This window comes from Buteo buteo, chromosome 4 (assembly GCF_964188355.1).
Source record: "Buteo buteo chromosome 4, bButBut1.hap1.1, whole genome shotgun sequence".
NCBI classification, from domain to species: Eukaryota; Metazoa; Chordata; class Aves; order Accipitriformes; family Accipitridae; genus Buteo; species Buteo buteo.
In genome coordinates, this window is record NC_134174.1 from 58,706,716 (window position 1) to 58,850,894 (window position 144,179).

General features: G+C 42.7%; 2 protein-coding genes and 1 long non-coding RNA gene across 6 annotated transcripts; all 3 read left to right on the forward strand.

The window, feature by feature from the left end:
* The first annotated feature begins 1,929 nt into the window (after window positions 1-1,929).
* SHOC2 (SHOC2 leucine rich repeat scaffold protein) lies at window positions 1,930-72,488 on the forward strand. Of its 4 annotated transcripts, none has more exons than XM_075026374.1 (9): window positions 1,930-2,016; window positions 29,522-30,460; window positions 44,723-44,860; window positions 57,685-57,815; window positions 61,423-61,611; window positions 62,958-63,080; window positions 65,195-65,332; window positions 65,808-65,925; window positions 67,857-72,488. In XM_075026374.1, the coding sequence occupies exons 2-9, from the start codon at window positions 29,758-29,760 to the stop codon at window positions 68,063-68,065; spliced, it is 1,749 nt and encodes a 582-aa protein (XP_074882475.1). In that variant the 5' UTR covers window positions 1,930-2,016; window positions 29,522-29,757; the 3' UTR covers window positions 68,066-72,488. The 4 variants fall into 4 exon arrangements, with proteins under 4 accessions (XP_074882475.1, XP_074882478.1, XP_074882474.1 ...); XM_075026377.1 differs by having other exon boundaries at window positions 1,968-1,985; XM_075026373.1 differs by lacking the exon at window positions 1,930-2,016 and adding an exon at window positions 2,033-2,101.
* Window positions 72,489-79,208: 6,720 nt separating this feature from the next.
* Window positions 79,209-81,629, forward strand: LOC142030688 (uncharacterized). Its single transcript, XR_012650238.1, has 3 exons — window positions 79,209-79,371; window positions 80,181-80,334; window positions 81,447-81,629. It is a non-coding gene; the product is annotated as an uncharacterized LOC142030688 (long non-coding RNA).
* A 5,363-nt stretch (window positions 81,630-86,992) lies between these two features.
* On the forward strand, window positions 86,993-90,524 carry ADRA2A (adrenoceptor alpha 2A). Its single transcript, XM_075026378.1, has one exon. It carries the CDS (start codon window positions 87,110-87,112, stop codon window positions 88,442-88,444), a length of 1,335 nt encoding a protein of 444 aa, XP_074882479.1. The 5' UTR covers window positions 86,993-87,109; the 3' UTR covers window positions 88,445-90,524.
* Window positions 90,525-144,179: the final 53,655 nt, after the last annotated feature.

Consider the following 144,179-nt stretch of genomic DNA (forward strand, 5'->3'; position numbering starts at 1 on the left):
TTGAGTATAAAGTAACATTTTCTTAGATTTCAAGTTATATTTTTGAAAGCGAAGTGAGTAGAAACAGAAGTAAAATCTCTAACAGAACCAGAGTACACGTAGCATGTATCCTTTGTACGTACTTCTTCAATGTTAAAGCAACTGGGCAGTGCGTGGCACTTTGCACACAAAGAGCCTGAGAGATGTAAAGGTACAGTACACGGTCAACAAAACATTCAGATCCTCCCTATGCGTGGTGAATTCACGCTGTGGTCTTTAATACAGAAGATGTCGTTGTATGTAGACATCCGTCTGTGTTCAAACAAGCTACAGAAGAAAGAATTCTTTCAGACTCCAAGCTTTTCAGGGCAAAGCATGTATTTCTATGTCTTGTAGGGGATCGGGGCACTGTCCGCACTGAATGTTTTACTGAGTAATAACAACAAATAAACATCCAGTCATTGTAAGAAATATTGTCACTAGGAAGTTACACCTGATTTCTGCCCTGTGACCCATTATGCCGAAAAGGCAATTCTGCTTTTAATGCTGTCCAGCATTTATTAGTAAAGCGTGTTACCACATTGAACTGTCTGGTCTGCCAAAGAATCACACAAAAGAAAGCGGCAGAACCCAGATAATCAAGTATGAATAGCCTTGTTTCACTGAAACTAGCCTCGATGGCTGCCAAAACTTGTAAAAAACTGATGGAAATAGCGCAGATACTTAGATCTGACTATCTGATGTAGGAAATGGCTCCCAGATTTACTCATGGTTTTGATTCTGCTGAGGTGGCTGACGTTCCTTTTGAACGTGAGCCAGCGGGACCAGTCCAGACCAGCAAGTACTGAGATCAATTATTAGACTCCCACTAGCTTTAATGTGTTTTAGAAATTAGAAAGTTGAGCTACTACTGCAGTGCAGAACCCCTCTAGGCTTGAGGGGCGCTGACTGCAACTGCCTGAGAATTTAGCATTAAAAAGCTAAACCTTTCTCAGCAAAATACGGAAAGGTTTGCTATGACGGGTCGTCAAAGAAGTTGCTTTTAAATGCCATCTGAAATCAAATGACGACTGATGGCAGATGCTCTGTCACACTTGAGCGTAATTTGTCTACGCAGAGGCATGGTTGCCACCTTCTGAATGGCTACCGCCATTTCTTGCAGCTTCCACATAATCCTTGCAAGGGCAGCTTACTCACACTTCGCTTGCGGTATCTCCTACAGAAAGAACAGTCGGCACATTGGTGCGAGGTTAGTAGGTGCCAACCGGGGACGGTCCCGATTTTGTAGAAAATAGAAACACGGGAATGTCGCAGCCGCCCGGTCCATCGCTTCCGTAATGTCTCAGTAGCTAAAGGTGACCTGCAGCAAGAGCTGTGCGACGCACGCACAGCACTGAGAGGAGCGACTTCGTACGGGCTCGTTACATGAGAGTTTCTGATCCTGTCTGTCCTGGGGGGCAAACTCCCCAGTTAAAGAGTTGGGCGGGCGGGAAGGTAGTTCCTGCTCTTGAGGTACTTCAATGAGCTGCAGCCAGCAACCGACGGAGCTATGGGCTGTCCTCCTCCCTCACGGACATCTCGACCCAAGTTTCTGCCCGGTGTGGCGGCGGTGACACGACGGAAGGTTGCACCGAGACGTGCGGCCACGGGGGCTGCGGTGTGAGGCGGCGGCGCCGGGCTGGTTACCTGCTCACGCTGCCCCGCCGCCGCAGCGGTGGGTGCTGAGGGGGGGCGGCCCGGGCCGCGGCCAGGCCCCGCGGGGCTCAGAGGGACCCCGAGGCAAGCGGCAGAGGCAGCGGGGAGCCCCGCCTGAGGACGCCTCGCTCCCTCGCCGGGAGGCCGGCGCGGAGCCCCTGGGCCCGGCCCCGCCCCGCCCCGCCGCCTGCGCCGTCGCCAGGGGCAACCGGGCCACTTCCGCCCGCCGCCAAGATGGCGGCGGCGCCGTAACCTGGAAGCGGTCGGCCGCCCCGCGCCTCGGCGGGCCCGCCCCCGTGGTGCCGCGGGAGGTCCGTGGGCGGGGAGTCCCGTGACGGCTCGGTGCGCAGAGACGGTGGCCGGCAGGGGCGGGCGGGGAGGGGGGGGGTTGCCGAGCGCGCCTTCGGGAGGATGGCGGAGCCGCACGGTACGGGGCGGCCGGGCCGGGGGGCCGCGGCGGGGCTGGCCGCCGCCGGGGGTGGCGGGGGCGCGCCGAGGCGGCGGCTGACAGCGGGCGGGGTGGGCCTGGCGGCGGCCGGGGGCGGCGGCGGGAGGCGGGAGGCCGCGGGCACAAAGGCGGGGAGGGCCCGGGCGGCAGGTAACCGCGCGGGGGGCGCGGCCGGGAGTGTGTGTGTGTGTGGGGCGGGGGGGGGGGGGTGGTGTCGGTCGGTCGGCGGCGGGGCAGCCCGCCCGGGCTCCGCGCACCGGCAGCCGGCGAGTGCGTGTGCCTGCCTGCCCCGGCGGGGTGCAGCCCCGCCCGGCAGCCGCGGGGCCCGGGGCAGGTGGGGCGGGCCGGGGGCCGGCCGCTGGCTGCGTGCGGCGGGGCGGGGGCGGCCCATCGCCCCGCCGGGGCTCGGCGGCGGGGGCTGCCCCGCTCCTCCGGGCTGCCGGGCGACGACAACGACGACAACAGCACCACCAAAAAAAGAAAGGAGGAAGCTCCGTTTCACGGCCTCGCCTCTCCTCCTCCCCTCCGGAGGGCTGCCGGTACCGGGGGCCGGCAGAGAGAGGTGTAAGAGGCTTCGCGTGTGTGTAGCGACACTGAGGCTCGGGGTAATGATTACCGGCGTTCCGGGTAATGATTGCCTCTGCCTCTGCGTGCGGGAGTGCTGTCCCCCACCCTCTCGTAGAGGCGTGAGGCTCTTTTCCTGTTTCACCCGATGCATTTATTGTGGCAGTTCTGATGCAGCCGGAGAGGCAGAATCTCCTTTCGAAAGTCGTCGCCTTCCTGCCCAGCCAGGTGATTTTCCCGGCGTTTAAAACGGGGAGGCGTCGCAGAGAAAGCGGTGTGACAGCTTCCCGCCTGTGTTTGTGCCTGTAGAAGGTGTTTGCGCCGAGTTGCACGGATCTTTCTCTAGGAAGCGCGTTAAAAAGCTGTAGTAACCTTAGGTAAGGTGAACGGCCATGTGTGTTGACTAAAATTGCGACTGGGCGTGAGCTATACAGAAATTCAGCACAAATGTAGTGAAACTGTGTTGCTGCTTGACTCTACCAGCTTATTCGGGAGCAAGTACGGAGATGGAATAAAAAGTCATAACGTGTGAGAAAACTATTACAAAGTGCTGAAATTAGTACTAGTAGTTTTTAACTCGTGTGTTTGAGATGGGACTATGGAAGCATACGGTTTATTCCGTTCTGCACATGTGCAGACACTTTCGAGGCAGAATATTCATGACCAGGGAGTTGTAATTGTGTGTGTTGTCATTGCTGCAGTACTTGGTCAGGATTTTTTGGGACTATCAAAATAGAAATCAGGATGGGTTCAGTAATTACTTTCAGGGTCTTAATTTGCTACTGTTTCTTGTTCGCATGTTTGGCTTTCTACTTACTGTTTCTTCTTTTTACCTTCTAAACTGTGGTTTTTTTAGTCACTAGTCATTATTGGATGCTTCTATTTATACAATCAAGGGCTTAAAGTAGGTGGTGGTCAAATTAAGTCACACTTATTTACAGCCATATTTCAGGCATATGTTGTATGGTGATCTTGATATAATCCTAGCCTAGTTTTGGGAAAGATTTACTGTATCCTAGGAATTTGTTATTACGCTGTTGTGCATACATTTTAATTTTAGTAACACCCTTATCCTCTTAATTCCCGTCGAATGATTTGGGTTTGACTGTTTTGGTTTTCTGTGTAATTATTCTTTGCTCTGGATCAGTAAAACGGGAGATTATTTTACTAATTTGAAGCTGGATTCCTTTTAATTTAGACTACTGTTTGTCAGCCATCAGGATTTCTGTACGTGTGGCAAGGCAAAACATGTACATCAGGCAAAACTAATTTTATATGTAATCTTGTAATACAGAAAGATGATGCCAGACAAAGCTCTCCTTGTGTCCACAGCCTTCCTTTGAGGAATACCGAGGAATCCTCAAAGAGGATGCTGTCTTCTGCCACGTCCCTCTATTCTGCTCTTTCTAGAAATGTTAAACAATCCCCAACATTTTTTCTTAGGGGTGATGGCAAGGGTAGGGTCGATAAACAGTGCTGATCGCAAATAGCTGCCGTTCCCCGGTCTAGTTTTTCCTTTCCAGCGTGACATATCTGTAAGGCAGGAGGTGCTGGGAGGGGCGTTCCTTTGTTATGTTGACACTTAAATCGCACTGACGGGTGTATTCTCCTCCAGGAATTTTGTGTGATTGAAGGGATTCCTTCAGACGACAAGTATTTTCTCCAGCTGTCTTTCTGCACTCTTAGCCTATGTACAGAAATTAATTGCTCGGAAGATCTCTGTGCGTGTGCCTTTTAGGAAACCCTTGGATTGATTGTTACTTGGCTGTGGCTTTCTAGAAAAGAATGTTTCTGCTGAAGCGGCGTGTGTGTGGCGGTCCTGGCTTGTCACCGTGTGAGCCAGCTGCTGCTGACCTGTATACGGCACCCATGAAATAGGTGGATGTATGTGCTTGCGTGTGTGCGTGGTGCTCATGCATGTTAATTGAATTAAGGCAGTAAAAGTATCTTCTGCTTGTGGTGAATGAGAGGGATCGCATTTTGTGATGCCTTCTTGGCAAGGCTGAGGAAGCCCTACGAATAACCCAGCTCTTTTTCGGGAAGGTTTAATATGATGATAAGGAAATAAAACTGCATTAAGAGATCTCAGATGTTCCAAAATACTGTCGTGGAGGATTTGGGTGGGCACTAAGAAGGAGCCGTTTCTCTCCAGCAGCAGGTTTTCCTTCGTGTCTGAAGAAAGACGAAAACTTGTGTGCGTAGAGGGAGGGGAAGGCAGCACTCGCCCCTTCCCCTTGCCCGCCGCAGCCCCCCGGTATGTCTCACCCCCGATGCCCACCTCGCCCCTGCCCTCCTCAGCGGGTGGGTTTCGGCTGGCTCTGTGCCTTGCCCGGCTGCAGGGTCGCTCCCGGCCCGCAGCCGGTAACGTGTGCCCGTGTCCAGCCTGCCGTGCCCTCTCGCACCGCTTGGCTAGTGGCATTTCCCACCCAAAATGCTTCGAGGCTTGTTGCTTTTAATTTTTTTTTTTTTTTTTTTTTGTGCGTGGCAGCTTTGTGGATGCTCTTTTAATTGAAGCGAGGCTTGCTTTCCTTTCTGTCCTTGTAATGCCTTGTATTTATTTTTACTGCATGCAACTGCATCTCAGAGGAGATATTTCTGTCTCTTTCTGGTGGGTTTGGGTGTGTGTGTGCGTGCGTGTGTGTGAGAGGGCTGGGGAGGACACAGTAGGGAAGATTAAACAGCCAGTTGTAACTAGATTGTACAGATAACCCCCCGCCTTGTTTACATTAAAATAGTACCGGCTGATATAGTCTAGTCTGTTTGATACAGTAGTCTCGCTATGTTACAAAATGTACCGGGATAAAATGTAACAGGTTGTATAATAAGCAGGTAATGTTTGCGGTACTAGCCATTGACCTTAATTTGCTTGGTTTTTGCTGCACTGCTTGAGCTTGAAACGTAGTATTAAATTTGGGCATTCTCCGACACCAAATTTGGTTCAATAAAGGCATTTTCAGTATAGCAAAACAATGGTCTCTGGATAAAAAGGGACTTCTAATAACTAAGGATTTTTCTGTCATTAACCTCTAGGTAATGGATACATTTTGTATGGAAATTATGCAGTGTTTATAATTTCTTTTAAAAAAGTAATTTTGTACCACATAGTTAATTTTAGACTGTTTTAAGATCGTTGCAGTTTAAGAAGTACTTTATCTGTATTGCTCTACAAGAGAAATACATGAGAGAACAGAGCCTATCATATAATTGTAGACATGCTGATTGGCCTGAGAATATGTTAAGAGGCTGTGAATTGGTGTAGATAAATACTAGGATGCATGGTCAAAGAACTTCTTGAAACAATCTGGCATGCCTATATACTTGGTTCTTTTCGTATTTTTTTACTGTTAAGGTGTACATGTAAAAAAAAAAAAAAAAAAGGAAAGACTTGAACGTATTTATTTGCTTTTTGATTTCTCAAAGGAAGCGTAGTAGATGTTCTCAGAATGGATGTACATTAGATCCTAATTTGCATGTCTGCCTCCCTTTTTGTTACAAAAAGTGCTGGAGAATATTTTTTGCCACAGGAAAGTGAGTAGATGTTTTTTAATTTATTATTTTTTAGCATAGTGGAAAGTTTGCTACTTGTCTGTTAGTGGTGGTGGGGTTTTGCAGAGAGGAGCAGCCCTGGGGAGGCGAGCTGTGCTCCAGCCCAGTTGTTCATCTTGAGAAACGTGCGACTGATGCTCGCAGTAAATTGGTTGTAGCTTGCTCTTACCTTTGCCATGCTAATCCTCTACGTGCTTTTGTGTCTTAAAATGCTTCATATTCTACATATGAGCAAGATGTATGGGGCAGACAGCATTTCCATGGAGCCCTGTTGATCCCATAGATATTGTATCCGGTTCAGTGGACCTGCCTACCCTGTGGTCGGAGGCTTTTTGTTATGCATGCATCCTAATTGTTCTTTCTGTTGGCATTGTACATAGACTGAAGGGGCTGTGCACCAATGCAAATAGCCTTTCTAATACCTTATGCATTTGCATTATAATGACTGCATAAATATTGCAGCACATCTCAGTTCACTCTCTCGCTGCTTTGACTGCTAGGATTTAAAATAGGTTCTTTCTGTAGCACAGATCTTGTTCATGGTTGGTATTGCTTTGGAGAGGGGTTCTGAAGCACATCTTTATTAAATAGTGAAGACTGTTTGCAATGAGGTGCAATTTTAACTCACCCATGTTCTAGTCTCCCACTCCTTTCAGCCCACAGGTTGATACAGGCGCTTGGAGGAAAAAAAATTAAAGCTTGAGCAGTTTTTCACCAACTATTTCTAAACTCACTATATCGAGTTGCAAAACGTGTTTGCTTGAGACTTGGTTTTGCATTTATTTCCAGAAATCCTATAGATGTCTGTGGGAATATTTTATGCATAAGGAATGCAAAGTACTGTGCCACCATTGTTTTGGTGCTGTAACATTCTGTGATTTATGACTAACTTTACCAGAAGCACCCCGAATTTCCTTTGAAAGTGTCGATACAGTGATGTGACTGAAAGCGGACGCTCTTTTTGGGAACTGGTGGCAGATTGCCATCACCTATCTGTCAAAAGTTTGCTTTACAAAGTTGTTAAACACAATGCCAATTAGTATCTTTTACTTGACTCTTAGTGATTAGTAGATGCATAGAGGCTTTTAAAATCATCACAGAATGCCATCTTTTAAAGGTTTGAATTAATTTCTTGTAGCTGCAGCCTTGTTATTAATGTATTGTGTCAAATTTTGGGAAGGGTAATTTATTAAAGTATTATTTATGTTTTTTGGCTAATCAGTTGTAATCCTAGGGTTTGCTCTGTTCTACGCTGTTTAGTTTGTGGAAACTGCAGCAAGAAAGGCATGTTTAAATCAAATTATTATTTTTTTTTTAAATATATCTGATGTTAGTAGCTTGTCATTCTTTCACTTGTTTGCACATATTAAAGCAGTAGTAGTTGTTCAGGTTAAGGATATGATGAATGACGCTGTTGTTGGAACTAAAGTTACGAAAACAGTTTTCTGAAACAGTAAGTGATAGTATTGCAAGAAACCATAAATTCACTTAGAACTTCTATATGATGATTGATGATTCACTTATATATGAAGCATTCTGCAACCAACATACATATTACTATAATACAGTATTCTTAACACTTATCCTGTCAAAAACTTGTGTCTGCTAGAAGTTTAGAATAAGTATTTATAGTGATAGCCATGAAAATGCAAGGTTAAATAACGTTAAGTGAAAGAATAAAAATAATCTTGAAACCCTGACACCTGAGAACCTGAAGCTGTAGTATATTTATACTTCATGTGTACTTGGATTTTAATTATCCGTTAGATATTACAGATAATGTTGGTTTAGTACCTCAAAGAATATGGCAAAACCACTTTAGGATTTGCTGTTGTATTTAGATCTATGTTTTCGGTGTTTCTATCCTAATAGGAATTAATATAAATCAAAAATTGCAGAGGTGTTTCATGACAGTTTGAATGGTCAGAACAATCCATTGGTCTGGCATGTTGTGTTGACTGGAAGAAAAATAAACATATTTATTACTTTTATGAAGAAATACCTGACTGGCAGCCAAAAAGACCAGGGCCTGATATTTATTTGCAGCCAAGGTACAGCAATGATCATGGGGAGTTGGACTTCTCTCTTTTCCTTTTCCTTTCTCTCTCCTGTGTCCCAGCCATCTAAATCTTGGCAAATAGGGGATTTTGCTCTCTCTTTGGTATAAGGCTTCTCTCCTGTGACTGGCAGTAATGGTAACCCGTGTAATTGTAGCACACGTGAACTGTCCAGTCTTCTGTATAATAAAGATTTCTCAATGTTGTATTTTTTTTTGAGGCTGAAAGTTAGGTTATAATCTGTTTTGTAATACACAGCATTGTGTTTATTGATAATTGTCCTGTGAGGAAATACTCATGTTGTGTCAAAAAAAGTAAAAAAAAATCTTTTTTTTTTACTGTTTTAACTGTTGCATAGATTTCTCTCTCTTTTTTTTTTTTTTTTTTAACAAAAGAAAGCAAATTCAGTATGTTACTAACTTAAAGCTTGTATAGCACGGCAGTGAAGGTCCTAGTAAATTTGTGGATAATTGGCTAAAGCTATACGTACAGTGCAACTGCAGGTGCTGAGTAAAGTGCTTTGTGCTGTGAAAGGGTTCAGGTTCTTAGCTTCAGTCTTATTTTTCCTTCATGTTATACCTAATCCAGCAAAATACTGGAGTTTATTCCATCCTCATTAAAAAAAAAAAAATAAAAAAAAATCCTATAATCTCTCTCAGTGCCTTCCCCCCCAACTTAACAAAAAAACCCCAACTCAACCCTCAGCTGTCCAAGGCAAGGAAATAATTGAGTAATCCTTATTCTCTTCATTAGATGAACTTCTGAAATTGTGATGGTAGAATTTTGTGCTCTTTTATATTCTCCTTCCCCCTCCTCCTTGAGTCAGCCACTGCAGAAAAGCAGAACTGTGCATTTCTTTTAATTCTAAGGGATAACCGTGCAAAGAGGAGTCTTCAGATTGCTGTAAATGCCAAGTCCTGTTTAGAAGCATTTTGTTACGTGGAGCTGCTATGTGTAGCAGAGAGAAAATGACTTCACTAGCAAACTATATGGCTCCTGGAGGCATCAGGTGGCTTAATGTGTAAACAAAAGTCCACAGCAGTCAAAAATAGATCTTTATAAAAAGAAATAGTGCAAAAAAGTGACCTCCTAAACAAGGAAGTAAAGGGCTACCAGAGAATCTATCTGTGTAGTCCTGCAAAATGCTGATCATAGCGGAATGTGAAGGACTTATCATGAAAACCCATTTTGCTGTTGCTTCTGACATAGAGTACATGACTTTTAAAAATGTTTCTTGTAGAGAAATGATTGTACAATCAAAGGGTTTAAAGCCAAGAAAAATCCTATAAAATATGCATAATTTGGAGTGGTTTGCACAATTTTCTTATTGAAGGGATGGGTGGGTTAAATGAAGCCTCAGTTCAAATGTTCTTGTTAGCATACTAAATCTGTGACAATTACTTTTCTAATAGATTTTAAAATCTAATGGCTATTGTACAGTACTTGCAAAACCTAAAATATTTCTTATTAAAGAGAATTTTATAATACTGGCAGTTACATGAGCTATATTGAATTTAAGATTCTAGATTATTTCTTTTCAGGAAAAGGGAAATTTATGTTAGTAAGTAAGATGAATTAAGATACCTGGGAACTTGTCTTTGTGCAGCAAATTTTGTTCTGGTAAGTCCCTCTAACTCTTCTGAACTCTTGGATACTGTGCAGATAATGGCAGGTTTCAGGTTATCATATTTGTTTTTCATGGTGGGCTACGTATTTGCTTTTTGGAATATTCAAACAATTGTTTGGCAGCTTTCTTGATAGCACATTGTGTGTGGCAGGCCTAGTTAGGAAGGAAACAAAAGTTTAAATATTGTAGCCATAAGTTGCAATTCACATAATAAATACAACAACCTGGATTTTTTTTTTTCCATGACTTCATCCATAAATTTATTTTTTTGTGTTTTAGGTTGTCATGAGGCATGTTTTTACAGTAGTAATTTCTCTTTTCTCTTCCCCATAAGAAGTCTTCAGATAAATGTTGGTAGTTATTTCTTGCATTTAAAGTGTATACTGTCTTGTCTTTTAAAACTGGTTCTTTGCAATCTAGCTCTTTTAAGAAGCCCTAAGTCATACCCAAACAGATATCCAGGTTTCAGTTACATGCTCTCACTGTAGTAACACGGTTTCGTCTTCTTCTAAACTGTGATGCTGTTTATTGAACCAATTAGCTGCTGGTTGCAAGCCAGAACTTTCTCCTGAAATCAGAATTAATGAATAAACAAATTGCACTGGAAGGATTTCTGTTCTCAATGTGTGACAAGGACGTGGTTCGTATCCTGCAACCTTGGTGTCTGTACTCAGTCCTGCCGAAATCAGTGGGGTAAGCTTTTGAGTATGGATCACACGTTCACATCATATATTTGATGGTATGTCTGTCTTGGAATGTTTTTGAAACCATTCCAGCTCTTCTGTAGCCAGCAGATGGGATGCATACGCCTTCATTAACAAGCAGTTAACTCTGCTGGTAGGACTGAATTTTCATCACGCTTGGGGTCTCTGACTTGGCTCTTTCTGTGTTCCAGCTCCCACTGTTTGTTCTGCTCTCTCTAAGAAGAAATCAGCACTAGCATTACATGCTCCTGCCCTCCTGTGGTAATGAAAACCTAAACGTTTTTCTCAAAATCAAGTTGTGTAAAAATAAAAGAGAAAGAGAGGAGAATAAGGAACTAGTTTTTCTCTTCTGGAGCAGCTGCTCACATCTCTCAAGATGTATGTTTGCTTTTGGTTCTGCTTCAAAAGCCCTGAGAAAATCATAGTTATTTCTAAATTTGCTGTTATAGTATCAAAAAGACCTTGTAGCCTTTTATAGCTTTGAATTAATCTTCTGACCTTTTTATGTGATATGCACTATCCCTTTTGCATTAGAGTAGAGAAACTAAGGCACAGAATTAAAGGGAAGATTTTTACAGCAGCAATGGGATTGCTCTGCCTTCCCTCCGGTGAGCTGGTGGGAGCTGAAACCCAGTTCCAGCACGTGCCTTGGAGAGCCCGCCTGGCCGTGTGACCCACACCAAGCTCACCATGAGTAAGGGGCATAGGTGGATCCCAACCCCAAACTCCTCACTCCTTCCAGACGAGCGAAAGGCGGAGCAAGGCAAAGGGGTGCGAAACCGTTAGGGCCGTGAAATTGTTGTCGGTAATGAAAGCCATTGAGAGTATCATGTTAGGTCTTTGAACATGCGGTGTGATAACAAGTAGTCATGTTGCCTGAAAGGATCCTGAAGTGGTTGTCGTCTGTATGTGACCTCTTGTTTCTTTAATGATCCTCTATTAATAATACTAAAAGAGAGCTGCTGTCATCTTAGTTTCAAAGCTAATGGTGTGTATAAACTATGGACATACAACTTCAGTCTCTTTAGGCAAATGTTTATGTTATGTTCAACAGGTAAAGTCTTGGAATGAGAAATCTGTGTTTGTCACAACTTTCACTTCTGTGACTTCCAGTCACAGAACTGTTTTTTTGTTAGCAGGGAGACTTTTCACAGTTTGTACACCGTTGGTTCTTTGGGCCAGCTTGTTGGCTGTCTTGCAAAAATATTTCATATGAACTGATCAATTGTATACCATGGTAATCTAAAAGCATGCTTTAGAGTTGCTTCTACTGATTTTTCCCATTGTTTTGTACTTTTACAATGTCCTTTTTTTGTCCCTCTTCATCTTTGAAGCCACTTAAATTAGCAGTGAAAATACATTACGCTCAGTTCCAACAAAATTAAATTTTCGAGAATAAGTTTCTGTAATCTTTGCTGTAAATTTCTCATTTTGTGACACAGAAACAAGTTAATGCAAGGCAAAAGGGTGTATAGTGCATGAAAGCTACCCACTGCTACTGCTTGTCTGTATTCCCTTATACCAGGGTAACGTGATGTATACTGCCTCCATTCATTTTAACCAAGAGTATGTGTGCATGCCTGGACTTTCTGCAAGTAACTGGTATGCTTTGACCATTGAGTTATTCTGTTTGCAAGTCTGTCTAGAGTTATAAAGTTTCAAAATAAAAGTAGGGGGAGAGAGCATGAAAGGTTTGCATGTGAGTGCTACTTCCAAAATGCTGCTGATTGTTATCTACTGCTTTTTCTAAATTGAAACCTAATAATGATTTGAACTTTTTGCGTGTACTTTTTCAATGATAAAGCAGTGACTTGTTTGTCATGTTTGGAGATGATCAGCAAAGGGTGATGAGCTACAGAGAGAGTTCTGCATGGGTTGTGTGTGGCTGTGAAAAAGCTCATGGACTGAATTTCAAGTCGTCTGTTTTAAGTGCAGAGTGTAAAATGACTGCTCAGACCCTTTTTTCCCCTATCAAGTGTAAGTTTTCTTTCCTCTCTAAGCAATTTTCTCAAGCAACAGAGGGTGAGATGGGCAACTGCCTTGGGTATCTAATTTAATTATGATTTTATATAAATTGAGTGTTGTATAACCTGGTTTATGAACTAAATGAGAGACTAAGGAACTAGTTAACAAGTTTACATTTGTGGGGTTGTACTTTGATGGCTCTTCCATATGTACTGCAGGTGTGTGTATATATTCATCCAGTAAAAACACATGCTGCTTTTCAGTGACCAAAAGTAAATGGGCAGAACTTGATTAACAGGATAGAATAGAATTAATGCTGGAAATGTTACTTTTCACCCAGTTTTTGACCACTTTTCAGGTGGCTGCTCTAATATGAGGTTTACATTGATCCACTATAGAGATGATAATTCCAGAACTCCAACACTTAGGATTCATTCGGATTCTGATTTTTCTTGCTGCTAGTGAGCACTGTAAGTCCTGTTATCAATCAGATGGGGGGGACTGCTTATATGGTCCTTTTTCTTCATCTAATGTGACCATGGGCACTTTACATCTGAGAGTACTGTTCGGTTTTGATTATTATTAATATGCAGCTTTTAGCACTGCCTAGTGCTTGTAGCCTAATGTGAATAAAATATCCCAGCTTGAAAAGCAGTGACAAAGTGAAATGAGCTTTTCTGATATGAAAGCTTAAACATGTGATCACAGAGCAGACTAATTAGCCAGTGCAAGGAATTTGGTTCTTTTATGTCAAGCTTTTCATTTGTCTGTAAGGTTCACTTTTCAGTATGAGATGTTCTGATATGCTGACACTGTTGTAACTGTACCATTATAAGTGAGATAGACACATATATCTATATATACGTAAAAAAAAAAAAAAAAAAAGAAGTGGGGATTACTTTGGACTGTTTGTGAAGTTCACCAAATTCACTTGTGGATCACTCCCAGCTTTAGTTTGGTACTTCTGATGGCATGTCGTGGTTCTTGGAGAAGTAATGTGGCTTTTATGCAAGTCTTTTAATATTTGAAACAATATCTAGAAATAATAAATAACAAATTGAGAGCTCCTGATGATAATATAGGTGAGGAAGAAATTTTAACTGAAACTGATGGTACTTTTTTCAGTTCAATTTAGATTTGCTGTTTTATCTCTTTTTTTTTTTTTTTTTTAAATTTTAAATAAGACTTCAAGACTTAAGCATGCTCATTGTAATGGTCTTGCTCTCTAGAAATATCTGATTATTCTTTCCCCCCCAACCCCACAGTGTTTAGGCAACTTACTTTCTTTGGGCTTGATGTATCCCTTAAGCTAAGCAGTATTCTGTTGATTCAGTGTTTGAAAAACTATTTAAAAGGAAAATCCAGGAGATGCTGGGTTGATGCTGGAGTATGGCTGTAGCTTCTACTTCTTGTTAAAGTGTTTGTGTCAATTCTCCTGAGAAGACATTTTAGTTGCTAGGATCTTAATAGTTAAATTTCAGTGAAAGCACAGTTTTTAATGGCTCAGAAACCCCCACTTAACCAACCATGATTGTATTTTCTTTCAGTAGTCTCAAACTTTAATGTTCTTCTTGAGATACCTACAGTGAACAGCTGGTCTTCCTACTGTTGTTTCTTTAGTGGAAAGATTCAGGTGTCCTCTGTTGGCTTCATGCTTGCTTTTTGAGTGTAAGGACATGTGCAACTTTTTGAATCTTCTCGTAAAAGATAAAAGAAAAGCACTGTGTCACTTAGCTGAAATAGTAAAATTTTACATTCTCATTTTACTTTAGCACTACACTAAGTAATGATTTTGTTGAAGAATAATTAATTTCACTGCTTGATTGAGTTGCTGGTTTTTTTTGTTTTGTTTGTTTCTTTGGTTTTATTTTTTTAGTTGCTCCCTAGTTCTGTGCCTGTCTTTGGGAACTGTTTATTGGTGTATGAACACAGATCCCAAAAATAGCTATCAAACGCAATTACTGTTTGCAATTATTTCTGATCCCAGAGGGGAAACCCAAATAGGTGCAGCCTGTAGGGACCTTCCTTTGCCCTAGGGGTCTGTAACAGTTCCAATTTTACAGTATACTGGATTTGTAGTGGTATTTAAATTGGTTGCTGATGGTTGATAACTGAATCCCAAATTCAGAGAAAAGTCAAACTCTGATTAACTGATGTTTTTCTTTTTCATAGATGCTATGTTTTCTTTTTGCTGTAGAGTGGAGAGTGAAATGGCCATTTCCTTCTTGCTTTTTCTGGTCTCTCCCAGACATTGAAAATACTGCATTTGTGGTGCCATGTGCAGATATCCAAAGTCTGATTTATGGTCACATGAACTCTGTAAGGCTTGTTTTTAAACAAACCCCAAGCCTTTTAAGTTTAGTTTTAAAACAGAGTTTTTTGGTTTCATTTCTGCTGAAGTTATTTTTATGGATATCTTGCATGTCTTTGTCTTGCTTTCCATGGAAAAATATCATCTACTAACTGGTGAATGTCAGTAAGTTCTGTTGTATTCTAGAGATTTTTGTTTCTATTTAACCTTCAAGCTTTTTGTATCTTTATTAGAAGCTTCATATATTGTATATGCAAGCATGAATGTTATGTTGGAGCATGCAGGGCAGCATAGCTTGGTAGCAGTCTGCAGGCTAGAAGTGCCTTACAGGGCAATGATTTGCTTCCTTTTTCAGAAGGAGGGGTGGAAGGGCTGTTTGGGCAACAAAGACTTCAAGCACTGAACTTTTTCTTAGATGACACTTTGTAGCCTCATCTAGACATACTAGTACCATGGCCAAAGGATGGAGGGGATAGGCAATTTTCTAGCAGATTATGGTGTGATTGTAAATATAAGCGAGGAAGTGGACCCGGAAAAGCATCCCTTGAAGCTATCACCTTTTTCTGGGGAGACATGAAGAGCTCTTGAATTAAAATGATAGTTTATTAATAAATGCTAGAAGTACGAAAGAGGTGGTACTGCATAAGATCAAGTATGCTGAATGTAGCCTGCAGTAATGAGCCTGACTATGCCAGGGTTCATCTGGCCTGGATTTAGTGGTAATGTTATTTGCTTTGTAACATAAGCTAGAGGTTGGTTGTGAGAGAAGTGAGCAGTGAAATAGTATCATCTGCACAGATCTGACATGAGGAATTTAGGAGTTCGAGGACCGCGCACAATGTGTCAAACAACAGAGGCTGTGATTAAAACCTCTTTCTCTCAGTCATGCTTCCAACTGGTAGTCCTCACAACCACAGATCAAATTTAGCCTTAGCAAGCAAGAATAATTTTAAATTAAAATTTCCTTGTTTGCATCATGTCTGAATTTGATCCCCATAGGATGCTGATTTAATATAAAGTTATTTTATGTCTATCTTCATTTTTTAAAAAAGAAATTTAAAACATATGTTTATAGCATTTAATTATACTTTAATACTAAGCCAACAGTGACAATTGTCAGACCAGTTATGTTACTGTCCATGGAAGAATTATGAAGCTTTTGCTTTGGTAGGAATTTGTGTGATACAGACAAGCGACATTCAGCTCTTCAGATTGCAACTTCTTTTCTACCTTCTGTTTGAAGAATTATTGTCGGAGAAGGGGAGGAAGGAGGAACTGGTGGGGGGAGAGAAGCTGCCCTTGTTTGTACAACCTTATGTCCAAGAACCACAGGAGCTGGAGGCTGGTAGGGAGGAGAAGGTTTCATCAGACACATGCTAAACCTTCAGCCCTGCATAGCAATAAAGGTGTAATTTGTCTGTTTCTTGCCTTGCAGCAAAGGGAGGGATGGAGAAAGGCTTGGGACAGGATGGAGGAATACAGCACTGGCATGTTGCGCCTTGCTGCAAAGGGAGCATATGCTGAGAAGGCAGCCTTGGCCATGCCCCGTTGCAGGGGACACACCAGTTCAGGTCCTACTCCCCAAGTCTTCTCTAGTTCTGCTGTCCTGCCTGTCTGTCTGCTACTGCTCTTTGGTCGTTATTCCTATATTTATAGTTCCTTGCAGTCTGTACCCAGTATTCCTGTCTCACTTCAGGTAAATGCTGGTGGTTGTCATCTCTTTTTTTACCTGTACCTGTTCTCTTTATGATCCTTTCTGTTTTCATTGGAAGTGTCACTCTGTGGTTTTTCTTCCCTTCCCACTATTTTGAGAATGTTTGAGTAAAAAAGGAACAAATAGGTAGCAAGTATTTGTTAAAATTAATTAACTAACTTCCTTGTTAACCTAATTTTTATTTATTTATTTTTAGAGGTCCAGGTACCTCTCCAGTGTTTCGGTTGCTTCTTTTTCCTTCTGTTCAGGAGCTCTTTTCTCACTTCCTCGGATATTCTCCTTGTATCCTCATGCTGTTTGTATATAAATATAGTACCCTGATTTTGAACATATTGTTCTGGAGCATGTTGTCATACTAAAATTTGTTCGGTCCTTCTAGTTGGTTCATGAGTCTGTATACCTTTTCTGAGTGCTTTCTGCATATGTCTAATACTTTTTGGATTACACTTGTTTTGAAAAGGGCTAATTCTCTTTTAATCTGGATTACTTCAACCTGTACTACTCATGTGAATGTCACCTAGGTGGTTGAAACACCCATCTCCTGCCTTGTGCATCAAAGCAAAAATCCAGACTCCATCACTTTGGTGAGCTGTGCAGCGGAGGTCGGGTATGGTACAGGGATGCTCTGCAGGGAGCTGAGAGCAGCCCTCGCGTCTGTGCAGCTCAGAGAGGAGCAGATGTGGGCAATCTGAATGCAGTGAATTACCTGTTCTCAGCTCACACCATCTAGTGCAATCTTCTGGTCCATTTATTTAATACATACGGATTTTCCAAGGTACAAGTAGCTGGAGACCAGCAGGTCTGCTGAGGCACTATGCTGTGCCTGAGCCAGTGTAAAGGTTTTATTTTTCTTAGTCATTTGTCTTATAACTATTAAATGTTCACAAACAGATCAGATGATTCCTTGCCGAGTTACTTAGACATTTAGAAATGACATCTGTTTTTTGTCTAAAAGAGGCAATAAGGTGCAAGAATGTCATTAATTAGAAATCGGCATACGCTACAATTTTTTTTTTTATTTTGCTAGGGTAGTGGTATGAACTTTCATGTAGCTCTAAGCTATCCTGCTTTTTCATTGTTTTTATCAGATTTTCATTATCTTATTTAATTTATTAGGAAGTGGTGAGGTAAAAGGCTTATTATTGCATCGTATTTGTACAGTGTTGTTTAATTCAGTTTGCGTGTCTAAATTTTTTCCATGACTTTCAGATTAACATTGCTGCTACTTTCTACTTTTACAATACACAAGCCTTTCAAGTGTGCTAAAGAGTATATCATCCAGTTGATTTTTGGCAAGCAAAAATCATGTTTTTCACTATTTCCAGTAAAAATGTCATTGAAGACCTTTTGATTTTTTAGGGGGGGGAAAAAAAGGATGCCTCATCTGAACAGATTTCGAAGAATCTGTTTGGAAGGGATCATAGTGGTTTTCTTTTTTCTTTTTTTTCTTTTGAAGGAAAACATCTTGTTCCTGTGAAGACACCCGATTTATCATGCATCTTCCAGAATTGTTAGTATATGTGAAATAATCTTTTAATCAGGCTCCTAGTTATGAGCAGAATAATATTCAGTGCCATTTGGAGTCTTTTGGGTGTCAGGCTGGGGCTTAAGGTGTTGTGTGGGTAAGGCTCCTTGACAGCAGGAGTGAGCATGAGGAGTGTTCATGGCAGATCTGGACTTTACATGGTTCTTCATAGAAAGGTGAACAGAGCTTGCTTTCTCTTCTGTGAATGTTTCAGTTTTCTATCCTGGGAAAGAAATCTGTGGGATCATCGCTGGAATCTTTAAGAATGTGGATGAACTTGCAAGAAATTAAAATGTTACCATTCTTGGGTTTTTTGTAATGCTAATGCATTAAATGTTGATTGGGGGGGTGGGAAAAACCCATGTAAAAACTAAATAAAAATACTCCAAGAAGTTATGAAAATTAAGTTTGCAATACAAAGCAGTCAAAATTAGACAGGTGTGAATGAGATGGCTTCTAGTGCTTTAGGTGACCAGAAGGTGTTTAATACATTTCCAATTGCTACATACTTTTGCCTTCCTTAAAACCCCTTCTCCATGCAGTGTGTAGGAGCAGGAGTGGTGTTTTGTTGACTGATTACTGTCTCAGTATTTTTATATCTGTGATATTTTCTTATGTGGAGTTTCTTACCAGCTGCTTCTTGCCCGCCACCCATGCCCACCGGCCTCCCGTCCCTGTTCTTGTTCCAGCTCCTGCCTGTTTCTCCCTTCCCCGTATTTCTGAGCTCGCCTGTGCTCCCGGCAGGAGCTTTTCTCCTCTGCATGGCCACTGTGACCCCACGGAAGGTGGGGAGGACTGTAGGAGGGTGTCTCAGCTGGATAGGAAAGGCCTGTTCAGCCACTGTGCATTTGACTTGCTCAGTGGGAATGCCTTATATCAAAAGAAGTTGGCGTGTAGGAGTCGAGGACGTGAAACAGGCACAGGGTTTATGAAATACTCAGCTCTTTGTTGCTGGAGGAATTCCTCGCAGTTTTCTTATTAGAGGTTTCAGAGTGGCCAGGAGTGAATATGTGGTGAAATTCACTGTGGCACCAGACATCTTAATAGATTTCCAAGTCCCTAATCTAAACCAAAAATGTCATAGTTGTTATGAAATCAGTGTTAAGATTACCTTCGACATGAACAGAGCAACGTGCTTTTTACCAGCTGTCAGTCTTATAAACAGCTGAACCAAATAAATTATTGTACCTTTTCCCTCGGTTCTCATGTCCCCTCAGGGCACCCTCCCCAACCCCAAAACAACCCAAAAAAGCCGAAAGACTGGCAGGCAGCTCCTGGTAAACATCAGCTTTGAGGGGTGAAGTCTAAAGAAATTCAATGTGATTGAAGAAGCCTTTGCCACAGAGCATTGGCTGTATATAGCTGTATACAGGGCTACCTGAATCACCTATAATATGCATCTATTTGCTTAAATAGTATTTCACTGCTTTCTGTCATTATGTTTAATTCTGTTTTGCTCATGGGGGAAAACAGTTGAAAGCTTTGAAAAAGGCTTGGGAGCAATTTTATTCTTCATCACCGTATCAGGGTGTATAATGAGCCTACATTTCTATGGTGCCATTAATTTACAAAGTTCCCCAAGGTATTTCTAAGTTGCTTTGGCTTCTCCAGCTATGGTTGAGCATTATTTCAAGCAGCAGTGCAGGACAGGGTCTGTCCATTGGAACATGGAAGCTATTTAACAATGTGCAGTAATGCAGCACAAGAGGGTAAGGACAGGGAGGGAATAATGCAAAATCCAGTTGCAACTGCAGGGAGAATCTGGGTAGGCAGAACGCAATTAACCTTAGAAATATAGCAGTAAATAATGAGAATCTAGCTGGAGTGGACACACCTAATACAGGAAAAATACCATTTCTCTTTGGCAGTTTGTAGTTCTTGCGTCTGAATAAGAATACTCGGAGGGCAGAAGTGGTCCATCACATCATGTTTAGGCAGATGTTTGCAGGGAAAAAAGAGATGAGAGTATTTTAACTTACATCCAGTCATTCGAAACGTAACAGTTTCTTTGTACTCTTGTTCTGTCTATATACTAACTTGGCCGGAATCAGTTTGCTTTCACCAGGTAAAATGCATTTATCTGAAAGGCTCAGATTACAAAACCAAACAAAAAAACTCACTGGAAAAACATTGGTTAAGCAGTAATGGGGGAAGATGTGTAGCTCTTTTTGATTTTTCATTCAGAATATTATAAATTTGATTTGGTTTCTTGTAATACTTAAAGATATGATGTAAACTTTTGGAAAAATATGCCATCCTGAAGAAAACAACTCTAGCTGATCATTGTGCGGTTTTCAAATAAATTTTCTTTTTATTTAATTTAGTTGTAATGAAGCGGAAATGTACACTTAAATTGGAGTAAATTTGATTCCGATTACGGTTGTTATCTTTTCTATGTGAAGAATGCTGTTCTGTTCAAGAAGATATTTTCTGAGAGCAGGTCAAATGCAAAATATGTTAACGATGTCTAAAAGTGAGGAGATTTATAATTGGAAACTTGTGGGTAAATATGTATTTTTTTGGACTTTACCAGACACTTGTACGTCTTCCAAGCTCATGTATGTTAGTTGGAAAGTAAATGTTATTACATATATCCTTTTCTATACATTAGTTACATTTAAACTAGGTGTTCAATAAAACAAATATATCCAAGCTTTTTTCGTCTTAGCTGAAGATCGAGAACTGCATATAATCTTAGATAGAAAAAAATTGAACAGGGGCCAGATATTGTGCAGTGCCGAGCTGCCATATGTAGTTATTGTGGCTTTGTCTGCTAGAACATAGAAGGTTAAGAGTCATCACTCCTCTTCATGTTCAGAATTGTGTTAAAAGCACATTTTAAGCTGATTTTTAGATAGGCTTTTTTCCTAGCATAGTAACCCTCTGCAAAGGGATCTTGTGACTTACACAGTCACTAATTATGGTCAGAAAATTCAAGGGACTGAGAGTCATCCAGCACTGAACTTCGTGAAACAGTCGTAATTATTATATAAAAGCATGTTGAAGAAGATGAGCAAACTTACTGCATCAAATTCAGAGGCAAAGAAACAAAGAAAAATGCTACAATAAACAATATTTTTGCTTTTTTGCTAGACAATTCTGTGTTGCTGATAGGAGCCAGGGTAGGATGCTACTCTAGACAGTAATAGAGCAATGTTTTATTTAGCTGAGATGGGATTTAGCATGTGGTTTGTCCCAATTTCTGTAGGATCAACATAAGTTGTTGAAAATATAGATAATTAATAGATAATATATTACTCGGTTGTTGCGTTGTGTGTTTACTTTCTCTCCTGCCCATCAGTCTTGTTTTGTCTCCTGTTCGGTTGGTTTTGTTTTGAAATGTTGTTTTTATTGCTCAGAGGAAATGATGAAAGAAAGAAAAATACTTGATGCTGGTATAAAGTTTGCATCATCACCTTTGGTGAGACCAATGCCATTTGCTATCAAATTTGTAACAAAGCTGTGTGTGGCAGGCTGCTTCCTTTGTTTATAGGAACTGTTGAGGGATCTGAATGGTAGCGCCTGGGTGCTGCATAGTGGTAATAGTGAAGTTTTTGCTACAGCAGGGTAATCTTTATTCAGAGGAGGGTACTGGGTAGATTGGGAGCACTTGCTTTTATGGAAGGTTGTATGCTACTATAGACGCAGAATTTGTATAGTCACAAAAATGAGATAACTGGATTTTCCTAGAGTAGTATGTCCATTTAGAATAACCTTTTTTTAGGCATATGTAGTTATTAGAACCTGTACTAAGACCGGGAAATTTGTTTCATCTAGCAAGTTACCATTTTCAAATTTCATGTATTATGCAGGATTATACAGCCTGCTGATACAAGTTACCGTGGAAACGGAGACATGCAGCCCAAAAGGTACATGCTGGGGGGCCACACATGCAGAAAGTATCTTTTTACATATTAAAATAAGCTGCCGCATGGAGTTAGCACAATTCTTTGTACTTGCTCTTAGGGTCTATTTCTACAAAAACATGAAAAGGTATTTTATAACTTGGCCAAAAACTAGTGGGTTTTTTTCCTGTAAAGGAGAAAAAGAGAAAATGCTTCAGAAAAATAATGTTGGAGTGCATAGAATGAATCACAGTATGTATATTTTTGTACTTGCTAGATGAGTTCAAAGGCAGGGCACAAAAGATTATTTCTACCCCCTAGGAACTTAAGGCGTAGGTGACTTTCTGTCTGCTAGTGTGGAGCCTTTTTGTCATGATAGATCTGGACTTTGGTATGTGACCTGGCATTTAGTGCAATGAAGTACTTCCAGAGAGCAGCAAATCTGGTGACCAGTGAATGAAGAGATGGATTTGAAAGCTTTGAAACTGGCAGTAACGTCCGTGTGCCCGTGCGTTTGCCATGGAAGGGCACGGTTGTGTCGGAAGCCGGGATGGGACGTCCAGGGAGATATGCCTGGTTCTGCAAGCACGAAGTGATGAACCTCCAAACGCCTCTTGAAACTGATTTGCTTGTTTATAGTAACTTCAGCTTTAATTGCACGTAGATTTGTAATTAGGTGCCTACAGTTACAGATGTGTCTGCAGATTTAAGAAACCACAAGTAAAGCGTAAGCAAGCCTTCAAAAACGGTCTAGTTGTTGCCCCCTTGGTCTGATGTTTGTTCAGTCGTTCCCTCGACCTCCAGGTTTTGCTCGGATGCGAGATTGGGTTATGCTCAGCTGTTCTGCAGCCGTGGAAGCAGCAAGCAGGCAGGGAACGGTCTTGGCTGCAGTCCTTTGGCAGATGAGGATATCCTTAAGGGCTTAGTGGGCTGTGAGGGTCCAGGCCTCCTCACTTACCCAGCTCCACAGGCTCAGGCTGTGGAGGCAGGGAGGCAAGAAGCTGTTCTCTCAGTGTGACAGGGGATTAGGGGGGAAAGTGGGGTCACATCCAGATATATTGAAATCAGGCTAGATGGGTAGTCTGTAAACTATGTACCATCTGCTGGCCGTTCATTTACAGGACTGAGATGAATTTAATGGCCAGCCTTCTCTGTTGAACAAGCCAGCCATCACAGCTGGCACTAAGAACCATTACAGTATTATGCTGCTGCCGTTGACCATCCTGTATGCTGAAATAAAGGAGTTTTCTTCCCAAAGAAGAGAAAGTGTCTAGCTGGCATATTTCAGGAGCACTACTTTTGTCCAAATAGATTAGGTGGCATTTTTGATCTATGGCGGTGCGATGGCTGGTTGTTCCCGTGCTGTTTCCATACCTCTGAATGAGGTTTTGTGTTTAGAGGAGCTGTGCAACCGCCTGGTGACTGATTCAGCAGTTTGCTCCCAGCTGGTCTGTGGTGGCTGCAGCGGCAGAAGCTCAAATGCACTTACGCAGATGAAAACTCTGTAGGTCAGATGTTTGAAGCTAGTAAATTGTAGGAGAGAATGTGCTTTGTTTGCAAGTGACTCGTTGGCTTAAGCTATTTGGGTTTTGAAATGAAAGTAGTAACCATCTTTTTTTGCATATGTGGTATTGAGAATGGAAAGTCATTGTAGCCGCTTGGGCTAAACTTTAAATTTCATCCATTGCTTATTGATGTGTTCATGTTTGTGGTGTACTGGAATAGGAAATGTTTTTGATATATCCCATGCTATTCTAAGCAAAAGGTAAATACTTCTAAGAAGGTAGATTTTTTTTTTCAGTTTGTTGTTTGTTTGTGAACAGGTGTTGCTGCAATTACTAGATAGCATTTGAACTCTGCCTTCTTGTTAAAAGCTACTTATGTCTGACTAATCAGAATTTCCTAGATCAGAATTGTGATCTCAAAACTTTTTTATTATGTAGTGGAATCATTGTCTTCTTACTCTGGAGCATCAAGTACGAGCTGATTCCTTTTTTTCTTCGACGTGTTTAATACTCAGAATGATCATATTCTGTTATTTGGGTTGAAAAGCCCTAGGCATGGTGTGTGCCCTTTGAGTTAAGTTTAGTACAAACACAGAATGAAGAGAAAAATCATTCCTATTCCATGATACAAAATTATACACAGTAAAGAATTTTCCTTTCAAATGCAGGCCTATAGGTTTCCTGCTACATTACGGAAGAATTAAAATTCTGTTTTATTTGAGTGTACTGTATTAGGCTTTAGTGAAAATGATGCCTTAGATACCACATGCTCAGAATATTAGAAATGTTTATGATTTGAAGTGCCTGTTTTGTCTACTGAAACACAGAACAGGAACCAGTAAGTATTTAACTGAAGTTGTAAAGTGACATTTTGTAAGATGATGTGCCATGATGATTTTCCTTTGGCAGAAAGGACTGCTCTTGGTTGGCCTCATCACTTGAGAGGGAAATATTTCAGCAGTGGAAGAACATTTTATTTTAAGTAATGATTTCTTCTTCAAAGCGGCTCTGTGAACGTACAGGAAACTTTCATATACTTGCAAGTCACAAGACATGTAACGCATCCTCTGAGAACTGAGGGATTGCTGAGAGTAACTCATGTGGGGATGGCCTCTTCTGGAAGGGTCCCACCGCTCTGGGGTGGGAGCAGCGATACTTGCAGTGGGAACTCGGTGCCGTCAGTGAGGTGAGCTTTGGCTATTTCTGCTGGCTGGCTTCCTCCTGCACCTGGGGTTTGGTCACCCCGCCATCCTGGCACCAGTTCAGCCCTGGTGCCAGTCGCCTGCTTGAGAGTTTATTAACGTAAAATCAAAATTAAAAGATGTAATTGGGGGGAAGTCTTTACTAAGCTGGCAAGTAATATTGGCAGTGGATTTTTTTTTTTTAGGTCGTAAAGTTGCTCTGCAGTAGTTGGTAGGAGAGAATGTACTTTACAAGTCTTTTACAGCCTTCTTTGAATAGCAGTGGGGTGAAATCCCTTATTTCAAGCCTCATATTTTATTAGAAAATGACCAGGAAGCATCAGTATTTATATTACCAAGTTGCAGATGTTTAGTTTAGTGTTATTCCTAGAATCGCGGACATGATTGTTCCTACGTTACCACATTTTTTATAAAACATTTATTGCATAAAAGTTTTGGGTTCTGTTGTTCAGGGTAACTGAAATATCTTTTCAATTACTTGTACATATTAAAAAAAATCAGTAAAATATACAAGGTTGGTGTGTTTTTCAGGCAGCTAAGGAAGGTGATACAGTTTAGGCTGAAGTTGTTTGTGTTTCTGAAGTTTTGTCAGTTACAGTTGACAGAAAAAAATAAGTACATCTGGATTATGTTCACCAGACATCAGGAGGAGTGAATCAAAACTCTGATGCTGGTTATTTATAGCTATTTACAAATATTTTACTTTTAAAAAAATAATATTCAGAACAGGGAACAGATTATTTTCCTTAACTTCTCTAGAAGTTTTACTTTCCTTCATATGCTGTGCCAAGCAAGAGTCTTACTCAGTTTTCCAAGTTCTCTAGCACATAATAGTTAAATGTTTTTATGTCAATTAATATTGACAGGAAGTCAGTTTGAACAGCATTGGAAAATGGAAGTAGTTGGCAGAACTGGCTAATTTCACTGAATTTCCTTTTGCTAAAAATATCTCTAAAAGAAGCTCTCCTTTTGAGATACAATGAATGCTTGTTTGACTGTAGTTCAGAATTGATGATGACTCTTGTCCTTTAACCAAAAGGGCTTGAAAAATATGAATAACCTTTTGAAACATATTTAGCTTCCTCTGTAGTATATGTAATTATGGCCATGTCCTCCAAAAGTTTACATACATGCTTAACTTGATGGGAGTAACCCCATCAGCTTGAATGATCTGCAGTAGAAACAAAAGTTCCGTGGAGCTGCTTATGTGAAGTTAAGCATTTCATTTGTGTATGTGTTGGTAGGATTAAGGAGTTCTGAGCGTAGTTGCCCTGTTGAGTTCTGTCTCAAAACTTGGTCATTAATGTATGAAATGGCAAGATTTTAGTCCTGCTAACTGAAAGCATACATCATCAAATATGTATTCTCATTTATATTGCATGCAAATATGTTAAAAATAATTTTAGATAGGTTGTAATGGCAAGCATTAAAAGTTATAAAATACTAGAAGGATGAGTTTCATATAGTTGTTTAGGTCCTGTGCTGCCTCTGCGTTATGATACAAGAACACTATACTGTACTTACAGGACAGCCTAGAAGAGTTTTTTCACAGATTTGGCCAATTCGGGGGATAAGTCAGCATTATTTAGCTAGGAAGACTTCTTGCTTGGACATCTTTCACTTGTGGAAGTTGATGTATGGTGACTGAGAGGATTTTAAGAAGAGAAGGGGTTGTCTCCTGAATTACAGTTTTGCCCTGGCTCTTGTACTTGCTGGGACTTTCTCTCCCTGAAATAAAGCAAAGTGGGGAAGACAGGTTGCAGGGATGTCAAGAGTAACGGGAAACACCAGGACACAAACATTGCCTTGTGGCAGAGGAGTTTACTGCTTCATGGAGTAACTGGGTGAAACCCGGCTGGTACCTGCTGTGCAGCACCACTCTGCAGGGTGGTGGGACCTTCTGCTCTTGGTGATCCCAGCCCTGGTGGGCGAGAAGGGGGAGATGCCGGTGTCTCAGGGGTGTCTCGGACTCTGGATGGGTGAGGCTGTTCCAGTCAAGGCATTTTCTTTGATGTGATTCCCCCCGCATTGGCTTTTGTTGTGTTTCATCTGGTAAGGGTTTCATCATAAGCTTTTTCTTCTTTTAAGTGCTAGTTAGTCATTCTAGGTATTAGAGAGTTACTTTATTTGGAAAGAAAGAGGCTAAACCTTCTCAAACTATTTTAAATACATTTTGCAGTCTCAGGCAAAAATCCTCAGTAAACAGATAAAAATGACATAGGTGCAGCACATTTAACTGTTAGCCTTTTGTCACTCTGAGCAGGGAGTATATTTTGAAGGCCTGCTGCGCTGTGAGCTTGGCTCCAGTTTCCGTGTGTTAGAAAACCACGGCTGCCTGTGGCTTGCCTGCAAGTTGACTGCCTCCTAACATCTTTAACTGTGAGGTGATGTTGAAGTCTCTGGTCACGACCCTTTGTATTGCTCTGAATTTTCTCTGTATGTTTCAGGTGATCTGAATGACTTGAAAATTATTTGAATTTTTTATCCTTTTGTATAGGCAAAAAAATTTTGTTCCTTACCAGAAAATAAAATGTTAAACTGGCATATTGAAACAGGGAACATTCCCCCCCCCCCCCTTTTTTTAGGTGCAATTAAAGTAATTGCTAACGAAGACAGTGAAATGCGTGCAGATTATTTGGAGTGTTCGCACTACCAAGCTGCTTTCAGCAGTACTAATCTCCAGCCGTCTTTCCTTTTTGAGGCTCTTTCAAAACCTCCTTCAGCTGCAGTGCACATAAGAAATGAAACAAATCTCTTGGCAGGTCCTAAATTTGATTAAACTGAAAGCTCATGAGAGCAGCAGCCCTTTGAGTATTTTGCACTTCAGGGGCTTGATGTGGAGCAGTAGCTGTCTGGCACTGCTGCATGGCTGAGTTTTCTGTGTATTATCAGAATTTAGAAACTGTGTTAGTTCTCAATTCTTTGTGTTACCTTTCATACTGAAAACAAGTTGTCAGGCATTTCAGGCTCCCACCCTTTAGTCAGCTGTGTTTTTGCATTTGGAGTCATTACATTTCCTATTGCTGGAGTTCTACAAGCACGCAGATTATACAGTGCTGAGAACAAGTTTTAAAATATAATGTAGTGAGGTTGGTAATCCTGGGTGGAAATCTTAAGGATGCAGTAAGGAACTGGCTCATGTTGCCTTAGAGAGCTCTGCATTGGAGACAATTTCCAATTTAAAAGCTGTTGTTGCTTGCTGCTGCTAGCAAATGGCCATGGTCCTTTACAACAGAGTTGTCCAGAGCACAGTAACTGGAGACAGTAGGTTTTTTTGATATTATGGGGTTTGTAGCACACACTTGGCGGTACTGCAGCAGTAATTAATCAGGGTGAAGGACTGGAAGCCATCTCCTGGGGGAGGTTCTCTTTTGAGCTTTGTTACTGAACAGCTTGATTTGCAGCTGAGGTAAAGTGGCTTGCCCTTCTTACTGTCCTTAAATAGAATTTCTTTACTTTTTTTTTTTTAATGAGAACGAATATATTGAGCAAAGCGTGCTCCTTTGTGTTCTCCAAGCACGTGTTTATACTTGAAAGCAAGCATACGTAGCATAACTGTGTAATTAAAAATAGTTACTTGAGCTTTGCTAAAAAATGTTTGTATTTCTAGTACTTTCTGATGGCTTAAGTATGCAAAATATTATTTAATTGGTTTTGATTATGAGCTTTATGAACTTGTGCAGAAGATGGAATGCCAGGACAGTGACACAGCTCTTGTGGAGGTTTTAAGGGTATTTTAATGTAACTCAGGTGGCTGGGGAAACAATTCTGAGATACAAACTTTCTTCATCAGTGACTGCTGCATAACAAAGGAAGGTTGATTCAAGGCTAAAAGGTGGACTAATATGGAGACGTGAAATTATTGTTGCCATTGATTGACCATTTTTTTTTTTCCGCAAAGATAACATTTAAAAACCTCTCCAGAGTATTCAGAATTGTGAAGTTCTAGAGCATGTCATGTGTTTTGAATTGAAACCTGAAGCAAAGCTACTTTCTGTAAGATGCATGATGATTTTGTAAAAATGTAAATGGGGCTCTATAGGTTTCAGATGTCTGTTCACTTACTAGGCTGCATTGTAGTCATTGAGGGGGAAAATTCAAGATACTGTCTAAAGATACGTTATATCCTACTCTCATGAGAAATTCCTTCATAATTTTGCTTGTCTTGAAGCATAATATATTATTTCTTCTGAGCTTTCAGTTAACTTTTTGATAGGTTTATTTTAAAAATCCTCGTGTTTGCATCTTCAAAGCATGTGAAGTTGGTGACAAGGTTCTGCTCCACGTTAAAAGCAGAAACCTGTGCTTCAGAGCTGGTCAGATGTGAGATCTCGAGGCGAAGTGTTTGTGTTACAGTAGCGTATTAGATTTCACTGTAGATCGAATTGAGACTCTTTTGTGCTGAAAGAATAAGCCTGTACAGGTTTGTTTGAAGAGGTAGGCACTTAAAATTATAGCAGATCTTTATTAACTGATTGGGCTTGGAGTGGAGAGAGAATATTCATGTTGATGACGTGTTATGCTAAGAACTAGCTAAAACGTAAGGTGGTGACTCAAACGTAGTACTGAAGGTAGTGTTATGTTTAAGAATTGTAATTTTTTTTTTCCTCATGTATACTAATTAGTATAGCTCTTCTACCACAGTGGGTCTTCTGAGCAATATGTGTAGTATTTTTGTTTTAGCACTGGGTTTTTCATTGACATTTGAAGAGAAGGACAAATCATTAACCTGAGTTAGTTGTGCATAGGCTTGTTGTAGAAACATTCAACATTTAACTGGAAGTTAAGTTTCATATTTACACTAACTTTGGCTTCTCTTCTCTCTATGTGACAGAAATACTAATACGGAGCATTTGACCTTCTAATCTCTACATCTGAATCTCCTGATACCAGGATTAGGAAAGAGTGCCTTCAGAACCAATATGTAGCAAATGGGTATCACACCTATTGAAGCTCCTCCCTTGGTTCAATGCTTGCATGTTTTAAGGATCCTTGTCGCCTCAGCAGTGAATTGTTCTCGTGAATTTCAGAAACAGATTTCATGTGGTGCTTGCTAAACGTTGAGTCACCATGAGTAGTAATCTAGGAAAAGAAAAGGACTGTAAAGAGAAGGATCCAAAAGTCCCATCGTCAAAAGAAAGGGAGAAGGAGGCCAAAGCCTCTGGAGGATTTGGGAAAGACAGCAAAGAAAAGGAGCCTAAGACCAAAGGGAAAGATGCCAAAGATGGAAAGAAGGACTCCAGTAGCACGCAGCCTGGGGTAGCTTTTTCAGTGGACAATACGATAAAAAGACCTAATCCAGCCACAGGTACCCGCAAAAAATCCAGCAATGCTGAAGTGATTAAAGAGCTAAATAAATGCCGGGAAGAGAATTCAATGCGCTTGGACTTGTCCAAGAGGTCTATACACATGCTTCCATCAGCTATCAAAGAGCTAACGCAGTTAACAGAACTTTATTTATACAGTAACAAACTGCAGTCCCTACCGGCAGAGGTGGGCTGTCTTGTGAACCTGATGACACTGGCCCTGAGTGAAAACTCACTTACCAGTTTGCCTGACTCTCTTGATAACTTGAAGAAACTGCGCATGCTTGACCTGCGGCATAACAAGCTTAGAGAAATCCCTTCGGTGGTGTATAGGCTAAGCTCTCTCGCCACTCTTTACCTACGCTTTAATCGTATAACTACTGTGGAAAAGGATATCAAAAACTTGTCAAAACTCACCATGCTTAGCATACGAGAGAACAAAATCAAGCAACTACCTGCTGAAATTGGTAAGCAATTACACTGATTGAAAGTTTAATTCTATGCTTATGTTCATTTTGCAATTCAGTTAAGTATATGTAAACTGCTACTTCTCCAGGTGCCCTTCTCCATTTAAAACTTCATAAAATTATGCTCATGATCATACTGTTGCAATGTTAGCTTATATTGAGAGTAATCAATACCTTGCATAGATATATATTTTTAAATAACAAAAGCCCTTTTTTTTCATCTGTCATCTTAAAATCAGATGTATCTTGTTTTCATCTTTGCCTTGTGCTTTCACATATTGTGTCTTCAGAGCCCAGATGGTTTAAAAAAAAAAAAAAAAGATACAGGGGCATATTTCATTTTAAGATTTCTTTATAAATCATTTATGAACTGTTGCAAGTTATAAACACATTATGGGCATGTTACAGAGGGGTGTGACCACAGTAATACAAGGTAGAATGGGTAGCTACATGCTATTACCATGAGCAAGCTGTTGGATGCTCTAACAGTTAATAATGCAGGTTAATGATTTGTGAAAGCCTCTACCTTTTATAAGTCACGAATGTATTAATACATGGATTCTTAATATAAAGTGACCAAAAGTTATATGCATGGCTGATGATTCTTATGACTTTTTAATGAGTAATATTTGTTTTTACAAACGCCGTTACAAAAGTTTGAAAGATGGTGAAATAGTATGGAAGTGGCTTATTAATTTAAATAGTTTATTACAAAAAATGTGCTGGAATAGCTGTGTATCAAGAACTCCTAAGTTGTTCCTAATAGGTTGTGATTCATGGAAAACATCTCTTTATCACACTGTTTTCAAGCAATATTTGCACAACGTATGTGCCTCATAAAAGGGAGATTCTGTCATCAGTGGTTTTTTTTCTGTGTATCACCAGTTTTTAAAATGCAAGCATAGCTTAGTCCCTTTAGGGGGTGGGGAAACATAAACTTCATGCAGTTAAGAAACTGCTTCGACTTTCTTCAAGTGTGGAAAAAAAACTTGTAAAAGCCCTTGTAATACTGTGAGTAATAATTCCTGTGCCCTGTTTTTAAAAGGTGATGTGGGACTTTTTCCTGTTAACCAAGCCAGTGCGTGAGTATGTTAAGTATTACTGAAGTTGGCCTCTATGCTCACTAATTTTGCAAAGCCTGGGAAATGCTCTTGTTTGGATCCCTAGTAGATGTTTTTCAAACCAGCAGTGTTTGCCTCTTTCTTCTGCACCTCGATAGGAAAGATACATAAGATAACATGTTCTTGATGACAGGAACTCCTGGGCACGTCTGAAACCTCTAATCACGTTACCCGCAATGTCTGGTACAGACAGCTTCTGTACATGATAACAGGAGTGAAGAAATGTAGTGAGGCTGTTGGCTGTTGGTCTGAGTCTTTGGCTCCCCGTAGCAGCTATTGGAATGGATTCTACTCTAGCCACAGAAACACTTTTTTGCTAGGCAAAAATTAAATGGTTAATGTAGTATGTTTTCTGATCAACATGATTTTTGAGTTGGCACGAACATCTCTGCAGTCCTGGGAATTTCTCCTGGGAGAACTAAGGAATTATAATTTTGACCTATTTTGACACTGCAGTTTAAGTCCAACAGCCTCTTTGAATCTTTTAGTAATCAAAGAATCATACTGAAAACCATGGGGCTGATGTTTGCCAAAAAATCCCCAAACCCAACATACTGCTTTTTTCCACATATGTTGAAGAAATTGTGGTTGATTTAGCTTGTTGAGCTGTATTACACAATTGTCAGTACTTCACCTGGGTCTGTTTGTGGCTCAGTTATTAAATGTAATCTAGCAAAGAGTCAGCTTCTGAGGTTCAACTGGGGCTAGTACTGCATAAATTTAAATTAATACTAGTGTGTGAAGAAGAAACTTTTGTGAGATGTTGCATTCCGGTGTTTGGTGTTGCCCTTTAGAAACTTGTTGTAGGTGTGTTTGATACTGCAGACATTGTTGCTGTTGGAACCTCTTCGTTTCTTAGCTATTTTGCTTGTTGAATTCTTACAGTTAAGTTTACATTAAAGCATGTAATTTCTGTATGTGTTTGTTCACAATAGTCTTGGAAGAGATCATGTGTAACAGTTTCATGGAGAAATTTAGTAGATATATGTATCATGAAGGAATATATGTGACTTGCTTCTTTCTTGTATTTTTTTTTTATTCATGTCTTGATATGCATACAGGCAGTGTTCTCGGTTCTTTATCAGACCCTAGCTTGAGAACATTAACTACTTTACTTCTGTCGTCGTATCCAGCAGTTAGTCATGCCTTTATTTGTATTGTGATAATGCCCATGTTCCTTGTTACGGGTCAGCACCTCATTGTGGGAGGCATTTTAGAAGCACAAATGCAAGACGACTGTCACCCTTATGAAGAATTTCAAAGCGAAATCGCTATGTTCAACAACATCCTTTTTTGATCGAAGTAAATTTCTTTGATTAGGTTGCCTGGAATTGAATTGGCTGAAAAATAAATTAATTAAAGGATTTCTAAGTTTAAGTAACACAAATAACTTTAACTGCCAAGACATACAGAACAGGCATTTGAAAACCTTATTCCTCAAATAGCAAAACCAGACAAGATAGTTTCACTTTTGTAATTGATTTCTACTCACTCACTTTCATGTATCTTTGTTCTAGCACAAAGATCAAATGTTTGAGTTGGAAACACAGCTGAAAAATGAAACTGCTGGGAAATGTACTTCTTACTTTCCAATGGAATTTCTCTGTTTCTTTAAACACTTGTTATTTCTCTGTATTTTACATGTGCACTTTAAAAAAACCTTGCCTTTTAAGTCTCAATGATTTTAATCCCTTGTACATTTATAATGCAGTTCCTAAATACTATATACAAGCAAACACTAAGTAACACAGAAATTTTTGTTGCTGCAAAGCGGGAAGTAAAATGAGGCCATTATCTTTTATAAAGCAATATCATGCAGAGCATTTCAAATTCTTTTTGAAAATACCCCATTGTTCTAAGGCCTAAGGCTCACATGTCTGGTGGTAAGCTAGTGTGCTTGTTCATATTTTTAAAAATTCAAAGCTTATGTAACCTGCTGACTTGTCCAGTAAGGAAGAGTCTTGCAGCAGTTAGCTTCTATGTGTTCATGTTGCTAATCTGGTGGGCAACTAAGTGAAGAATCCTGGGTTTTCTTTACTTTGTCTTTTTGCTACAAAAGGTTGCCCTGGACAGGAAAAAAAAAATAAAATTAAACACCCAAACTTCAGCTTGAAAGATCAGGTATTGCTACTGTTCCCTCAAAGAGCCAGCATTGAGTGTGATGGAATTAAAGTCTTACCCTGGTGCTAGAGACTTGTGATGGCTTTCACTACCACTGAACACAAAATACCAGTTCTGTATAGTTGTAAAAGGTTTTCCAACTTTAGGACCTTGCTGCTTTAAAATAAAGGGACACCTGATTTGTAAGCAATCATCCCATTTAATTACTTTTCTAGGAGTCTTTAGTCTCCAGCCTTATAAAATAAGTTTATTTTCCTTCTACTCTCATTGAAAGAAATTGAAAGTATGTCCTGGAGTCTTAAGTGCTTTGATACTTGAGACCTTTCTTCCAACACCCAATATGTCTATGACTAGTTGATTTTTGTGCCAGTAGTGTTTCACTGTTCTTAGATGCAGCAGTTTCCCTCTGTTGCTTACATTTGCTCTCCGACTGTATGTGCCAACAGCAGTCATATCTTCTCCCAGCCCTTACTCAGACCACAATGTTTAGTCTTGCATAAAATCTCCATTCCTTCTGTCACCCTGCTATCCATTTTCTGTGTTGTCTTATGTTTCGAATGATGAGCATGCTTGATTAGTTTTAATATACTGTTCCAGATTCCAGATAAGAGTTTCCCCCTTTGTGCTTGAGAAAACCCTGTCCATGCATCTGGATCATATTGCAACTGTGTTAGACTTACCATACAAATACTCTTGTGACCATGTAAGACATACACCCTTTGCCTTCTCTGCCAGAGGTCAACCCTGAGATCCTAGTAGAAACATACTCTTTTTTACACTACTAAATTTCATACAGTTTCCATTATTTTTAGTTGCCTGTTTCTTCCAGTGCCTCTAGCTTTCTAGAAAACCCTTGCTTTCTGACTGTGTCATTGCTGAAGACACAAGATTGGTCTTGAGGTGGTTTCTTAAGAGTCCTGGAGAGGTAACCTCCACTCAAGCTGATATTTTACTTTTAGTTCTGTTATGTCCATAGCAAGTTCTAGTCAATTCCTCAGGTATCTGGACATCTACTGGTCACCTGAGTCTCCTAGTTATTTTCTGCATGCTACTACATCAGACATCTTCATGGAGTCTAGGTTGACTAGACTGAATAAACTAGATTTTCCATATTTTTGTAGAAAACTGTTAACTCTTTATGCCAAACTAATTTAATCTTTTACTGATATTTTTTCAAATCACTTTTTATTTGTCTCTGGTTTTATGACTTTTACTTTCATGTCTTTTGTTAATGTTTCCTGCAAATTCTGTTGGTCTGCATAGTGTTTAGACGACTGTGAGGTCATCAGAATCTCCCCTTGTTATTTCTCCTATCTTAGATTTTTGAATTGGTAGTCTCTAATCCTATGGTAGTGTTCCTTGTTTGATAGATGACATGTAAAAACTATACTGCTGGTCATGTGATTTCAAAATAAGTTTCTAGAAATGCTTATCTAGAACATCTACTGCTTGCTGTGCAAGCATACAGTATTAATATTTGTTAGATTCCTTTTAGGGAACCTGAAACTAACTCTAAAATGTTTCTTAAAAGCCTGAGTGAAGGTAAAACATTTAACAAAATATTGTTTGCAAAACACATAATTGATCAGATTTTAAGTGGTCTTGAAAACTGCTTTAAAACAACTGACCTGTTATGGTGTGTATTGTCTTGAGGAAAACCTAGAAGAGGTGAAACCTCCCAGCACTGAGCTGCTGGGAAGTAATCTAAAGTTTGGTTCTATTTTGGGCTTTAAACTGCCTTTAGTAGTTAAACACCACAAACTTAAATGAGGCGACTACACTGGGGGAAAAGTTGCTCTGCATTTAAAACAAACATTTTAGTAAGAAAGAGGAAGTGTTATGATATGTGGTTAGTAAACAGATGTGTGTGTTTCTAGTCTTTTTTCCCACTAGAATGCAGTACCTCTCATTCCCTTGCATCCACTTGCTTTACTGTAGGTAGGATGATGACAATAAGGTTTCCTGTCTTTTCAGTATTCAGAAGGTTTTTTAATTTTAAATAGTGATTTACTCAACTGAACTCGCTCAGTAAACCAAAAAATGAAGAAAAAATTATCTGTACTTTGAAAGAAGACATTCTTTTAGTAACTTGGCAAATCCAGGCTCCAGGTACCTAGCAAATCATTGCTACTAGTCATTTATTGGACTTCTCTTAACGCTTTTGCAGCAACATATATATTGCTTCTACATTTTTAATGTGATCGGAATGATTTTAATAGACTGCATAGTAAGCTGAGGTCTTGATATGCATTGTTGTATTTTCAAAAATAAATAGATTTGTTTGAATAAGATCTAAAAATACTTAAAAATCCATTAAACTGAAAACATATTCTGAGGTTTGGGGTTTTTTTTTTAAAATCTTAGGGGGAGTTTTCTTGAAATTGCTGTGCTGATGTGTAACAGCTTCATGATGCTGAAAGGGGCAGTGTCCGCTCCCCTCCTCACAGCTTCCCAGCTGCTCCTTCTGCCTCCTTCATCTGAGCTGTTCCTTGGTGAGGTGATTTATCTCACTAAACTAACAGAAGAATATTAATGGTTTTGCTACTTTTTGTTGTCCGTTACTGTAGTTAGTTGAAAACAGTGACGTTTCAGATAAGACTGGAACTGGTGTAGGAGGAGGAGTGGGAAAGCATGAACTGGAACAGGGAGAGCAGGACCGCCACTTTTGCCTGCACTGACCTGTTAAATCAGCTTGGCTTGCTGCAGCTCACTTGTGAAACCTCGCAGGTAGGATTGCTCATGTTGTATAAAAGCATGTGAAGTGCACTGCAAGTGGTTTGAAGAAGGATGGGTTACTGTCTGCAGAGAGCCATTGAAAATGTGTCGGATTATATTTTCAGAATCTCTTTTTCTTCCTTTTCTGCCTGCTTTCCATGTCTTGTTCCACAAAACCCTGTGTAGCTTATTGGAGTCCTGGTAGCACCAGCTTAGCCCCACCTTCCTGAAGCAATTTTTTGTTACGTTCTTATGTATAGTGGTGAGAATTCATTGATGCAAGTTTCTTGATGGCAAAGTTATTCTATGTTGCTCTTTGTGAACCTAGTCTTCTTGCGCCCTACCCAACAGTGGTGATAAATTTTCAGAGTGAATCTTGCCCAGTATCCTGCTTCTGACTGTAGCCCTAAGCAAACTCTGCATCAAAACAGGGTAAGTGTATATACATGAGGCTTAACCTGACTTCTTTCCCAGATCCAGCTATTTTCATATCAGTGATTTCCTGAGTCTGGTGCAGCTTGTCTTTTTAGTAATTCTCAGTAGAGTCCTCTTCCAAGGGCTTGACCATTTTTTTTCCTTTAAACTCCTATAAACACTTTGCATCCTTAGCAAGGTCCACAAGTTTGCTTTGAACATTATTCTTGACTAAAAGTTCACTGTTATGCAGATGTTGAATATAGATACATACCGAGTGCAAAAGCAGAACTTACCTATTCACTTGGCTGTTGAATCTCCGGTGGCATCCGCGAAATAAAACCTTAATGGAAAGGTTTCCACGTGGAAGCTTTGCCAAAACACAGTCTGGAGGGATAATTGTGGAAATGAGTTCACAAGGTGGACTCCAGCTTAATCACCATATCTGGTAAATTGTCCATTCTACTGAGATCAAGAAGTTGAAGATAAGAATGGAAGAATGTGAACACTTTGGTGAGTCACAGTCAGTACGAGAAGGATGAAAACCAGATAAACTGTCTTGGGATGACTCCAAGCAAATGCTTCCATTTGCAGGCTGTTACTTAAGCCATTTGCCTTTCTTGTATCGAGAGTTTTATTGCATTCCTCCGTGTTGTGTTGAAGGAATTGTTATGCACAATCAAGTTGATAATATTTTCTTTGTAAAGACAAGATTGCATCTTATACCAGTTTTTGGGTATTTTTTCCTTCTTAGCATACACATCTTGAATAGAAGTATGTTGTCAACATGGCTGAAATTACTTTTGCGTAGTTTCGGCAAGTTTCTTAAGACTCCAAATATTGTGTTTTCTGTCTGTGAATGCAACTCTTATTCTATGGAGAATCTGGTCAGGGCTGTTCTGCAAGGGAATTATTTTTAGATTGTAATTCAGGGAATCTGCCTACACCAGACTTGGAATGTCTCTGAGACTCTCTTCTGCTCTTCCCTTCCCCCATCTACCCAAGATTTAGATCATTTGTGGTTTCTTCACTACTTTGAAACTCTTTTTCATAACACTTGCACCTGTTTGGTTTTCAGTAGCATAGACAGCAAACCAGATGTGTGCAGCTGCGTTAGTTCATGTCTGCTCACTCCATGCTGAATATAGTGCCTCCTTATTAAATGACTTGTTAGTTGCAAAGCTTTTCAGTGGTGCTTTGAATTTCATTTCCCCTTTTTCTAGCAGACCTGATAATATAAATATTTATTTACATTATTTGTATCTAAGAACCTCTTCTCTGTTTCAGCAGTTTGAAGGAAACCAAATTGTGCTCCTGGGCTTAGTTGGCATGCTAATGTCTACAAACACAGCGGTTGAGAATATTTTTCTATTTTTGTATTCTAATGTGATAAAAGCATGAAGTTGTGAACAGAAGTGGAATAAATATAGGCATTGATACATGTGTGCCGCTCCCTAGAAGTCGGAGAAAATGACTGCCTATTTGATCCAGTTCTGGTTGCTTTCTTGAGCTGCAGCAAGGGTGAAGAACTTGATTTTGGCCGGCTTCAGCTTTGGTGTCTGGGTACTGATTCCTGTGAAAGCTCTTGTGGGGACGCAGTTTCGTCTTGTCAGCTAGTCAAATTCCTCCTGATTACATTTCCTTCAGACTGGCTTTAGGATAATGATTAAGTAGTCCTGCCTTTTTGATCTACTTGCAGAGCTTATTGGGATGATGCCCCAAGTGTAATTCCAGTAAATACTGACAGCTTGTTAGCAGTCCAGTGTTAGGTTTCTTTTTGGTTTGTTTTTTGTTTTTTTAATATCAACATGGCAATTATTTTAACTGTTTGAATACTTTCACAAGTGCTGAACAGAGGGAAATAATCGCTTCCCTCGGGCTGTCCTTGCTAATGCAGCCGGGTAGGTGGTTAGCCTTTATTATTTGAGAGTGAGCACACTTGTTCCACGCTGAAAATGGGCAGGATCCAAGATGTGACCCCAGGTTCAGCTTCACCAGGACTGACCAGGGTCCTTCCCTGCAGAGCTGTTTCCTCACTGGCTGGTGTGAGGCTCTACTGCTTTACAGGGTTATTCTGTGCTAGGTGCAAGACTTCACCTTTGTCTTGGCACTTCATGATGTTCCTGTTGGTTTGTTCTACTGCTCAGCTCAAATCCTGCCTTGAGTCCTTGCTAAGACTGTTTCTTCTACATGTTTTACATGTTTAAAATGTTGTTTGAACATGTTTTTAATTTTATTTGTATTTGTTACTTTTAGTTATAAACAATAAATAAAAGGCGTTATGCTGTTCTGTCTTGTTGAAGCTTGTTTTAGACCGGGTTGAGTCTTTATTTTCAGTTGAGCATAGCTTCCGTGTTTTTCAGTGGTTCCCATAACTGGGTCCTGTTGCGCATTCTGCGAATTCTAGATATTTTACTGTGCTTATTTCTTACTTATATGAATATTTAAACTTTGGTACATAAGTCACTTGTGACCATATTAAAATTGCATTCTTTCTACTCAGTAACTCTTCTGTGTAAGTTATAGTTGTGCAGTAATAATTCAAAATAGCTCTGACTGCTTAACTGTTCTTTTGGGCAATTGGTAATGCACAGCAAAAAGTTCAGGCTGTCTGCTACAGCGATGTACTGAAATCTCGGAGAGAGGGAAAAGATTCTGAAACTGTAAAAGTGCTTTTAATTTTTTTGTAAAATCAGGACACTTACCCCAAAGAGTTTTAAAGACAGACTAAAAATTCTTTTGCCTCCCCCCTCCCAGCAGAGAACCTAGTGAGAGATGAATAACTACCAAAGTTATGGGAACTATCTGTGACTTGTTCCCAGCGTTGCTGATTTTGGATAATTATTCTTTACAAATTAGCTTACAACCAGTATTCTGACACACCAGCCTAAAGTCCCACTAATATTTGCATTCTGCCCTTCTTTGTGCTTTCCATAAGAGTCTTGATCCTCTTGCTGTCTCATCTGGCCCAGGATTTATCATGTCATGAAGGATTTCATAATTTTAAATCTGCTTAAGCATGGACAGGCATGGAGTTAATCCAGTGGAAAACAGGCTATATTACAAATTGTGCTTGCCATCCAAGAGTGTTGCCCACTGAGTGAATTAGTGGTAGGAGACACTGAAGCCTCTCTGCTCTTGACCTATACTCTCTGCCTATACAACTGTTAATTCGTGTGTACTTTTACATTTTATTTAATGAAGCTGTATTTTGTTTTTTAAATAGCCAAGAAGAATTTTCAGAGTTATGTAAGTCAGGGCATGTAACTTGGTCCTCTTGTCATAACAGGCTTTCAAGGTTAGCCATGTAATGGGACTGTAATTCTGTCTCATTATGCAGACAATATTAGTCATTTCGTAATGTTGGGGTTTTTCAGCAGGTATATTTAGCTTTGTCATACTATAACATTTAGTCTCGGTGCATATGAGAAGAACAGTAAGGTGATTGTTTACCCCACCTTTTTTAAGGATTGTCGAGATGTATTTTTAACAATGTTTTTAACTGGAAGGTGGTTGGGAGTCTTTACAAACTATTTTATTTGAAAAATGCATGTGAATCATCTAAAATTTTTATCTTGTAGAACCTTTTAAAATGTAAGTTTTTAAAACCTACATGATAGGGTGTAACTATTTTGTGAAGACATATTTATAGAGAAACTACTTTATGTATTTCATATAGGCATTACTTCTAATTCAAAATCTTTTATTGTCAAGCCAGCTAGTACATGCAATTTCTATCTGCTTTCTTGTCAGATTTTAAGCTTCAATTCCCTCCCCTCCCCGCCCCTGTGCAATATAGTATGTTAAAAAAAAAAGGGAGGGGGGGGGGAGGCAAAACCCAACCACAAATCCCAGCACCTTCCTAGTTTATGTTCTGATTGTCCTTAGGATGCTTGTCCCTTCAATGCAGTTGCAAGTAGTCCATAGAGAATCCTTTATTCACTTCTGTGAACTTAAGATTTGTCTATTTTGGCCATTACTTGTGGCGAAAAGAGTTAGTTCATTTTACCTGTGATTAGTATTTCCCTGAAGTAGTGCCTGCTTTACTCCAGTGATTTTGGGTGTTCAAACAGTCCTTTGGTGAAGTGATGCTGGAGTTGTCCACATGGTGAATGGGAATGGGTTTTTCTTTAGTAAACTGCTCTATGGGTAAGGCTGATTTTGAGCTGCAGCACATTTCTAGCTGGCGTATTTCTGTTCAATTAAAATACAAATGCGTTTCAGCAAAGGTTATATAGTACACCAGAAAAGAGCAACTGTTTATTCTTTTAATATGAATAAGATCCTCACTCATTAGCCAGTTTTCTTTTTGTATTTGAGCAAATCTTTCTTTTAGGAAAACTTTCTTCCTGATTTTGACATATGCTTCTTGCCCTGGCTGAGCAAAAATGCCAGATTTCAGTTGTATCTTGGTGAAACTTATTTTCATCTTTTTTTGCAAAGCATTTCCTTCAGTACAATTGCCGCTGTTCAGACAATAAGATGGACACTTTCAGTCACTGAAACAAGCTGGCTTTACATTGGCTCCTAGGAAAAGCATTGTGCTGATGGCCTTAAGTTTGGCCTCTTTGTTCTTGCAGATCATTATTCGTTATATCGATTGTTTATGCCATGTGTTTATACTGGCATAATTTTTGAAAGAGCTGCTGTTGTGCAGCAGTGCAGTGCACAGTGTGTCCATTCATGGGGTAAATCACTGCCGTCAGTCAGCCGGTGAAAGAGCTGCCCCTGTTCTTTAGCCTCTGGCCTAGTGGCAGTGCGCTCTCTGTGCCCAGAGTGGTTTTGGTCCCACGTACTGGGATGATTTCAGTAGCGTTGGTCACGTTAACTGCAGTGTTGCTGGTACTCAGATCTCCACGCACTCAGAACAGAGAGATCCTCTCCCAGGAAAGTAGTTAGAGTTTAAGGAGAAGACGGGGCAGGGGGTGCTGATTGGGCACAGGGCATGACCAGCATTGGTTTGTAAGGGACTGGACACTTATTTCCTTATTCCTCTATTTTCCCACTCTTGTCCTTCCTAAACCACATTGATTCTTCCCTTTGCCCTTCTCTAAAGATTCCATAGCAATTCTTACCATCCCAAGTTGCTCTTCCTTGCACCTCATAGTAGATGTTAAAGCCCCATATGCAGTTACAGCCCTCAGTCTGTGAGGTGCTCTGGAGAGCCTTTCCATTTACTCACTGTGATGGGTCTCACACTCACCATGGGGCTGATGGCTCTCCCGGGACAGCCCTGGGAGTATTTGGGTTCTCCCACCCACTGCTGATCCTCTGTGTGCCTTTGCATGTGAAGATGAGCCTCTACCACATCACCAAAACATTTTTCACCTTATTAGGCATATAGGATATGCTTTCCATGTGTCATGGAGAACAACAGGAGAAATGTGCCTTGAGTGCTTTTTGTTGACTTGCACACTCTGTGTTGTGTCTCAGCAATCCAAGTTAAATTATTGAAAGAATTTCAGAGCCAACAGTACTTTACCTCCCCTGTCCTTCTGCCCTTAGGGGGGAAAAAAGAACATTTTGGTGAGATGCTGTCAAACTTTAAGTATTATTATGCCCAAGACAAAGATTCCTTACTGAGCAATGCGAACTAAAAGCTAAATTTTGTAATATCTCTTGAAATTGCTCTCCTTAAGTCACTGTACTTGGTGATAAGGCTTTAACTTTCACTTGATTTCAGTTCTAAAGTCTAAAATGTATTGGGCAGTCCTCAATCTATTTTAACATTCAAAATTTTTATTAAATGTTTATCAGTGTTGCTTTTAAAAATCATGCCTGCATCTTTAATATAATGATATTAAGTATTGCTATCCAAAATAAACCAAAGCGTTAGCTGGCCCTTAATTGGCTAAACATGGGCATCTCTTCTTTTTTTCCCTCCCCAGAATTAGCTAGTGAGGTGTTTGTTTCAAACACATAGCTTGCTGTTGTCAAAGTTTTCAGCAGGTGCAAAAATGAAGTGCAGCAAATGTTGCTGTGAAAACCCAAGTCTTTCTTCGACTTCAGCAGATGTAGAGTGGGAAGAGTCAAGTAAATGAGAAATCAGTGTGATGAAATGAAATTTATGCCACATTTCAAATTTGACATCATTGGTTTCGGTCTAAGTGAAAACAAATGAAAACAGCAACCATGAAGTGAAAACTACTGCCCCAAAGTGTGCAAAAGTTTTTGAATTATCTTAGTAAAGATTTGTGGGGTTCTTTGTTTGTTTAAAGGGAGGGATTTTCAAGTCTTCCTCAGGCTTTTCTTCCTCCTTCTATTGCCTTCTACACTTTGCGCACTTGTTTTCATAACAGAAAGAGGCTCCTACCTCAGAACATTAACTCTTGCTCAATTTTTTCTTAAGTTTTCTTTGTTCTGCTTATTAGTGGCATTGAAATGTGTGGTGTATGCAGTGCTGGATACAGCACGTTTGACTATTGACCCTGGTTGCCTGGAATACACTTGAATGCTGACTTGAGAGGGGGGACACACACAGTGATGGAAGAGCTGCTTAAGCACCACCTTTACATTTCCATCTGGCTAGTTTCTAGAAAAAAATCCCAATTTGGGTTAATAAATGCAGGAAATAAGTTCAGTTATATATTAACGATCTAAGAAAAACAGGCTAATGAAGCTGTTGGGGTTGGCTTTTTTTTTTGGTGGCCTTTCACAACTCTTCCATGATAGGTAGTAAGTATTGTGGCTACATGATACCTGCAACTCAATACAGAGTCTGAATTCGGAAATATTGTATGATTTATTAAATCACCATTTGTGATTATCTGCTGATCTCATGGGTAGACAGTCTACAGGTCAGAACTTGCCCAAACTTGTCCTGCAGGCCTGTGGGAAAATCCTTAAAGGATTGTGTCAAAGATACAACACTGAAGCTTAAAAAATAGACATTTGTTCCTCAAAAGGAATTTGCTACTCCTCCAAATTTGTGATTCACTGAGTCATGCTCTTATACACAAATACAATGACCTAATCTTTACTGGATAGAGTTAAAGCTGTTCAAATAATTTGCATTAATTTCACCTCCATCAGATGCAAAAAATGTGAATGCATACACCTGTATTCATCCACACACTTTTTTTTTAAATCCAGCAAGCTATTGCTCAGAACACAGTATATTTGTCGTTAAAATAGGTGAAGCTGCTGTACATAGCAGCCTACCTGTGCCTACCTGTACTTTAATGTGAAACATTCAGAATGAAACAGTTCAGTGTAAAGTAGCTCTAAACTCTAAGCAAGTCCAATCTTTTTTAATGCTTAACAGATAAGCCTTTTATTTCAAACTTTTATTTGCTATAGCTCTGCTTGCATATATAAAATATAATAATCTGTGTAAATAGGTTTACAGTTTACTTGTCATAAGTTGCCTTTTTTTTTGTGATGACTAAAAATGATTAAAAATAGCACTCAGGACTTTGGGTGGATTATCTAGATTGTCAGCCAAATAATTTTGCTGTCTCTTAATTGTTGATTTTGTGCCTGAAAGTAATTCATGGTATAAAACCAGATCTCAAGTTCTCAAAATTCAATACAATTCACTTTGTGATGTTTTAAACTTCTGGTCAGCTTGAAACAAGTGTAAAGTATAGGTTTTGTACTCTTATTCAACAGCTTGAACTGTCAGAAGAAAATCAATAAATAAGTAAGATATCTTCAGAGAATATATAAAAGCTTTATCTGAGTTTTTAAAAATTGTTGATCAGGTTTTAGATCTGACCGATGAAATTATGATCCTGTAATGCCTTGTTTTATATGTATAACTTCATGGTAGCAATAGTTTTTTTCAGATTATCCCCAAGTCTGTCTGATTCTATTAATCTCTGTGTGGAAGTCATTGTCTAGAGCTGTACATTAAAGAACTTGATATTTTGGTTTTCTTGTATGCTTTTAGGTGAGTTGTGTAACCTCATAACGCTGGATGTAGCGCACAATCAGCTTGAACATCTTCCAGAAGAGATTGGAAGCTGCACGCAGATCACCAACCTTGACTTGCAGCACAATGAGCTCTTGGACCTGCCAGAAACCATAGGTATGTGAAGAGGCTGGAGAAGAGAAAATAAATCACTATTTCAAAATGTTCAGTAAGAGGAACAAATTTAAAAATGAGTATTTGGTTGGTGACTGTAGAATGACTGGTGTTCAGCTCAAGGCAGCTTCACATTTGAGATCAAAAGCAAGGTATGCATGTTACCTTAAATGTAGTTTCTAGCTTTCTGAATTACATCATGAAATCCAGCTGTGTTGCGAGTGCAGCAGCATCTAAGAATGAGAGTTATAAGGAAAAAAATCCATCATTTCTAACTCCGATTTAAGGTGTTCTATGGTTATGAATAAATATGTACAGCTTGTCTGTCCATTCTGTAGTGAAACTGAGCATATAAAGGAATAAAAGGCTAAAAGGCTCTTATTTGAAGGTAATACTTTGTCAGATAGTTTTAACTGATGCCTTTGGCTAAAGAAAAATAGAACTAAAACGAGAAATGTTTTAAATCAATTCTGTATATTTTATGCTTTTCCATAGAATGACTAAAAAAACCTTCCAAGTCCACAAAGTCCATGTTCTAATGCAATAAAATACAGAGGATTTGCAACTTAGATAGGGAATAAGACTGAAATAAGCACTGCCCTGGTTGGTTTCTGAATCTCATATAGCATGAAACAAGAAAATACGACTTTTCCTAGTTAATTAAATCCGTTTTAAACAGATGGCAGAGAAAGATGCATGATGTGATTTTAAAAAGACAAAAAAGGCGGCCATCATGATTTTAAGCTTTTATTTGTCACCAGAACATACTTGGAAGAATGAATGTTATCACCTAAACAGTATGTATGTTGAACATTTCGTTAATGTACTTTAACTCATAGTGAAGTGAATGAGCAGAAGAGTCAGGAACCATTTAACAACATGCCAGCTTTTCTTCTAGCAGTAAATTGTTGAGTGTGGAGTTACTGTAGCTTTTTGTTTAGAAAGTTTGACCTGAACAGAGTTTACATTGATGAAGTATCCACTGGAGCTAAACTTCCTTCCTGGATTGATGATATTTTTAAACTGTGGAGATCCCATTCCATCTGGAATTTGCATCTAACTTACACAATTCATAAGCACAGCTTTATTTTTGTAGCTATTTTGTAAATCTTATTGAAAGTTGTTTTAAATAAAATTTATGTGTAGTGTACATGTCATATTTAGGAAGTGAGTTCTCTGGATAAACTACTAATTATGGGTAAAATTCTCTAAGCAAGTGTGAGATTTCCATTGTCAGGGCTTATAGACGACTACTGTTGATTATTGTGCAGAATAGTAGTAGGATTTATTGAGTTGTTTAGTGACTGGCAGTCACTGAGCTTCTCAGAGGACCACAGAAATCTTACTTGTAATATGCTGCAAGACTGCTTACAGGGAAAGGTCTTTGGGTGGGAGAGGCACAAAGTTACTTAAGCAGTTAAGTCATTTCTGATAGACAGGAAATTGCTGACTATGCAATCAAGATAGTTTGGACTCATCTATTTCTTCAGAAAGTTACTGTAAGCTTAGGTGGTTTGTACTGAGTTGGGTTCATACCTGGTTGGACTGGATTTCTGCCTATTTTCTTAGTTTTGTTTTTCCATTGCATCATCTTCATAGTTTTTTGAAGTTACTTATTTTTAAATGTATATAGCTGTCTCTTTACATGCTTATCTGAGCTGAATATCAATCCTATATAGCTCAACAAACCACCAAAGAGAGATGAATAAGAGACAGCAGCGTGCCGTCGTGTCTTTAACCTTACACTGGTTCAGTTTTTGCTCTACTGGAAAATACATGTTGTTTGTATTGACCGATGTGTAGTAGCTGAGCATTTCTGTTTAGAGTAAAAACTTCAAATCAGAAATTGGCATTTGTGCCACATATAGTTGACAAACAACCAGAATTGAATACTGAAGGGAAAAAAATTTAAACTCCAGTTTAAATGATAGTGATCAACCTACATTTATGCATGTTACAGAAAAGGCAGCCATAGCCAGTTCAGCAACATTGGGTTTGTTTCTTAGTCATCGCAGTTTTGGTTCAACATTAAAGCAAGTTGCGGCTTGATTTTTAGATTACAGCTTGCTTTGTGGTTAGGATTGTTCAGCGAGAGACTTTGAGTACAGAGAAAAACCCAGCGAGTAAATGGCGCGTGGCCGCCTGGCGTGCGTCGCTCGGCGCGGCTGCGGGACAGCCTCTCCGGCCTCTCCATCTCTCGCTCCACTTTCTATCTCTTCCCTACTCACAGGTATCTACCTGGCGTTTGGCACAGCAGGCTTTTCTTGCAACATTTACACCCTGCCAGGTTTCAGTATGCTTAATATGTCAGTGCTGTTAATGTTTCCCCAGTTCAGTCAAGCTGGGGTGGGGGTCGCAGACCAGGTACACGTTTGCTTGTTACAAAAATTTAATGTGCTGTGAGCCTCCTGTTATGGAACAGCCTTCCATTACTGCCAGGTCCGTCCCCTCTTCCTCTGCAAACACCCTTTTGATGGAGGCTTGTTTCTTTCTTGAGAGGGATGTTTTTGTCAAGCTGCTTTGAAAAACGAACAGTCCCCTTCCTTTTCTATTCCCTCCTTCCCCCCCCCCCCCCCCCAACAAAACAACACCCCAAACCCAAACCTTTGCAAAATGCTTCTTAAATTCACTGCTGGACTATCTAACCAAGTTTTTGTTTTACCACAGAAAGATTTCTGAATCTGCCAATTAAAAAAAAGAAAAAAAAAGAAAAAAAAAGAAAAAAAAAAAGGAAAAAAAAAAAGAAAAAAAGGCTTGTTTTCTAACTAACAGTACTGTACTGAAATGTGCCGGAGCTGTGAGGAAGGGATGTTGGAGGGTGACATAGAGGGGAGTGGCAGGGAAGGGATTATGCATCAGCAACGATTACAGAGGTAGCATAGCCAATATACCCACTCTGTAAAAATACAAAGTTCTTGTTTCAACTAACGCTGCATAAGCACGCTTTCGTGCAGTAACAAATGTCGATTTTAGATATTAGTTGTCAGGAAGTGACCTAATGTCTTGCTTTATAGATATTGGCTTAATACATTCATATCTGTATTTCTGTTGATTGAAAATTGTAAAGTACTTTGTATATTAGATCACTTCCTGTAAGAAAAATGAGCTTTGTGGAACGGCTTAGCACATTCCAAGAGTCTCAAGTCTAGAATCAAAATCATAGTGGGATCTTAGCTGCTTAGTGTTTTAACTGCAGATCCTCCCCCCCTTTTTTGGGGGGTGGGGAGGATTATGATCTGCTTTTATTTTCACAGTGTCTTATCTCTGTATACTTAGTTGGCACACTAGTATATCCAAAAGATACATAAAAGAAAGTAAAGAACATACCATTTATATCAAAATTAATGATTGGACTTTTGAGACAGAGAGAAAGCAAATTTTGGGTGGAGTAAAGTATTTCTTTGGATTACAAGCTTGCTTAGAAAATTCTGTGCTGCAAATACCACATTGTGAGTGTTCCCTCTTTGAACTTTTAATTTTAGCATTCTGTACAAATGTGTTCACAATTTCGTATTTAAAAGCACAGAAACACTTATTTGAGAAAGAAATTCAACAGAAACAGAATTACAGCTTTTAAAAAAATCAGATTCTTCATCTGTTTTGTAATTTGCTAGTTTTGTGCGTTTATGTGTGCAGTTTGATTATGGTCAAATGTGCCATATTCATGGACATTTAAGGCAACAGACATTTTAATAAGAAAAAGAATAGTCAGTTGTAAATGTTCCAAAATGATGCTTTAAAAGCACAAAAAATTCCATCACTGGACACACTTTCCAGTGTCTGACATGGCACTGTTCCTAAGAGATGGTTAGGAAAATAAGGCATATTCAAAGCCCTGTGCTATACTCCGGCCCTTCGCTGTGACACACTAGCTCGAAAACTGAAATCACAACTTTCATAAAAGCAAATATTATGTGGAGCAGCTTTGCCATTTTTGCTGGTCGAAATTGTGCTACAAACTAGGCTTCTGATCTGTTTAGCCCCAGTGTACCTCTGAGAGCACTGTTGTGCTTTTAAAACATATAGTTGATAAAACATGAAGCATCATGGCCAGAACTGGGCATATGTAATTGGTACAGCTTAGGTTATACAAATTGTGGTTGAGAGCTTTAAGTCCCTAGAAGTCCTAGTAAAGATACTTCTGTAGAAAAGTGGAATTACTTTAAAATGGTACTTTAAGTTTCGCAGGCTTAGTAAAAACTGGAGCAGTCTTATTCTGAAACATCTGACAAATGCACTGGTCCTGATAAGACCCAGCAGAGCACCTGCAGCTCCACTCGCTGCTCAGGGGTGATGTTCATATGCGACTGATGGGTTTGATGTTACTAATTATTTGCCATTCTGATGGAGCAAAGTGGAGCATAGGCTCCTGCTCCAGCTTTGATGGCAATATTCATATTCTTAAAATTTAAGCACGTGACCTAGTGTTTTGGTCTGTGAGCTCTGATCAGTACTTTGCAGGATTGAGCCCATTTCCATAGGCTCACATTAGGAGATCTGATCAGTGTTCAGTGCTTTTGTCTAAAGTTTTGTTCTTGGATTATGCTGTTAATGAAACATTTTTAATTAGATTCTGCTAGTATTGGGCAATTGCTGTAAGCTTGGCCTTTTCTTTATCAGGTGGAAAGCAGTTGTTCCCATCCTTCATTCTTATTTTCAGGTTATTTACAAGCCTTTGCTAGTTCTCATGGCTGTCTCATAAAGGGAATGAAGCTTCTGGCTCTTGCTGGCTTCAGTTCTAGACTTAGTAAAGGTAAAGCAGTGAAATTGGCTAGAAAATAGTGAGTGGCAGGAGAGGGTAAGTGGGAAGTGACTGCTCGCTGTCTCCTCCAACGGCGGGAGGGGAGGGATGGAGCAATGCTGTGAGGTGTTGACCTCAAACCAGTAAAAAGCAGACTACTGCATGCGATGAGTGGGGAGCACTTGGGCCTCAGTGTTCACACAGGTTGCTGTAGATGCTAAAAGCTCACAGGGCAGCGTGACAATTGCGCAGAAGTAAAATGCATCAGTTGCTTCTAAATTTGGGAAGCCGCTGAGCCACACGCTGTTGAATCTTCCCCCAGCTCTTGGGGAGTTTCAGGGTGTGCTTTTCCCTTTTCTTAGGTTCTCCTCTTGGTATCTGCTGTTGGGCACTTTTTTCCTGGAGAGGAGATACTAGGTGGTTCTCTGGTCTGCATATAATAATTCTCACATTCCTTAATTAGCTAAAATTTTAAATATAAAATGTGTGACACATCAATATACATGTTTACTCTATAAGGTAGGGCGGACTTAGAAAATTAAACACATCTATCACTTAGGAAAGGTTAATGTTTTTTCTGCATTACCAGTTAAGTATAAACTGTTCTTACAATGTGATTTACATTTATATAGATCTTTAATTTCACAGAAAGGTTTTAAATAGTCAATTGAAAAGGCAAATAAGACTACCAATCAAAAATTAAGTGAAATAAATGTCAGTTGCTTTATTGTATGAAGTATGCATTGAGTAAAATGCAGCACTTTCATTGATAGCCCCAAATAAATCCGAACTGTTGCTTTTGACTCTGTTGCAATGTGAAGTGTGTTCGTATTTTTGTATCATTTTCAGCTAATTATAACTTCCCTTTTTTGTTTTAATAAATAAATCTCCAATGCAAGCCTGATATAGTTAAATACATATGCACTGTTTTTCTTTAAAAGTTAGGCTAGCTTCTATTGGCTTATTGGTTTATTGACTTAATGTGTATTTATGAAAATATTTTTTATTTTGTATTTTGGGTGGATATTCTTCCTGGTAAGACTAGGATGGGTACAGTTTATTTTAGTGAATGTACATACCATCACACAATAATTAGATACAGAGACCAATATGTACAGATATAACTGCAGCTCAGCATTTTCAGAATGATTTGTATACTGCAGAAAGAAAAAGCCCGTAGTCTTATTTTCTTTGTGTAAGCAGGAGACATGAGGGAAGAGTGATTCAAAGGAACACATCAGAATCAAAACAAGCAGGTCTATTAGTTACATGCATTTTGATGAACGCATGTTAAATGAAGTTGAATTTTCGTAGCTTAGACGGTTTCAGAAATATGTCACTAAGAGTTTGTGCTCTCTAGCCTTATGCAGGTGTTGTGTGTGGTGCATGGCAGATACTTGAGCTTCTGTCACTCAAGTTTTGCCAGCATCTTGTGTGCATCTTTCACACATGCAGTCGGCAATGATTATGGTCTTGAATTAGAGTTGAAAACTAAGTAACTGCTGACATGGTCACACTTCAGCCTTAATCTTGAAATAATGAGGGAAAACCTGTCTTTGGTTGATACTGCTAGACTGTAAATAGGAAACAATCTCTTTGCTGTCTTCAAATGGCATTTAAACCAGTAAGGGTGGTAAAGATTAATTTTAAATTCACATTAAATAGCTTTCTAATAGATAACATCTTTATGAGAATTCCTAGACTTTATGTAAGGAGGATAATGCACTTTGGTTTGAGCAGGAAAAAAAAAAAAAGATGGACCCTTCTGGCCCTTGTAATTTGAGAGTCTGAATCTGCCTCCTACACTGGCCTGGTATATCAGGGGGTATTGGTGGCTGAAAAGAAAAACTAAAATACACTAGAAATCACTTTACTGTTAAACCAGTAAAATCTGGAGTTCGTAAGTCAAGCTTTGTGTTGTGTTCAACTACACCTTGTTATTTGGAAGAGTATAGTTACATGCCATGCTTTGGCTTTGGTAGCTGGTAGCAATGATCAGAAGGGATTCTCTTCTCTTCTCTTCTCTTCTGCAGTTTTCCTGAGTGCTTGCCCTCCCACCCCCATCACCTTTCTGTCCCCATTCCCAATTTTCCTAAAACATCAGTCTTTAGCCAGGTGATATTAAACAATGGGGATGTTTCAGCCCTGCAGGTAGAAAGGATTTGACCTCTCTTGGGTGATTGATTGGTGACTTGAGTTTACATTCATACAAATCTATGCGCTTTGGTTTAGGAAGGATTTGCCCCTGATCAGATAAGTAATGACTATGGGATTTTGTTCTGCTTTCCACTGCAACATGGTCACTGAGATCACCTTCAGGATGTCTTGCCAGACCGGTCACTTCACACTGTTGCGGTGTTGGACATTGGAAGACATGGTCCTTGCTTGTGGAATGCAACTGAAGGTTGAAACGGTTTATCTGAAGCCTTTCGTTTTACTCTACAGCTATCAGGGGAAATGGTTTGCTTTCTGACAAGAGATTAGATTAAACACGTCAACAGCTCCTTTCACCTAAAATTCTGTGAAACTCTTCAACAGTTGTTATGGAGTACGGCTGACATCTGGAAAAAGTAATATATAGAAGTACAAGGTGTGATACAGGCATCTTCTGATTTAGGGCTATTTTAGACTAGGAACACTATTGAAATATTTGAACACAGTGTTTAATCGCCATCAATAGCTGGCAATCTCTAGCTTGTCTAGTCTCTCCTGTACAATTTTCAACTCTTTTAAGGCCCTTAGGTCCCACCTGCTTTGTAACATACTCGTTGAAGATCTTTTGTCTTTTTCTTCCATATTCTCATCTTTGTTATTCTCACTACAAGATTAATGTGATGTGGTGTATTAAGCTTACTTAATTTATCTTTTGTTTTTTAAAGTGACATCAAGTTGTTTTTTTTTTTTAAACTTTTAAAATTAGTTTTGGATGTACCTCTTGCTTTCTATTTGTTAAAAATGACATCTGGTACCTTTTGTATGCAAAACAGCAATTTATCTTTCTCAGAAGAAGATCCGTTAGCTCAGTTCACTTAATTCATTCTATGAAGTAATGTGTGGTCGTGTAAAACATGTTCTTTAATAGGTGGCTACTTGTTGTGTGCAGTTTAATTAAATCAAAATCTAAGGATATTTATGGGAGTTAGGCCACCAGAAATACTTCATAGTGCCATGTTGTTTGTAGCAAGTTCTTGCAATGATCTATTGCATACTGAGGTTCAGGTATACTTTTGATTACAATCTTACGGGGTTTTGATGTGCACAGCTCTTCTAAGTCCAATTTGTGTTTTTAACGTTATCTGCAGAAGAGTTTTCTCTAGTGAACAGATTTTAAATTGATCTGATGCTTCCGGTTTATTTAGGACAAAGCAACTGATCCTGATAGCAAACCAGTTTGATGAACTAAGTTATATAAAACAGGCTAATTTTTCCATCTTTTAGTAATGATGCAGTAACATTTTGCACTAAGTAATGACCCTTCATCTAAGGATAGGGAATTTGAAGGATTAGTTTAACTAAGGGAGGGAAAGGAAGAGGTGTGGTAAATCTCAAAAGAAGAGAGCATTTGTTACTCCCTTTAGAAAGCACTGGTAGGACTTTGAATTAGGAATTTGGATTCCTTTATATTATTCAACATACCAGTTCCTTTTTCTCTTGATTTTGAAATATTCAAGAAAGAGATGTATTGCTCCTACTTGGAGAACCACTTCAGGTGGTCTTTCTAAAAAGTGTGTTTTTGTAAGCGTGGTTTCCTGCTTTATTTCCAGTCTTCCCTTTGTTTTCGGATTGGCAAACACCTGTTTTTTCTTTGACTAATATTTTTGAGGTACCTTTAATAAAGGATTTAATTTAAACCATCTATTTAGGGTCCCTTTTATAGTAACAGAGTTTAATTTAATGTTTCTGCATTTGCATGCTTCCAAGTATTTTTAATTCATTGCTGTGTAAATTAAACAGCTAACCCTGAGAGAGACATGCAATCACTCCAGTGAAGTGATTATGAATTCTGCACTTAATGTTGCTTCAAACCTGAGAGCTGGGCAAAGTGGAGCCCACTGATAGGTGTTAGTACGCTTTTCTGGTGAGAAAATGGACCTGAAACAAGGTGGCTGTGTGAAACCTGATTCCCAAGAGTGACTGTCACGCCAAAAGTTGAACTAAAACAATTTTTCAGTGACTTTCTTAGGCCTGGCTTAAGTTTAGGGATTAGTCAGGCTTTAGTATTGTATTTTTAGAAGTACCAGTGGATGGGGCAGTTGAGTTTACAAGGTTTTTTGTAATGGGCTCCCGAAGAAAACAAGTTGGAAGGGGTTTTGCTTGTTGCTTTTCCTGCTAGTGGCTGCTTTTCAGTTGTGGTTATCAAACTGTCATGTTCATGAACATCTAGAGCTGCATTTTCTGAGTCACTCTACCTGCGAGGGGCTGTTTTAGAGTAACTGCTGAGGTACGGTTTCAGTGCCAAAAGTACAACCGCAAAATGATCCTGATGACTGTCTGACTGAGTTGATCGTGATCAGTTGTTACCTTCCTCACTTTATTTCTTAGACTTAACCTGACAGCACGTCGGCGGAGTACCTAATATGGTGCCACCTCAGAAACCAGTAGCTGAACTGGAGAAGATGGAGATGAGTGCAGGCACTGTAAAGGAGCTCCAAATACGAGTATCAGCTAGGTAATCCTGAGCTCAGGGAGCTGTGAATGGGATCACTTTTGATCATGTAATGCAAAAGGTGTTCTATTTAGCAACTTGCAACAGTTTCTGTTATAAACTGGAGTTTCTCACTTGGTGGTCAGAGAGCTGGCGAGGAGGCCTGAGTGTGTTAGCCAGCTGCCCAGCAGCTGGGCTTTGGACCATGGAGGCAAATATTAACGTCATTGTACTGAGCATTCCTTTAAAAGCAAACAAAAAAAGAAACAAAAAAAAGGTAAGTTTTAACACACTGAGCAGAGGGAAGAGCTCTAAGGATCATCCTTTTTTTGTGAAGAGGAGACTAAGGTCTAAGATCTGGCTTGTCCAGCATGTGAAGATAAAAGCTGATAAGCGTTTCTCACTGTGATGTGTTCACAGTGAGGTGTTAATATGAACTCTCATGAGGATGAAAAGATATCTGTGTCTTGTTGACAGAAGACTAAATGGCAGTAAATTGGCTATAAATAAATACTGGCTTGAAACGAGAAGGCGGCCCATACTGCCTGCATCAGCTGAGTGCAGGACAGCCCTTCCAGGTGCAGTGGGAGAGGTGCTACTGATGAAGCTCCAGCTGAAATCGTGCTGCTTTTGTTCTCAGGAATAACTGTATTTAGTGCTGCGGTGTGTAAAACAGTCACAGGGAATGTGGTACATGCAGGATGTGTCTTCTGTTATGCCTTTGCATGCCTTTCCCATGGAGGGGAAGGATAACTAGTAGAGAAACAGTGATAAAGTTATATTGAGAAATGCTACTTATGATAAGAAAAAATTACTGGGAACTGCTATTTATGCCTCCTTTCTGATAATGCCATGAGTATAGCCAATGTGTGTCATTGTCTCCTGGAAAATGACGGTACAGTTTGACTTTCTCTAATGGCTGCCTTGTTTCATTTTTCTGAAATGCCACGTTGCTGGTAGGAAGAGAGCCATATACATACAACCTGTGCTCGCAATCTGGGAATTGGCATAGCGACATTGTATTGCTAAGCAACAGTTGGCATCATGCTGTCTGTTAGAGCCATTCCCCGTTTGTTTTCTTTGCCTGAAGAATCCAGATCAGCATCTAGCTCAAGGTTTAAGTGGTGAAAAAGAATAGTAGATTGATATCATACTTTACACAAAGTTTGTAATTCTTTTTGTTAGTAAAGTATTAAATAACAATTCAGAGAAATGCAGTCAGGATGTGCTTTTTTCATCCCTAGAACAGCGAACCCTAGTGATCTTGGTGCCTTGCAATAGGATGTCTATCATGTGAAGTGAGACCAGTTTCCTATACAGCCAGCAATGCCAGATCTCACCAAATACAGCATGAAATAGCTACGTTACGTACAAATGTGCATCTTTATACTAGTGGATTGTAGGATCAAAATAGGTCTTAATTATTCTCTTTAGTGTGTATATGCACTGTAGGATTTAACCTCAAAAGATGAAGATTTGTGCACTGGAGAGCAATATTGATAGCCCTGGATTTTAAATGCCTTTTTTTGGTTAAGGGAAGACTTTCTTTGCTGCTTCTGCAAAACCTGATTGTATACTTGCTCAGAAGGAAAGCACTTAAAAAATATAAATAAAAATCCCAATGGGAGAAACTATGAGTTAAGCAGCTCTGGGTGGCTACCTGTTGTTTTAACTTTTGTTTAGTTATTGACAGTACTAAGTGGAATTTGTTGCTAAACTTGTTAGCTAAAGGTCACATATGCACTGAAAATTCATCCTCTTTTCTCTCTTGATTTGTAAGACCTGGATAATTTTTGTTCTATATAAATTTTGGGGGTTTTTGTTTTGTTTGGTTTGGGGTTTTTTTTTTGGGGGGGGTGTGTGTGTGTGTGTGTGTTTACTTTCACTGCTTTTGTGAATCTCCATTTTAGTAACTACAGTGAATCGTACAACAGTCCCAATTTCCAGTTTTTATTAGCTACTTTCCCAGCTACTCAGTGATGTGGGGTCATTCTTACAGTATATTTTGGCCAAGTTCAGGAAAGAGGTATTTTGCCACTTCCTCTGTTGAGACTTTTCCTCTGTCTAGCAGATCTTGTTGTAGCATTTGTATTAGTTTTCATTCTCCATTTCTTTTTATTTTTTTTCATCCTTAGCTTCCAAGCATACTTCACACACTACATTTGCGTCTTCCTTTGCTGTGCTCCAGTAACCTTTGTATAAGTACATATGCATAGACATTAATATAGCCTTCATTTAATGGGTAGTTAGACTGTAAGCTCCCTTCATCTTTTGAAATTATTTCTGGTTATTCTTGCTGCCATTTGTTAAATCTTATGTTTCTTTTCTAATGTGTCTTTCTGGTATTTCAATTTGCAGAACAAATGTGTTGTGCTATGAGTGGTTGTAAAAATGAGTGTAAAATAGTGAATGTTTTGCAAGGAACGGATTGATTGTGTGAATCTGTTCACAAGCTCCACTGGTGCGATGTAACCACATGCATAGATATGTTTTCCAATGATAAGGGTGAGCCAGAAGACTAAGCACTGTTCTTCGTACTATTTGCCAGTTGACTTTTCAGTGAAGTTCAAGGTCTTACTACCTGCAGAAGAGTCTAAATGCCCTAGCACTGTATAGTTCAAAGACATTCTTAAGCAGTTGCTTTTGGTCTTGAGTATTTGTTAGATGGTAAAGGTTGGAGCTAAAGGGAGCTTCAGAAGGGAAATTTTCAAGTGGCAAGTTTCTCAAGAATTTTTTTCCTGACAAAAATACATATCAACTGGGACTGTTGGCCTGGCAATATTCAGAAATATTTTTACATGCACTATTGTCCAGATTTTTGTGGGCTTCCTCCAGACTTTTTCTTCGGTATCATTCAGAAAACTTGGAAGTGGGTTTTTGCTTTGTGTTTCTTTTTTTTTTGTTGTTTTGTTTTGGTTTTTTCCCTATCAGTTTTTAAAGGCTGTTGCTTTTGGAGGATGGTAAAGTTTGTTGGTTTTTTTTTTTTTTTTTTTTTTTTTTTCTTCCCTGTAGGGGAAATTGTTTTGTCAGGACCTGAGCTGTGTGATGTATACCCAAGTTCTGGTAATATGAATCATGGCATTGAATGATACTATCTGTAATTTCAAAAAAGTAATTTTGGGGACATCTGGAAAATGATAGAGTTTTTTGTCAGTAGAAAGATCAGGATAGAAGGACTTCTACAATAGGACATAAGCATTGCTTGCTTACCATATTAGGCACAACTTAAAAAGAATATTTAATAGGCACAATCTACTTCCACACTGTTGACTTCAGTGTTGGAAAGCACTGTAATCTGTGTATCTCCTGTTTTGGGATGATAGCTCCGTTTTACCATATGAAAAGCTTGAAGTGTAGAGTGTGAGACAACAGAAGACTCAGAAGTAAAACCTTGTACTGTGTTAATCTAACGACATATTAATACCTGTTTCCTACCTGTAGGAAATCTGTCCAGTTTAAGTCGTCTTGGCCTGAGGTACAATAGGCTGTCAGCAATTCCGAAGTCTTTAGCAAAATGCAGTGAACTAGATGAACTGAACCTGGAGAACAACAACATTTCTACTTTACCAGAGGTGAGAATTAGAGGGAGTTGACTGGGGAGGGAATGTGTTGTAAGGCATCAGTGTTTTGTAGAGGGATTGGAATATGTGAAGTTACTTCATCTTGCATCATAACTCTGAGCCATACCCTTTGTTTTAATCTGCATGTGTGTAATGTGAAATATTGCAATTCTGTACATATTAGGTGTATCTAACTAGTATAGAACAATTAATGTCATACAACTTCAGTTAAAAGTGGGAGCAATTCATGTGATTGCATTTGCTGTCCTGTCTCTTTAGAAAACCTTAAATAAGGAGTCCAGGTTCCCACCATTCAAGCTAGATAAGTGTTTCTCAGTGTTTGTTTCATGGAGGTGGGGAAGAAGTAGAAAAATGAAAAATGGGATATCTCTTTCTCATCTTATTGAGGCAAGAATGACCTTTAAGAGAGTGAGTAAAGCTTGTCACAACTACTTGGCCTCAGCGTTCTCATTTTAATGTGGAAAAGTGTGCTGTTGACACCAATGTGATATCATCTGGCAACTCATTGACACACCTTCCATCAGTTATGAAAAATAAATATTTGCATCATTTTTCAGTTTCCAGTGACCCTGTGAGAAAGGAGAAATCTGTTTTCTTGCTTTTCTTTTCATAGCTGCTGCACTTGATTGTCTTACCTTGATCTTTCTTGCCTCAGGCTTAGTGTGGAACCATGGAAAATATTAATAGTTAGAAGTTCTGGAGTTACCTTGTCAGTCTCTTCAATTAACACGTTCCCTGAACAGAGTGCTTTACTAGCTCTGGGGTGAAGAGGCAGAAAGTCCTAGTCCCCAGTGCATCTGTATGTTTTTGTATACTCCTTCTCCAGAGTTGTCTGAAATGTGCCCCTGTGGACTCCAGTTTCACAGTCCTGGATAGCTGGTTGGTTACAGACCATTTTTTAAATACAGCTTTGATATCTGCAGACTTTGAAACTATTTAAACTGCTGGGTTATACCTTCAAACCTTTTTGTTTTCTTAATTTCTTGAGACTATTTATCAAGGCAGCAGAATGTGAGATGCTTGGCTGCATACTGTATACTTTAAGTGTTAGTAACCATTTAGAGAAAAAACTTTGACTTGAAGCATTAGTGCCTGGGAAGAATTGCTCTGATGACAGAAGAAAATCTGTGCTTGATTCTTATTTTGGATATTTCTTCTATTGGTTTAGAACTTCTCAAGATGAGGTCTTCAGGACGCAACATAGAGTTTATATTCTATTCTGTTTTAATGATGGTCCAAACTGCTTTCCTAAGCTGTCATCCCCACCCCACCCACTCAAGTTGTATAAATTACTAGTATAAAATGAGTTAAAATCTTATCTAAAGAGGTTTATAGGAAACTATACATAGAAGAAAAAAAACAAAATGCATTTGGAGTTAGGCAGAGTACTCAAAGTAACAAAGTGCAGTAAGTAACTACTTTCCTTCAGATAAATTTCTGAACTCGGCAGTGATAGACTGAAAACAGAGAATTTAATAAATGTTTGGGTAAAACTATCATTTAAGAAAATGCTACTGAGTGAAAGCCACCAGGCTGCTTTTAAGATGAGAGCTAAACTAGCCCACCCCACCCAGACAGATTATAAAAGTAACTACAGTATAATTACAAAAAGCTAATGTGAGGGATGATTACTTGCTTTAAAATATGTTCAATCATAATACAGAACTCTTTGCGACTGTGCTGCCGCCTTCACGTATATTTGCCAACAATATGTTAACACTTAAGCTGCTACCTTGCAGAAGTGTATAGTTCATACTGTAATCTGTTTAAAGTAAAACATTCTGTGCTATAATACAAAGAACTGTATTTGTAGAAGAAACTTCTAAATTTCAAAACATAGCTGAAGCTGCTGACACAATGCCTAATAAATATTTTATCTTAAAAGGATGGGCTGGGAGAAGGCAGCACTGCCACAGCTCTCAGATGTAAGAGCATTGTTCTCTTTGTACTGCCAAAGCTCTCTTGCTTCCCTTCAAATGTGTTTAATTACTCTAGGCTATTAGAGTGTATTAGCTAACATATTTTTAATATTTTTTGTATGGAAGCAGACTTTAAAAATGGCTTTTTGAAATGCCAAGATCCATTTGAAGCAATAAAGTGTGTTTGTAACAGAGCTCAGGGACTCCCTAACCCTAGGACAGATTATCTGTTAAAGTATAGCTAGAAGCAGTATTTCCTAATCAAAAACTATACTAGTTAATGATTAGGTTAGATTAATACTGATTTGAAGGTCCATTATTTTATCTTTAGGGGGAAAATTGCTTCACTGATATTTGCTGAGATGCCCCCAAAATTGTATTTCAGTGCTTAAAGTTTTAGCCATGACATGTAGACAAGTCCCTATTTACTCCTGTTTTATTTACAATAATGTTAATGAACTATTTAGAAAAGTAGCCAGAGTTTTCCTGGTGGAACAGCAAAGCCATGTTCTTAAACCTTTTACAGTGAATATAGCACTGCAATTGCAATCCAAAAATACTGACATTAGGAATATGGTTGGAATCATTATCTTGTTATCACTCATTCCTGATTGCAGATGTTGCATTATTTATGGTATGTAATGCTATGCATAAATCTCCAATTTCTGTAATACTTAAGCAAATAGGGCTGAATTCAAGTTGGCATAGTAATAAGCAAAGGTGACACTTCAGCAGTAATTTAAATCTCATTATTCATCCCCACAGTTCCAGCAACATGCTTGGCACGTAACTAACAGATAAACTCTGAGATCTGCGCTGCTGAGATTTTAGAAACTAATTAAATTGCAAAGTGAAATGAGACTCTGGATTCAACGGACAGCCATTGCTATCCAGTTTAACTCCAAGCTTCTTGCTTTTCAATTCTTAAGAGAAAAAGAAAGAAAAAAAAAAGTGGAGTAGTAACTGTTTAGGAATATTTTGAAAACAGGAAAAAACCCTGGGATTTCCAAACCCTTCCCTTCCCATTCTTTTTCTCTGTCCTGTCTGATTATCTGAAACTGTTACAGCCTAAGAGGAAACTTCTACCAGATGTGATCACAATATGGATTTTTGTTAAATTAACAAAGATTTGTACTGGAAGTATCAAATGCTTGTTTGAAAAATGGTGCATACAGTTGATACTTCTTTGGGCCCCACTCTCAACTGTGACCAGGCATCAAAATTGAGTGAGCAGTAGTTGGGTGGCATTGGCCGAAGCCAGGACCGCTGTTCAGGATGGACACGCTGCTGATTGCGCCTGCCAACCGCTGCCCCTGTGCTCTTCAGAGCTGCCCAAGATGTATTATTAATGCCCAATGTGTTATTAAAAAAATTCCTTTGAGAGGAGAAAAGAGTTACAAAACCTCCTAAACTTGTGCTTTTAAATGTGATATGTTTGCTTTTTTTGTATCTGTCAGTATGTAAGGAGAAAGGGGGAAATAAGGTAAAGGCTGAAGATGGTGAGCAGAGATTGTTGCTGATGGAAGTTTTATCAAATTTAACACTGGTTTGTGTGTTGCAACGCTTCTTTAGGGGATGGACTTGAGGGGGAAAAACATTTCTAATTAGACCCATGAGGAAAAGAGATGTATTCAAATAAATCTGTCCTAAGTTCCTGGGTGGTTTTCTTCTCTCTACAGGGTCTTTTATCCAGCCTTGTCAAACTGACTAGTTTAACACTGGCCAGGAACTGCTTCCAGTCCTATCCCGTGGGTGGCCCGTCCCAGTTCTCCACAATCTACTCTCTCAATATGGAACACAACCGCATCAATAAAATCCCCTTTGGAATTTTCTCCAGAGCTAAAGTATTAAGTAAGCTGAACATGAAGGTGAGGCACAGAAACATGCTACTGTGTATAAAATCAATGAGGAGCACTGTTTGCTGCTCTGTGAATTCTGGCAAACTTAATGATAGAGGGAGTGAATTTGTCATGCTGAAGTGGATACTGCTGCTCTAACATATAGAAACAATTCTGTATTAGTTTAAAAATGTACTATCAAGATGTTATTGATTTGTCTTTACTTTTGTTAGTTAAGCTTTTGTCACATTTTCTCGAGTTTGAACAATGAAAATAAGAAAGTTGGTTGCAAAGTTCTTGAATATTCACATGGGACACGAGCATGTGGAGTAGTTTATTTCCACCACCCCCCCCCCCCCCACCACTGTTACAGTTTAGATTATAAACAAAATTATGTAAAATATCTTTTTTAGAATATATTCTTTCAAAACCTAAGTTTGGAGCCTTTTGGCGGTAGTTGTAGAACACAGAAAGAGAACCTTTAAGTCTGGGTTGCATACACTTAGGGTGAAGAGAACTAGGGAAAAGAGGTGATGTTTTTCTTTGAATGGGTTGGTTTCAAGTTCTTAAATTATTTAAAAAAAAAAAAATGTTTGGGCAGTAGCTAAGCTTAGCTACTGTTTTAGAATATCTTTTGGCACAAATGGATTCTCAGTTTGCATTAAGACCATTTTTTATCATGTACCCATTTCTAACTTTGCATGTTTACCAGGACTTTGTATGACCTGTTTTTTTTAGATTTTGTGGTGTCTGTCTAGATCAAATTTTGTAGCAACATTTTGAGCAGTAAGATGTTCAGATTAATTTCAGATGCTTTTACTCTGAGCCATTAAGATGTATTTCCTTTGTGGTATGTTTGGTGGGGTTTTCCCCCCCCCCCCTTGTTTTTTTTTTGGGGGTGGTGGTGGGATTTTTTTGGGGGGGGAGGTGTTTGTAGTTTTTTTTTTTTGTTTTGTTTTGTTTTTTTCCCGAACTCCATATATTTTTAGGATTCCAGCATTGCTGATAGCAGCTTTGTAAGTTATGGTGAATTTTCTGTTCTTTTTTTTCCACCCTCCATTGTATTCAGCAAAGAAGGGACAAAAAAAAAGTTTTAACTACTGGGACACATGAAATCTTGAGAATTATGTACTTCTAATATTTCCACTTCAGTTCATATTAGTAACACAGAGTCAATTCTGTAACTCTGTTTGGGACTGCTTATTATTTGGAGGAATTTAGAAAATATTTGGCCAATTATCAACATTTTATTCTTCTGTTTTAATTATCGACTGTTTTGTTATGAAGTATTTTGTAAGCAGTTTGTTTAATCTCTCAGATGCCTTGCCAATTTCTTCCAAGTGCAGACTCTAAATGTTTGATATGTTAAATCACAGGACAATCAGCTGACCTCTCTCCCCTTGGACTTCGGGACTTGGACTAGTATGGTAGAACTGAACTTAGCGACTAATCAGCTCACAAAAATCCCTGAGGATGTATCTGGGCTTGTTTCTCTTGAGGTGAGAAGAGTATAAATGAACAGCTAAGTGAACCCCTGCAAACAGGCATTCTGTACTTCAGGTTTAAGTAATATTACTTTGGGGTCAAATAAAGCCAAATAAGTATGTGTATGTATGCTATTTAATTAGATGTGTTGCATCTGTTTATGGTTATTGTCAACAGCTTTTTGAATGTTGTTCTTCAGGGTCTAGATGAGCGTGCACAAAGGGCTAAGTACCTATATATTTTTAACTACATAGAAGGAAAACTTTTCTCAACAGAAAGTTAGTGTTGTAAATGCAATGGCACTGAACTCAGCTCGATTCCTGGAGAGACCAACATGGAAACGGCAGGGATCAGAAAAATGTAATGAAATGGTCTACAGCCAGAGGTGGCTTGAGTGTAGCTCTGTGAACCTTGTAGGCAGCTGGGTTGGAATTCTCAGCCTTTGGCGGGGGGAAGAACTCGTAGGTTGAAACTGTGAACTAAACCTGTTGTGTCCCCTAGTCCTGTTTCCCAAGGTACCATCAGCAGAGACAAACTTAATTGCTTTGGAGGGACATAAAGGTAGAGGGGCTTTTTTGGGCAGCTGAGGGGTCTTCGTAGCCTCTGTGAGCTGCTGGGAAAAATCTGTTCAAGTACGATAGCAAATAGTGTATTTGAAATTGCAAATTTCCACTGTGACTGCTGCTCTGAATAATTAATAACTCCTGTAGTTTGGAGCAAAAATTATATGGCAGAGTAATAGCTATTTAGTGGCCCAGTTCCCTTTAAGTTAAGGCTGTGATTGATGTGATTGGGAAGTTAGTAACCTCTAACAACTGGATTTGCCGGTGGTCTGCCGGCTGCTGAAGCTGGAGAGCTGCATGACCCGTTAGCAGTATTTTTCTCTGTAATTAAAGTATCAAATACAAAGAACTATTTGGGCAGTGTTTACACAAAAGTGAACGTTCCCACAGCAGTGCTAAGTCAGCTGTGTTGCAAGTAGGTAATATTTTCTGTTCCTGCCTTTGTTTCTTGATATGCGATTAAAACGTTACTATTCTTATCATTCTGTCTATATCGTAGTGCATAAAGGAAAGCCAGCGAAATACTGCTTGTGCTAATGCTAAGACTTTGGCTTTTATTCATTTTGATTTTCATTTTGATTTTGGCCTTGTTTTCTATTCTGTTCCTGCCTTTGGTGTTTCCACGTTACATGAAGCTAGTGAGTGTTGGGATTGGTAGAAGCCAGGTGTTTGCAACCTTGGCTGGCTTAGCAGGGAGTTGTGTGTGGCTAGGATGAGGGTCCACACTGGGTACTCTTTCACATCCTTGTGTTTCAGTGTGCCTTGTTAAATAACTAGATAATAGCATTGTTTAATCAGTAATTAATTACCTTACTACTCACTGTGTTGTTGTGAGCCTTGACTGCTACTAAGAACTGCAAGACTTCTCTGGAGGAAAAATAGTATACTAGTGTAACCCCTGTTAACTTGCTTGTGATATAATGAATAACTCTGTTAATTGACATTGCAAATAAGGATACATTTCTTGAACCTAGGGTATTTATAATTCAACTTAGAAAGGGGGAGAAAAACAAGAGGATAACACTGTAGTAGGGGTGGGTGTGTGATAGGAGACCACTTTGGTAAGCCAGTGGATACCTATGCAGTGTTCTGCTTGGGTGCTCTGATCTGTATGTTTACTTGCTGCTGCTCCTAAACAAAGGGACATAGGGAGAAGAGGAAGTATTAAGCTTTTTAAGGAGGACTTGGCAAGCACAGCAAATAATGTAAAACATGATTATGAGATAGCTATAAGGTAGCATAACGAAATGATAGGGAAGTACAGGAAGACAGTGTTTTTCTTTGGTCATTTGAAGAAATAAGGTGTTCTTCGTTTTTGCTCTGCATCTATTATTATGTAAAATAATATTTGAAAGAATTCTGTCAAATTTATGTATTTGTATCATTAAAGACTTAAAATGATTAATCACTGATTTGATTATTTTTTTCTTTTCAGTTTGCTTCTGTAATTTAAATATAGGCTAATCTTGGACTTCATTACTTGAAAATATAAAAGATCCTGTCTTTGTTATTTACTTACTGTGTTGCTGAAATTCTGTGTGTTTGGTTGTGGGGGTTTTTTTTAGGTTCTTATCTTGTCAAACAATCTACTAAAGAAACTTCCCCATGGAATTGGAAATCTACGGAAACTACGAGAGTTAGATCTAGAGGAAAACAAACTGGAATCCTTGCCAAATGAAATAGCTTACCTCAAGGATCTGCAGGTGAAACAATAATTGGCTAAGATAAACATCTTGCGTCCTTTATTTACACTGTGCTGATTTAATTACAGCTAGTTTGATGAGGGAAACTATTTGGGACTGGACATAGAACCAAACGTTAAGAATCTTGTGCATCTGTCCCCACTAATTCTTCCCCAGATTTATCAGTTAATATTGAACAAACAAATTTTGAAGAGTTTAACTGTTGTACCATAATACTGCCACAGGAATAGCCTCTGATTTCACTCATGTTCATGAAAGCTTTTATATTTAGGCACGTGTTTTACGATGCACTATTTTATTTTTATGTTTAGTGGTGCTTAATAGAGGTCTGAAATGTTGTTGAAGGGTACACGGTTTTTGTTCAAATGCTAGAGAGTAGAACCCATCAATTTATCAGCTATATATCTTGTTACTTGCTGTCATTCAAAGCAAAAGTCATCAAGTTAATTTTTTAAAAATGTGTTTTTTCCCTTAGAAATTGGTTCTGACTAATAATCAGTTGACCACCCTTCCCAGAGGTATCGGTCACCTTACCAATCTGACACACCTTGGACTTGGAGAGAATCTTCTCACACACCTTCCTGAGGAAATTGGTAAGATCCCTTTTTCTGGTTTTATGCAGTGTGTCTGAGCCAAAGCAGTTACTGACACATAAGATAGGCATCTACTGTGTTTGTGACTAGAGGCTACAAAACTCATTTGAAACTTCTAGATACATAGAACCTGATGTGAAGCATGTGCCACAGGAACAGCAGTATAGTGTATGATCATTATCTTGCCAAACTGTAGTGAAATGAATGGTCTAGCTTTTTCCAGTTCTTCTGCAGAAAGCTGCTGAACACACATTAACTTGGAATGTTGAGATTCCTTTTCCCTCCAGATTCTCCCACAATTTGCGTGTTATCAATCATTCAACTTCATAAACCTATTCTTGGAAAGAGAAAGGAAATGTACTGGTCCTACTCTAATTCCATGGTGTAGCCAAAAACCTTGTGTAAGGTGTAGACAGCTGAAGCAAATGTTTCTGCTGATAGTTCCTCTGCACACACTTCTCTTTATAGACCATCATATTGTTTTTCACCTTGATGAGATAAGCAAAGGAAGTGGAGAAAATCTACAGAAAGAAGGGAGAAATAGGATTCTTTTTGTCTACTTGAGACATTCAGAGTAAGTGGGATTCAGAGCATCTGAAAATGAAAGCCCATGTTTCTTTTATAGTTGGTCCAGAGCACAGAGTTGGTCCAGAGCATGATTCTGAGCACTTAAGTTAAAATCTTAAAGTTAGAGCTTATTATGGAGGAAAAAATGATGGGACAAGCTACAGAAAGTAAAACATGGTCAGAAACAGTGATGTGCAGATGGGGAAGGCATGGTCTGTCTCTCCCAGCTTCTTTAGTGATAAGCCATTACAGCTTCTGCTCATCTTGTATGTGCCTCAGTGTGAGAAGAGCCTAAAACAGTCTAAATCTGGAGCTTTGTAGTTGAGTTCATAAGTTAGTGGGGAGAGTTTGGATGCTGTGGAAATGAGCTGTGGAATTAAAATCAGTAAGCACACTGGAAATACTATTGTAGGAGTACAATTTGGTTATTAAAGCTGCTTGTCTTAACAGCTTAGAGAATAGTTAACTGTTTTTAGAGGTGACTGCTTCATCTGTCATGCTATGGGCTATTTCTCATTATTTCTTCTGTAGCCTTTCATTTTTGTTGGTTTTCCATGCCTTGAGCCCTGACTACTGCTTTCTTTTGTAAAAGATTAAATAGTCTTTTAGGTTAAAGGAGATGTTTATGGTATATAAGTTTGGAAAACGGGGAATGTTTTGAGGAGGAATTGTATGTTTGGAGTGTATTTCAAAGATACGGATTAATTTTGATATTTTATTGCTGTGGAGGAATGGAAGTCTTAAGAAAGAAGAAATTACTTTGTCTTCCAGCTTCTGGTTAATCTATTGCAGTATCTGTAGTAAAGGCAAGTTATAAAATTTGAATTCAGGAAAAAAATTTCACACAGGTTTGCTCCATTTAATAAATTCACTGCTGTGCAGAGATCTCTCCTGCTTTCTTCCTGTAGCACATTACAGTTACAGCTTCAGGTCTTTAATATATGGGTTCTAATTACATAAATGTATGGCATAGATATTTTTAAAGAAATAATAGAAACTGTATGCTATAAATATTTTCTAGGCCCTTCTAACTATATTCAATGTTGCCTGCAGTTGCAGAGCACTTGGCTAAACAGTTATGGTGAAGTCCCTCTCGGTTATCTGACTGTGTATTCTCAGTTCAGTTGTTATTTAAAGGAGATGTAGTAGTGGATATTTTTACGGGAAACTAAAGCAAATTGGTTCTTGCTTGGGTGCCAGTGAACAGAAAACTTGCTGTGCTTGAAAACAGCAGCTTGGATGAGTCACTGACTCGAAATTCTATATAGTAAAGAATCTTCAAGTGGACTTAGACTTTCTGTCTAGAAGTTATAAACTGCATGAATCAAAAAAAATACTACTTTGTATTATTTTATTTTAACCAGGTACACTGGAGAATCTGGAAGAACTGTATTTGAATGACAACCCCAATCTGCACAGCCTTCCCTTTGAGCTGGCTCTTTGCAGCAAACTGTCAATAATGAGTATTGAGAACTGCCCGCTCAGCCACCTTCCACCTCAGATTGTTGCAGGAGGACCCTCCTTCATCATTCAGTTCCTAAAAATGCAGGGACCATATCGTGCCATGGTCTGATGCTAATCGGATTGTCCAATACACTGTACAAAACACAAACTGCATTAATGTTGTAATTGTCTGTATATGTATATATAATATAATATATGTGGTTTATATTATATTATATATATATATAAATATATAAATAATATAAAAAGGCAAATTTAAGACTGCATTATGTGTTTCTGCTAATAGAGGAATCATAGCCATTTAGATTTTTTTTATTCTGTAAAAATGCTTGTCTAAGTTTTCTTTGCTGAATTTGATGGAATGTCTGAATAATCTGAAAATGCCAGTTCATTTAAAGCAATTGCCAATGAACTCCAAGTTTAAATTTAAGGGACAAAAATAGTTTTGCTTAGATTTACTTTCAGTTAAGAGAAATGTGTAACCTTTATATAATGAACTTTTCTGTTTTCCTCCCTCTTTTTTTTTTTTTTTTTTTTTTGTGTCAAAACCTGAAAGGGTCATGTGTCCTGAGGTTGGGATTTTCTTTTAACTTATTTTGAGATTTGAAGCAAATGGTGTTTTTATATTGTTTACAGTCAGAGTAAATCACTGGATTTTGTTTTATTCTGATTTGCTCTGTTTTAATCAATCATATCTAGAATTTATATGCCTCTGCTGATGAATTTTTATCAACTGGTTTGTATACTAAAAACATATACTCATCAGAACAACTGGCAGGTGAAAAGGATGCAGTCAAAACAAAAAGAAAAGAAAAAAAAGCTTGAATTCCTTTAAGTCTTGCTTCCCTGAGTTATCAGTTGCAGGCATAACATATCTGAACTGAGCCTTTTGCGGTTGGTCTTTTCTAGCACAAGTAAACCTTTTCAGATTGGTAAAAACATTGAGTAAACTCAGTGAAGAGCGGTTTTCATTTTGTGAAGTAACAAGTCCATGAGGTCTAACAGTACAGTTAAGTGGCAAGGAAATAATATATATGTACATTTTTATTACAATGTTGAGTCATAAACTACAACAGGCAATTTTAAGGATTCCTTATAGTCCTTGTACAATAAATGAATGTGTCTTACTTTTAAACACTGCAATATATGTAAGTTTTAAGATTGGTTAACAATGTACTATGGTTTTATATCTTGACTTGCCTTGTACCTCCTTCCATTATGGAACTTCTGTGTCCAAGCACAATATCTTCACACTGTGCTGTTTTGCTGCTGAACTAAATGCACTTTTCCCCACAGCTGGGGCACTTGCTTCAAAATATTCAGTTCAGTATCTTGATTATTCTTTTTTAACTTCATCCTATCTGTTTCAGTATTAAACCGATCTATTAAAAAAGAGGCACCTTTTTCATTTGTGCATAGATGTTGGTAGCTCCAGAGAAACACTGTAAGTAGTGGACATTCAGTTTTATCATGACTTTATTGGTTGTTTAAAAGGCAGAAGATGCTTCAGGGACACTTACACTATTGCTGCACTTGTAGGGCCAGTTGTCCTTTTTCAGGAGGGTAGGAACTCGAGGCGGTTACATTCCACAGTTACTCAAGAACTGTCCAGTTTGTAGTCATTGGAATTGCTGCTGGGGTAGTGTGACTTACAGGACTGTACCTTTTGAACAAAATCAAATCAATCAATGCCATGGGAAATCTATTTCACATGCAGAAGTTTGGGGAATATTATTTCTGGCTTCCAGGCATGCTTACTTAGACGTATTGCCTTGATCTATTTGCATTCTGTTTTGTCGTACGTCTTTTCATTAACAAGGAGTAAGTTTTAATGGAAGGCAGGTGGAGATATAAAACCTTAGAGGGCTTAAACATGCTGTAAAACTATTGTAGATGTCACTGGATTTTACTAAGTAATGTTCTGTTCTTTCTCACACGCTCTGTCTCTCTGTCCCCCCCCCCCCCTTTTTTTTTACATCTACTGTAGCTTTTCAGTTTAGACTTTCTTTAGTTTATAAAAGGCTAGTTCCTTACAGTTCTGCCTGAAGTTAATCTTTCTCAGCATTAAGGTGTTAAAATATGAAGATGCTGAAATGCTTAGTATCAAGACTGTAATCTAACTTCTGAATATACTGCTAAATCCGTATTTGTGCCCTCAGGTCACTAGAGGAAACTGGTTTGATTAATATGGTTCCTTAAAACAAAAGTGGCGACCCCTTGTGTTCTCAAGCATTGGTCTCATTCCCTGTCTGCTCCTCAATCCCATTTTTATAAGAGTTGACGGGATTGAATTTGTTTAGTTTGTAAATATGTTGATTATTCACCTTGTTAAGGTACATGGTTAATGACTGTATGATTGGAGCTGACCCTCTCTCACATAAGTTCTTGTGGAGAAGTTGGCTACCAAAATAGTGCTCGTTACACTCGCTTAAAAACAAACTATTCTTTTCATTACACTTATAGGAATAAATAAAGCTATGTTTTAATTCATTACTATATTAAAAACAGGATATTTTTTCAAACTATCTTTGTACTAGTATGGTTGTTGCAATGCCAGATAATCCTGAGCCCTGTTTTAGGAGTTTAATTTTATACATTCTGAGGTGAATGCTTATTTTTTCAGTGTTTACAGAGAGATTTGAATAAAAGCAGTGTGAGAGAAGTTCTGGTACAGGAGAAATCAAGTCAAAGAATTGAAAAGTTCTTTAAAATTATCCAAAAGTTTAAGTATTAAATGTGGGGCATGGATTGGGAATAGATGCATATAAATCCATATTTTACATACATGGATATATATCCAAATCTATACACAGATCCGTATAAATCCAGCTGTTTTGATCATTCAAAACAGTCTTACATCCTGACATAACAGACTTGCATTTCCCAGGATGCTGGATTGTTAACTAGTGCAGTTCCTAAATTGTATTTAATGCCTGATGACATTCGGTTGGACACACGTGCTGGCTTATACGTGTTTAAGAATTTTGTTTGGCCTAATCAAAGCATGAATGGAAAGAACTTCATCCGGACAAGTATGTATACATACATACGTATATGTATATGTGGATCTATATATGTATGAAAGCATAGACAAGGTGGAGAAATTAATTCTTTACGGCATCTTTGAAAACATGATGGAGAAACAAGTGATTCCCAGATAACTTGTATTAAATATTTATCCCCCTTGCCACACTGGGGGAGATAATTTAGAAGGCTTATTGAAAAGTGTGACAATCTTTACTTTGGGTGAAAATCATTACTTTAATTGCTTGCCCATAGACAAAATATCAATTTTGTATGTGTCTGTGCTTATGTACATAAGAATATGTACATATACACATGCCCCATAAAGACACTATCCTGAATCATGCCTTGATTTAACAAGCTAAATTACTGTACTATAGACTCTATAGTATTTTGGAAGTCTGTTAAGGTGTATAGCAGATTAGGGATTTGTTAAACAATGAAAAGAAGGAATAACTGCAGTTGTGACTTGTGTTGGTCACATACTGCATTTAAATTCACTAAATAGAAAGTTATTTGGTAATTCTTTGCAAAAATGTTTTCTTTTAGTATAAGGAGTTAGAGTTCTGTCTCTGGCTGTCCCATATTTAAGTTCGTCACCAAAGTTGTCTAGTATAAATGCAATGGAAATGCTGCTTGTAAAGTTGGGTCACACAGTTATGTAATTGGCACTTTTCCGTTTGCCAGATGCTATTGGGAACTTTGAAATTCATACACCCTTTTTAGGAAGAGATTTGGGTTGTAGAATATTTGCTTCAGTGCCTCTCTTGGATTTAGGTTTTCTCTGCAGTTTTGTCCATCTTTTGCTAATGTTGTGTGAGAAAGTGCATGTTCAGACTTCTTGAAGGTTGTGTTTGCTCATGTACATGATTTAGTAAATTAGTACTCAGACTGTCTAGCTGGTTAGCGCTGAAACCCATTGTGTCACCTGGAATTCAAGTATCATCTTTAATCCTGGGAGTTTGAAAAATAGCTTTTATTTAACAAGTAGAAAACTTTGAGAGGTTATTTCCCCCCCCCCCCTTTTTTTTAAAAAACCCCAAATAAATTAAATTTCTGTACCAATACAAACCCATCTGAGGGGAGTCTTCATATCTGGATGCAACGAAGAATTTTCATATAGTCAGTAGCACACCTCGGTTGTATCAAATTGGCATGCCGGAATAGCTTCTAATTAGACATTAGAAATGTGCAGTTGGCAGTAATTTGCACAACACAAACTTCAAGGCACAGTAAGGACAATTACAAACAAACAATAGTATCTACAAATGGGTTTTGGGTTTATGTTAGCAAAGATCAGAAAATTATGTTTATTCTTCTGATGTTTAGGTCTTATCCAGGACTGCACAGGACTTTTGCTGTGGAAAAATACCAGACCACGCTAATTTTGTGGTTAAAAGCTAAACAAGAGTGTAAACAGTCTACAAAAATGTACTTTTAATCTGAATTATTGTAATGTTGATTGTTATGTCTATATAAAAGATTGCCTTGCTTTTTTATAAGAGTCATTCTGTATCAATGCATTCATTATAAATAGTATATTTGTAAATAAGCTGCCACTGAGTCTTTTGAAAGTTTTCTAGTATTTCTAGTCTAAAATTAACTTGGATGTAACTTTTGCAGCACCCCAAATTATCAAGAACTGCTTTCTCATTATATACTCATCACTCTTCAAAAGAGCTCAAGTAAAATATAGATTTTCTTGTAGAGTAATTACAGGAAACTTCAAAAGTTGCATGATAGTAACTGCTTTACTCAGTCATGTAGATTGGACACCTTTTATAAAGCAAATGTTGGTAAAATCTTTTATTTTCATTTTGTTATTGTACAGTAGGGCATATAGTAAAAAAGAAAACAAAACCCTTTCTCTCTGAAAGGGAAAATAAATCTTGGATTTTAGTGCAAAAATGCATTTCAACAACAACAAAATTAAAGTAGGTGTAGAATTCTGGCACCTAAAAGACAGACAAGGGCATTTAAACTTCTGATTTAATAAAAGACAATATTGCCAAGCTGATGTGACACAGCTCTAAACCGATGTCTTTTAACTCTGTAAAGGTCATTATGATAGACAGTCTTTCAAGAAGGTCATGCTAACATCATGTCCTACAAACAAAAAAAATGCTAGTATCCTTTGAAGTTAGAATAGAAGGGCCTCACCAGTTTGGATACGATGATGACGAGGATGGCACTGATGTACTTGGTATAGCTGATAACTTAAAAAAACGGAACGGGTTCTTGTAGTGTGCAGCACTCACTCATGCAGTAATCTGAGAATCAGCAGAGATCTGATGTAAGGACAGAGATAAAAATCAGTAGAGGGTCTGATCAAACTGCCTAAAGGTCTGTCTGTGCGTTGAGTCAATCCCTGTTACTGTAAGTGATCCAGCAATCTGAAAACAAGCTAAGGAATCGGCCAGTCTCATCACACGAGTGGCTGTCCTGTGCCATGGTGTTGGACCACGCACCATCCCTCCCAGTCTGACAGGGCTGAGTGACAGATGTGTACGGAACTTAACAGGGACGTGCAGTTCCTCTGCCGTACTGCTTCACACCTCGCCACCCAGAGTTTGAAGGGCTTGTGACAAGGAAACACCATCTGCATCACTGTATTTAGTAGCCTTTGATAGATTAGGCAAATTCACAGAAGAAAGTGCTTGCTTTTTTTTTTTTTTTTTTTTTTTAATTCTAAATCTATTTGTATTTCTGGTCTCTGCAACATCCTGTATCTAATAATTCTACAATATAATTATGTGCTGGGTGAAGAAGTACTTCCTTTTGTTTGTTTCAGACCACACCACTTTATTTCATTTGGTGGCTCCTAGTTCTTATATTCTGAGAAATTTATGAACAAGCTTTTTCCTGTTCATTTGCTTTTTACTATTCTTGAGGGTTTTTTTCATAAATGGCAGTGTTTTTTCTTCAAGTCATAGAGTTCTAGTTTCTTAGCTTCTCTTCAAACAAAAACTCTTCCATTCTGTGATAATTCTTGCTGCCTTTCTTCATAGTTTTCTAGTCCCAGCTCTGATTCTTCTTCCTAATTCATGGCCTTTAGCAAGCTATTTTGTTCTTTGTGTACTTCTAGTTTGTGAAATAAAAGTACAGCGCTGTTATAAAAATTAAAGTTGAGTGGGTGATGAAGTTTAGCGCTAAACTCCAGTGGGGAATAATCCCACTAGGCAATGATCGGATTGGGGTTTAGACTTCAGATGCAAGCTACCCGCTGCAACAATGAATTGTTTCCTCTGATTAGCTATAACTGATTTTCATCATCTCTTGCGACTAGGTATGAGAAACAAAATTAATGTTAGATTTTACATAAGTATGCTGATTTAAATAATGCCAGCATTTAAAATGCTCTGCTCATGCTAGTAAGAATGCATAGTTTTGGAAGATGTGACTTTTGAATATTTCCACTGGTTGTCTTAAACTGTCCAAGCTCAACATTTTCTGAAAATAGTGGGAAATTTCTAGTGTTGTTTCTTTGGAAGAGAGGTTGAAGACCAACAGTGCAGTGGTTGAGTTTAATTTTCTTCCTTGAAGCCTTTGCAGAAAACCATGTAAGAAATTCCCATAGTTTAAAAGGAAAAGAAAAAGCAATTTCCCCCTGCCCCAGTACCATCCTGCCGATAATCGGTGTCAGCCAGACAGCGCTTGGCAGCCACCGGGACTGGGGGGAACTTGCTGGCCATGACCACTTTCTGTTCAAATGGTTGAAGTGAGCATCCACAGATGAGCCTGGCCTCAGAAGAACCATGCATGTTGGCTCTAATTGAGTGAAAAGAGAAGAAAATGTCTTGTTTCTGGCACCATATGTCCTAAAGGCTGTATTAAAGGTCTGAAAAATGTGCAGACGGTGTCTTGCGTGACTCTGGCAAGACAAGCAGATGACACATTTGTGTAATTAATCCAGCCTAAGTGCTTCAGGATACCGAGTCTCCCAATGCTGCGCTCCAGTGACGGGTCCTACTTTCCACTGGTGGGAAGTTGTGGATTTAGATACCTACTGTCTGTTGAAGTGTTTAGTGTGCAAATACTGTATACAATCTGGATGCCGGGCAGCTTTATAGGGTATAGCTGGTGCTTTGAACTCTCTGTGGTGGCAACAGTAGAAAAAAGGTGTTAAAGGGCTGGAGATGGTTAGCTTTGATACAGCTAGAAGAGGCTGACTGCCTTGAAAGCTAATTTGTTGTGTTTTCGCAATCCATCTCAGTCAAATAAAATACATCATCTCTTCGTACAAGCCTTGCCTCACTTAGGATTGTAAGAGTGGGAGAAAATTTGATTACCAAGATCAAATGATGATGTTTTAGAGGAGGAGCCATCTGGAGTATTTGAGTGAGCAGCTGGCAGCCTGGGCTGCAGTTAATGATCTGATTGTATGCCTTGCAACTATTTTTTTCCACTGCAAAACCTTTTAAGAGTCTTTAGAGATCAATCTACCCCACTGCCTCTGAGTAAGATGCTATCTGCAAAATTGCCCACAAGTGTTCCCTTTTAAAAGCTCTTTCCACAACACCCTCTTTTTCCTTTCTATTGGTAAAGTATTTCTTTGTCGAGACTCATAATGAATCCTTAATTTGCTGTAGTTTGGTAGTTGATTTGCTTGACCTAGTAGTAGCTGGTTTGCTTTTTGTCCTGCGTTATTACAGCTGTGCTGCCTGAAGCGATTTCCAAACTTCACGTGGACAGTTTTAACAAAAATACATTTTTCCGTGAAAATCTTAAAATGTTGTTTGAAAACAGCCACGGTGAGAGTAACACAGTAAAACTCTTCTCTCTCTATGACCCAAGTTTTTTGGATGCCCTTCAGCTTTTTTCGGTCCTTGCCAAGTATGTTAACTGAATGGGAAGTTGCAGCTGAGAAGTCTGAAATCATTTCTCTTTGCCAGCATAGCAGAGGGCAACAAATTCAGCTAGGTAAGGAGCTGCTGGTCAACAAGGCAGCTTGGATTTCAGGCTTTGTCATCTTCTCCAAGTAAGGTACTTCTTTTTAGGCATTTCCAGTCTCCCAAGAAGCCATGTCAGACAGCACCGTAGGGTTCTGGTGTGGGGGACCAGGAGAGATTCCCAGCGGCACCAGAGTCGGAGGTCTGCCTGGAAGCGGTGAAAGGCACTGGAGGAAATTCCCTAAAAGCAAGTTGAGCAAAGTGGTAAGCGGGTCCCCTGTGGCCAGCATCTCCTGGTTGGTGCTGTTGATAGCCCACGGCCAGCTGTAGCTCCAGGGACAGCCTGCCAGGCAGGAGAGAGCAGAGCCAAGATTCTTGGGTCTGTGGCTCCACCAGATGGATGGTGCTGGAGCCAGGCCACCGCTTCTCGAGAAGAAGCGTTTGAAATTTGGTGGTGGGGGGGTTGATGTCACATTAAAACAGAACCGTATTTGGAAGTAGCAGAATCCTCCATGAGAAGGAGGGGCTTTTCCAGCAGCGCCTGTTTTTTTCGCTGTAAGCTCTTGCAGTGTCACATCTGATCTGATCCTCTCCACTCGTGCTCTCGCCTCCCCTGTCTCTGACTTCAGATTTCCCTCTTTTTGCAAACAGCTTGTTACCTCATCCCGGTGCTTCTCACACTGTGCTGACCTGAAGTAAGTGGAGAAGGGCAGGGAGAGCAAAATGATGATGTGGGACCAGTGGCTTCTGATCCATATACCTGTTGGTGCATCCAGTTCTTCCGAACTTGCTTCGTATTGGGTACAAGCCCCTTTTCTCTAGTTCTGTTGCAGAATGGATACACCAGGAGAAAAACAGAATTTGGGAACAGATGGCTGGGAGAGGGAAATATAAAAGATGGATCTGCTGCACGTGGCACAGCTGTGTGTTGCTCTGCAGCTTCTCTGTTGGCTCCTGGGACACTCAGTTTATAGAGCCCAGCCAGGTTTTCACATGGTGTCTCAGAGTGCCTGTGAAGGGTTTTGATGTCTGAGTACTTACCAAAGAAATTATTTGGCTTGGGATATGTGTCAAGACTTGGATAGGAATGAACTTTGATTAAATGACACTTCTGTGGCCAATCTTTGCTCCAAACTGTTTAGGAATAAGGATGAGTGTCTTAGTTTTTGAAGTGACACGGAGCACTTAGCAGTCCATAGAGTTCTGAAATATGTGGAATGCTTAATAATACTCATCGCTTTTGCTTTAGGAAAACCCGCGTGCTCCCACAATTAAATTTTTAGTGAAATATTAATGAGAAAATGACATTCTCATTTCATACAGATACTTAATTCCCCAGAAACATTAAAACATTTAGATTTGCTTAAGATATTTGTTGAAGTTGCCATAACTGCTTTTTACCACTCTTGTCTCTAGCTCTGCTTAAGGAAAATTGAGATTGGATTGTAGTGAGGAATCAACGGTGATCTTCAGTGCCTTCAACTCCAGAGGATTTTGCTGGCCTGGCGAGGTGTTCCAGTGCTCGGAGACACGGGGAACCCTCCTCGGCAGCAGACCTGAGCCTGGTTCCTGGCTGGCTCGGTGGGGGGTTGTTCCCATATACCCTGTCTGCTGGGCAGGGCGAAAGGTATCCTCAACAAAACAGTTTTGAGGGGCTGTCAACTAAAGCCAGTTGAAATCTGCAATGAGCTGCCTTTCTGAGGATTTGGGGGATATTTTTAGCCTAGCTGAACTGAAAGGGTGCTGTTAAGCCTTGAGATTTTGGTTGCGCTGTTTTCCTCTTGATGTGTCTGATTGCACTGGGACTACGCCTCCGGTAATGCTTGGATGCTGTACAGCAATTTCCACTTCTTTGCGGTTATGACCCAGCAAATGGCTTGGCCTCAACAAGTGGAAAGAAGAGTTCAGGGCTGGTTCAGTGCTCCCCATCTGCAGGGGAGATCCAGTGTTTCTCACAAAGTTTGTTTTCCCTTTCAGTACTTCTGCCCTTGTGTTTAACTGGTGCTGACAGGCTGAATAGCAGAATTGTACATGAAGTAGTAGAGATTTCTCCTTTTCCTCCCCCTGGCCATAGCTCCCATCGGTTGCTCTCGGAGTGGCAGAGGGTGTTAAAGACATCAAGCCTTGTGAGGATGGGGACGGCATCCTGTGCTGATAAGAGCACTGCCCTGCAGCATCCTTCATCTGAGTGCAAAGACAAAACTGGCAGAAGAATTTGCCAGCATTGCTCTGTGCAGGGTTGAAAATGACTTCTCAGGGAAAAAAAAGGAGGAGGGTTTGTTTGTAGCACCAGAGATTAATGCTTGTTGGTATGTGTTTAGTTTTCTGTGACATTTCAGGGCAAGACTTGGATTAGTTTGCTCTTGAATTTTGTATGGCAGGAATTTCCCTTGCTACCTATGATGTTTCCAGGGAAAAGGAAAATCTGAGTTGAAAAAGCACAAGTGGAGATATATTATACCTCTTCTCTCAGCATCTAGTATATCAGCCTGCCTTCTCTAAGTGCTTTGTCCTGATTACGCATTACCACCCTCGGTATACTATTCCCAGATAGGATAAATGTTTCCTGGGGAGAGAGCTATTTTGTATTGCTGAAAAGCAACTGATGGTGCTGAAGAAGCAAATAAATCAAAAGCTGGTGTTTAAACTTAATTTGAGCCTCTCAGGAAAAAAAAAAACCTGCGTAGGGATAATTGTATTGTAGGCAACGAGGGAATGAGCGCAGTAACGATGATGGATTTCCCTCTGCGATACGTTGCATGCAGGATCTGCAAACCACCGTGAGGATGAAATCCCTGGCTCTGGAGAGAAGAGCCCTCCCTCCTGTGCCCACCAGATGATGAATGTTTCTGTCACCTTCCAGCTTACCTGGCTATCATCACGCAGGCCGGGAAGGTGTCGGACCATCCGCCAGCCGGAGTTCAAACGCGGGGCTGCACCCGCTCTGCGAGCTCTCCTCTTCGGGAAGTCCCCCCGCAGAGGAGGCAGGTCCCCGCGGAGCAGATCCACGTGCAAACATTTCTGCCGTGTCCAAGGGGGTGGATCGTGACCGGGCTGTGGGAAGGGGGGCCTGGCCTTGGGGGAAATCTCCCCTTCTGCACAGCCTGATGGCAAAGGCAGCACAGGGAGAAAGCCCCTCTAGAGAGTTGGTGAAGGCAAGCTCTCCCCAGCACCCCAGGTGCTCGTAACACCTGCCCGAGTCCACAGTAAAGGTTTTTCCTTGAAGGTATTTTTGTCCCTTCCCAATGCCCTTCCTCCTCCACCCACCGCAGCCCTGGCAGATGGTTCAGCTGAGGTGGGGAAGGAAAAGCCTCAGGTTAGAAGGACGCTGCTCACCCTGACGTTTTTTCCTGGGGGCTTAGCTCAGACCGTGCCTTTAGCTAAGCTGGGTTTGATCGCTGGGAGACCTGAGTTTGCCCTACCCTGTGCTGCTCTTCTGCAGCTCTCTTAGCTTACTTATCCCCCTGGGAGCTGGAGCTGGGACTTCCCCATGGTGAGCCAGGTGGGTTTTTTGGGCAGAGGCTGGAGGGCAGGAGGTGGTTACCAGCACCTGGAGGAGAAGCTACAGCAGCTGGTGGGTTACAGCGGGGGTGCGGGGACAGCAGGGACACAGCGGGGTGGGCAGAGGGTCCTGGGATGGGAGTCAGCCTGCACGGAGGAGTCTATATACAGGGCCATGATTTAGGACAGGGGGACTTCCAGGGTGCTGGGTGCTGCCCTGTGCCCTCCTGCGTGTGCCCAGCCCAGGCAGCTGTGGGGGCAACTTGGGAGAAGCTGGGGCACGGAGAGGTCTCCTGCCAGAGCCCGCTGCAGCTCCTGGATGGCTTCTCGGAGTTATTTGCTTTTGCCACTAGATGGTGAAATAAGTAATAAGGGAAAACATGGAAAAGTCTTGCTCCGTTCTCCAGTGGTCTCCCTCCCTGTGAAACCATGCTGATGTGCTCGGCTTTCTGGGAACCCAGCAATTTCAGGCAATTATCCCCTGGACCTTTTATATGGCTCAGCCTTCAAGAACTGCTGCTGCCACCCTGGCTCTTTGATCTTTTTAACTCTAGTGCTGCCACCCTGGATTCATGTAGACATGGCAAGCTGGGTTAAATGGAGACAGCAAACCTGCTTGATGTAAGGGTGCGTGGAAAGCTGTCTCGTGCTGTAGCAGCCTGCTGCGGTCTGTTTTCTGAAGGGGCTGTGTGATCTGCTCCCCTTTTCCCATGATGATCTGAACCCACTCTCAGACCCACACCTTGCCAGGTGGGAATTGCAGCCTTCAATCCCTGCTTGGCTGCTCTCTGTTGTACCCTCTCTTTTCAGAGCTGTTTGCTTTTCTGGAAGCTTTGCTCTGGCCGTGCCAAAGGAGCTTGCTGGGGATGTGCAACAAACCGGAGAGTTACAGCTCACCTGGGGCACTTCTGCCTTCCGAAGAGGGATTGAATGAATATTCCTGACTGCAGCCGCTGGCCCAGAGGTAGCGTCACTGTGTCAGTCTCCGATGGAGACGGTGAAGAACCGGGAGGGAAAGGGCAGAGATGTGCGCTTGGACCTTAGGGAGTGGAACTTGAATGAACGAGTTACTCCTCAGCTGAGTAATTGAATGTTAACCTCGCCCATTGGGAAATTAATTTAAAGTGAGGCAGCCTCAATTTTGCCTTAAACGTGGGCTGGGTCTGCTGATGAAAGGTAGCTCATTGAGCTGCAGAAACTTGATTGGTTTCATTTAGGGAAGGTTACAAGGAAAGTGAGCGGCGCCCAACCTTTGTCCTCTCTGAATGCTGGCCTGGGCGCCTCTCCACGCGCCCAGGACTACCCGCTCTTCCTCTGAAAACCTGGTTAGAAAACCCTTTCTGGCCATTTCTGTACCATTCCCTTTGTGGCTGGCTGGAGTGGCTGATGGCAGTGCCCTGCTGGCCCCGGCTCCGGGAGTATGGCAATGTTCCTGGCTCAGTTATGGCTCGCTGGCACATTGCTGGAGCAGATCAGGGAGCGCCCACAGGAGCAGGGCTGTGGGTGGGCGACCTCCGGGAGGGAGCAGTGCCAGAGGGTGGGGAGCGTCGCCTTCCCTTGTTCTGGCCAGGGCTGGAAGGACTTGGCTGTGGTTTTGCTGCGTTTTGGCTATATGGTCGCATATGTATGGAAATAGCCCGCTGTAGTCTGGTAAAGGGTTTTATGGGAGGCAGTGAGTTAGCCCCCTGAGCGAGGGACTGATGGTGAGCGGTATGGAAGGTCCCCGTAATATATTAGGAATGGACCGTAGACTGTTTGGTTTATTTTTCATTATGTTTCTGCTGTTATTGGCTAATTTCAGTGGTATCCATCTTGTGAGCTGGCAGGATGGGAAGCCTGGGGAAGGGGGATGGGGCTGCTCCCCAGCGCTGAGGGATGGCCCCACATGTGTTTCGTCCTGGCCCCGCTGCAGGATGCAGCGAGGGTGGAGGATTCGAGATAGGGAACAGGATAAAAAAATAGGACTGCATAAAAACACGCTTGCCTGTGCTCAACACAGAGGAACACATGCATGCGGTATGTACTTGTGGGTGCTACAGAGAGGAAATGCACATTTCTCTCTCCCCTTTTCCCTAGGCAAGAAGTGCCTGAAAGGCACGAGGCCAGTGACACGCAGACAGCCGGGGAGGTTTCTTGTTGTGCATCGCTCCTCCTGCAGAGCTGAAATGAGCCTTTAATGTTGCAGAGGCCACTGTGACACCAGGCGGAAGCAAAAGAGGGAAAACAATGAATAAATAAACCTGAGGCTTGTGTGAGTGCAGTCTCCGTATCTCAGTCTCACCCTCGACTGCCACGCTACAATCTGTAGCATGGAAATGTTTCTCTTGGCTGTTGGTTTAGGGCTGTGCAATCAAACCTGGTAGTTAAAATCCTGCCGAACAGGGCAGGCAACCCAAACAGCAGCTAATGAGGAAAGGCAAGCAGAGCTTTCAAGCTGTTTGCAAAAAAACCAAACCAACTAACACCGGAGGAGCAGGTGGTCACATAGGATCCATCTTGTGCTGGTTTGAGCCAGCGCTCTGCAGATGGGAGGTAGTGAAGAACTGCCGCCGTAAGTAATATTCAGTGTGTGCCTCCTTGCTTTCCCCTCTGAACATCTGATACCGCGACAGCATCCCTGCTCGCAAGGGGATTAGGTGCTAGCACAGACCGCTGTCGCAGCTATCCCTTTCCTACTGTTTTATTCAAATAACTCGGAAAAGTACATCCAGCAGCTGAGTCCGGACAAACTCTGTTGAAAAATATGGCTCTGCAGAAGCTGTTGCTGTGAGATCAATGAAAAGAGCAAATCCCAAACTCGCATGTGCAGCGGCAGGCAGGGAAAGGAAGGGCTGTGGGTTTGAGTGACTGTGCAGGAGGAAAAGTGCCTGAGGTCCCAAAGCAGCTGGAGGGGTGGCCAGACCAGTCACACTTCTGATGATTTTTTTTTTTTTAAAATAATTTTTAAAATAAAAGGAAAATATGAATCACAGCATTTGAAATACCTCCTTGGAAATGGATGGTGTGCTTGCTGTATTACTTTGCAGTGGCACCATCATAAACCCAGCAATGTCAGGTTTGCCTGCAGAAAGTCTGTGGCCCTTTCCCTGATAGCTCCATGGTGTTTTTTTTTTCCTGGGGTTAACACAGTAAAGGGAAAAAACATTTTTTTGTGTGACTTGAGTGCATCTCCGCCAGCTTGCCCAAGGCCTGGAGGAAAATTGGCCAACTCGAAGCTGCCATGAAGGGCTATTCGGTCATTAGTCCACAGGTTGTCACAAGCCCCGGGCTTTTGGTGCGTTACCCCCAAGGGAGCCCAGTTACTAAAGCAAATCTTCCTGAAAGACACCCTGCTTTGATTTATTCAAATATACCCAGTAGCAAGATCAAAATCTACAGCTACAACGAGGGCTTCCTGCCATGATTATGCAAATATTGACATCAGTGTAAACGAGCAAACCATGGATCTCCTAACACGAAGCAAACTGTGACTGGTGTTTACCTCCAGTTGCAGAGCCCCCACGGCTCCAAACCAAGGCTCCCCTCTTTGATGGCTTGTGTCAAGTTGGCACAGAGCTGCTCTTGAAAGCTTTGCTGAGAAATAATTTCTGCACTTTGTTCTAGCGGTTGCCCCTTTTGTGTGGTCCCCGCAGGAGTCTGTCCTGCCATGCCTTGAGCGAGCTTTAGGTTTGTCCAGCTTCTGTAACTCTGAACCGGACTGTCCAAAAAGCAAGTCTCGGTCCTTCAGCAGCTCTTGTTACTTTTTTCCCTGCCAGAATCTCACTGCTCTGCTGGAGATAAACGATTCCTGGGGTTGCTTGTTCAAAACATGCATTTTGCAGCCTTATTACCATAGCGATTCTTTCCCGAGATTATCTCCCCGTACGTGATTTGCTCTGTGCTGCGAGCAGCTCCGAGACCTCCTGAACGTTTCTCAGCTCCTTCTCCCCGAGAGGCAGCAGGGGAGGGTGGTCCCAGCTCCCCCCCCCCACCACTGGAAGCGATGCTGGAGCTGAAGAGATGTATAAACATGGAAGCAGCGTGCCTAATTAATGACCTGAAACCAGCCGTAAAGGTCAGCTTGTTTGCGAGCGACGCGCTCGAGGTACATGCGCTGAATGCGAACTTGGCCGCCGTGCCTCGGAAAGGGCATCGCCGCCCGGCCGGGATGGCGGCTGGCGGAGGGGGATCTGTCAGAGGAGGATCGATAGCCTTCAGCCTCGCTCATTAGTGTGCACGCAGGCTGTCCCCCCTCGCCTGGCCAGCCCGGCTCCTCGCGGGGCTCTGCTGAGAAACCAGGCTGCTTTCTGGGGAAAGGGCAGGCTCCTGCAGCTCTTCGGTGGGCGATGCCGCCAGAGAACAGGCTGTTTTCTGGGCTGTCTCGTCAGGCACTTGTTGACTGAGTTCGAACTGCAGAGTCCTTATAACTCATATCAATGCCGTCAGCAGCATGCATTCAAAAATTGAGCATCTGGATGCAAATGCTGGGGGATTGATATAAAAAATTTATTTACTAGCTGTTTTTTTCCCCCTGAAGCTTTTCTCTACAGTCTTCCAGGGGCTACAAATTCAAGTTTCTTGCCTAAGCCCAGGACTCTGGGAGTTGAGGCTTTATGAATATTCCCAATTATCATCAGGCATGGTATAGACTCATAAAGACGGCTGTCCTGTAGGACAGGGTGTGCCACGGGTTGTTGTGTGAGATTTTAAGGGTCCTTGCCAGCCCCGGCAGTTTCTGACTGCCTTTCATCTCAAGAATTGGGCAGAGCCATGAGATGACCTGCAGAGATAATAAACGGGAGACTTGGTGTTACCGAGCCACTTTGCAGACAGCGCTGAGCTCTTCTGGTGTCATTAAAATCACAGAGATGTCACACGCACCACGATGGTGACGGTGCGAGGCAAGTGCCTTTGATGAGGCAGGTTTTCTCCCTCTCCGAGATGAACGCAGTGCCATCCCAGCTGTCCCCCGCTTGCAGAGAGCTCTCTTTCCAGTGGCGTTTCTGGAACAAACCCTTTTCTTCAGGCTTTTGGCCTCGCGTGTTCCCCTCGCGCTCTTTGTCCCAGCGGAGAGCCCTGATCAAAGCTCCGCTTTTGCGACGCGGTGGCTCAGAAGCGATGGCTGGGTTTAGCTTCAGGCGGACTGAGGGTGTCCAGCCACAAAAGGAGACAGAAAATGAAGGCAGCTGGTCGCGTTTTGTTATTTAAATCTACTGTCTGCCTGTATCGGGGAACGCAGCTCAGCTTTGCGGAGAGCATGGGGGCACGCAGGGTGTTTCCAGAAAGGCACCAGCCCAGGTCTTGAGTAAAGCATCTCAGACAGTCCGTGGTGGCTTTAGCGCAGGTAGAGGTCAACCGGGTCAGAGAAGGGGTTATCCGCGTCAGGCTGGGCATGGCCTGCAGCCTCCCTCTCGCTGGGTCCTTCCATCCAAGCAGTGACCAAGGAGGCCTCTGCCAGGGTTGATCTCCAGCCCACGCGGGTACCGCACACGAGGGAGAGGAAGACCCGCCGCCGAGCAGAACTACGCGTCCTCCTGCAGAGCACGCGGGTCCCCTGCAACGAGCAGAAGGCAGGGGGGTGTTCACAAAGTCCAGCATCTCCTCAACCTCCTGCCTGGCCTCGCCATAGACTTAGGTGAGTCCCTTCATCCTCGTGTCTCCGCTTGCCCCTTGCAGTGAAGGCTGTGGTTATACATCGCATTTACTCTCAGATGGAGATCTTTTGTGCATGCACGTCAGTCATCTTAGGTTCGATTTACAGGTTTTAAGCCGCTCCCTGCAGATTGCTCTTTTCCCAGGCAAACCGGTGCAGTGGGTCCTGCGCTCCCTCGCTCCAGGAGCGGGATTCCCCCTCGTTTTCCCTCGCTCGGCCCCACGCCAGCCCCAGAGGCTGTGCTCTCCGGCTCCCAGACCCCGTCTCGCCCACTCCCGCTCCCTCTCTCACGGGCGTCATTGCTCCTGGGCCTGGCTTATAACACGGCGTGTGGCACAGGGACGAAGATGACAGGGCTTCCTCCATCTCGCCGAGGAAATACGTTCATTGGCCCGAGCGTGCGGCATGGCGATTAATTGAGAGCTGCCTGAATCCGGAGCACCAAGCGAGCATCTTTGGAGCCATCTGAAAATGAGGGAGAGGAGACCGTGAGCGAGAGGATCGGGGCTGGACCCCGCGTGCCGTACGGGTGAGTAATCTGTACGTGCTGAGGGCCGGCAGCTTTGGGGGCCGGGCGGGCTACCGGGAATGTCACTATTGCTCTTTTGCTGTTAAAAAGCAGGGCAGGATGTGGCCCTCCTCCCTTCCTCCCACCCGTGGGGCTGGGGGAGAACCAGCGGGGAGCACGGGGGGGAGGCAACCGGGGGGAGGGCCCAGGAGCAAACGCGCTGTGGGATGAGAACCCTCGTGGGTGCTGCGGGCCGGCACGGCCCGGCCAGCCGGGGCTGAGCCAGCCTGGGAGGGGGGGCTCCTCCTGCCCTCCCCCTCGGGGGGCTGCCCTGCCGTGGGTCGCGAAGGCTGGGGGCTCAGCCCCGGGCCGGCGGGTGCAGTGAGGCACCGCGGCCAGCAGGTGCCACTGCCCCCCCGCGCTGCCCGGGGCCGCCGCCGCCCGCCCGCCACGGCGGCAGAGCGGAGCGGGCAGCGCCCTTCCCCGGGGGGCTGCCCTGCCCCGGGTGGGGCTGCCCTGCCCCGGGTGGGCCCCCCCCCCCCCCGTCCTCGGGGGAGGGGGGGCAGCGGCGCGGCCGTGTCCTGCCCCGCGGGGTCGGGGAGCCCGGCCCCGACCAGCCCGCCCGCCCCGCGGGTGACACGCTGCCCTCGGGGCTCCCCACGGCCCGAGCACCCCGAGCGGAGCCCCACGCACACGCGGGGACGGGGCGGCAGCTTCCACCGCAGCGCGGTCCGGGCTTGGCGGCGGCAGGAGCAGCGCGGTGGGTGCCCGCAGCCCCCCGGCACGGCGGGGGGGGCACCCCTCCCTACGCCCACCCACCCCCACGAAGACGCAGCCTGGCTCCGCTGCCTCTGGCCCAGCTCCCCCCGTGCGCATCCCCCCCCCACGGGTGCGACCCGCCGGTCTCCGCTCCGCGGGGCCGCTCTTCTCTCCGGGCGGGATGAAGCCGCTCCCGCCGCGGACCGGGCGAGACCCCGGGGCTGGAGGGGGGGGCGGCAGCGGGAGAGGGGCTGGGGGGGGGTCGTGTGTAAGGGCTGAGGTGCCCGGGGGCGAGCGGGTGTGCAAGAACCAGAGAAGGGGCCGAGCAGAAAGCGTGAGCGCCGGGGGAGGGGGGGTGAGGGTGCGTGGGGTCGGGGTGGGCAGGAGCGAGCGGCGCGGGGGGGAGCGTGTGTGTCCGTGTCGGAGCGGGGGGGGGGGGCGTGCGGGGTGCGTGTGTCCGCGTGTGCGTGTCCGTGTGTGTGTGTATGTGTGTGCGCGCACCGGGGGCAGCTCCCCACGTGGGGCTGACGCGGCAGCCCCGGCCTGATCCGGGGCTATAAAGCGGCTCGGCGGCGAGCGAGGCAGAGCAGCCGCCGCCGGCTGCAGCCCCGGCCCCGCTCCGCGCTCCGCTCCGCTCCTCCCGCCGGGCAGCCCCCCCCCAGCATGAGCGGCGGGCGGCCGCAGCCCCCCCCCGGCGGCCGCCGCGAAGCCCCCCCGCCCCGGCCGGCGGCGCAGTAGGAGCGCGGAGCCCCCCGCGGAACCGGGCGCGGAACGGGACGCGGGTGGGGCAGGGGGCGAAGGGCGGGTGGGGGGGGGGACACGTTCGCGCAGCCGGGGTTGATGTTTAACCTGGAGCGCCCGTTCACGGAGAGGGGCCGGTTCTTCTCCTCCATGGAGTACCAGCGGCAGCTGGAGGAGGAGGAGGGCTACGCGCCCCCCGGCGCCAACGGGACCTTCAACGACAGCGGGGCCGGGCCGGGCTGGGGGGCGCCGTACCCCCTGCACACCACCGTCACCCTCGTCAGCCTGGTGGGCTTGCTCATGCTCTTCACCGTCTTCGGCAACGTCCTGGTCATCATCGCCGTCTTCACCAGCCGGGCGCTCAAGGCGCCCCAGAACCTCTTCCTGGTCTCCTTAGCCTCGGCCGACATCCTGGTGGCCACGCTGGTCATCCCCTTCTCCCTGGCGAACGAGGTGATGGGGTACTGGTACTTTGGCAAAGTCTGGTGCGAGATCTACCTGGCCTTGGACGTGCTGTTCTGCACCTCCTCCATCGTGCACTTGTGCGCCATCAGCCTGGACCGTTACTGGTCCATCACGCAAGCCATCGAGTACAACCTCAAGCGCACCCCGCGCCGCATCAAGTGCATCATCTTCATCGTCTGGGTCATCTCGGCCGTCATCTCCTTCCCGCCGCTCATCTCCATCGAGAAGAAGAGCGGGCAGCAGGCTGACCAGGGGGTGGCAGAGTGCAAGATCAACGATGAGAAGTGGTACATCATCTCTTCTAGCATCGGCTCCTTCTTCGCCCCCTGCCTCATCATGATCCTCGTCTACGTGCGCATCTACCAGATAGCCAAGAGGCGAACCAGGGTCCCGCCGAACAAGCGGGCAGAGCACCCCGAGAAGAGGCAGAACGGCTTGGCCGACAAGGAGGACCTGCCAGCCACAGCCCAGCTCAACGGGGAGAAGGCGGCAGGAGGCGGCGGCGGGCAGGAGGGAGAGGTCAACGGCATAGACATGGAGGAGACCTCTTCCTCCGAGCACCAGGAGAACAACCAGTGTAAGAAGTCAGAGAGACCGTCGAGGGGAAAGACCAAGACTAAGCTGAGCCAGATTAAACCTGGGGACAGTTTGCCCAGGAAGGCGGAGGAGGAGAGGAACACCAAAGGGTCCCGGTGGAGGGGCAGGCAGAACCGGGAGAAGCGCTTCACCTTTGTGCTGGCGGTGGTCATCGGGGTCTTTGTCATCTGCTGGTTCCCCTTCTTCTTTACCTACACGCTGACGGCCGTCTGCAAGAGCTGCTCCGTGCCCGACACCCTCTTCAAGTTCTTCTTCTGGTTCGGTTACTGCAATAGCTCCTTGAACCCTGTCATCTATACCATTTTCAACCACGACTTCAGACGGGCCTTCAAAAGGATCCTCTGCAGGATAGAGAGGAAAAGGATTGTTTGAAGGACCCTTTGCTATGGGCAGGACTAATTCAGGACTTTGTAGGAGAGTAAGGCATGGCTCTCTTGGGCTGTGCTCGCATGGGATGGTTTCCTTCAGCTCGTGAGCAGGAAGCCTTTAAAACCCGAGATGAGCCTACGGAAACGCCGGGCAGCAGCAGTGAGGAGCAGCAGGCAAGTGGATGTCCGAGCCGTGGCATTCGGCTTTCCAGGGGAGGATGGCCTTTGACTTGCTTGGTTTATTTTGTCAGGTTTTTTTTTTTCTTTTGCCGGAGCATCTCGGTGGATATTTTCATGACTGCTCAGTTTGACTGTGTGAAGACAAGCAACGTGCAGCTCCGTGAGATGAACAACAAAGAGGGAGTATACCACCCCAGAGGTGTTGGCTTTTTTATTTTATTGTATCTTTTTTTTTTTCCTGTTGTATATGTAATTAATTTTAATCCCCTTGTAAAATACAGTATTGTATCCCTGAATCTGAATGTCTTAATTTTTGTAAGGCGAGCAGCTTTGAAACTGTGAATGCTTTAATTGTCTTTGACACCTTAAAAGTCCCTCTCTTCCCACCCCCCCAAAAACCCCCTCACTCAAAACCACTGAATGACCAGAGCCATTCCCTCTACCTGACAGTTTGATAATATTACCAAAATTTCCAATGTCCTGTCATTTTTTTTTGGCTATAAAGCTTAGGATCACAGACCTCACCAGACTGGCTATTTTTGTTGGTATTTTTTTACATCGTACCTGCTTCTGTTTAATTTCTGTGTTGCCTGTGATATAATACAGCTGAGACGGTAACTGCCCTCTCGTTATTCATTAAAGCAGACCCTGGCGGAGCAGTGGCTTTGCTGTGCAGGCAGGGACGTCCCGGCTGATGAAGTGACGGGTTATTTCCCGTGCAATGTGAGGCTTGGGACCCAGCCAAGCTCCTCACGAGTTAATCTTGGTTGATATTATACCACGCTGCAGCACTGAAATGTGTTCGATGCTGACTTGCTTCCCCCGCCTCCAACTGTAAATAGGTAACATTTCAAAGCAAATAGCAGGGCTCCGTATATCATGTTATCTCATTTGTATTGATTTGTGATGGTTTAACTCCTGCGGGATTTCCTGCAGAAGAGGAGGGGGTTTGTGCATAGGGGCTGTTCCATCTTTCTGAATTAAGGGAGAAGAGTTCAGTTTTTAATCTGCCAGTCTCATCTTCCCTAGGAAATATGAAAGCATCCCTCTTTCAGTCTTATACAGGGCGAAACTCTGAAATGGGAAACTTAACTGACAGTTTCTCCAGTATTTTATAGTGTAATTAAGCTTTTTTTTTTAAAAAAAAAAGAAATGTGTAAATATTGTGAGATTGGAGCAGGAAAGAGAGTTAATACTGCTTTTACACTCCTTTCCTGAAATGTCTTTCAGCTCTTTCTGCTAAAAAAAAATAAAAAACAAAAATGGACAGAACAAATCTAATATCCTTGTGCCATGAAGAAATTTCTGTAGAACATTAAAAGGAAAAACTTTTGATTCATCACAATAAATGAGTCTGCAAGCCTTTTAATGTTATGAAAACAGCTTTATCAAATACTGACAAGTTATAGAAATTGTTTGGAGAAAGCAAAGTTTGTAGAAGTCTCATGTATAAGATGAATTTGCCTTCTCTGGAGTCATATGGTGCACAGGAAGAGACTCTAAAAACCCGTACCTTTTTACTTTTGGGAAGTGTTTTGTTGATTTTGCTCTCTCTTTTGACTTTGTAATTAACTCCAAGGGTCCCTGGATGCATCTGGGGACCTGGAGAGCAATGTTTACATTCACTTGCATTTTCAGAATTGAATCCTCAAAAGGTGAGGAAAGCAAATAAACTGTGCTTTAATGTAAAAAAACCAACCAAACAAAACCATGAGCAGAAGTTGCTATAATGGATGATTATTTTTATTAAATAAAAGAGCGTTTACAGATCAAGTGTGAAAACCCTCTGAATAATCTGTTAGCTGTTTTGTTTTATTTTTTTTGCAGCTGTTCACCAATCCTCTGGCAGCTTTGGTCTTGATATTTTTTAAAGAACGCAGTGGGAAAAGCACTCGTGTTTTCTGAAAGACTTTGTTACCCCAGGTAGGAAACAATGGCTTGGTTCATGGTGCAGTGGCATAATAACAGATGAGTCCTTGATATTTCTTGGGGTTTTATTTTAACCCCCTTTCATGCCACAGTAAGAGCATTCACGTGTTTCCTAAAGAAAAGAGCTTAGGGTTTCAGGGTGTGATTTGCTCCCTGGAAATGCAGCCTGGCACCACTCCTGGGGACGCCTGGCTGGTGCAGCATTTACAGCTCTTGAGTTGAGAAGGTTTTAAATAATTAGGTCGCAGATGGGTTTAGAAGTTATTAGGCTGGAAGGCGCTATTTCTTGATATATGCAGGAGTGTCCATATGAGTGGGGCTTTGTTTCCAGCCCCTGAGAGCCAGCCGGCTGGGCTCGCTTGCCCTTACACCAGTGCTGCCGAGAGCAGCACTGCGGGAGGATGATGGGGGATCGTTCTTCCACCGAGCAAAGTGCTGCTGCTGTGTGGCTGCCTGCCTCCCTGAAGATGCCGGGGTCCGCTCGCCATCGGCTTCAGCTGGGCTCGCTCTTTGCCATGAGTGCCAGGTAGTTCCAAAGGTGGGAGGACACGGGGCACTGATCCTGCAAGTGCTTTAGTGTGTGCTTTGTTTTGCCCAGGAGTACTTGTAACCATTTGGGAGCTCTGGTTCCTGGTCTTCCCACTGTTGGGGTACCTGGAGTCACCCTGCTTCCCTGCTCTCCTTCTTGTTTGGTGAGAAAAGAAGTGACCAGAGCCCAGTGCTGGAGCTGCTGGTCTCACAGCCCCCCTGCCAACGCCACTGAGGTCGCAGTTGGAGGTGCTCAGCAAGCTGGGAGGTGGACCAGGGCTGGCAAGCAGCATCGCTGCTGGGCGCAGGGTATCCGACGATGGCCCGGAGATGAACATCTTGGTCACCTCGTGGAGGCCTTTGCAGGCCAGGGGAGCTTGATCCGGGCAGAGTGTCCTGTTCTTTGTCCTCTGGTCTCAGCTGGCCCTGTTGGCTTTGGAGGGTTTTACAATGCAGACCCCGTGGGAGATGTAGGGGACGGTGCCTGGGACGGGAGGTAATCTGGCAGCCATCGGCTGCGCTTGCCCTATCCCTCTGGCTGTCTGATGTCCTTGTGGCCAAATCTCTGGTACAGACAGTAGAGTATTTTGGTTGGTTTGGGGCTGGGGGACCAGGGCTTTAGTGGGCTTTCAGTTGGTGAAATGTCTGATTGCTCCCATTTTCCATCAAAAGTAAAAGTAAGGTGCAAGAACCTGAAATTAAGCCTCCAGGGCTGTGTCCCTCCCAAAACTTCGTGCGCTCATGGTTCAGCCCAGTCAAATAAAATACTCAAGGGGCCGTTTTACGTGGGGGCAGTGACTCCCTGCATCTGACACGGCAGAGCTGCCTGCCCGTCCGTGGCCAGTGTCTGAACTTCCACCATCCCGATGCCTTTGCCACCTTCTGACTCAGGCTTTTATTTCCTTTGCCCTGAGCTGTTGGTCGTTTTGGTTTCAGCTCTGTCCTGGACCCTCCACACCTGCTGGGAACAGGCACGTCCAAGCCACAGCAGCCTCCAGGCACCGTGGGCTGTGTGGTGGAGGTGCTGGGCTAAAAACCACCGTCACTTTCCCTTTGGTAGGTGAGGACCGGACCAGTTGCCTCTGAGCCAGAGGTCATACTGCTGTGAGCTTCGCTGGGACGCTCCCTCCGGCTCTGCCATAACCACGTCCAGCTCTGCTCACCTCCGTGGCTGGCCCATCTCGCTGTAGGGCTGAGTCCCACCATCCTTGCCAGGTCCCGATGTCGGCTCTTCCCCTTCTCCCTCCCGAATCCCTCCCCGGCAGGAGAACGCTGCCTCATTGCTCCCAGCTCATTCCCATGCAAATGACGCATTAGGGGATGTAATGAACTTTGGCTGTTTTTTATAACCTTTTATTTCGGGGCTGAAAGGTTAATGGTGCGAGGGTGGGGAGGGAGACCTGCCTCCCTGGTGGGGTGGGAGCCATCCGGGCTGGCACAGCAAACAGCGGGCAGAGATGCCACTGCCAGCTCTGCCCCGGGAGGGGTTTCTCCACAGTTTTGCTGTGTGGGGTGACCCTGCACCCCACCCCTTGTGTGGGGACCCCTGAGGACAGCCCAAAGGTGCTGGCTCAGGGACATGCAGGAGGGGCCCAGGTAGGTGGTCTGGTGGGCCAACTGTCCTAAAATATCCCCAGGGGCGAGCTGCATGAGCAGCAGGGTTGCCCTTGCAGACACCGGTGACTGCCCGCCCAGGGCTTGACCCTGACCCCCTCAGCCTACTGACACGTGTGTTTATTTCTGCGCGGTTTTGGTCCCCATTCTCTGGGGGACGAGGAGCTGGTCACACAGAGGAGCCTTTCCAAGATGTTCCAGCGAGGGACAGACTTGGCCCGAATCATTCTGCTTACACAAAATGAGTTTCCCAGGCTTGGGGGAGCCTCTGTGGGTTTTGACCTGTGCCCATCAGCCATCCCACGCCGTAAGTACCCCCAGTCCCACCCAGCATCCCCTTGCCCAGGGGTTTCTGGACCTGGTGCCCTGGGATTTCCATCTGGGTTGGGTGGCTGGCCCTGCTGCCCGCTGAGCTCTCATCTGCTGAAGCTCTTTGTTTTATTCTATTTCTTAACATTCCCTGTTCTTTCACCACTGGAAAAGTTCAAAGTCTTCTGAGATTGCTCCTTTATTACAGCCAGTGCCCTGGCAGACAGCTACACTTGGAGCTGTCTCACCATTTCTGCTATGAACCGCTCTTTGCAGCTGGTTTATTGTAACATCTCTGATTTGTTAAATATTTGTAGCTGCGATTGCTGTGCCTTATCCCAAGCTGTAGAAATGGGGTGAAGAGAGAACAGGGTTAGTGGGGAGTCCACCTGCTGCATTAGCCACTAGTACTCAGTCAGCTCACAAATGCTCCGGGACTGGATCCTGACTCCTCTGTGAACAGAGAGGGTTGTAGTCTGAGCCCTGGGAAGTCCAGGTGAAATTCCACCTGGGCATCCCACTGCAGTGATGCTGCACGAGGCCACAGTGCACTCCCGAACGTCCCCAAGGGGGGACGAGCTGAGGGGGTGGTGAATAGGGCTGTGGGGGGCATCATAAAACATGCCTGCCTTGGGTCGGACCATGGCTGGTCCCAGGTAGGACCATGGCTGGTCCCAGAGGACATCTGCTGTTGTGGGGCAGGGGATGTTGGAAGGTGTTGAATGGAGATGCTGATGCTCGAGCAGGTCGTTCAACATCCCTTCCTTCTCCAGGGACCTTCTTGGCCATTTGAGTGGTCCCCTAGGAGGACTCATTTCCCAGAGAGGACCACCAGTGTGTGAGGACCTCTCACAGCCATGTCTACAGGGACATGAGATGGGTCCCAGCACCCAAATCCAACAGAGGCATGAGGACAAACTGTAAAAGGGAGCAGGAAGGCATCTCCCTGACTTGAGCATAGGTGTCTATCAGTAAAGGTGTAAACTTGCTGGATTAAATTGGCTTAAAACTGCTTGAACTGGCTCTGGTTTAGTGTGTTAGTGTGATGGTCAAGTCCATATTGGCCAAGTTATGAGAGACCATCCATGCTGGCTTGGATCTAAGGTCCTGCTCTCCCTCTGTGGCTCTGAGAGTGGCCTGTAGCAGATTTTAGGGAACAGGGAGGAGCAAGGACCCTTCCCAGGAGGCTTGGGGGGGTCACTAGGCACTCAGGGATTTCCTGGGGCCACTGGTGCCTTTTGTGCTAATGGAGAAATTCCACCGACATGTGTTTCCCTTCAGCGATGCTCTGCATTGGGAAGTCTGGATGGCTTTCAAAAATGTGTTTGAGTCAAAAGCCAGCAACTGAGCGGGGTTTGTCAGAAGGTGAGACAAGCTTATCTAAACATCGCTGCTTCCCTGTGTGCAACACTTACAACATTTGGCCCATATTGGTTTGGGCACAGCCTGGGGCATTGCATTTGGATGAGCATCCTTGTGGTCCTCCCAAGGTGTGTGACCTGCTGTAGGGTTTGCTCCCAGAGATGAGAAACATTAGTTTTAAATCAGCTGCTACATGAAAGAATTGATTGCTCCTTTGTGACTGAAACAGTTGTGTTTTGATGGACCATGACTTTATGGCCTTTTTCCTGTTTGTTTTTCAATTGCTCTCCACAGAAAAAAGGAAAAAGCTTCCCACCACTGGACCTCTCTGATAAAACAATTCCTGCTGAAGGCTCCTTTGCCTTCATCTGCATGCATGGAGTTGCTGCAAAGCATTCATCTGAAGATTGAAACCATAAGGTGTTATTGAAAACTTCCCCAAGTGAAAAAATTAAGTAAATTTATAGATAAATATTTAAGACACTGCATCCAACCTTCTGCTTTTCTGAATTGACTGAACTTTTTTTAAGAGTGGAATGATGAATTCTGGCCTTTTATTACCAGGATAACTTTTGCCACCAGGAAAATTTGGACAAACTATTCCTTCTGCAGACCAAACCCTGCAGGGTTAGACCCTGAGCACGGCAGACCTGCGCAGCTTGGCTGCTGTGATGCTGATTTACACCCTGGCGGAGCTTCCCCTCTCCTAGCAATTATCCCCGCAATCATGATCCCTGGGTAATCGAGTGATAAGGCATCTCTGTGTAAAGCTGAGTTGGTTCTTGGTTTCGTGATGCAGATATTTGACCTGAAATGGCTCCTTGAACAAGGTTTGCCAGAACGAGCTTCCTGTTAATTTAGGCATGGCTGTGCCTGGTGGTTTGCAGCCTTGCTGTGGCACAAACTGCGTTGTTTGTCAGCTCAGCTGTGCCGTCACCCAGACGGGGCACATTTCTACAGGGGATCCCAAAGGGGGTTCTCCAGGGGGGTACCCTAAATACAGAGCAGTGACATGACCCAAGTCAACCAAGTGGCCAATGTGAGAAGAGAGCAGAGTCCCCCTGTTTCTCTTGTTTACGGGTTTGACCTGTAACCTAAGCACGACCCAAAGATTTAAACTTCAGAGATGTTAGTTAAAAGTAATCTTACATTTATTATTTTCACAACATCTTGTAGCTTTTAAGGGAGCCTCAAAATTTTGTGGGGCCAGAAGAGTTCAAATGCCCAGTTTAAACTGAATAATCTGACTTGCTCACATTGAAAGATTTACCACCACAGGGCCTTTGGCGTTGCTGTCTCAGGATAATGAAGATGCATCCAGTACATTTTGAACCGCAGTGCAATTATTTTCATCAACACTGGTCAGCGTTTGGGTGAGACGGCTTTAAAACAGTGCAGCAGAGAGGAAAAGGAAAGCTAAATGCTGCTCTGCTGAATTGGGCATGCACTGAGGAAAGCAAGGTAAGTAGTGTTGCATGCAGGGCAATCTTTCATCACTGTTGGCTCTGCTGGGGCTAATTAGAAAATGTGTTCTGGCTGGTATGACTGGGATGAATATGGTTGGGCCCAAATAGGGTTTCCTGTAGTAAAATAAGACGGTTGTAGTGGCAGATGCAATGGTGGCAGCTGCCTTTATAGCCCAGTGTTAATTGGCTTAAATCCTTTGCAGTGGAAATGATCTGCTCCTATTGTAGCTGTTGCTCATCGTCCCCAGAAATGCCTTTTCCTGGCCATGCTGCTGGGTGATGGTCCGAGACGTGCAGCTGCATCAGGAGAGTGGGCCAGGCACCGGGAAATGGTTCACGCCAGCCACATCTACCTATGAGGGGCCTGGGTTTTACTTCCCCTTGGTGAAATAGCCTTTCCCAGCACCTTAGCTTCCCGGATTCCTACTGCTGAGGATGTAACAGTGTCTGGGAGTGGGATGAGGGCCCACACTTGTGGGAATAAAAATGAAGTCCATGGAAAATGAGAGACAGCGAAGCAGGGTGTGGAAATGGTTGGTGTAAACCAGATGATGCTACTGTACATCCAGCTGCAAAAAGATTCAGCCTAAAAGGCTAGAGGAGGCCAACAACCCACCACAGCAATTCCAGCAACTGGGAACATAAAGATAGGATCCCTCCCTTATTAATTACCATCTCAGTTGGGATGGCATGAGCTGGCATGTTCAAGTTGTCAGATGTTTGGAGGAAGAGGTGAATTTTTAGCTGTTGTTTATTCAGACCAAGATTTAATTAATATTAAATAGATTAAATATTTGATGAAATAGACTAAAATTAAATATTTAGCTCCCTCTTCTCCCCAGATAGCAGCCCCAGTGGATGTTTGTGTGGGCAGTAAAACTAGAACATTTTCTGAACACGAAAGAGTGTTCAAAGGCCAGAGCTACATGGGATCATCATCATCATCAGCGGATAGGAATTAAATTACTCTGGGCCCCTTGTATTTGTCAGCCTGCACAGGAACGTGGTTGTCCATCCTCTGGGCTTGTTCAGCCACAACCCTCTGGGACTTCAGGTACTGCTTCAGTATGGGTTGTCTCCCCTGCTCTCCTGCCATATTCATCTTCAACAGGGAAAGAGGCTTTATGGGGAAGGATTTTCTCCCAGGCTTCTCATTTCTCAGGGCAGTGGGCAGGCAAACACAAAATGGGAAGCAAACAGCGTTGCTCTGTACAAAGTAATTACATCCTGCCTCCTGAAGAGGAAGAAAACTTGTAGAAAAATGGCATTTTGCCTGAAGGAAGACAGCTAATTCCCCACCACTTGTGCAGACCAGTGCTCCTGTGCATCCCACATGAGAGCTGGCGTGGGACCGCTGTCCCCAAGCCCTGCTGGGAGATGAGTCTGGTTTGCTGAGCGTCCACTGGTGCTTCGGGCACCATAACTTTGTGTGAGCTGCATGCTGGAGAAAGGCACGAGACGAGCCCCATGCCTAGGAATTCCACGTTTGTCCTGCTCATTAAAACCAGGTGGTTTTGAGGATTTAGAACTTAAATCCTTTTATGCTAGTATCCGTGCCAGTGTCTTTCAACCTGTGCCTCTGTCATGAAGCGTTTGCCTTTGCAGTGAGGAGGGAAGGTCTGTGCCTGGCTCGGTGTGCCCCACGGCTGAAGCCCAGCTGCAGGGAAGCCTCCACGCGTGGAGCACCTTGTGCAGAAACACAAAGTGCTTTGTCAATCACAAGAGCAGCCATGAACTGGAGCCACTGGGAGGCAACCCCAGCTTTCCCAGGGGAAAGTGGACAGCGATCAGGAGGGGAAAGGCGATGCGATCAGTGGCAATGTGTGGGGCGTGGAAGTACAGTCACAGGTAGCAAAAGACACGAGAAAACGTGACCTCTGTGTGTAACAGGTGTACCCTACACACGTATTGAGTTGGATCCTTTCTGGCCTTAGCAATGCTGAGAGGCAATGGCTTCTCCCAGCTGTTAGGCGAGCAGGGCTGGGATGCTCGGCTGCTCCGGACAGCACCAGCAGTGCTGCTGGCTGGGACGGAGGCAGATACTGTTGCAATAAGCAGGTGAGATCCTGTCCTGGCTTTGGCAGGGAGGAAGCAACCTGCCTGTGGGAGCTGCAGGTACTCAGCCCGGTGCCTTTGCTGGGCTTGTGCCCTGCATGGGTGGTGGTGGTGGCTTAACTGGGGAAGAAAACAGATATTAAAACCTAATGAAGCTGGCATTCCCCTTTTTGTCAGACCTGAGCAAGAAAGCTACAGGAAAAACCAAGCTCTCAGCCCTCAGCTCTTTGCTTGCAGCACAATTTGAATAGGCCAGAGATAAACAGAATATCTGGGATTTTGTTATGAACTTCAAGTACAGTCTTGTAAATTAGACACGGGCCACTTGGAGCCCTGTCACTTGTCATGCTGGTCAGTTTGTGCTGGTCAGATTATTTATCATCTATTCTTTCTCTATAAAAATGAGCTTTGCTTCTCCCGCTGTGGTTCTCTACAACTCTCCTTTGGACAGAGCTTGGCTTGTTTTGTAGGCGGTTTACCACCTTTGGAAGTACGAAGACCTTGCTCTCTGCCTTTGTCATCCCTTCCCCCTGCCCAGGCCTCTGTATGTAGCTGTCAGAAATCAGCTGCTTGGCCTTGGAGGTAAATACTTAAGAAGTAGTCTTATTGCCAAAATCCACCTGCCAGTAAGTGGAGACTGAAAAAATGACCCTTGGTTTAGTCAAACCAAAGATCTGCTTGGATCTGTAGGCCCTGCCCACGTGCGTGCTGGCAGGGTTTGATCCATTTCCTTATAGAAGAGAGAGGATTTCATGTTGCATTTATAAACCAAATTCAGATATCTTATCAATATTACAGTGTCTTGCTTTATCTATAAGAGCCTGACATTGCTTTATAACCCAGAATGACAAATAAATCCACTCTGTTCCTGCTGGAGCAGATGCGGTTTCATTTGTTAGCACAAGGTTACTTAGTTAAATTATTCAGAATTTTTCATGCAAGTTAAAGCATGTTAGGTTTGCAGGCATGGCTTGTCATGGGCTCTCCCCAGCCACTTAAAGCGTGAGGAAGATATATAGGTTTATTGTCCCAAGAGCACCTTTACCAGGTCTGCTCCTTCTTTTGCTAGTTGGTGTGTCTGACCATGCTTGGCACCACGCTCAGGTTCATGCCACCTCCACATGACTGACACTCGGTGGTACCAGATCTGTGAGGTCTCACGCATCATCACACATCAGAGAGAAATGTCCCTGCTCTGAAGATCTCGTGCATACCTTATGAAAGTTGCGTGAGCTCTTAAGAGGACTTTGACTGGCTGGGGCCAGTTCCCCAGTAGCAGTAAATTGATGAAGAGCTGTTGAAGTCTCTGATCCTTAAGCCCAGTACCCATGTTGGACCACACTTTGCAGAAGGTGGGATAGCAAAGATTTAGGGCTGGTCCATTGGGGCAAGAAGCTGCATTAGATTATTTCTAAAACTCCTCAGCCTGAGTGTTTTAATCCTGTATGTGTGTGGAAGGAATTTTGGTGGCATAAACCTCATTTAGGTGCTCATGTCTCAAATGTAGATCCTCAAAACTCAGTCCTGGAGCTGCCTGAGCCCCAAGGCCATAATCTCTCCTCTCCTGGCACCTCTGCTTCTGCCTGGGCACAGATCACTGTCCTGGCACTCACGCAGGAACTTTCTGCCACCTCCCTTGTCAGTCTGAGAGGACTTCAGAGCAGCTTGCACTGCGCCTGGGGCACCTGGGGTCTCCTGAGCGGCCGTCTCATCTCCTGGCACTGCGGTACCCAAAGGGCTCGTGGTGGGTGATGATGGACACGGGAAGGGGCTGGGCTGGGGACATTCCCTTCAGTGCCCAATATTTCGTGCTGGTGTTTGGCCCCTGCGCTGGCACTGGCAGTATTTTAGCCAGTGTTTTCTTGTTTTTGGGGTACACTAAGCTTGTTTTAAAAGTATGTACAATATCCCAGCAGGAGTTTTCTAGGTAAAAGTCCCAGCGATATAGTCTGTATGTTTAGACAAGACCTCCCATCAAGCATAAGGGTAAATCCAGTGCTCTAGTTATCCAGCAGACCACTTTGGTCTACTGGCATCTGAAACATTTCAGAAGCAGTAGTGGAGTAGTGGTTTGTCCCTCTCATCACCTCCGGCATTATCGCGTGGGGATGAAGCTAGTCCAATCCATTCAGGGTGGTTAAGTGACTTGCTAGAGGTCGAGTGAAAAACAGCCGTGGTAGATTAATAAAAGACGGCTTTAAATAATTGAGCATGGGCCAGTTGATGAAGCTTAACAGGACCAGAAAGCTGATCTTATTCAGCTTGGTATAAAGCAGTGCCTGGCCAGGCTTTTGGCAGAGGGTAAGCTAGACCTGTGGTGAGGACCTCCTGGGGGGTCTCGTGCTGCGTGGGCATGTTTGCCCACCCCCTTACTAATCCGGCTGTGGTTCTCAGGGGCTGGTTGGGGGTTTGCTGCCTGCCTGTGGGTTTGGTGTGGTGACAGTTGAGCTCTGTGTCCTCTGGTGTCTTTAGGGTCAGGAATGGTTTCCCTTTTGGTTTCCTGCCCTTCCCTTTGGTTCCTGCCAGCAGGAACACAGCCCCGGTGCTGGGGAAGGGCATCCTTGGTCTGGGTGGGCTGGTGGGACGTGCTGTTCGTGACTGACCAGGAAAGGCAGGTCTGCTCCCTGCCAGTGGCGGGGAAGGGAGGTGGCGATGGTACTCGCTCGGGCTAAGTGCATCCCCCATGGTTGCAGCATCACCAGAGGGAAACCTGCAGACACCCGGGGAAGGAGCCAGACCCCGGGGCTCCCTGCCTTGCTCTGCTCTCCTGGTCCCCATGGCTGGGGGTTGCCCGCAGCTCAGCGCCAGCCCATCTGCTGACACCAGCATCTCATGCCTCTGCAACACCTCATTAAACCCAGGTCCGTTTTCCAGGAACCTGCTACAAAATCCCAAACAAACCTGTCTCTGTTTCTATGGTTCACCTCTGTGCTGCTGAATTGCTTTATTACCAGCAGGCAGCAGAGCCCCCACAGCTGTCAGGGATGTATTTTCCCTCGCCTTGCTAGGCTTTCAGCAGAGCTGAAAACATAGCCAAACAGAGAAAACCGTTCCCAAAGCAGATTTCCGAGGGCCTCCCACAGTAAAGCAGCCAGGCAGGCAGGTCAGCACCTGGCAAAGCCAGCCCATGCTGGCGGCTCTCCTTTCTGTTTGATGGATTGCACCAGGCTGTTGACCCACATTTTTTAAACGTGAAAGACCAGTAAGGGCAGGCTCCCCATGGTGGTGGGCAGGTCTTGGGAAGCTCCTCTTGATGCATGGACATCAGTGGCACCATGCAAATGCTGAATGAACCTGCTGTCACCCGTATATGGCCCTTAGATTGGGGCTTCCTCTACTGGGGAAGTGAATTAGGTTATGGCTGACCTGAATGTATTTTTGCCTTGTGACGAAGAGAAAGGCATATGCAGTAGGAGCGCAAAGAGTCTGATTAATGCACTTCTAGAATCGGATTGTTTAATGCAAACAGCTTTAGAGATATGACTAAAATAGGAAAAGAAACTTGGAAAAGACCCCATTTGGGATAAAAGCGAAGAGGCTATTTTTTGCAAATACCAGTATAGCTTCTTCTAAAAATATTAGCTTGGGTGTCTGTTAGAAAATGAGAACCAAATGTGATTCTGAACGGTCTAATGCAGCCTGTCATTTCAGAGGAGGAGGGATGGGGACCTCTCACTGGAGGCAGGAGATGTGCTTGCAGGCTCTAAGAGACACGGCAGAAAACAGGCTGTGCAGAATCCAAAGCTGCCAGCTTTGGAGGGAAACATGGGTGCAAGTGAACAGCATTTGCCCACAGGCTGCTGAATTGCAGGTTCACACTTTGCCGTGTTGGCAACATCTTCAGTCGAGGTTCTGGGAAGATTTTTGAAAGTATGCAAGAGTTTCTAAGAATCAGGAGAATGGCATGTTGATAGCCGTGTTTTCCCATAAGCAAGCAATGGTATTTACATACCCAAGAAAAGGAGTCACACACTGTTAACTTCTGATTTTTTAAAAATTTGTTTTATTTTTTAAGTGGAAGCAGGAACAATATCAAGAGATAGGGAGAAGAAGGAATGGTCCTTGCAAGAGAGGCCATATCAGAGCTGTCTTTCTGTTCAACTATTTAAGGCCCTTTTTTGCCATCCTTGCCCCTCTGGTGTGCAGTTCTTGAGAATCTCACAGAAGCAACAAGGTAGTTTTCTCTCCTTTTCACGTGTGTCTTTGCCTCAGCCTCTCAAGCAGTTTCTTTCTTAAGCCAATAGCTGCAACAGCTGCTGGGAACACTGTGTTCAAAGTGAGTTCAGGTTGCAAATATCGATGCTGGTGCCAAAGCCCTGCAAATGATTGAAAACCTTCAGGGTATCCTTCGGTACGAACTCAGACAGCATACAAGTGGTTTTGGAATGTTTTCCATCCAAACTTCTCACTAATCTAATATTAAGCTCTGCTCCAACTTTGCCCTTTCCAAGCAGTGATCCAGCAGTCCTCTGGCCCTCCTTCTAAAAGCTTACAGGAGGATTTTTTCCTTTGGAGCTGACGAACGAGCACTTGTTTTATTTGAAATGTACTGATCAGAGCACGCCACCTCGGGCAGCGGGACAGGAACATGCACCCTACAGAGTGTCCACTTCTCCAGCCCTGCCTGATGGTTTCACCTCATCTTTCCAATGGATGTCAGGGAAAGGCCTGCCCGTTGCCTTTATGACTAGAGTCTGTGAATAACACAGTGACGAGAAGGCACTGAGGCCACCAGCCTGCAGAATGTTTACATCAGGTAGCACTGGAGGCTTTCCTAAGCATGAAACAGAGTATGTCTCTGCAGGGAAAATTTTCTCTTGGATCTGCTTGATGGGATTCAGTTCATTTGCCTCTGCTTGTGCGGAAACGTAGATGATGTCATGATGGGACCGAGAGGTCAAGATCACATCAGGAGTCAGCAATGCATGATCTAATGGAGAAGGTCAGGAGGCGTCAGCTGCATTTCCCTAGGGGGTTTCTAGGGGCCTCAACTGTTATCACCTTTGTTAGTCCATTACACAAATCCTTAGGTATGATGCCTGAGACCAAGAGAGCTGTAAGGTGGCATAGCAAGGGCCAGGCAGCCAAGTCTACCAAATCCCTTGGGCTGAGGGTAGAGAGCAAGCTCTTCACCTTGCAAGCTCAGAGCATCCTTTTTACTGTTGCCTGGTAGGCTTGTCTCCAAGATGACTTGTCCAGGAACACATTAACATTCATGGGGCTTAAATAGACCTGCTAAGCTGGAATATCACATGTCCTGCAAGCTAGATGGCTTCAAGAGAAGTCCTCATTACTGAAGAGAAGAGCTCTTCCAGCCAAAACCATGCCTGATCACTATCATAGGGAGAAAGCTGCAATATCTCTTTGAGCTGTTTTAAACTGATCAAATAACTGATGGGAGTGCTGGGAGCTTTTCAGAACCCAACTGGGTTGCCCCCCAAAAAAAACAACAAAACAACACCAAAAGGCATTTTTCTCATGACATGTTTTAGTTCTGTCACTGTGTGTAATTTTTGTGATCACTTTGTTTTGTCCGACTGCATTGCTCTGGGCATGATGGGGAGGAAAATCCATCTTTCAGTAAATACTCCTCAAGCCACCTGCTGTCACAGCAGATTGCTGCGCATCTCTATTCCCAGAGAACAAAACCGTTGCAAGTCTAAGATTTCAGGCCATGTTGCATACCTGCTGCTGGCCTGATCTACCTCACAGTGCAAAATTTTCAGCAGGTTTTGGATGCAGCCCTTATAGCGTTAAACAGCTATAATACAGAATGTGAACCTCCCATGCAAAGACTTGTGAGGATCTGGATTTCCAGGCTGGAGGAAGAGGAACATCCTTCAGCAAAAACACTTCTGCAAGGCCTTGCTTTTGTCTCTCTCAGACACGGCCAGCAGGAGGAGAGACTTTTGCATTTGCCTGGGAAGAACTCAGGCATTGTGTACTATGTGTACTAAGTACTTCAACAGGCACTGACATCTAAACCCTTTTACCATGGTACATGAAATGTGTTTGTGTTTCTGCATGCTCAGCTGCATTAAGAACCTTTGAAGGTTTTTAAATTTGAACTCTGGGTTTCCCCTCTTCTGGGTCCCTACTGTGTAGCCTTGATCTGCAAAGACAAGGACTAGGAACGTGCTCCTGAGCTTCTCAGTGACTGGATCTATGTATGAAGCAGCTGGCTTTGTAGGCAGACGTTTGTCCATCTTTATGCCTGTCGCAGCTTATAATGTGTGGCACGACCGCAATGCATCTGGAACTAGCCCAGCACTAACTGCTTGCTTCTTGGCCTTATCCCCCAATCCTTCTGCCAGGTCATCTCCACTTCGTATCTACTTTCTTTTGGATGAATTTTTTTCTTAAAGTGACAGTGCCCTCAAGGATTTTGGCAAAAGAAAAGGAAAATGGAAAAATCTTCCTGGCAGAACCTATTCTTCTGACGCAGCAGCAGCTGCTGTGGAGGAGAGCCAACAGCAGGGATTCTCTTTGGAGGAGTTTAGGATCAGAGCTTGTGCTTCTCTCCTTGCTTGGTAGCAGAAGCTGCCTTCCTGCAGAGAGTGGTGATGGCCAAATCAAGCCTGAAATGTGACATTCACAGCTCTAAATTAGACATATGCAGTCTCACTTTGTCTCCAGAATCCAGGCCAAGCAGGTGACAGTCTTCCAAGGCTTCCCAAAACGTAGTCTAGGAACCTCCTCGGTGCTGTGACCAGCCGATCCGGGACTCAGTGGATTCAGCCTGTTTTAGACACCCTCATTAAGGCAAGTTGAATCACCCTGAGCACTCACTTTCTCTTGGTTGATGGTGAAGGGAACCTCCTGGCCAGCTCTAAGGGAATGCTTGCTCTGTAAAGCTGCAAATCTGGGAGAGAGAAATCTGGTCAAGGAGGGAATAACATGCTTTCCTCCTACCTTTTGTCCTGGTGGGCTCCATCCAAATCTACTGCAATAGGCTGACCGTTTGCAGCTCTTTATAATTTATTAAGCCTTTACTGAATATTTTAATAAGCACATCCACAACGGAAAAAGAGAAAAGCCTGGCAGGCATTTCTCATGCGCCTAATGTTTGGATGTGTAAGTTTGGAGTGGAGCTCTGGACAGGGACTGGAATAAGACCACAGAAGATGACAGCAGTTAATCATGCACTTGTCTGGATTTCATGAGCTGAAGCTCATGGCTGCAAGTGCAGGATACTCTCAAGGTTTTGCTGACTTGCTCTGATAAACCAAAAGCCATGCCTAAGTTTTAAGGAAAGATCTTTTTCCTTCATCTTCCCATCTCCTTCCTTTCCCCATTTCACACTGTTAATCACACTGGCAGGATGCCCTCCAGGCTGAGACTATTCTGAGAGCAGGGTGAGAGGAGGGTGCTGAGAGGGAACAGCAGGCTGTACATTTTCCTTCTCTAGCACAATTTGGCCATGATTAATGCACACAGAAAATACTCAGCATATTCAGCCTAATTCTGCAGAATTATTAAAGGGATGATAGCAAGGGCAGAGGAGATATTTTATTCCATTTTTAAGAAGGAGGTCAGGTGTGAACATGGTCAGGTGACATCAGGCATCTCATATTTAAGGCAGGGAGCAAAATTTGTCCTTTTTTTTTTTTTTCCCTCCTCTGGAAAAGGCAGTGTTAGTCTGAGCTTTGAAGATGTCCTCTTACTTCCCTAAACAGGATCAAAAGAAGCTCATTCACCATTAAACCAACACAGTCTGTATTAAAGGGAAAAGGGATTGTAAATGGGGAATCTTTGGAAAATGGGATTACTATGCCTTGCTCTGAGCTGATGATCACCTCTCAGCCCTCCACCCCTCCTTTCCATGTGCTGTTCAGCCACTAATGCCGGTGGGGACGGGCACAGCAAATTGCTGCTGGTTCCTGGGGAAAACACTCCGTGCAGGATCTGGGTCAGGCAGACAGTCGGGAGCTGAGTGCATTGCACCAACGTGGTGCCTCTCTTCCTTACGCACATCACCAAAGCTACTTTGTTTAACCTTAGGTCAGATGTAGCTACTTATAGTGTGTCCACGTGTTCAGCAAGAGCACCTTGCTGACCATTCCTGATGCTGGCAAGTTCACCACTTATTGGCATCATCTTTCTTTATCCTGTTAGAAAGGAAAACATTATCTTGTTTTGTAAGTAAGTTGGAGGTTTTGTAAATCTTTCTTCCCCTCATGTCTTTAAAACTAAATAATGGGACATTGGTTTACTGGAGGGATTGTAATATTTCTCCAGATTTTATAATGCACTAAATAAAACACCAAAATAACTGATATGAAAAATATTAGAAAAGCCTATTTTGTGATTATAATTGCATTCCTTTCTGACACAGGAAAGTGTGTCAGCTACTTCTTTTAATTGTGCTTTTTTATGACTTTGAATTTGCATTTTTATTTATTTTCCATTTTCTTGTAATTCCCATTTACCAACACAAAATTAACACTTCTCATCCCTGCTGAGCTTACTGCTGTTGATTTTTCTTTTAGCTTTCTAATTTTGCAAACATTGACTAGGGTTTTTTTTGCCCAGTAGGTTTCTACAGGTGTCCATGCCTGATCAGAGAGATTATTGCCCGTAAGTGCTTAATTCCAGAGTCCACAGCGATCATTTAAGACAGAGACAGGAATCTTTTGATCTCTGAATCAAACCGTAAAGAGTAATTGGATGCCATTTAACAGTCAGGCTCTTGGATATTGCCTTATCACAGCTAAGTGCAAGGTTGAAGATGCCTCCTGCTTTGCTGGAGAGCTGGTGGTTGCGTGGGTGTCCTGCTGCCTTTTGGGGCCGTCGGAAGCAGCGGGTGCAGGAGACTGCAGTGCACGACAAAGCCTTGGGAGTGGGACGTCGAGGGAATACCCCCCACTACCTTCCTGCCTGCTGCGGCACTACCAGTGCTCCCTGGGGGACTTGAGCACGTAGCTGGGAATTGGAGGTGGCTCTGGTGTTGCTGCCTGAGGATGGGGCAGTCCCGGGGGGGCTGGGGCACAGTGCAAACCCTGCTGGGGTTGGGTTTCTGGGGGCAGCCTGACCGCGTGAGACTACCTGTCACATCGTGGTTGGGTTTCTTCTTTCAGATGCTCTGCAGTGTTCCCTTTTGACCTAGAGAAAACTCCCTTTGCTATGGACCCATCCTTGCCAACCAGGGTGCCCAGACCTCCCTGAGCTGCTGTCCCTCGGCTTGTTCCCTCGCTGCAGGAAGCTGAGGAGAAGGCGGTAGCTGTGTTATCTCCCTGCTTAGCCGTAGGAACTGGCCTGGGGCTCTCCTATTTCATTTCTACAGGCCTGTTCCCATTTCAGGGGGGAATTTCAGGGCTCAGCTCTATAAAGGCAATGCCCTGCAGCTCAAGCATGCTGCACTGGGGAGCCCCTGCCCCTTGGTGAGGGTGACTACACAAAGACGGGCTGAAAGTACTCACGGTGGATGGATGGAGGAGAGTGGGGAGAAGGAAGGATTGAGAAAAAGAGAGTGAGGAGGGACATACACACAGCCCCGTGCCCCGTGGGATGACGCTATCTTCACTTGTAGTCGCGCAGCTCAAATGAGAGACCCCGTGAGCTGCAGCAGCAGGGGGCTCAGCGCTGGATGAAGGTTCACTCAGCACCTTGTGTGGGCATCATGATCTCCATGCTGGATGGAGAGCGCCTTCATTTCTCCCTCAGCGACTGCAATGACGGAGGCAGGATTTCCTTGTGTGCTGAAGGAAATGGGGGAAGTTCCCAGTCACCCTAAAACCTTGGTGCTGGTGGCCCGTGTCCTGCAGAAAGGTCAAAAAAGCTGCAAGGCCATCGGGACCTTTGGAGAGGTACTAGGGCAGGAGTCATTTTCCACTGGCAACTTAGAAATTGGCTGAGTATTCTTGTCCTGTCAGGTCAGCTTTAAGAATGTACTGTAGGTATGGGAACTGAAATGGAGATTATGGCTAATCATTTTAAGTTTTAGGATGTAAGACCTAAACCTGTGCTGGCCAGACCTGGAGAGTCTGGTCTAAGTGAACAGGACAAGCCCATGGGCTTTGCCATGTGATGAGACTTTCTTGGGAAGTCAACGGTGCTCAATAGCTCAGGACTGAGGAGAGAGGTGTTTTCAGGGGCTCTGCCCTTGGAGTTATTTTGCCCAGACTGACAGAAATGAGCTACTGGGTTGTCCAAATGAAGTAGCTCAATGTTCCTTGCTGGAGAGGTGTCCGGCCAGCAGCAAGAGCATTCAGGTGATTCCTGCAAAGAGACTCCATGGAGAGAGACATGGACTCCTGCTGCAGACTTAGGGCCTCGACAGATGAGAACAAGCACAGGGGTTGTTTGTGTAGATGTCTTCCAAATGAGTGAATGTCAACTGTCCCTGCAGGGCATGTTAGTCTGGTATTTGCCCAATCTATTTGAAGGGAGATTTGTTTTTTTTATTGGTGTAACCTGCCCTTGCAGAATAAACCCACTGACTTCTTTTTTTCTCTTTTATGATAAGCACAGGAGCCTGAGGTGGTCACTAGATCACTTCAGCAACATCCTGACTCAAGCAGCTTGTTGCGTTGTTTGTAAAAGTCCAATTTTCTTTTTGAGGAAAATCAATACAGCTCATTACTTAGCTGAGAAAAGATCCTTGTGTCAAGCAGCTACTCATTCCACTGGAAGGCAGCCCCCGAGCAGGCTCAGCCACTTTTCCTAAGCCGGACAACAGGCTGATAGCCTTTGTCTTAAATTATCCCTTCTGAACTAAAACTGCCCCACTGAGAAGACCAATCAGCTTCCCGCAGACCACCAAAGAGCTGCTCAACAAGTGAACGCCACCAGCAAAATACGCACTGGGAAAAAACAACACCACAAAAGACACTTTTTTTACAGCTGGTGTAATGACTGTAAGTTCTCATGCTGCTTCTACGTTATATCTTTTCTTCTGGGCTCTGGCTACATCGTTAAGCTTTTTGGTTTCAGTGCTGGGATGTGGGACTTAGTATTAGATGATGCTGATTGATAGCCAAATATTCTTTGTCTAGCCTGTCTGGGGTGGTGAGATGGAGCTCAGGTGCTTAGTGCAAACTTATGATGAATTTAAGACCTTTCTGCAAGTGCAGAAGATGTTTTAAAACAGCTTTGGAGTCTGAGAGGGGTTGAGGCTGTTGGGTTGGGTGGACAGTACCTTTGCCTACCATGTGTGTGTATGGCCTTGGGGACAGCACTATCAGTCACTGTGCAGGACCGGCCTGGGGGCATTCTCACCTGTCTTCCCCAGTAAATATATACTTTGATTACTCATATGTATATATAGGTAGTGAAAATTGCTCCTTGCTGCAGCCCAGCTTCAGGATCCAGTATTCCAATCCCTTGTCAGAAGTTGCTAGTTTAGAAAGTTGGGGGAGAAATTGCTCCTGTATGAAATGGAGAATGGGGGAAAAAAAAAAAGCACATTGTGGCTGCTGGGGAGTAGGATCAGGGAGTAAATAGTAATCTTTTTCATTTTTTGCTTTGAGATCTGAATAAGGCTAACGGAAAATTTAGCAGAGACATTTCAGTGCAGTAAAGTCAACTGACAAGGTCAGTGAGATAAGAGGGCCAGTGCATGGAGAATTATTGAGAAGATTATCTGAGGTTTAGGGTACACGCTCAGCTACCCAGGAAGAGGTATAAAAAAGGATGCAAAGCTGGTAAATTCTGTTAAACAAATTCTCTGTCTTGACTGTTCACAGGCTGCTCCGAAACCAGGGCAGATAACAAAAGGAATATTGAGGTGTATTTTAAGAGAGCCATCAGCCAAGAAATCTGTCTTCTCTCTCCACATCACTGCTCCAGCCCTTTGCGGTCATGACTCTCAAGAGCGGGTTTTGGATGCACGGAGTGCTGACGAGCTTGGCCCTCCTCTCCGTCTCCTCTCCGTAAGGCGGTAAGGGGCTGCTCCCCCCTCACACCCCGGGGTGAGCAGGGTGCTCAGGGCCGGGGGGATGTGTTGCGGCAGCAGGGAGGGGGGCAATGCTTATAACAGCGTTTTGCAGTGCGTCGGCCTCGAGACCAGCTCCTGTCTACACACATGCAGCACCAGCTCAGGAAAACCACAGATGAAAGCGATTTACATCCTTGTCACTACACGTTGTCTGTAAAACCTCTTCTGTTTTGAAATCCATCGCTGGTCTGTTTCCAGTTTTTCTCTGTACTGAGACCTTGATCTCATGAGCTGTCTTTTAAGAACTTTTTCCAGATCGTAGATAATTTCAGGTTGTAGAGACCGAGGAGCCAGCATTGCTTGTATTACCAGACTCCTCTGGTGTTTGATGACAACTATGATCGCGGTGCATGTAACATCATTATTTGACTGCAATTACAATAGCATGGGTGGTGTTATGCCTGACTAGCTGATTAATCATCTGGAGCAATGAGTAAATCTCCCCCACTGTTATGAAAATTAATATGTAGAGCTGGATTGCAGTTTGCTGAGTGAGTGTGGAAGTGATCAAGGCAAATGGAGAGGTACTTGGCAGCTTTAGGCTGCAGAAAGGATAAACATGTGGAGCTCTTGGGGCAGTTATTCCCTCCCTGATACAAGGTCTGGCTCAAGCCAGCTCTGATCCACCTTAGGGAGCTGCATTTCAGTGGTAGGTGGCCAAAACGCTAAAGACAAGTTGGTCCAGTCAGAGTTATAAGGAGATATTTTGGTGTGTAGGGATGCTCAGTGATGCCTTGTCCTCCCTTTCCTTCTTCAGTTCCTGCGAGGCACTGCCTTTGGCTTTCTCCCATCACAACAAATGTATGACCCATTTTTGGGAGCCCAGACACCAGAAGTAGGAGGCAGTGGAGGCTGGGTAGGTTTATGGGGATTTGTTGTGCTTTCTTGGAGGATTTGCATGGGATGGACTGTCTTGTGTATGTATATGCCCTTAGTATAGTGGACATCCTTGTTTCTAGTCTACCTCTTGTTTTTCTGTTTGACCTTGGTCCAGAGTCTCTGTTTACCTTCCCGTCTTTTTCTTTCAACACTAAACTTTCTTGAGTAGTAACTGTCTCTTCCCATGTGCGCGCATATTACTTACACCAGTCATAACTGAAACCCGTGTGGTGCTGTTTAAAAGGTCTGGCTTTGAGGATGGAGCCATTTAAGATTGTGGGATGTAAAGCTCTTTCCTCCTTGCAGTGGTTAACCAGAGAACCCTGTGCCAGTATGTCTCTAGCTACCCAGGAGTGAAGGGAGGAGAGAAATTCATTAGTACGATTGGATTAAATACCTGCTGTGCTTGGGACCTGCCATGATGGCTTAGTGCCACTGTTGTCTCCAAGCAGGTGGAGTGGCTTTCTGGTTCTCCCTGCAATCTGGGTCACATACATTCAGGCAACAGCAGTACAGATTGCCTGAAAGTAACTCATGGTTTTGCTTGTGGGAATTTACAATTCAAATCAAGGGAAGTTGCAGCCTCTCTCTCCCTCAGATGGTGATTTTCTTTACTATCCTGGTACAACAAAGATCAGGATGAAATATTAAATGCCTTCTGCAATGTAATTGTATCTGCTGGTTGCAATCAATTCCCTCTGCCTCATGTAGCTTGCTATTGCTTCTCCCTTTCCTTCCCTTCCTGTAAAAGACATGGGGCTGGTTCTCATCTCTCCTGAGGACTGGAAAGGAGACACTGCCAGCTCCCACGTAGACCCACCAGCTTAACAGGAACAACTTAGGGAAATGAATTCTTATCAAAAGCCCCAGGCAGTGCAAAGTTCACTGCAAAGAGACTGGACTCTAGTTTTCATAAGGCCCAAAGCAATGCTTTCTGTATTAGGTTGCAATTAAACAATGGTTTCCAAAGCTCAGTCTATTCCAGGCAAGTACCTCTTTAAGAATATGATGTATTTAAAAATAACCTTGTCTTTTTTCCTGAGCATAAGTTTGGAAAGACTTTATGAGGCAGAAAGTTTCATATGAACTTCTCCCTCCCCTGGTGAAGAGATCAAGTTTATTAGTACACTCATCAGCTTTTTCATTCTCTGCCTCTAAACATGTTGAGCAATATCCAAGACAAATCCCTATTATCAGGTGCATGGGCTGGTATTATCACTAGCAGGTCTCTTTGGGAAACCAAGGCCATTATTCAAGACACCAGTAAGCCAGCGTTAGAGTCTGCCACTCTTGTTCAAGGGAGCAGAGAGGGCCAGAGAACTGGCCCTGGTCTCACTGGCGTGGCTGGGGACAAGCGCGCAGTCCCAGGAGCTGCCCTGCACCTCTGTAGCTGTCAGTGGGGACGGAAAATTTTGAGCATAGGCAGGACTGATCAACAGCTTATGGCCAGACACAGACTTCTGTGTTTTGCTGCATCAAGTCCTCATTGCTGGTGAGCAGTGGATTCACAGAAAAATACAGAGGCTGTTTTTAGAAAGACTTCTTGGTTCTTCTTGAGTGACAGTGTGCTCTGGGGGTTAATCCTAAGAAGAGACCTGTTTTTTGCCTTCGCCACCAACTCACAATATTTAAGCTTCATTTTGCAGCACTTTATTTATAAACACCTCATTGCCTAAGTGCTACTTAGAGTTCATTTAATACATATGGAGAGCCAGGTACCCAGTCTTGGGCAAAATCCCCAGGAAATTGCCCAGGCTATTGTAAACATTACAGAGGGTGAAGTATAGAACCCATCTGCCCTCTCCAGTTTGGAAGCTCTTCTTCATTGGGTTTCAGAGCTTTGAACCTTCTTCTGGTGTAGGATACTGGACTTTTCTTCCCATGCAACAATATAATCAGTGCCTTCTTTTGCACCTCATCAAGTGAGAGACTAGACTTTGATTTCCACCTCTGCCCAAGGAGGGCTAAACTCCCAAATCTCAGTTTGCACAGAATAATTGAAGGTGATGGAGGCAAGAAGACTGAATGGAAACACAAGCCTGCAGCTTAGTGGACACTACAGGACAAGGAAGAGAGGACAGATGCTGATGCCTGCTACAATCGGTGTTAAACCACTTGACAAATGCAGTGTATGAGCAGCTCTGGACCTTTTCTGCCAGAGATATGGCTTAACCCTGCAGGATACAGCTGTGTTCCCATCTGTGTCAATGTAACTCTAGTTACATTAAGCTTAGCGTTTCATCACCATGGGCTGAACCCAAGATCATTCCTCTGCGAGCGTACAGTGTTCTCATCCCATCAGGCAGGAGTGGGAGAAAACCCAGAGCACAGCAGGAGTGAGGCACCAAACAGCCCCCCCAGCCCCTGGCTCTCTCCTTCAGTGCCTCTGTCCCAGAGACCTTCCACCACTCCTGTGATATAGGTGTATTAAGACCACAATACATTTCTTCAAAAATTGGTCTGACCTTTCACTACACTTTAGTCTTTGCCTTATCTATTGGAGCCTTACAGGTTGCTATGTTTACAGCTGCTCCCGCTGCTAATATGGCTTTGTTTATGATACCGAAGAAAACATGTCATTTTTTATTTTCTGATTGCTAGTATTGCTTCTCCTGTTTTACATTTTTTCCCATCAATCTAGAAGACCAGAGATAACTCAGATGAAAAGGAGTCAATTATGTGGTGCCTGGGATACTAGAAGTCTGGACTTTATGACCCAGGAAGTTTCTCTCTGCTCCGTGTTCCCAATTTGTTGGATTTTTTTTTCTTCTTTAATATCAACAAATAAAATAACACATCCTGGATACTCTGCAGTCAACAGCACTCACTTTATTGGCAGTAACTGACTTGGAAGCTACTATAACTCTGTGACTTTTCAGGGTTTTTTTTTTATATATATATATGTATATATATTCTTTTTCCATCAGCTAGGAGTATTTTTTTTTGCTTTTCATCAGAAATTGAAAGCTTGCTGACACTAGATTTTTGGATGGCTTCTGAAATGTACCCAAGCTAGGCATTTTCCATTGTCTTCCATTTGCATGATGGTATTTTCCAAAGCTTTCCTTCCCACTTCATCCTTGATTGGCATGCTACCACTGACATGGACAGGAGAAGAATTGGGTCAGCTTTGAGTCCTTGGGAACTCTTTGCCAGTGGCTGCTAGGAATGTCAAACTAGTGGTGCAATAGATTAAATTTATCAATGATGTATTGCTCTTGTCTTCAGGGAGGTCTACACCTTGGACAAATATCTCCTATTAGTGTGACTGCAATGCTCGAGTCTTCCCTTCTGAACAGCTTTCTGCCTAAAATGGCAAGCAGCCAAGAAATAATGGCTGTTCTTAGGTGACTTTCACATTTTTATTAGTTTGTTTAAAAAGATGAACAGAAGCTTATAAATTTTGATTTTAGAATGTATTGAGAAGCAGAAGGTTTGAAGTACTGGAAAACTGTTCTCCTGCTGTTGAAGTTTTGTTTCCAGACACTGAAACCCCATTGAAATATCCTATATACCATGCAGCGTAAGGCTATATATTGTATCATTTCCATACCAGACAAGATTATACACGAGTATTCTTCAATCTCTTATATTTGAGAGAGGATTGTTTATTCCTTGTTCTTTGTAATTTTTTACCTGGCCAAGGGCTCATTTTGAATTTCCCTACCTGCATTGAATTGCCCGTGTACCTCTGCCCAAACCTGGTACTACTGGCAGGGTTGGGACCCAGTCCTGGACCTGGAGGAAGTTCCTCGCCTTCTTTCTAGGGGCTGCACCCTTTGGCAGTCACCCTTCCTAGGGGACATTTTCGGAGTACTAGTTGAGGGAGAGCTGGTCTGCAGATGTGAGCCAGCAGGCTCCAGGCCTGTTACCCAGCAGTCTTCACCAGCAGGAAAAATTAATTAAGAAAAAAAATATAAATAATGCAAACACAAGACACAACAGGAGAAGTAACCTTAAGTGCCTTAAATTAAGGGAACTGAAAGTCCTCTTGCTGCACCATGACATTGTAAGCAGAGTCATTATAATTAATCTTCTTTTAATAAATAACAATAGTCAAAGAAAACACAACACAACCCATACTTCTCTTGCTGACATGTCTCCAGGGGACAGAGTGGATTTAAAGTAAGGTGATCTTTGTAATCTGGTAGAAATAAAATCCTGAAAGCAGGAATTGATCAATATGAAGAGTGGCAGGTAAAGGTAGTACAATTACCTGCTCTAAACCCACTGGATACAGTAATTCCCACAGGTACCAGGAAGCTGTTAGCTAATCAGACAGCGATCTACCATACGCTTCACTGTCTACTGAAAAAAGAAAAAAAAAAAAGAAGCAAGAAAGAGAGAAAATCTCTAAGCATACAGTCAGCAAGTGACAAATGTGCATGCTGGGGCTCTCTGGAAGAGGGGAAAGCCACGGCCAAGGCTGTGACTCATTCCCGAATGACCAGGGCTAAGCGGCACCGAGGATGCTGCTGGCTGGGTTTCACGGTGCGAGTGGCCACGTGGCTGTGACACCCACCCCACGCCAGCCTGAGAGCCTGCTCAGCGGTGCCAGCGTCTCGAGCAGGTTTGGGAGAGCCAGCCTGTTCTCCTGTGCGCATCTTCGAGGCAGCTCTCTCCCCCTGTCCGTAAGTACAAGTAAGGACGGGAGGGTGTTTGCAGAGGACTCTGCCAGCCAGTCTCCTCGGCGGGCAGGAGACCAGGCTTAGCGTGGTCCTGCCAGGTGCTAAGCGGGTCGCAGAGAGGCCAGGCGTCCTCTGCGAAGGCTGGAGGAGCTCCGCATTCAGCAGACTTGGCTGTAACCAAAGGAGCAGAAAATGGCCATAGCTTGTCAGCTAGAGACAACCCATCAGGTGTTAAACGGACTTCTGGGAGAAGCCATGTGCCATCCACAGCAAGGGTGACTGGTCCTGCAGGAACCAGGAACTCCTGTACCTACCTTTGATCACCACTTCTTACCCAGTCCCCCATCCCCCCAATATATTATAGAGATTATATTATACTCCTGTGTAGAGCCTGTATTCTATAGATCATAGATTATACTTTATTCCAGCTCTATTATAAAGTCTGTTTTCTGCAGATGTAGGTACAGATCAAGAAGTGAATGGAAATTCTGAAGTACAATCCCTGTCTCACCAGTTTTATGGGCTAAGAGTACCATAAGATGAGGTAAGATCATCTCCTTGCTGTCTATTGCTCACTAAGCCTCTTTCCTCTTCAGTCCAACCTTTAAGATTCTGCCATTTATCTGTGCAAGCACTGGCACCTGTAGGACCCTCTCTATGCTCATTCAACTCACTAATCTGGCAGAAAAACTAGTACAGCAGAAAAAAACGTGGTTTGTTTTACACTGAGTTAATGAGTTGAACTCACCCCTGGCTTTGTTTGCATAGGCAAGCTGGAAATTGCCTTCCACAATGGGGTGGGGCTACTTTTCATCTCCAATTTTAGCTCATCTTCTGCATGATTCTCTTTTAGATTTCTTTCCGACGCTGGTGGGTAACCTGTAAAATGGACCTCATGCCTTTTGCCTCCTCTGCCCGGAAACATTTTTTTGTCTCTGCAGGTGGAGCCAGGACTGAATATTTGCTCCCCAGCACCATGTGGAGCTGGGCTTCAGGGATGCAAGCTGCTTGGAAAGTGGAAGAAATGCACAGCATAGTAAGTGCTGGGAAGGGCAAAACAGTGGCTAAATAAAGAAATCATTATTTTGTGCATCTGATAGCAAGGACTGACTGTCTGTCAGGCTGAGCACCAGTGGGTTATTTGTTTTTCCTTAGATTTGTATCTCCCAGACCTGGTTTGTTAATTTTTTTTTCTTTAAGCAATGCTTTGTCAATGCACAGTGTTTTAAATACGCCTCCTGCATGAGTGCTGATCTGGTCTAGTGGTGCAGGGAAAAGCCTTCCCTGTAGGGCAGATCCTCTGCTCCATCCTCCAGGCTGCCCCAGCCTTGTTGCAGGGCTTAGCCCCTGCCGAGGGGTCAGAGCTTGGCGTGCTCGAGCAGGACCCAAGCAGGGCAGCAGCTCTGTCGGTGCACGGCTGCAGCTGCTTCTCTCAGGAGTGTCTTGAGAGCGTGGCAAAAGGGACTGGAGCTTGATGCTGGAAGGACACCTGACTTCTGGGCTGTGGAAATGTTTCTGACAGTGGTTGCGTTCTCTTTGTTCAGCCCTCAGCTGTTCCTCTTCTCTGTTATGAAACCTTTTTCTTCCTTCTGCCTGAAGCCCCTCTGAAAACCCTCCCAGAATTACATGCCCCTTTTCCCATATTCAGCCTCCATCTCTCTGCAGAGATGCCTGGAGCAAACTGCTTCTCTTGGACTGCAGCCCATGAACCCACCTCTGATCTGATTCAAGCGCAATCATTAAAGGCTAATGACGCTCCATTGTCTTGAATTATATCTATACTGCACAAAGTAGTGGAGAGCTATCAAACTAACCGTAAATGAATTTAGTCAGCACAGTAAGCAGTTTAGCCAAGTTACCATGGGGCTACTAAAGGGCTAATTTACCCCCTCTAGAAGAAGATCAGCAGAGACAAATTTTAATCTAGTGGGTGCAATTAAGATGTTCATCCGAAACTCAAGCTGAGCTACACTTTCCGGAAGAAACCAAAAAACCGTCCTGAATAAACCCACAGGGTAGGGAAAAAAAACAAGAGGGTGAAGTGAAGGCTCTTGTTTTATAATTTTGATTTTATTAATCCCAGTGCTGAAAGGATACTTTGCATCTGTGTTTAATCAGCAGGTGCTATTCACTGTGGGCACACAGATGTAATAGAGCCGTTGGCAGTGAATGTGTCCGGTCTGGTATTGGAAATAGGAATCTTGCTTTCAGGGGAGGGGACACCTGGGGCAGCTTTACCAAAGGAAAGGCGTATGTGTGTGAGAAGCACTGAGCTGGATAGGAGTCCATGCACGACCAGATTGTGGGAGGAGCTGTATGTGATCATGACTGCAAAAGCAAGCAACTCCTGTTCAACAGCCCAAGAGGTACCTGGGGTGAAGGATAACTGAGCGGTCAGGTGTTCCCTGCAGTGAAGGCTCTGATCTCTTCCTATCCTATTTTATTAGTATTCCCCACAGTTCCTCCATCTGTCATAGTCTCCATTAGACAGGGAGGGATGAAATCACCCTCATCATTTCCCCTCCCAGTCTAAGTGAGAACTGTTTGTACTTTGTTTGATTAAAACATGCTGTGGTTGTTTTCAGGACTCACTAATACCAGGATTAATCTGAAGCTACTGTACAAAGCGTGCATTCTGGCACCTCTGACAATAGGTTTACTGTGACACTGGTTTCAGTTAGGTGTGACATCTGGTCTGGAGGACAACATGGTAGAACTGCACCCCCACGCATTATCATCTCATCAGATAAAACAGTGCCTTGTCCTCATTTAAATGGTCCCTGGAAGAAAGCAAAGCTGAAGCATTGTGCATCTTATGGATCAGCTTGCAATGAGCATTGACAGATTTTAGGAGAGGCTCGTACAAGACCAAGAAGGGTAGGGAAGGAGAGAACAACAAAGCAAAAGACTTGACTCGCTGCTGCTGAAGGAGAAGAACAGAAATACCACAAATACAACAAATGTCTCTTGCCAGGTAGCTTGGCACCACGAGCAGCAGAAAACACAACTTTTCTCCAAATAAATACAAATGGACTGTGATGAAAGCAGTAGATAAGGGACCATAGGTTAATACTTTTAGAACCTGTTCTACCCTTGAGCAATGGCGAAGACTATGTCATGAAACGTGGAGACGTCACCACGTTCTAAGTACTGAGTGCAATTATGGATGCAGTAGATCTCTTGCTAGGACGTGTGCATGGGGCAAGGTTTCCCATAGCTGGAGAGACTTACATGTAAAAATTCCTTCTTGTCTTATGCACTGTGCCAAGGAAAACACAGCACTGACACAAGGGCCTCTCACAGCAGAAAGAAGCAAGTCCATGAATGAGTCCATTGTAGCATCCATAATGGGCATGAATGCATGCTAGCCCTTTGCATGGGGGGGGGAACTGGAAATGGCTTTGGACATAGCGCTGCCCTGCAGCTGGCTGGTGTTGATCCTATCTCAAAATAGAAGATGCAGAAAGCTGTAACAACCTGCCAGGCTTGGTAGTACTGGAAGAAAGAAGGGAAAGGAAGGGAGGGTAGGAGGGATGAAAGGAGGCAAGGAAGGATGTAAGGAGAACACCCTTTAAAGATAGGCTTACATCAATCCCTGTGTTACTGAACCAAGACAGCCAAATGAGAAAGTCATGATGAGAGTTCATTACCCCTAGCAACCTATGGCTTTTAATTGTCTCTGGCAGCAATACCTAAGGTTGCAGCAATGTCCGGCCGGCGGCTGGGGCTCTGTGTGCTGGAATGTAGAGACACAATAGGGTACAAATACTTGCCTCATAGATGTTAAGGAAGTTGAAGAAGATAAAAACAGTGCCATGGGAAAAAGAGCAGTTAAGTGAGCAAGGTGAGCAATAAATCATTGACAGATACTGCTTCTCCTGGCACCAAAGTTTGGTGGTGCCTCTACAGGAGAAAACACCTCTTGCAAGGATGACAGATACTCTCCATCTATTGTTTCATAGCGCTTCATCTTCCCTATGTTGTCACAAAAATTCTCAGTCATAAAGCACTTCATTAGCTTAGTCCTTAAATGCTCCAGGAAGGAAATCAACCTAGATGAACAATCCTTCCTGTACTGAAATGGCCCAAGAACTGCTGAGCCTGGTTTACACCAACTACTCTCTAAGCTTTTCCTCACTACTGCAAAGTGGGTTGGTGGTACTTAACAGCCTGTTAAGGGGATTTTCTCACCTAGTTTTCTCTCCCTTTGCTTTCAGGGCCATTCTGGCTGTCTTCCTGGGAAAAGAAAAGAAAATATCCTGCCACCCACAGATAGCAACCCCTGTCTTTGAGATCCCTTTACCTGGTAGAAGACCCTACTGTGTGCCTTGTGGTTCAGGGTTTTCAGACCAAATCAGGGATCAGAATCTAGATTTTAATTACAAAGGATCTTCAAAGGGAATGCCTGATCTTTCCCTCTGATACTCATGGAAGTATGCTTAAAGCCCCTGCTACTCTCAGCTCTGGCTGTGGAGGCTGAGAGAGAGGAATGCTCTCTCACAGAATGCACCCTTTAGCCACTCCTGATCAAAGTCTGGATCAAAGCCTGGCAGCTGGTATCCATCCAGAAGCAAACAAATAAATGCATAGGTGAAGAAACGAGGATCTGAAATTTGCCCTTGGGTAGCCAACCTTCTATAGCAATGCTGTGAGTATTCTCGGTTGTTAAGTTAAAACTGAGAAGATAAATCCCAAATATAAGAAATTAAAATCAATAAACTCACTGAGTCCTCCATGTCACAGTTCAGACTCATAAAGAGATACAACCACTAAATCCCTACAGTGCTGCTCTTTCACAATTGCACACATTAAGAAAAGGGAGGAAAGAGTTATATGAAACATTTGGCTGGGTATAGGAATCCGTTATCTTAATGATGCAATATCAAAAGGAAATATTGTCTCATTTAGAGATCTACCAGCTACAGTCACTACAATACTCCCAAAAGGATGATAATTATTCTCACAGATGCCTAGAAATTAAGAATTATACTTTCACTATGTTTAATATCCTAGCTGTACTTTCAAGGATCATCTATCGTGGTAAAGCTTTGGGGATCTAATCCAATTGCTTTTTGTCTGCCATTGCTTATCGATAAAACACATGTCCTTCTGGTGATACTGTGTTCCAGTGGATCTCCCAGAAGCTGGAAAAAGAACTGATGAACAAGAAAGATCTGATCTGCTCAGCATGCCTCTAGGACTGCATCTTGTTCTGAACTGTCTTGTTCTGCAAAGCAAAGGACACACCTAAAAAAATGCATCTGCCTCATGCGGACCAAGCCACATGGTAGGACAGAGACATATCTGCCTTTTGATACTTTGTGCTGATTGTTCTGCTAAAATCAACAGCTAGCTGTTGAGTTTTCAGCGCAGCTAGCAACACCTGCAATGTGTGAGACGTTAGTTTACCTGTATGCAGACAAAGAGTAATTTATAATGGATTATTTACTAGATCACACTAATATGGAACACCTTTACGTGGAACCCCGGACTAACACCAGAATTGATAAGCTGTGCAAAGACAGCTGAAATGCAGCCATTCCTCAAGCGAGACGTTGTAGCGCTTGGGGATGTCCCGTGCGTGTGTTTATGATAAAGACAAAATATCAGTGTAATGTTTGAGGGTGAGAAAAAAAGGACTCGGTATAAAACTTCCCAGCCCAATTTCTGAGGTGTGGTGACCACCATGCTTTTTTGAGGGTTATCAACAGCTCATCCAATTTGGGTTCCAGTTGTTTCTAGGCAACCTTCACCAGCTTTGTGGTCAGTAAGCCTGTGGTTCACTATGACTCTGAGTGGAAATCAACTGAATCCTCTGGCATTTTACTCGCTCCTTCATGTCACCCAGGTTTGTCCTCTGTAAGTTTGCTGTTGGGTGAGGTGTGTGTGCAGTGTTGATGTGGAGGTGCGAGTAAAGCATAAAAAGCTAATGTGGACACTTTCACTTGGGCTTTACACATCTCCAGTGTCTAGCAGTACGCAGGCAGTGCTGGGAGCAAGCCCAAGGACACAGTGCTATGAGGAGACTGCAACGTGGAAAGGTAGGATCTTGGAAAGTACTGCAAAGTCCAAGGGAGGAGGGAATGTTGGTGGTCCCAGCGGTGGACTGAGTGGGATGCAGAGCAAGCAGGTGGTGGGGAGAGGAGAGGCACTGAACCCATTTCTGCTGTTGAGCTTGTAAGCACATTGTTACTTCTCTGACCTGTGTTCCAACACAGCAATTAAAATATTAAAAGTATTCAAAATGGACTCAACTTGAAGGTCCCAAGTAGTCATCTTGAATTTTATGCCGCTCCTCATATGCTTAAAATTAAGTGTATGCTTAAGTGCTTTCTGGATGGGAATGTTAACTGATAGGCAACATCAAATATCAGGCTAACAAATGTGTATAGGGTCCTACCAGCTTCCTATAGAAAATAACTGGCAGTGCCTTTCAGACTTGAGAGCTACCTCTCAATAGTCTAGTGTATATTGTTCTTCTGATTGACAAACCACAAGATGGATTTCTTTCCAAACATCTGATGCCTTGCGAATAATTTTCTTAATCAAAATGAATAAGCAGGAAGTACATATTTTACCATTGTTGCTATGATACTGTGAATTATTGAATCTTTTTACTCAACTGCTCTTATGGTTTTGTACAGTTCTAGGAAATACATGAAGAAATCATTCCGGAGAAGGGTTTAATGTGATGCTATAGAAGTTTGGATTCAGCTGTCTACCAGATGCTGAGTCATAAAGAGAGAGAGAGGGATGTTTCAGGGGTAATGGATTATGGATAGAGTTTTTAGGATTCAGTACTCATTCTTCTTAAAAATCAGTGATTTAAATCAACAGTGATGCTTGCTTGTCTAAGATCACTGTCAGTTACAATTTCTGGCCAATGTGGGAGAACATCTGACCCTGGCACAGCACCAGTACCAGCTGTACAGCTGCTGGTGCAGGTCTTAGGGCAAGAGAGAGAGACTGAAAAACCAGCCAGCGCATGTAGGGGAAAAAGATGTGCTGTGAGTCTGGAGAGTGAATAAGGGAAAAAAATGGAAAATTTTGTAACATTTATTGATAAATCCTGCCCAGTCTCTTCACGGAGCACAGCTGTCTGCTATAAAAGTTAAAAGCCAGCACAGATCAACGGCAGAACCATGCAGGGAGAAGTGCGGCTGTACGGCTTCAACAAATCCAGTGGTAAATGTGCATGTCAAAGCACAGAGCTCTGGGCTCTCCCAGGTGCTCCGGGGGCTGTGAGCTTGGTCTTTGCCACCGCGCTATGGCCACCGGTCCTCAGGGGAGCAGCTGCTGCAAGGAGAGATGGAGTGTTTCACTCTGCCTCCAATTAGTGTAGAATTCAAGCCATGTCACTAGGCTGGCTGGATTTCTCTCTCACACACACGCGTGCATGCACAGAAACAAGATGACGATGACAGCAAAACACAAGATGGGAAGCGCCGCTGTCAGAAGTTTCTTGGCCACACCGGGAAGATGGGGAGCGGCCAAGAGAACTGAAAGTAGGAGGGCAAATCCCTTGTAAAGAAAAACAAAGTCAGCAGAAATACAAAAAACAAGAGTGAGTTTTTAAGGCTTGAGAAAGTGGAAGGAAAAGAAAATGATGTGCAGGGGCAGGAGGAGAAAAAAGAGAGAAAAGCCACAGAAAAGCTGGGGAGTTACTGATGCTGCAGGATCACAGACCTGATGGCTGTGTGCTAATTGTGCTTGGTTTATAATAAGCATCAAACTTCAGCCCCAGCTGCATTCAGATGAGCTGAGAACACCTAACAGAGACAGCCTCACAGGCTAAAGCAGATGGCACCATTATTAGGAAAAAAACCAGGGAGATTTTGAAATGGGACCTGACTCCAGCCTGGTACTTCAAGATCAATTTTGAAGAGTAAAACATGTGCAAATATGTCCTCTACAAGGTGAGCCTCTTCTGTCCCTGCTTTTTGCATGAGTATGATAATTGGAGCTCCTTATCTGTACTGAAATGCACCAGTCTCCCTCCTGTCCTCCCTCCCTCCCTCCCTCTCCTGAGTTCTCAGTCCCAGATGCCAAGTTCTTTCAGTCGCTTATCTAGCAGGTACGCATGAAACGCAGTGTTAGTTCAAGGACATGTACTAATAAAATAAACATATCGCAAAAGGCACCACCTGGTCAATATGCTTAACATTTTGTGTGACAGATAAACCCAGAAGGAACTGATGAAGCAACAGCAATTGTTACATTTACGGAATAGTGACACATTACTGAGCAACTCAGATGAACACGATTCATCCCTGGTCAGCCCTACCTTGCTGTTATATCACTCCAGGGAAGTGTGTTTTATCCAAAGGCCTGTGGAGCCTGGCTATTAATAGGGGTCTAAAGTGCACTAAATTGGCCATTGGCAGTCCCATTAAGATGCGTAAGTGCGTATTACTCATTTTATAGTTGGTGCTTAATTCGAGCCTTTCAAATTTCCCTTGAAAGTCTTAGCTTAGTTACGTATCATCATCTTAAGCAAAGGTGATGAAGTTCAGGGGAGTTTTGCAGTTGGACTCGCTGCTGTAAGTTGTTGTTGGGGCTGAAAGTCTACGTGCATTCAGGGCACAAACTACTAGAGGCTGTAAAAGTGTGCTGGGGAAATATCATGGCTGTCGTTTGTGACAGCCTACTGCGTTAGAGGGACTATTTGTCCAGCCCCATTTGACTGTGCTGCTATTCTGTGCCGTATCATGGCTGTCAGCCCACATGAGAGCATATGGCAGCTTTGATTTGTACTTTTAACAGGGTAGTTGGAGAGGACTCCAGGCTAACCTAGGCTATTTTGAGGGCTTGCTGACAAGCCTCCACCCCGAGCTAAAAAATATAGTCCTGTCAGCCATGGCTCCATCTCATTAAATACTGCTGGTTTAAGAAGGCACTGTCAGAAGACAACCTGCCTTGGCTGTCTTCTGTTTCACCTGAGCACACCAGGATTGTCCAGACCACTGGGTGGTTGGTCCTAGTCTGGCTGAGCACTTTCTCAAGCAGACAATCTGGGTAGGCCCATGCTGGCAATATGAAAATCACTCTTCAGATGAAGACTATGCCTTCAGGAAGGGAAAAACATGGTCTTTTATGGGGACATAAGTACTTATATGTACTTGGATCATGGTGTTCAGATTGTACGTGCTACAGCTCTCCTCCCCTCTGGCTGTGCAAATTCTGAGGACCCTGATCACCTTGGCATGAATTATTGAAAGGAACAGAAAGAATGCTTAAAAACAAGAAAAAAATGTCTGTGGTCCAAGATGCTTTTTAAGCATCTCATTAATTCCTTCTTCACTGTGTTGCCTGCTGTCTCCTAAACACTGTGGATAGTCCTTAATTCCATTAGCTCTGTATGTAAATGCTTAAGCTGACTACTAGCATCCTGTCACTAGGAACAAACTTCCTTAAGGGGAATTATTACACATTTATGGAAGTTTTGTAGCCTTTTCTGATGCATCCAGTGCTGGCCACTCGGTGCAGACAGGACTTTGGTTGATAGGAACTATTGGTATGGCAATGTGAAGAAGGATCTTTTTTTGCAGCTGTCTTGAATAGGAAAGTAGTAGTAGTGTTAAGTAGAGTTAGTACAAAAACAAAGCCAGAGGTTCCACTTTTTGTCTTGAAGGAGCTGCAATTTAATTTCAATTGGGATGTAGCATGGGAAGGTAATGAAGAAATCAGTGAGAGCAATAAGAACTGAACAAGGCTGGAGCAAAGAGGCACTGGATAAATTGTCTTTCTGATTCTCTGGTGAGTGTGTAACATGTTAGAGAACCTGCTTTATGCTTCATAGCAATATTATGATCAATATTACTGATACTATAGTCATATATGATGTGTGGAACCAACAGAAAGAAAAGGGGTTTCCTGTGGTAATAGGTAAGTTACCAAGCTGGAAAACTTATGGAAATCAAGAAACATTTTGTGTCTTGCTGCCTGTCCTTTTGATCACATAAGTATCTAGTATTGAAATAGGTCATGGCTCTGCTGCCCAAAGTGCTGTGCAAACATACCACAGCAGACCTTCCTTCAGCTAAGTTGTCATGGAGCCATTTTTTTCACTGGAAAATCAATTTAATGCCTCTCTGCCAGCTCCGTGATACTTTTTTTCTGTGACAGACGTCCCAAACAGCTTGATGGAATGGTTTAGTGGGATGTGGGGAGAGGTGGTGTACAACAGATGATGACTCATGGGCATTTTTTACCTTGTCAAAACCAAGTCATACAGTTCACCTCATTAGGAAATGTCATTTCTCCTTGGGTTTTGAGCGAGGTGAGAGATTTGGGGATGTTTGTGGGAAGATGGACTGGTGGCTGATAGTGGTTTTCCTATAGCAAAATAGTAAGGTTGTGTGTGTGTGAATGAGATTGCCACCTCAGATCATTCTGGGTTCATTGACCATCAGTTAACATTGACCACTCTTAGCTTTGGGAAAAGGCCAGTGTTTAAAAAAAAAAGAAAAAGAACTGGAGATATAAACTAGTTACATGCAATCGAGCCCTCATAGAGCATCCCCTGCCACATAAAGTATCACAAAGGTCGTCTTTGTGTATGTTGAGATATTTATGTAAGGGAGTGACTTGGAAACAGAGGAGAAAGTTGCAGATCATGAAGTCTTGCTGAATTATTGGGGAATATAGTCACATCTTTTGCTTTCCCAAAGTACTTCATGGAGTACAGTGAAAAATGGCGTACTGCTAATATTTTTTCTGTTGGAATCTGGTCTCTGTCAATTAAGTGTGTGAAGAAAATCTGCAAGGATCCTGGTAACACTGGGCAGTATCCAAACTTGCAATTGAAGCACTCTACATACAGAAGAGGAGGGATGAATTATCAGTCAAGAATTCCTCCTGCCTGATTTTAAATTACATTTCTGTGCATCATATTCTCCTGTGTATAGGTAATGCAGAAAATAACTCAGTCTTCATTTCTCTTGGACAGCAGCAAAATACTGCAAAAGGAATCTACAGCCTGATCTATAGACGAAACAAAGGACTGCAGATACAAATTCAGTAAAATTCAGAATTATGCAGATCTGAATTTGATTTCACTTATGCCATTTCACTTATGTCACTGCTCTATTCTCAAAACAATATTTTAAGTTCAGTGTGTGAAAAGTATATTGATTCTGAACAAAAATGTTCATACAAGTTGGTAATGTGATTTCATTAATCCACTTTAAAAATGTAAACTCATTAATGTTCTTGGTTATTTACATTAGCCCCAAGGAAGTGTAAAAGGACTGCTTGAGGGTTTCCCTTTGAATAACTTGAACCTCTCGATTTATCGTGGCATACGGATCAGCTTGAGAATATTGTCTTCAACAGAGAGTAGTTATCAATAGAACGCTTTGTGAGGCAGCTCTCTGACAACAGGGGGTATGCTCAGCAGAGGGAGGAGCAGGAGAGGACAACCAAGAAGAGAATCCTGATGAAAGAAAAGTCCATGAAAAAGTGTAGCAGGTCTATTCTGATAAGGAATCTGACCTCACAGGTCCTCACATTGGAAGAAACAAAAGTCCTGGACAGTTTTAATCTTTTATTTCAGACTACTGAGGTGCTGTCCCTGCAGCTACTGGCAAAGTCTCAATGCACTGAGACATCGGTCTTCCCCTGTTATCAAGCTGGTAATGGAGAAGAAATCTGCATGGGGAACTTCATGGAAGGCAGCCAGTCAGATCTGGTTTGCATTTGTCCAGAGCGAGAATTTCCTTTGCTACTTATTGGCGTCTGCTTAACATGAGCGAGATGAGGGAGAAAGGCTGTCTGCAGTGAATCAGACTCACTCTGGACAGATAAATCAGAAAGGCAACAGCAGGGACTTAAGTATTGCAATCTGGAAAACAAAATAATAATAAAAAAGGGATTAAAGTGATAATTTTTAGTTGACAGACTTTGTTTGTAAAGCTACAGTCATCTAATGGGGAAAGTGAATATCCTGGATAGCATATATATGCTGCCCTGGAGTTACTTGATTAAATAATTGATGGGAAATGAAAATACAACTGTGTGTAGGATGACAAGTACATGGACTCTCTCTGGCACCCCCCTTTTTTTGTGTGTGAATTACTCCAGTCCCACCAACACACTTCTGTGGGAAGCTTTGTCTTCATCCCTCACTCCTGCGGGAGAGCAGGCCGGTATGTTTGAGTCACATCCATTCCTTACCTGGTAAATCAGCCTGGATCAGGGATGGGACACTAAAAAACTGCTCCTCCTGGAGCACAGTGTTACCCGGTGTGTACAGCTAACCAAAAGAGATATAGCCATTCTGGTCAAGAGTTATATTAACTCTTCATCTTTCCAGGCTTCATCTCAGGGAGTTTGTAAGTTGTGCTGGCTTCCCGGGCAGCCTGCTCATGAAGGAACTCAAGAAGACAGGGCAGTTTTTTCCTCTCCTGAGGCAGAAAATGCCCTCTCTGAGTCTTACAGCCCAAGTTAGTCCAAGAGGCAGCAAATATGAAAAAGCTTTGTGGAGCTCTTCACTGTGTAGATGTGGAGACCTACAAATGATAGGTGTGGGTAAAGGGGGAGACCTTGGTGTCCCCCTGAAATCTGGGTCAGAAGCCACATCAGCATGAAGACCACAACCAAGGACCGAGCTTTTCTCTTGCTTGCCTCCCCATTTCTACAGCCTGAGCCAGAGTGATCTACATCATGAAAGAAGCAGAACTTTGTGACATTGGAGATATCCTACAAGCCATACAAAAAGAAAATGATACCAGGGGTTTAATACAGAATAAGCTTCAGCACAGCAGCAGACTTCATCAATCATTATGTTCTTGGCTCTCATTTTGTAGGCTGACTTCAAAGTCAGCTTTGGTTTATTTGACATAATTACTATAATAGCACTCGTCAGCTTGTTAATGTAGAAGGCTCAGGTATTTGGTATTCAGGTCAATATGCTATACATAGATATTCCCTATCTTTCCACAGTGCTTGTTAGTACAACGGTCAGGAATGGACTAATGTTGTGTGAATAATTTCAGCAGGGCAAGATTATTTAGATCTACTCACCCCCAAGTTCACATTATTTTTAAGAGCCATATTTAAATTCATAGGAAGCAGAGAAAACTGCACATAGGAAAGGCTGCCTCACAGCAATCTGCAGTTTTAAAGAAATAAACCCTTTGGGAGGATCTAACTTTTATAATTACATTTATAATTTCTTCGCTTCCAGCTCAATGGAGCATGAAAAAGATCTTCTCCCTCTCCCAAACCCAACCCAAGTACATAGGTGAGAGCTAACTCAGAGAAAAGCAGCACATAATAGTCTCACAGACCTGGAAGCTGAAAGGTGTGGTGTTATTTGATGCCCACATTAATAATCCAATCTCTTCCAAGAATTTAATATATTAGTCAATGCTTATCACGGTTAAGTTTATAGAGCCATGGGGACTTAGAATGGGTCCATAAATACCCTCCCCTAAGTCACTGTTAAGACTGTAATTAGTTAGGAAATTATCTGGCTTTTCTGTTTCAGGCCTCAGCCACTAGGCTCATGTAATTTTTGGTTGCCTTTATAGAGAAAAAACCCCCATGTGGTCTGTGTAATCAATCACCATCAGCAATAAACTTACAGAACGAGAGTTCCTTCTCTCCAGAATATTTTCCATTTTGCCCCAAAAGGCATTTCTTATTTTGTATAAACATTTGAGTGGAAGACTTCTCATCATTCTGGAAGAGAGACTAATACCATTGCCTTTTTTATGCAAAGGAAAATCAGACAAGGAAGAGGTTAAATGATTTATTTTGGTTTCTGGTAGAGTAGCGAAGAGAGGTGTATGCTGGCAGATGTGACCTTGGAGGCCAATGTTCTGGGCACCCTCACGTCCCTCAGCAGCAGCAGAATAGGACGAAGCATGAGAGAACAGGCTGTCCTTTACACAGCTTTGGACTGTCTTGGGTCACAGGCTCCCCCATGCCTGCAATGTGCTGTGTACACTAAAATATGCTTAAATGTCCACACGTCTCACATTGCAGGGTAATGTAGCTTTGTAGTGCCTTGATTTCTTCTGTATGAGTATGATGACACTCTGGAAAAATGCCATGAAATTGAATTCACTTGCAGTAGGGGGAGACAAGAAATCTAGAAGTACAGTCACCTATACACATCCCAATGAAATATGTCTACAAGATATACTAAGGGAATACACAAACCTGTACCCAGAGACAATCAAAAGCCATGTTGTTGCTGTTATTATTACTGTTATTATTATTGTTATGGTTATTACCTAATATTCATTTATTTTACCTTGGAATTTTTTTGCTGAATTGCTTAATGACTATTATGACTGTCTCTGTTCCTGTGTAGGTGTGTCCATCAGATCAGGGCATGGATAGAAGATTGCTGTTTGATACTCCACACATGTGAAGAGATCTGAAACTTGGAGAGTGGTGAACAAGCAACAAGAAGTCAAGGTAAACACTACACTGCCTTTTGAAGGGTTCTTGCTGAAACTAGCTGAAGACAATGCAAATCTTTCTGTTGTGTAGGGTGAGGAGTTTATCAAAGAGCAGATCATCACCATTATAGTTCAATTAAAATACGGTAGTGCTTAAGTGTTTTCAGCTCCCATTAGTTGAACATGTGATGAGACGATAGCTGACTATTTAAAGTGACTTGAAGGATTTTTTTGAGATTTTTGGGACTGAAAACTTTGCCGCTGTTTCCTTCTGATATGGACATGGTTAACAGGGCTCCATCATCTGGGTTATTTCAAGATTTGTCTAATACCCTCATATGTACTTTAAATTGGCGAGGAAGAAGCCTGAAGCAGAGGAGATGGAGGCCTGCCCACTGTGCACGGTCCTGGACGGGAGCCTGACTTATCATTCCAAGTTTGCATTGGTTTCATTGCATTTTCAATATGGAACAAAGGTACTTCTGTATTTTTAATGTTTTTTATAGATCTAATTCTATTTGTGTGAGGGGAATTTTTATGATGTGAACATGTTATATTACCATTTGTATAACAACAGTCTGATAGGAGTCCAGAGCTATTAACTAGGATTGTCCAAACAGTGAGCAAAGGGTAGAAACTGGGGAAAGGATATGAACAGCCATAGTTGCCTGCTCTGCTTCAATCCCTCTGTCCCTTGCAAATATAAGGATCAAATAAAAATTTTTCACATTCACTGCAATTTGATATAGGCTAAATTCACTTCAGGCTTAGATGCCTATCAGATTTTAGCAGCTTTTTCATCTCCACTGCAACAGGAAACTTTCATTTGGTTTCCAAGGGACTTGAGTTTGGGTTTCTACTAAATTAAGTTGTTCGAGTATTAGGGCCTCTGAAAACTGTTACTGAACTCTTCCATCCTCCTGCATTCAATTTCATGCTTCTAATTTCTGCACTTCTAATGAAAAGGCTGTTTACTACCAGGCATCTAACTTGAACTGATCTGGCAAGTTGCTGAGATATGTAAGTTGCAAAAAATTGATATGAATGAAGTTTTCTCCATCAAAAAGGTCTTATGTCAAAAGTGAAGACAAGTCTGCTTTTGCTCTTCTTAAGTACTGGATGTTAGACATTAATCATTGAACTGGAAATCCAATTACATGATTATTAATCAGGTGCATTTTTTTCAACTTGGGGAAAAAAAGGCCAAATGAAACATTAAATTCCACTGGGAAACACTGCCAATTAAAGCAATTAAAGGAGGATGTGGAATTCTTAATTCTTACGCTTGGCTAGAAAGATGATTGACTGGGCTTGACTCTCCTGGGCATGGGTGTGCTGGGCAGTTTTTTATTTGCTTCTTAAGATCAAATGCTTCTGTTTCCTTTATGAGGCATAATTAATTTTCTTTGCAGGAAACTTTACTTATTATGATATGGGTAGCTGACCAAGTTTAAAATGTTTGATCAGGTTAAGCGATGCCTGTCATTTAACATTCCCACTCATGGAGAGAAGCACATATTCCTTCACTTTCATAACATTCTGCAGACAGACTTTCTGACAGCTGAAGTGTAGCCAGTAAATTTCTTTTCCATTAGTTGCAAATTGTACAATAATATACTAAAGTAATTACACCATAAATCTTCTTGCCATGAAGTTAGGCTCTGCGGTACGCACTCATAAAATAGTGCAGTAGCAAATAAAATCACTGCATCTGTATATATTAGTCTTGCAGTAACTTTTCTGACGGTGGTCTAAAAGATTGACAAGAGTGAATTAGGAGGAACTGGAAGGAATTAAATATTTCTTGATTTTTATAAGAGAGGAGCTATAGTTCTTCCATAATTAGGGCCACCTTGTAGCTGTGCATGGGTCAGAGCAAGGATTATTGCCAACAATCTCTTTAGATGTGCACTGTGAACTAGAATATAATATTCCCTGGATCATCCAGGATGCAGTGAATCTTAGTTGAAGATCTGAGTCCAATACAGACTGTGTTGAAGCACCTAAGGAGCCTACCCAATCTAGATAGCATACCTCTAGGCTAAATCTAACCATTGCATGGCTCTAAAATGCTTTGAAGATCAGGGAAACATAAATGAGAATATTTGCACTAAAAGAAGTAGCTGCCAATACATCTATTTTTCTTAGGTCCCTAGAAAAGAACAGACAGGTACTGTACCTAAAGCACTCTCTCAGCACCTGAATGTGAAGAGTCATCATTTAGCATTCACCACTATATTGCAAACTGTGGCAATAAAATTATGGTTTCTAGGCAGTTTTGTTCCCAAGGCCAAGGGCTGCCCTGAAGACAAAGCTGCCTGTAACCCTCCTGATACTGCTTGAATTGTGCAATAGGAAAGTTCCTTCCTTTCTGGGAGAGGATGGCAGCAGTGATCCCATCCCACCCCATGCCACCCCATCCCATGCCACAATTTTTTCAAAGACTGTAAAAGTCTCTTTATTTCCAGAAAGACCAGGGACTGATGCAGTCTTCTTTCAAGCAGTGATAGGGGTTTGCACCCAGACAGCCATGGACATTTCACAGGACAAGGAACATGTGCTTAAAACTTCTGTACTGACCCCAAGGAATGGGGATGTGCACGTGCACTTTGACTGTACGGCACTTGCTCTGCCTTCCACCTTCTCCAGGTGGGCTACCAGGTCCCCAAGAAGCCATATATTGCTGAAGAGCTCTGGATCCAGCTCTTCCATTGCCCAGCTGGATGCCCTGAGATAAGAACTGCAGACTGGATTTATAGGAGCCCATATCAAGTTTAGTTTGCTACAGTGTGCGTGTCTCGGAAGTCAGAATGTGCGAGCTCTGCTCTCTCCCCAGAGCAACGTCAATGCTGCCATTCACTCCTCCTGCATGAGAGGCAGCATTTATAGAGGTTGGGTTATTTCCAGGAGCATTCATTTCTTGTGGTTTGGCGGCACAGGTGGAGAGGTGGATTCATAGTAGTGATCAGATTGCTGGAGAAAACAGTGCAGAGGCAGGGCAGGAAAAACTCGTGCTGAAAAAGCCAACACTGTGGCTTCTGATTCTGCATAACACTGCAACCACAGACTTCTGCCCAGTGGCAAGCGCACAAGTAGTCCCCAGTGTGGGAGCATTTCAGGTGAATGGGCTTTGCTATTCTGTGAATAATTACCCTCATATAGGCAGCATCTTTAACTGGGTCTCAAGCAGCAGTAGCATGAAATGGGCATTTGACTTTGATTCATCTGAGAACCAGGCATGTACAGGAGCACTGGAGAGAGATTTTCCCTGCACATCAAGGCCCAGGAAGTACATTTGATTATATTCACTATATTTGGTGTGGTTTGCTGCACTCAGTCATTCAGCTGCAATTAGGTGGTTAGAGACTCGTCATTAATCTTTGGCTCCGTGCTGCCTATCAATCTGTTCCCTTGCATAGCTTATGGCATTATTCTGAACATTTTGATTAGGAAATATCCCTTCCTTGGAGCTGTTGCTGGTGGCAGGATTTCTGTGTGCACCTCCTGTCAATAGCTAAATCTCTTCTATTCAAGGCTCTTTTAAAGCACTTGTCTCTCAAATGACAATTATTATGTCTCTTGTCTGATTCAGACATCTCTCAAAACCCTGCTGAGTTGGCACCCTGACATTAGACCCCCAAGAAATTGCTTGTTCCTTGATATCTGAGCATATTCCTTGATGAACTTTCTGATTTTTTTCTCCCATTAGAATTTCTTAGATTGTTCAGATTCATCTAAGTTATCTTCTGCTTTCCTCCTTCCTAAAAATGCTCACATTCTTATTGCCCTCACTATATTTCAAGTGCTTTGAATTTGATTCTGCACTCACTGGCCTTCCTGCTTTTCAGTTCTCTCCTTCATAAATAATAATAATAAAAGAAAAACAAGGGACATTTAATTGTACTTGTGATGGGGAAAGAACGTGTTAGAACAGCCACTGTGGGGATGGCAGTGGGAAACCTCTGCTCTTGAGGGAGCTCTCTTCCAGGTCAGGACACTTAAAGGCAGTTCTTAATTCTCCATGCTTTTAACTGATGAGAGAGGCCAGTAAGTGGATGGACTTCTCTCTGACTGCATCATTCTCTCTGGAAGCTTTAATCTTGTTTAGCCCTGGTCTTTTATGGACACACGGTTCATTGGTGATATCTCCTACCAGGGAAGAAGACCTCAATGCATCATAGGTAAAGCTGATCTTTATCCATGTAGTGCTCAGCCACCCTGAAGAAATCACCCTCTACAAGTTTATGGGGAATGTTTTACATATATCTAATCACCCTGTTGCATTCTATATCACAGATGACATTCCCTTTGAAATCCCCAGGATGGTTTCAGGTAGCTATGAACTTGAGGATTGTTTTCAAGTACTAGTAAGACTAGATTCAACCAAGATAGGAACTATAAACCAATCCTTATGCTATATCATGCTGAAGATCACCATGAAAGACAATGGGGAAGTGACAGACAGAATCCAAGCAGTTCATTTATTTCTGTCCATGCACAAATCACAAACAAATCTCTGTCTGAAGTAGTTTTTCATTCAAATCCCATTCTTCTCCCTCACTAGAGTCAGCATATATTTTGCCTGGTAATAGAGCTGTCCAGTCACTGGAGATGCTGTCACTCTTCCACTTTAGATCTTCCAAGATTAAAGGTCTTCCTTAAAAAAAAAAAAAAAAGGCAAAAAAAGCGCAAAAATCTGTTATTCATCTAAAGTATTGGATATGCTGAAGAATGTGATGTGAATGGAGCTATGAAGAGATCTGACTTGACAATCACTGCGTTTTTTAAATCTGTGGATCTCTCTCTCAGTTATACCTTCCTACAGATGAAAAAGCATTGAATGAAGCTGTAAAGCTGGGCATTTTGTGGAGTTTAACATAAATGAGCATTAGCTCCTCTGAAGTTTTATTTTCCTGGGAGTATTTCTAGTACATCTCTTAAGATTCCTTGAAGTTCAAACTTTTTTGTGTCCCTGTTTAAACAAAAGTGGGTTGTGCTCTATTACTTTTGTGTCATAGATATAGGAGACGTGGGAAACTGAGCTGAGTTTTGAATATTTTTCCTGTACTCCTTTGATGAGATATTGTATCAAATTGATTCTAATTGTCCCTTATATATTAAAGTTGCAAAATGTCCATTTTAACAGCTCCCATCACCTGCACAAAACTCTGCCCCAACTTTTAATCAACAAACTAAATCCTGTGGACATGTACAGTGTAAGGAATAAGAGGAAAAAAGAAAAAAGAAAAAAGAAAGAAACATGTCAGACAAGTAAATGCATATGAATTTCCTATGATAAGCATTTGCAGTTACTTTAGCAATAGCTAGATTTATTACAAATGCTATAACTGTAGCACTGAAATTAACCAGTAGGAAGAGAACAACATAAAATTAGCCATTAATCTTTGTACATCCAAGACTGTCATGAGAAGAAAAGAGTTTTAAGAAAGGATCAGACACTCCTCACTGTCTCAAGTCCCTGCTGTGCTTTACTTTCCACTGCTGGATACAGAGAAGCAAATCCAAATAATTCACGGCATATTTTGCCTTGTTTTTATTTACATTTAGCATCAGGATGCAGCTGTACTGACTCTTCCCAAGTAAGACAAGGTCATATTCATCATTCCATGTTTAAATAATCCTTGCATTTTCAGTCTCTGGTAGTACACATCCTACTAGACCATTAAACTATCATCTCTGTTGGATTTCTATGAAATTTTTCATTTTTTCTGCAGCTGATGAAATGAATAATGATGATGTACTTCTTACCAAAAGCATCTATCATTTAAACTCCCACACTTCCCCAAGCCTTCAGTACTGTTAAAAGTCAACTTAACACCTTTATATCTTCAATTCATGAAGACTGACAATAGTGTTTAAATGGAGTCCAAAGGGTACCTCCAGGTATATGTTATTTGGGTTAAAATCTGGACTGCTTTGTCAGAAGTTCAGTTTCCTCTAGAGTTCAGGCTTTATGGTAATCTAGGTAAATTCTCTGCAATTACAGAAAATCAGATAAAAGTTTTTCTATTAGCTCCTAGGAGAAAATGCTTGTTGGGCAAGGAAGCTGGGAAGCTTTGCTTTATGAAATTGCATTTTCTCTGTCTTGCTCTCTTTCTGGGAACTGCAGAGATATTAAGCACAAGACTCAATTTGTTTTCTAGTTCCATGGCGGAATTCACCTAACTGAATAAGTACTAAACAAGTTTAGATTGCCCAATTCTTAAAAAAAAAATTACTAAGGTGTCAGCTGAACTAATGCTGGTAGGGACATTATATTTTGTAATATCCAGGTGATTACCAAAGCTGGGAGAACCCATGGGAAAAGACAAACTGCCTGGGAAAGGTAGAACAGGCTGTTATTGGCAGAGGTTTTTCAGTGTTGATTCACAGTCCCAGCTCCAGTAGCCAGCCTCACCAGAAGCCTTCAGAAGGTTACTCAACTGTTTGTGTGTTGTTTTACACTCTTATTGTCATACTTTATGTGTCCTGGTGGTTCCTACAGGAATAATATAGGGACCTTCCAGTGGAAGGTGACACTTTGGCAAGGGTTGAAAGGGATGAAGTTGATTCATGCTAATAGACTAATAGTTAATGGCATTAAGAGCTGGAATAAACACATTCAGCTTGTATTGTGCCTTGATCCAAAGGATATGCCTACCCATTCCTCACATAAGTCAGGGTGTCAGGACATTTCACAGATGGGGTGGTTGTGCTGAGCATCACTCAGGAAGCACAGAGAGAGATGCTGTTTTTCTAGAAAAGACTTCCCTAGCGTTTTTGATTGGCTCTTGGCAATGACAATCTTAGGCACTAAAAGGAATCCCAGGAAGACACAGACCAGTCACATTAAAAATAAAAAATAAAAAAAAAACCCCAGAGAAAAGAGAAAATAAAAAGGGTTGAAGCTTATGGCTGCAAGACAATCAGTGCAGGAGACCATTTGGCAGGTTTAGCAGAAGACTATCACATGTAGGATTGGGAATTCATGCTAACGTAAATATCAATTTGCATGATTAAATTTTAAATCTGACAGCTGCTTGGTTCAGTATAGTTTGTACAGTCTCATTCTCTGTGTGTGTGTGTGTGTGTGTGTATGTCTTATACTTCTGAGTATATTAGCCAATTTCAGCTAAATCAGATGAAGGTGTCCAGGATGGTAGGACTTGGGATAATTCAATTCCCATGAGGTTTTTGGAACATAGCAACTACAGATTGTGCCAAAGTGAAAACTAAGCACTCTGAGAAATTGTATTTGTTCCTTGGTTGTACATCACTTACAGGATATTCTCAAAAGAAATGAGGAGACCACAGGAAATGCTTTTAAGCTGATATGCCGGAGGCTTAGAGCCATGTTAGCTTTCTGGTATGGGTGAAAATCACTTTAGAGTGCTTCGGCGGTATAGCAACACTACTCGTGAGATGACTTGAATCCCAGCTTTTCTACATTGCCTGCATTCTGCCTGGTAAAATATCACAAACATGGAGTAAAGCAGGAGAGTGGTCTCCACTGGAGACATATCTGTAACATCAGAAACTGAGTACAGATAGAGCAAAACCCACTATGCAACATTAAAATGAAATGGAGCACAGCCTAAGCAAGGTGAATCATATCGTCAGTCCTTACATTGCAGTCAGGGAGATGTTCTGGTCAAGGAGCAGCTCCAGTCTCTCTGCAGTCATTATTATTTGTACAGCCTGTGCATGTAGGAGCTCAGCCATGGCTGATGATCCCACCAGTCTACACTGTGCAGATCTGAAAAAAAACAGATTCCACCGATTCCACCCTGTGGAGGTAAGCATATTCTGCTGTATTTTTGTTTTCATTGTACATGTCACTGTTTCCTCATCTTTACTGCCTCCAGGAAGAAAAGAAAAATATTAAATGTCTCATCTTGTGCAAGAGAGAATAATTCAGAGATTTTCACCTCAGTACAAGCCTTCAGAGTTGGTTCTTTGTTGGTAAACAGTACCAGATACCTCAGGGTTTGCAGAAAGACACTGAGAGATTTCATCTGCTGATTGAAAATGTAACTGAGAACTCCTCCTCCAGCATGGGTGGATTTCAGAGGAGCCATGGGCTTAAAAGCAAACCGAAGAGTGAAGCTGGGGTGCGTCATCTGGTCTCCCTATAGATATGGAGCAGAAATAGGGGAAATCCTGAGCTGAGCTTTTCACTGACCCTCCCAGAGGCTGTGAAACTCTGATCTCTAGGAATCAAAAAGAAAACCAGGTGCTGAAATTGCAGCAAGCCTACAATAATGGCTGCATGCTGGCAGCTTCCCATAGTGAATGATGTCTTTATTTTGCTATAGAAAGTGCTTCAGGAAAGCCCTAGAGTGTGACTGAGGACTAGGTTAACCCTCTAACAGAACTGCAGACTCAGGCTGTCTGAGGGACAACAAAGGGACTAGACAGCAGCAAAACTTGACGGAGCTAAATTTGCTTCTTCCTCCTATTTCATCACATGAGAACTCCTGATTGATAAAAGTTGTGGCATGCTAGGAGGGGCCTATTTTTTTTTTTTCTAGACCTTTCTCATAATTAGCTCAGTTGTCTGCCAAGACCTGGAATGCTGCTGCTGCTGAAAATGTCGAGGCATTTCTTATGTTCTTCAGTATAAGAAACCACAAGCGATGACAAATCCAGCCATCAGCCAGTCTTTTATCATTATACAGCATTATGAAAATCATCTCTCCATTTCGATAGGCCAATGGTGCCATTGATTGTACTATTCTCTGGCCGTTGGCGCCAGACTTATGATCCTTTAAACCACATAAAGATTATCTTGGTTTCCTTTCAGCTGCATAATTTGTTTGTTGCCACTCACTGCAAGAACACATTTGGGACTACCTGGGTTTCTACCTTCAAGTATCGTATCAGGCTTGCTTTCTTGTAGGAGCTCAAGACATCCTTTTTGGTGGCGGTGAACAACACGGGTTCAAATGGCTAAGATGAAACATGAAAATCTCCTCAAAAATGTAAATGTGACTCCTCCTTCTCTACTGTAATGCTGGACCCTGCTCTAGATCTAAAGAAGATGGGCCTGTGCCTCTCGCTGCAAGGAAGGTCCACATCTCCACAACACAATGGTAGTGGGACACCTTGCAGTCTTTAATCTATCTGTGCTCACAGGAACCCTGTGAAGGCAAGGACGGCTGCTACCCACTATTTTAGAGATAAGGACAGAGAAAGATTAAGGTGTCTAGGTAGCTTGGGAATCAGCGGCCCTCAAGGGCACACATTCCTCTTTGCTGGAGGTTTCAGGGATCTGGCAGCAGAGCTCTGGTCCTCCTGCACCTTTGGGCAGTTGGAGTAACGTTGCTGCTCGCTGCACCCTGGTGTGGCACCTCCAGTGGATGACTGGGGAAGGGCCGTGACTCCTGCGCACGTCAGGATGGTGCAGCGCCAGTGCTGTGGTGGAAACAGAGGCAGGGAAGGAGGGGGCTGCTGGGGGACTCCGTGGGTCCTCTGGCCCAGCGAAGAAATGAAGAGAGCCCGTCTGGAGAACAAGGACGATGCAGACAAGCCAAGAGGTGCTCTCCATTCAGTTCACTTTGCAGAGGGTATTGTGGAGATCAACAAACCGATCAACAACCTGACAGAATGTGACCATCTTTGCTAAAGATAAATGGTCACGAAACTCAGAAAAGACAGCATGATTTAAAGATGCTCAAGCTCAAAAGTTATGAAGAGGATGTCAAGACTGGGGCCAGTGGCTGTAAAGTCCCTCAGGTTTCCCGAGCTGCTGATCCCGCTGTCCTGCCCACGCAGTGTGGGGAGACCGTGGCAGAGCCACCCAAGGATATCCAGAGACAGGTGGCCATTTCAGCCAGCCGTTGCGTTGAGGTGTGTCACGAACGAGCTGTGTCACAGACGAGGTCTCTCTTTCCATGGGCAGGCTCGCCAGAACCCTTCTGAGATGAGACCCTTGACCGGCTGCTCTGCAAAGTCTGTGCTGTCATCTTGCCTGGCACGGAGGAGGGTGGGAGAGATGTGTCCCTATTCACCTGCTGGGTGGGCTGTGAGTGCTGTAACCCACGTTGCATTGCAGAGAGGTCAAAATCACTAACCACCTCCATTCCTTGGTTGTGTGCACCATATTTAACACCATATAGGGGCAGGAAGTGTCAAGGTCTAAGGCAAGAGAAAAAGAATAACAGAGAGCCAGTGAGATAAGCAACCTGAGAGAGGATGAAGCCTGACCCGATTTAAAGGCACAAACTGTTGAATATTTTAGGCCCTGTTTTGATTTTGCAAAAAATGTTTACAAAAAGGATAAGAAGACTTAACTATGAAACTTTTGTGCAGCCCTTCTGAGTGCATTGGGGTATGGGCTTTGTGTGCAATGGGGCATTTAAATATTCTGCCACCACGCTGAGCAGCCTGGCCTCACAGCAGACTGCAGTCAGCAACCAACAAGAGAAGATCATTGTGGCATGAATGGGCTACTGCCAAGTAGCACAAACGGAGAGGAAAAAGGAGCTAAGGTGCATCTAAGGCTTTTACGTCTCTTAATACTTGGTGCATTTTCACATCCAGTACACGAGAAAGTTAGAGCGAGAGGTGTACTTTGGGAGGTATTCTCACACCTTCGTGATGTTGTCCTAAGCCAGTATCATGTTCTGGTGGCCACTGTCAGCCCCTGCTATGAGGTATGCCTTGTAGACAGGAGGTCTGCAGGCTTCTGGTGATGCGTGAGCAATAGTCCTGCAGCAGAGGTGGCTGCAACAATGCTCAGGGCAATCTCGGCTTAGCAGGGACACACCATTCTCCAGGAGCCATTCTGCCTTTGCTTAGAGGTGGGGAGACAACCAGGCTTGCTGCTGCTCCTCTGTCCAGACTGCCTCAGGGGATCAGCAGCTAATACTTTCCCAAGATAGCATTCATCCAGTATTAAGAACCTGGGAGACTTCATGCAATGATGTCATCTTGCATTGCATGGCAGAATATTACAAGTAAAAATAATTAAAATGTGGTTTGCATGTAAAATGCAATGGCAGATCTGTGGCAACATCATGAATCATTTGGGGTGAAACTTTGAGTCTTCATATAGCATTATTTGTAAAAAAACAGCTATGGCCAGAATCACCTTGCAATAGTAACACAACTGTTTCTTCAGGGCCTTCCTCTGTCCACTGGACTTCATATCTTTTGGAGTTGCTTCAGTCTTTGGGGCTTTGAAAAAACTTCTGGCAACTTTCTTTTGTGTTGTGGTTAAGCAGATGCATTTACTGCCAGAGGGCAATAAAATTAAAGAAGTCAATAGCAAATAATGACAACTGTTTATCTTATTTGAGGTCTACAAAGCAACCAAAACTGAAATTGACTTTAAGTGGACACAAAATACAGTTTGTGTGATAAGGCTCCTTGTGCATCCCAAATCAACCTAGCGTCTCTTCCTAGTTGGAATAGCAAGAGCCTGGATTTCACTTGGTTATGTGGCATAATATACCAGATTTAGAACTGTGTAACCCAGTTCAGAAAATGGTCAAACACACTATAGAAAGTGGTTAAAAATATGGTTTAATCCAAGGATTTAAAACCTATGCTTGAAGTTAAGCACATTGCAAAATTGTTAGGAATTGGGGGTTTCCCTTGTTTTACTTGGTGGGTGCTGAAAACTCTTGAATATCTTACAATGGCAGATAGTGAATAAGGTAATTTTCTTGAATTGGTGCCTGAAACTACTAAGTCTGTGAGCACTCCCAGGAAACCCATCCAAGGATTTATTTGAGAATCAGCACATTATGAGACCCTTTGGGAGCCTTCCTTCAGTCCTTCATAGATTGTAAGGCTCCAGCCAGCTGGATGTAAGTCATTAAAGCTCCTTATTCTATCCATTAGTACACTCATTAATATTTCTCAGTAACTTGGGACACAACATTTCTCATGCCAAGCTTAGAAAAGTTTTCTCTTCCATCTAATTTTGACCTAGAGACAGCTGTAAGGACTAAGTATGCCAGTAGAGGCATTTTACTTTAGAGATTAAAATCTTCCATGAAGTTGTTGACTGTAGGGGTTTTTAACTTCTGTCATTGGGCTTAGTGTTCCTTTCTGAAGCTTATTGAACTACTAACAGTAAAACAATGAGCTTTTCACAGCAGGTCTCAAAAAGAAAATCAAAGAAATACAAAGAAAGACTTATTCTGGGACCTTAGGAACTGGATAAACATGGTGCTAAATTGTTTGTATACTCTAGAGATGGGCACCATTAGAAGACAGCCAACTTAAGCAAAAATAATTGCTTTTGGGTAGAAAAACAGAATCACAGAATCACAGGATGGTTGAGGTGGGAAGGGACCTCTGGAGGTCTTCTTGCCCACCTCCACTGCTCAGGCAGGGCCACCTAGAACCAGTTGCCCAGGACCATCTCCAGCTGGCTTTTTTTTTTAATCTCCAAGGTGGGATCCGAGTTGTCTTCCATTGCATGCGTATATTCATACACACATAGACATATTTATATACTTTTATACTTACATGAATATAGATTATACCTGTACATTTACATATATAAACATATAAACTATCATATATATATATATGACCATGTATTTTTAACAGCAACATCTGGGTGCTCAGCAGGAATTTGAGGATTTGCATTTACAGAGATATTCTGTAAACTTGAGGGAAAAAACCCCTGAACTATTTGATTCCACTGAGAAAAAACACTTCAGTGCTAAACACAACAGGAGTGCTAATTGCTCTCTGAAAATGGTGACATAGTTACTGTTCTTAAAACAAACAGTAAGCAGTGGGTCCTCATCACTTACCATGCTGTAATTTAGCCTTGAGGTCAGAGGTTAAATATTTACTTTTTGCTCTTGGCTATACATGAGAAAACTCATTAAGTGGATCTTTTTTTTTTAATAAAGTGCCTTCATTCCTAAGAGGAATTTATGGGAGAGGAGAACTAGGGGCAGCAGGAAGACACTCAGAGCCCTGCAGGGTGTACACTGTGCTGCCAAAGTCAATATTCCCTTTCTGTACACAAAACAAGGAGCCCTCAGGCTCCAAAACCAAGCACAAGAACTCACTTTCTGCAGGTTTTTGTTTTAGCTTTTCATCTGGGATGTAGTGTTTTGGTTCTTGCATGCACAGCAACACTACTGGAATCTAACTTTCTCTTTGGTGTTTTCTACCAACTTGGAAATTTATGGCATGTCTCCACTGATCAGAGGTTAATTATTTCTCCTCTCTCTGGTTCCCTTGTTGTGTTGACAGTCATTGAAAGCTCAGTAGCACTCTTTCTTGGTAAAGTCCAGATAGTGCAGGACTAGAGCAGTGTTGCAGTGTATCATCTGCTAAGTCGAGCCATCTAACTGAAGAAGACAGAAAAATACGGCCAGAGGGGCTGAAGTGAGGATAGGATGGAGGCGGTCCATGGAGACGGTCCAGGCTGGAAAGAATGCACTGAACCCCATGTATTTTGAGCTTTATTGCTTGGAGGACTCTCTTGGGGCACCATGGGGCCCTGTTGCTGAAGGTGTGGAGGGTCGCTAGGTCCGTGGCACCTTGCCCAGCAAGAGCTGATGTGGAGGGCATCTGATACCTTCAGCTGAGAGACTGATACCACTGGTATTTCGATTGCAGCCACATTTCCTCCTGTGTATAGCAGCACTGGGAATGGTGAGCAGAGCCTCTTCTGCCTGATGCCTCCCTGCTGCGTCCACCCACAGCCTTCCAGCCCTGCTAAGCGTGTTCTCACCAAGTGGGTTTGGTGACAGCCCATGAGGCCAACCGTGGCTGACAGAGAGGCTTCTGACCATGCTGCTAAGCCAGGACAGGGACTTTCCTGGCATTCCAAGCCAAATTCCCCTATGGATTCAATGCGACTCTTGGTACAAGCAAAACTCAGAGGATTAAAATACATATCTCTTCTGTCTATGCCTCCTTGCACTTACACTCCTTCTCCAACACTGTACGTACCTTTCTTCCTCCGTGTCAGCTCAGAACTCCTTGTTCTGCTGGGGCTTCTGCATAGCTGAGGACTTCAAAGCCTTTGCTTAATTTGTGTTTGCACTTCTAAGTACTGAATGAAGGTGTTAGGCAGAGGCAGGTTCTTTCGAAGTATTTGTGTATAAACATGAAAGTTACAACCTTCTGCTCCTTGCTCCTTTCATCTTTTCAGGCTCACAGATAAAATGCAGTTGGGTTTTTGAACTTTACAGAAAGTTTTATTAAAAGAGTGACTCAGACTCAGAACTTCTTCTGCTGAGCTCCTTTTCTCTTTCTCCATTCCTTTGCTTTTGTTTTTTCTTTTGCTTCCCTTGTTACTTTCTCTCATTTAATCCTTTTCAGCACTAGTTTCTGACGGTTTTGGTGGATATCTTGTTGCATTGTTGCTTTATGGGACATTAAGGCTGTGTACCTGGGGGGCCTCATTTGTTGCAGTCCCCAAGTCTGTCCACTGCACAGCCCCTGTCACCTCTGATGTGGGTGA

Coding starts and splice junctions, on each gene's coding strand:
- SHOC2 (XM_075026374.1), top strand. CDS start 29,758: ATGAGTAGTAATCTAGGAAAAGAAAAGGACTGTAAAGAGAAGGATCCA. Junction 44,861..57,684: donor GGACCTGCCAGAAACCATAG/GTATGTGAAGAG, acceptor TCCTACCTGTAG/GAAATCTGTCCAGTTTAAGT. Junction 65,333..65,807: donor CTTACCTCAAGGATCTGCAG/GTGAAACAATAA, acceptor TTTTTCCCTTAG/AAATTGGTTCTGACTAATAA.
- ADRA2A (XM_075026378.1), top strand. CDS start 87,110: ATGTTTAACCTGGAGCGCCCGTTCACGGAGAGGGGCCGGTTCTTCTCC.